We start from the raw sequence: 136,758 nt of genomic DNA on the forward strand, positions 1-136,758 counted from the left end.
ACGACAGCAGCACCATTCAGCTGGTATTCTGGAATAATGGACCAACACTTGTGGCTTGTACTGTAGGCTACATGCCAGCCGCACGGAAGCCACATGCATGTACACATCTCTGTCCAGGCAAGCAAGCCGCATTAAGGATTCCTGGAATCCTGGGAACTGTAGTTGGAAATTCTAGGAGTAAACTACATTTTCCAGGATTCTTGTGGGTGGGGGAGCAATGTGCCACTCTGCTATCATAGCGTTCTATAAGGAACAGCTGTGGGGGGGGTATCCCAGAAGGTAAAAAAGGAAGAGCCATTCAGGCCACACCTGATGAAACTCTCTTTTACACAGAAACAAGACATAAAACCTCGTGATTTTTACAAATAGTAGCTCAAATCTAGTCTAGTTTGAAAAGGGTGCTAAAAAGTTGCTCCAGAGACCCCTATTTCCCTCTCAGAGCTGCAATTCCCAGTGGCTTAACAACTAATTCATATTCCCAGGCAACACCTGGGAATTGTATCTCTGTGAGGAATAAACTACAGTGCCCAAAACTCTTTCGGGGGGGGGGGGGAGAACTTCCGGGTTGGCGCCACCGGCGATGGTGGAATTCCTCTGATCGGGAGGAATTTGCCTTGTGGAATTTCGGGTCTGGCCGCCACGGCGAAGGCGGACACCCACTAAAAATCACAGGCGGTTGAAGCCTGTGAACGTGGGATCCGGCGGGCACCTTTTGTGCCTCCCCTACTCATGGGGAAACCCGATTTCGGGGATCCGGAGTGATGTGGGGTGAGCAGCGCGGTGCTTCGGATCGACTGCTTATTCCACGAAGCGAAGCCGCATAGCTGTTGCCGGAGAGCGCTGACTTTTTCCTGTGGACAATTTGATCTTAAAGCAACTACCCGTGAGTAGAGTGAAGAATTGGATTTTTAAACGTTTTAATTTGGCACCGAAACGGGAGGTTCAAAACAGGAAGTCCACCTCCCCTCTTTGTAAATAAGACTGAGGCAAAGAAGCCGCAAGCTAAAGCCTCGGAAAGCCCATTGTAAAGGACTAAATTCTTATCAGTAAAAAATATTAACCCCCCCCCCCTTGGAAGCAGGAGAAGAGGGGGGAGGCTTTGGACTGTATATTCCTGCAGGAGTGAGTGAGGAAGTTAAAATACCACCGTTCCGAACCTGTAAACGGGCTGCCAGTAAAACCAACGGGCTTTGGAAGGCTCAGTGACAGCGAATAGAACGTTCGGTGACAGCTAGTATAAGAGAGATATATTGTTTCCAATTGTCTTTGTCTGCATTTAAAAAGGAGTAAAGCAATGGAAAACTGAAACAATCTTACTGAACTTTATTAAAAAAGGAGAATAAGTAACTGAAATTGAAACAAATTCTGGATTATTGAAACTGTGTTTAAAAGAGGACATACTGACAGATACAAATACAACTTGTTTTCCCCTAGTGGAAGCTTTTTGAAATTTATTTGATAGGAGCTGGGCTAGGGGATCTCCAGCTGCAGGATAAGAAAGTGTGAGACTTTGGAATCGACCTTGAATTCTTCAGTGTGAGACTATGGAATTGACCTTGAATTCTTCAAGTGTTATGGCGAACGGAAGGGAAAAAACAGACGGGATGTTGACAGAGGAGGCCTTAGTGGCTGCATTTTTGAAAATAAATGATTCGCTGGAACAACTCCATAAGAAAATAGATGCGAGAAATGTGAAATTGGATGTTGCAAGTATTGAAATTGATTCAACTGTAGAAAGCTTAAACAACTTGGGACAAAAGGTGAATACCAATTCAGAAACCACTCAGAAACTGACACAGGAATTTACTTTGATATGGCAAACTGCAGATGAAGTCAGGGGACAAACCCTTGCTGCTGAATCTAAAATAATACAATTGCAGAGGAGAGTCCCATCCATACAAAGACAACTGACATCCGTTATGATTGAATTTGAGGAGGATTGGATGAATTTGAGGACCAGAGCCCCATCTGAATTGGAGAGGGAGGGCCTGACAAAGTTTCAGGAGGCGGTACTGACATCGGTTGAGAAAAAGAGGTATCTGGGGGTTGATATGACTGCCAAAAATGTGAATTTGTTTAGGGATAACTGTGAAGGATGTTGGATTGAGGAGAAGGGGAATTGGGAAATATGGATAAATCAGAAGTTGTCACTGTTGGGCCGAGGTACTGTGGTGGGGATGAGGGCTGCTGTGCTGTTGGGGATGTTGCTCTTGTGTCAAACACTGCAAGCTTTGGATGGGATGGAGGGGTTCAGAAGGTGGCAGAGGATTGCTTCTGGAGTTGCTTGGCAGGGCAGGAAGCCTCGAGTAAAACTTAAGATATTGATGGATGCTAAAGAAGGAGGAGGACCTGCCCTGCCAGACCTTTAAATTTTGCTGTGAATCATCTGCTTTTTGCTGGCTGAGAGAATGGTTGCTTTTTGAAAATATTGAAGCGTTGGGTAATGACAGATGAAATTGATGGACTATATGGAATCGGCGGAAATGACCGGCAAGATCCGAGACTAGGGTGAAGAGTCGGTGGAAGAAGATTGGAAAAAGTTTAAAGACTATTTATAGAGATATTGTAAAATTAAGGAATGTTAGAAAAAGGTTGGAATGAAATTATATGGCTTTAGCAGAAATGTTATAAAGGATTAAGTAAAAATAGATTGTTAATGGGCCAAAGGGGAAAAATAAGGTTAGATTGTGTTAAGATAAGTTATAGGGCAAAAACTGAGAAAGATGGAAAGGATTTGCTGAAATAGCTAACTGAACTAGAATACAAAAAAGGGAGGTGTGAGGAAGTCATTGAAACAAGTAAATGAAAGATAAGATATGGAAATATTGGATGTGTTTTTAATTGTTTCTCTTTTTGTTTTTGTTTGTTGAGCAGTGCTTTTTGTTTTTTTATGTATTGTATTCTATTGTTTTGCTTTGTTTAATTCCTTCTCTTCTTTTTGTAATTTTTAAACTCTTAATAAATATTATTTTTTTAAAAAAAACTCTTTCAGGGGTGTGTGTGCTTCAAATATGCTTGAAAGGTATAGCCTTGGAAATCTCGCTGTGATGCTCCAACGTCTAGAACAGCTGTGGCCACATTCCTCCATTTGCCCCGCCTCTTCCCTCTAGAAAAACCCATGGTTTACCACTTAATTGGGACAAGTGGCAATTGAGTTTTCCATGGATTGAGGTTTGTTCTGATTCAGTGGTGAAGGGTGTGTTTTTCAGGGGGGAAGTGTGGAAGACCCCCTTGGTCTGCCCACCAGCAGAGCAGGAGCCAAGGGCTGCAGAGAGAGGTGGCTCCCTTCGTACCAAGCTGATTCATTAAGCATCTCTTTTTCCTAAGGGAGGCACTCTCAAGACATGGAATCAGGCTCAGGAATCTGTTAGATGGTTCTGTGCCCAAGCAAGGGTGGTAACCCATGGCATTGTATGTCCAGCTCTGTATGGCCCATGTTCATGTGTGGCACAGCATATAGACACATATACCTCTCCACAGGATCTTCCTGTCACCAAAAAGGGGATAGACTGTGCAAGTGAACAGTACACACAGATGCATGTACTGCCTAAGCTCTCATGCAACTTTCTGATCATTCTCATTCCACACACTCAATGTGAGCCATAGATTCTACCCCAAATTTCAGTTGTTCCTTTAAATGTGTCCTAGCAGGGGGGGAAATCCCTGCAGAAAATCTTGCAGAAAACCTTCAATCCAAGGACTTGGAGATTTCTTGCCAACACAAAAAATAAAATAAAAAATTGTAGAGTTTACCTAGTCCCTGAAGAGCTGCCACAACATTAATGTTCTATGCACTTTTTTCCAGTTCACTTCACTGCCTAGATGAAACGAAAATGTTTTCCTGGCCCATCCTAAATGGGTCAGCGAAGTGCATCTCCCATGATTCCACTGACCACCACAGAAAATATCCTGTTCCTAGGAGAAAGAACGAGGCATCTGTTTCTCCATCAGCAGCTAACTACGAGGATGACCACCTACATTCCACCACCTAACAAGGTTTGTGCTCAACCATTCATTTGCTATTTTAAGGCCACCCTCACAATGCAAATGGCTGAATGTGAATTTGGGTTCAACGTAATTGTTTGGTTCAGTCTGGCATATGCTTAACTGGTCATGTGACTTCTTTTGCAAATACCCGACTCTTAATTCAAGCTTTGGGTGGCTTCTCTCTGGGGAAGCCATAGATAGGATCCGAGTTTCTGTTCGGATGCTTGCTGGTAAAATTACAAGACTATATGACTGCATTCACACTATACATTCAAAGCACTATGATGCCTCTTTAAACAGCCATGACTTCCCCTAAAGAATCCTGGGAATGTGTTAAGAGAGCTGAGAGTTGTTAGAAGGCCCCTACTTCCACGACACAGCCATAATTCCCAGAGTGGTTTAACAATCAATCCCGCTTCACAGGGAAATCTGAGAACTGTAGCTCTGTAAGGGGAATAGGGGTCTTTTTAAACTCTCAGTACCCTGAACAAACTGCAGTTCCCAGAATTCTTTGTGGGAAGCCATCACTGTTTAAAGTGACACCATACGCTTTAAAGGTATGGTGTGTCAGAGCATATCAGACTCAGCCTTGATGTATACGATGTAACCCATATCCACAGTGCTCCAGATTGATCACATTGTTGTTGTTGTTGTTTAGTCGTTTAGTCATGTCCGACTCTTCGTGACCCCATGGACTAGAGCACGCCAGGCACTTCTGTTTTCCACTGCCTCCCGCAGTTTGGTCAAACTCATGTTGGTAGCTTTGAGAACACTGTCCAACCATCTCGTCCTCTGTCGTCCCCTTCTCCTTGTGCCCTCAATCTTTCCCAGCATCAGGGTCTTTTCCAGGGAGTCTTCTCTTCTCATGAGGTGGCCAAAGTATTGGAGCCTCAGCTTCACGATCTGTCCTTCCAGTGAGCACTCAGGGCTGATTTGCTTAAGAATGGATAGGTCTGATCTTCTTGCAATCCATGGGACTAAATTAGCCCTAAAACTTCACACCCACACATTTAGCTTTAATTGTTCTGCTGATTTCAGTGGAATTTACTTCCAAGTAAGCATGGCAGGATTGCAGTGTTACGGAGACTTCCGGGTTGGTGCCTCCGGCAATGGCGGAGTTCCTCTGATCGGGAGGAACTTGCCCCGTGGGAATTTGGGTCTGTACTGCCGCAGCGAAGGCGGAGACCCGTAAAAATCACAGGTGGGAGAAGCCTGTGAATGTGGGATTCGGCAGGCACCTTTTGCGCCTCCCCTACTCATGGGGGAACCCGATTTCGGGGACCTGGAGCGACGTGGGGTGAGTGGCGCGGTGCTTCGAATCGTCTGCTTCTTCCATGGAGCGAAGCCACATAGCTTTTGCCAGAGAGCACTGACTTTTTCCTGTGGAGATTTGACTCCAAAGTAATTACCCATGAGTAGAGCTGATACGGGAGAATCGGATTTTAAACATTTAATTGGGCATCGAAACGGGGAGGTTCAAAACAGGAAGTCCGCCTTCCCTATTTGTAAATAGACTGAGGCAAGGAGTCTGTAAGCTGAAGTCTTGGAAAGCCTTTTGTAAAAGATTAAATTTCCATCGGCAAAGAGTATAAAATCCCCCTTGGAGGCAGGAGAAGAGGGGGGGAAGTTGTGGACTGAGTATGCCTGCAGGAGAGAGTAAAGAGAGTTAAAATACTGCCGCTCTGACCCTGGAAATGGGCTGCTAGTAGGACTGACGTTTTGGAATGTCCATTGACAGCACTTAGAATGTTCCTTGACAGCTAGCAAAATAAGAGAGATATATTGTTTCTACTGTCTCCGGCTGCTTCTAAAAAGGAGTAATAAAGTAACTGAAAACTGAAACTAACTTTGGATTGTACGAGTTGCGCTTAAAGGTGACATTCTTGATTATTATAAATAGAAACTGTTTCCCCCTAGTGGAAGTTTCTGAAATTGGTTACTTTATAAGAGCTGGGCTAGGGGAGTTTCCAGCTGCAAGATAAAAACTGTGTGACTCTGGGATTGACCTTGAATCTCTTAAGTGTTATGGCAAATGGAAAGGAAAGAACAGATGAAGACTATTTATAGAAATATTGTAAAATTAATGAATGTTAGAAGAATGTTGGAATGAAATTATATGGCTTCAGTAGAAATGTTATAAGGAATTAAGCATAAATAGATTAATAGAGTATTAAAGGAAAATAAGGTTAAAAGGTGTTAAGATAATTATAGGATAGAAAACAGGGGAAGATGATAGGAAATTGCTGAAACAATTAATAGAAGTGGAATACAAAAAGGGAGGTGTGAGGAGGCCGTGGAAATATGGGCAAGAAAGATAAGATATTGGAAGTTTTTTCTTTTTTCTTCTTCTTTTTCTTCTTCTCTTCTTTCTTTTGATGTGTTTTTAAATTGTTTTTGTTTTGTTAATTTTTATGTAGTGTTTTTGTATTATAATGTATTGTTTTTTCTTTGTTTTTTCTTTTGTAAGTGTTTAAATTGTTGTAAAAGCAATAAATATTATTATAAAAAAGGATTGCAGTGTTACTTTTTCCTCAGTTTTCATTTCGTAGCTATGAAAGGGAATACACACACACACACACACACAACTTTGCAAGATTCTTAGAAGGGAAAATGTTGCTACTCACACTGGGCCTTTGGGAAATGTATTTGCATATTAAATAAATTAATGGATATCTATGCTCTACTTCTTGCAAAAAGTCCTACTGTGCAGGAATGGGCAAGGTTTCATTCAGCTCATTTGCAACCTTATGGGTTGCATTCTTGCACACATTTAGGCAAGAATCCAATAGGATTTAAGCAGTCTTAGCTGTGTGAAGGATTGCTGTCATAGTCAATCAATTCCAAAAGATCTAATGAAATGCAGGAAGTTGCCAGGGCAGTACAGCTTACTTATAATGACTTATATGATTCCACTAGCCCTCCTGACTGACAATATCCAGGGTCTCATAATGCACATGCATTGTTTAGCTGTCTGAAATGTTTCTTTGTGGTCCAAATGATGCATGAGCTCTGGTTGTTCATGTGCCAGTTCTGAAAGTCAAGGACTAACTGGGAGTAATTCAACATATGTGTAGGAATGTCAAAAGCATTTATATTGAGCCTTCAAGCTGCCTAAGTGGAGTTTTCAATTTAGCTTGCAGCTTATCTCTCTCCTGTATTTGGCAGGGAAAGATATTAGGCTTACGATCTATCTTGGTGGTGCTGGAAGCTAGCCAAAAGCTTGCACTTGAATTGTTTAGTTCTATAAATTCTGGTTTTGACTGGGCAGGGTAGTAGGTGCCTGCAAACTTGTGACTTCACAAAACTTAGTAAGAGTTCTTAAGCCGGAGTCCAGAAATAAATGTAACCCTAACCTCCACCTGCACTCAGAGCAAAGCAGAGATATTTGCATTGTGGAGTTCAAGGCAATGCTATCTGATAAGAAGAAATCAATACAAATACTCTACCAGAGACAGGAATGTAGGAAGCTGCCTTGTACAGAGTTAGACCATTAATCCAATGGGGTCAGTCTGCATTGACTGGCAGTGGCTCTCCAGCCCCACCTGGAGATACCAGTGATCCAACTGGGGTCTTCTACTGGAGATCTGCCACTGAGCCACAGCCCTTCCCTCAATTCTGCTTTCTCTGTCCTGATCAGAACAGAACAGAATTGTTGAGTTGGAAGGGACCCTGGCAATCATCTAGCCCAACTCCTGGCAATGCAGAAATCTTTGTTCCCAACATGGGGCTCCAACACATGACGATGAGATTAAGAGTCTCATGCTCTACTAACTGAGCTATCCCAGGTCCCTAAGTTCCTTTCCTGCCTAATACAAACCACTACATCTAGAGAGCACAGGTCTAAATATTTCTGAACTCTGACATGCTTACTAGCAAACAAATGCTAAAATATGACCTTTGCTGACAAGGCTATTGACTTCCTTTGGGTGGTTCAATCTGGAATGATCTTCCATTTGTGAATCAGTGGTTCTCCCCAGCTCTTAGCCCAACTGAATAGTTGTGTTGATGACAAGTTAATGAACCAAAATAAAGCAAAAGTCAATGACAAGTTTCGATTGTTAATGTCCCTTAGTTTCCTTTTAATTGAAATTTATGTAGAAACATGCATGCCCTACTCAGAAACAATGGACTGGAAAGATAACATACAGTTAGACAATTGGCAAGACACAATAATGTTGGTGGAAAGCTCTGATGACACAACACAGACATTTCTAGGTTGGTACAAGAGATTTTATTGCTTGAGGTGGAACAGCAAGTCAAAGTACATCGTATCCAGGTTGGTCAGAGTATTTTGCACCAGGGTAGTAAATCCCAAAAGTGTCTGCCCCCTCACTGGCAGTAAAAATACAGCTATCATAAATTAATAGAATCAAAGAATTGCAGAGTTGGAAGGGATCCTGGGGCCCATGGAATCCATCCCGCTGTGATGCAGAAATCTCAGCTAAAGCATTCATGACAGATGGCCATACAACTTCTGCTTAAAAACCTCCAAGTAAGGAGAGCCCACCGCCTCCTGGGAGAGATCAGAAGGTCCTTCCTGATGCTTAGTCAAAATCTTCTTTCTTGTAACTTGAATTCATTGGTTTGGGTCCTACCCTCCAGAGCAGCAGAAAACAAGCTTGCTCCATCTTCCATGTGACAGCCCTTGAGATATTTGAAGATGGCTGTCATATCTCCTCTCAGTCCCCTCTTTACCAAGATAAACATACCCAACTCCCTCAACTGTTCCTCATAAGGCTTGGTTTCCAGACACTTTACGATATCCAAAATCAACGGCCTGAGGTGGCCAAGACCTTCTCATGCGCACTTCTGTGCATCGTGCATAGCTCCATACATCCCTAAAAAACTGTGGCAGACAGCAGGCCTTCCCTAAGCCTGCTGTGTAGGTGACAGTTGGCTGAGACTTTCCACAACTATTACACAACTGCTTTCTCTTCAGCTAAAAATGCTACCTCTCAAGTTTACTTCAAACATGCTCCATTTCATGACAAGTAGAACGTACAAATGGCATGCCAGAGAACCAGTGGAGCCTAGGGAATGTGCCAGATGAGAACACAGAGACCCAGGTTCAGATCCCCCTCACCAGGTTGACCTTGGGCCATCTCTCAGCCTAACCTACCTCACTGGGCTGTTCTGAGAATAAAATGATGGTGTTGGGTGAACATTATATGCCAGAAGCTCCTTGAAAGAAAGGCGGGAGAGAAACACAACACATAATAATGTAGGAAAGCATGTCAGTTGGAAATCATGCATGGCAATTGCATACTTTCAAACTAAGGAGCCAAAAAGAGATGTGTGCATTTGCTGCATGTGGTGATTTACATGTGGCTGGCATGTTTCCACTCCACCCCCCCACAGAAGTACCATCTGTGTGGGAAATTAACCATATTTGGAAGTGCCCTTCTGTTGACACCAATAGTGGAAAGATTAGTCAGTCTCCTTGTTCTTCTGTTGTTATCTAAGCTGCAGCACTGTTGCAACTGGCAGGTGTAAAGGAAAGAAAGATTACCTCCGTGCTTAAAAAAGGGGATGCACCGGGAGAGAAACGGTAGAATAAAAAAAAACCACAGTCTGGGTTTTTGAAACAGTGCTGCCCAGCAATGTTTCACTCCGAGTTAGTAAGGGCTTAAACTATCATTTACCTACTGCTACTCACAAAACAGTGGATCAAGTGTGAGTTATAAAACCATCATACCACTACCAGCAGCTAAATGTGGGGGAAAGGTCATGCTGTGTAAGACCAACTTCCAGAGGTGAAAGTAGAAAGCTGAAACATAATAGGGTGTGGGGAGAAGAGATCCTTCTACACCACACCTATGTGACACAGCCACAAAAGCCCTATTCAGTTGTTCTGCCTCAGCATGAAGGCTGAATGTGTAGGGGGCAGGGGAACATGTGCCAACCCCACACCCAATATTCTTGCACACTGGGGGCACCGTCTCCAACCTCACCTTCATGCATTGAGTGGGAAAGTTTAAAGAAGAAGGGAATGTGGGAATTGATTGGTTTACTAAATATTCAGTAGCCGAGGGTGTCCAAGCTACTGGGTCATAGGGTCATTTTTGGAAATGCATCCTCCCACCTCCATATACAGTCGTAACTTGGAAGTCGAACGGAATCCATTCCAGAAGTCTGTTCGACTTCTAAAACGTTCAAAAACCAAAGCCCCGTCGCATGTTTGGCTTCCAAAAATAGTTCGCAAACTGGAACAGTCACTTCTGAGTTTGTGACATTTGGGAGCCAAAACGTTCAGGAACTAAGCTGTTCGACTTCCAAGGTACGACTGTATTTATATATGGAGGTGGGAGGAGGCATTTCTGAAAATGACCCTTAACCCAGTAGCTTGGGTCATGTGTATGTGTGTGTGTCTGTCTATATCTACCGTATTTTTCGCTCTATAAGACACACCCGACCATAAGACGTACCTCATTTATAGAGGAGGAAAACAAGAAACAAGAAAGCAACGCAAAGCCTCTTGAGCGAAGGGGCAGGAGCGCTCCGGCTGCGCTCAAGACGCTTTGCGTGGCTATCGCTGAAGCCAGGAGAGCAAGAGGGTTCGGTGTGCACTGATCCCTCTTGCTCTTCTGTCTTCAGCAATAGCTGCGCAGCCTGCATTTGCTCCATAAGATGCACACACATTTCCAGTTACTTTTTAGGAGAGGAAAAGTGCGTCTTATAGAGCGAAAAATACGGTATATAGGCAACATCCAATTGACTCAGGCCTGTGCATGTGTGCATTACTTCAAGGTGGAAGTGGCTGGAAAGTGGGGTGGGGCAGTGTGTGAAGGGGCAGAAGGGGTTTATGCGCACTCCACTGGTGTGCATGGGGGTCAGGAGAACAATCCTCTGTGCAAAACAGTCGTTGCCTGTATCTATATGCAAAACCTCTGGCCCTTTCTCCTCTTTATTGTGTGAACTAAAATAAAAAAGCAAATAATGTGGTCTGTAGTCTGTGGTCACCTTGAACTAAAAAACTAGAAGAAAGAAGTTTTTAAAAAGCATATTTTACACACATTCTCAGAAGTTACTTGTGACTTTTTCTGACAAATCCTGTTGTTGATGTTCTCACAGACGGGTGTCAAGTAGACCCCGTGCTGAAAATGGATAGCTCTCTAGACATGCAATCTGTAAAGCGATCTTCTGCCAAGAAAGGTACACTGTAAAAGCAACTGATAATGTCAACTCCTTTCCTGTGGAATGGGATTTATCCTCACCCTTTTCGCTCTTTGGCCAATATTGAGAAATATTAGTGAAGCCACTCCCCAACTGAGTCAGTGAAACTTCTGTAATAACATTCCAGCTCATTCCAGCCATCAGATAAGAGAACCCCATGCATGCAGAGCATAAAGTTACAGTGAATGAGTCAGAAATGAATCTCCCAAAGACAGGCGTATATCAGGGGAGGTCTCATGGTGTTACGGGGGGGGGGGGTGAGGGGAGACACATCATGTGCTTTTGCAAGGGGATAAAATTCATTCCACTTCTTCAAAGAGTGCATCTTAAGAGACCCATCTAAACAGTTTTCTGGCATGTTTTGCCATCTGTGGCTACCAAGAGAATAAGATTAATATTATTGTCTGCTACCAGTGCTGTTTATTCCCTTTATAAGATGCTGAGCTTATGCGGTACCATATATGTTATGTTTTTGTAGTTCAGAGTGAGTGGATAAAAGTAGTTTTGAGTGGCTTAATGACTGAACTTTATGCTGTATGCAAAAATATAACATGAAAACAATAAAACAGTGTAACAAAAATCAGCAAACCAGTACAATATTCTGAAAGCAGGACTTCCGTAATAACAGGGTCCAATCTCATGTGTCAGGGAAAGCCTGATCAAAAAGCTATATGCTTACAAGATGTCTGAAGGATGATTCCATATTTGCCGGGTAATGGAAATAACTCTTCACGTATTTTAGATTGCTGGGTGGCACAATCCAGTTGCAATGCCAATTATCCTATTTCTGGATTCTCATTGTCATCTTTTGATGATGCAGAATTGTGGGGAAATGTGGCACAAAGTGAACCCAGGGCTGTGTACGGACACTCGTTTATCCTGCATCTAGGGCACTCCCACCACTGATTTGGGGAGTGGTGTACACATGACATTAACCACAATCCGTATCTATCCTACTGTTCCTCATGAACTGCTGTGTTTTGATGTGCTTTCCCCCAAGCCACCTTCCATTTGAATTGAGAAAAAGGACAACCTAGCTGCATTTTAAGCCAGTAATGTGTACACAGCCTGCTACAAAAATAAAATTCATTTTATTGATGTTCAAAGTTTATACCCAGAAAGAACTCAAAACCCTTCTCTAACCATGTATATGAACTACACGTGATAATGTCAACAAGAGCACTGGATGGCCAACCTTTGTGAATGTCCTTTCTTAGCAGGAACGAAGAGTGACATTGTGGGAGGTCATGAGAAGTGTACAGGCAGGACCAGTCCCATATTTCGTGCTGGTCATGCACGACAGATATGCTCAGCAAAGCTGCATTAATTCAGGGGAGCTCAGAGTCAGCACAAAGTGACATGACATTTCCTGATTCCATGCATCTTTTCACATGGCAGCACACAGTATAGCACAAAAACCACCATGTAAGGCTTCTGAGGACTGGAAATGTGTCCAGATGCAGGGGAAATTCCCATGTCCATCGCTGGCCTTCAGATTCCTTTGCATGCAAAATCTGAGTCTGTGTTAGCGCATACTCTCATTGCACCATTTAGTTCACACCCTTGTGTGGCCATGGGAGTAAGTTATATTAAATTAGCTAAGATGTCTGCAAGACAAATAGCTTAGAATGCAAGTCCATAGATATGTAGAGGTGGGTGATCCATATGTCTGTCTGTCTACATATCTAATCATGTCTGTATTTTCACATGGTTCTGTTGTGCGAAAAAGATAAAGAAGTGAATATTTTGTTTGTATTCTCCCTGAAAGGTGTTGGGTTGATTGACCAAAACCCCACCACCACATTTCACCTCTCTCCCTAGCCTGCCAGAGATCCTTGACCAGCGCGAACAAGGCAGTTTCAGTCCCACGATGAGGTCTGAATCCCAATTGGAAGGATCCAAATGGTCCGCATCCTCCAGGTGTGCCTGGAGTTGTTCAGCAACCTCCGGCTCAATCACTTTGCCCAAGAATGGAAGATTTCTAGCCTTATTTTCTCTATGACATGCTAGTTTACAGGGCGGAAGCATCCATGGGAGTGAGCATCTCTCTCCTCCATTCTTAAGTAATAAGAGTCTCACTAATGGTCTATTATGGGACACAGGTGGCACTGTGGTCTAAACCACTGAGCCTAGGGCTTGCGGATCGGAAGGTTGGAGCTTCGAATCCCCGCGACGGGGTGAGCTCCTGTTGCTCGGTCCCAGCTCCTGCCAACCTAGGAGTTCGAAAGCACATCAAATTGCAAGTAGATAAATAGGTACCACTTCAGTGGGAAGGTAAACGGGGTTTCCGTGCGCTGCTCTGGTTTTACCAAAAGAGGCTTAGTCATGCTGGCCACATGACCCAGAAAAACTGTTTGCGGGCAAACGCCAGCTCTCTCGGCCAGTAAAGTGAGATGTGTGCCGCAACCCCAGAGTCGCTGGCGATTGGACTTAACTGTCAGGGGTCCCTTTCCCTTTTTAATGGTCTATTGACTCTATTTATTTTTCTGACAGAGCTGGCCTACCTATGAGGCAGACTGAGGCAGCTGCCTTGTGCAATGGAAGCCCAGGAGGTGCCACACCTGTAGGCACCTCCACCACTGGCAAGATTTCTGCTTTGCAAGTGCCGCCCCACAACCCAGGTAAGGGAGGTGGCAGTGGCAGCAAGATGGCAATTTCCTAGTTTGTGTCAGGTGGCGGTTAAGCAAGCATCGCCTCTGTTTTCTGAATATCTAAAGTGCCCCTTTGTCCTGATATAAGAATCAGACCAAATCACTTTGAATTTTGCTCACTTTGATTTCGTTCACCATTTATTCGCTGATCAATGCGAACCAATTTGTTCTGAACACAACAGAAGCCATAGCATGGGTAACAAAAACTGAAACAAGCTGCTCATTGTTTCATGCTCTGCATTTGACAAATATGCATCTGAACTGCAATAGCTGATGTAATGATCATGCCAGTGCCCAGCGCATTCCTGCTGATTTAGAGCAGAATTTAAGAGCTCTTTGTTCAAACAGCGGGTCAGAAATTTTGGGCAACTTTACATCAACTACGTATTCTCCCTGTGCTTCAAAACACCATCTTTTAAACTGGGACAGCACTGCTCTTTTGTACAAGCATGCTACAAGAATAAATTCATTAATGCATCTGAAGTGCTCAGAAACATAATGACAGTGATTAGCACCATAGAAAAGTCCCTGAATTAATACACTGATTACTCACAAATATAATTTGGGTTTTCAGAGATGCAAATTTCATTCAATTGTTGTTCTTTTTATTCTGATCTTAGCAAGCTGACTGTTCCCCCCTCCCTTTTTTATTTGAAGAAATTGGCTATGCAGTATTGAAAGCAGAATGGAAGTTAATTCTCAGTAAACCCTGGGATTAAATCCTTAGCAATAAATCATTTTCTTACAAAGCACCCTATATGATATTTCCAATTTGGGAGGTTTTCTATTCTATATTCAGATTTTTAAATAGATATATCTGAAGGAATTATTTTCAGAAATAAACCAGTGACTGAAGTCACAAGGCATAAACTGTTTTAGATACAGTTAATTATATCTGTTTTAGAGTCTTCATGTTTTTAATGTTCATCTTGCGTCAGAATGGGATCTGGGATGCATAGAATTCTACAAATTGTTATTCCTTTCAGCACATCACAAAAACCACATATTCCTTTCATAACTGCTGGGATGAGTCCAGACAAGTCCATTGAAAACTTCAGATTCGGATTTGATCAACCAAAGCTGGGCCTAGGAGATAATCCAAAAAGCTAGTTTGCTTTTTTAACTGCATAAATGACCCTTAAGCTTTGCTAGTCTGAGCCACAAAGCCAGATGTGATGATACATACTATTTTTAGATATATTTTTTGTTGCCTATGCTTTATTGTTTATGTATTTTATTGTAAATGGTAAACCTCTGTGGGATCATCTTGTTATGATGGAAGAATGGGGTAGAAATATTTTAAATAAATAAATAGCATTATTTTCTAAGGTGCAAAGTTTAATTTTCAAGGTTTTGTGTTTTTTTTTAAAGAGAGCACATGCCTTGAAATATCTGAATGGTGGCACAAATGTTTTGCTATTCAAAACCTCTTGAGTAGGGATGGGGGGGATTCAATTCACTTTGCATTTAAACATGAACCTACCTAATTATCACTTTTAGTGAATGCAATATATCCACACTTCAAATGTTGGGCTTCTCTGAATATTGCAGTGCCAAGTAATACACACACAAATGCATATACTAGGATGTAATGTGCAGACAAATGCATATACTAGTAAAAAGGACATATGGAAGTGTCACCAACTGCTTTTGCAAAAAATGTGTATGTTTGGGGAAATTACATGCTAACATGTGCATACAGTATAAGGAGAAATTTGTGTCAAAATGCTGATGACTTTCCATGACGACCTCTTTTTTTTAAAAAAAGCAAACTGATGTGGAAATGTGAAGAACTACACTTAGGACTGGGGAAAAATGAGAAACTGAAATGGAAACTGATACATTGGCCCATCCTTGCTCATGAGCAATAAAAAGTGGTGTAACAGTAATAGTAGACACGGGCTACAAATCTGTGACTGCTGATGGTGAATTCTGCAGTTCCTAATTTTCAAAAGTACATGAGTAAGAACTATGCTGCTTTATACATATTTTCGTCTATGCAAGTTCATCTTAGCCTAGCTAGAGAATGTGGACAGGTCATTTATAAAGTCTGTTGGTTGTGGTAGCTCTTGTGCTATGACCTAAGGCAAAATTTGCAAGCAGGCTTGTAAAAAAGCGATGACAGTCTAAACAAAAGGTGGCGTGGGTGTCATTTCCAGGTTTCACCCTGCTCCATGTAAAGTTGATGGGAAATGGATTTTACCAGAAGCAAGACCTGGGGTTATACAAATATAAGCTCTTTAATGTGACAGCAGTGCCCAAATGGAAGATAGTGTACAATGCAGCAAATGTGATGCTCTGTTGAGATATTATTATTGCTGCTGCTGTGTTACTATAGTGTTGTAAACCACTTTGAGGTTTGTTTGGAAGTGAAATATTGATTTATAATAAAGAAATACATTTATCCCTCTTACCTGTACACAGCTGACAATGAATAGCCTACACTGCCTGATTCATATTAAGAGGGCAGATCATGGCATTGCTTTATTTTACCAGCATGAAATGAAATGCATCTAAGGATGGAGACAAACAATAACTTTTAAGAGAGTTGAAGGCATTGCAATAGAGTAGGGTATCCTTGCTTCTTTGATCTGATGGTTTGGTCCAGTAGCTTTTTCAGGTTTTTGAAGCACTATGAAACCCACTTACCAGATACACCATATGCAATATTGCTTCTAACATACCTGTATGAATGTACAGTGGTTAAGAACTTAATTTGTTCCGGAGGTCCGTTCTTAACCTGAAACTGTTCTTAACCTGAGGTACCGCTTTAGCTAATGGGGCCTCCCGCTGCCGCCGCACGATTTCTGTTCCTATCCTGAAGTAAAGTACTTAACCCGAGGTACTACTTCCGGGTTAACAGAGTCTGTAACCTGAAGCATTTGTAACATGAGGTACCACTGTATAAGTGAATGGGAGGCACTATCCCTTAGGGAGCACTGCTCTCTACTTGGTTTGGCTGGTGTCAAGAAATGGATGCAATGGATTTCCCTTCCTCCCTGTTATTTTTATCCTGACTCTTTCAAGTTTCAGGTGGCTCACATCTGTAAAGCACCATATGTAAAATATCATCACCAGGAACACAGTGCAGCCTTTGCCAGGTTTGGAGTGTGTGTTTCTGAAAATGGGGTGCTCTGGACAGGAAAGGCATTGTGTTGGTGTACTGCCTGCCTCACTGCCAAACACTCTCTAGGCCGGTGAGGGATGTAACCTGAGGAGAAGTGGTATGGCCTAGGGAGGAGGCATATTCTAGGGCAGAGGTCAGCAAACTTTTTCAGCAGGGGCCGGTCCGCTGTCCCTCAGACCTTGTGGGGGGCCAGCCTATATTTTGAAGGGGAAAAAATGAATGAATTCCTATGCCCCACATATAACCCAGAGGTGCATTTTAAATACAGTGGTACCTCTGGATGTGAATGGGGCTCTGGAACGGATCCCGTTCGCATCCAGAGGTACCACTGAAGCGAGCGCAACCCACATCTGCGGGTTGCGATTTGCCACGTATGCATTCGCGTGACGTCATTTTGAGCGTCTGCACATGCACGAGCAGCCAAACCCGGAAGTAACGCATTCAGTTACTTCCGGGTCGCCGCGGAGCATAACCTGAAAACGCTCAACCTGAAGCATATTTAACCCAGGGTATGACTGTAAAAGCACACATTCTACTCATGTAAAAAGACCAGACACGCCCCACAAATAACCCAGAGATGCATGTTAAATAAAAGGACATATTCTACTCATGACTCCCGGACTGTCCGCAGGCCGGATTTAGAAGGTGATCGGGCCGCATCTGGCCCCCCAGGCCTTAGGTTGCCTACCCATGTTCTAGGGAGAGTCTCATGGGCTGGATAGAGTAGCCTGGAGGGCTGCATTTGGCTGAGCTTTCCTATGCCTGAGGTAAGAGGAAAAGTGATGCTGATATGATAAAGAACCGAGCTGTCTTAGGGCAGATCCACACTACACATTTAAAGCACATTCCACTCAATTTCCCCCAAAGAATCCTGGGAACTGCAGTTTCCTCCTCACAGAGTAAACATTCCTAGGACCCTTAACAAACTACAATTCCCAGGATTCTCTGGAGGAAGTCATGTGTTTTAAATGTGTGCTGGATGTGCTTTACATGCATAGTGTGGATCTCCCATGGAAAACCACTGCAGGGAAAAGAAGTTGAGGTTTTAAATGGCTACATCCAGAGTCCTTCAGCTTTTCTCTAGTTTTTAGCCTCAGGCAGAGAGCATTCCCAACCCATGTACACGTGAGTGGACTTGTCCACTTTCGAAGCAGTGTGGTGGGTCTTCTATAAATACAAAACAGGACCAACAACTTCAAGAACCAGTTCAAAGTGTCTCTGCTGTAAATGTTACAAAACAGAGACTATTTGCAATGTGTTTTGAGACCTGCTGATTTCTGAGACTGAGCAGTGAACTAATTCACCTCCCCCCCCCTGCAGCCCCAGCCTGTCTTTGCCCAGATGGTGAAAAATTACATAAAGTCTGTGTCATTGTACTTGTTAGAACAGTGGGGAAACAGTATGAAACAAAAGATAAAACCAGGTCTCCTTTCTGTTGTCTCATGTGATGGATGAGTCAGGAGCCTTGGTCAGCATGACGTGCAAAAGGAGAAACAGTGGGATGGGTCAAAACACAGAGGAGGAGGTGATAACATGACATGCATAAACGGTACCCAATGGGGGGGGGGCGCTGGCAGAGGCAACACACAGCTCTCCTGTGAGCCACGCAATTAAGTGAAACTTTTTTTAAATAAAGAAACATCTGAAAATTGAGTTGCCCGAGATATCACTTCTAAGGTTTTCCTAACCTTTTCTAAAGTTTTTTCCCCCAGCTCAACATTCGAGTACACCCACCAAAATCAACGGAACAAACTAAAGTTAAGGACGTCTGTTTTGTGTGCAGCATTTTCTGATTGTGTATGTTTTTCCCTCTGGCTGAGCATGCTTTGGATTATGGTCTAATCCTTTAACTGCCTGGCTGCCTCAATTTTTCAAACCTTCAAATGAATAGCTGATTGCTTGCCTGGCATATGCTTCTGTCACATGCAGCCAAACGAAGGAGGCAAACAGGAACTTTGAATTCCATCACAGACACACAGAGGTGTACCTAGACTCCCTCATGCCCTTGGCAAGATGATGTTGGCCAGACGGAGCAGAAGAGCAGTGACCCAAGCAGCGCGGAGACAGGCAGATGGCCTCCTAGCCACTCAAAGCCAGAGTGGAGAGGCACGGTTTTTGCACATACACCCTGGGCCTGTGTCCTTGGTGGTGGACAGCCTGGCCAACCACTAGGTGCACCCCTACATACACAGAAATGGGACCTTGCTCTGTTGCACCTTGTGTCACGGTCCGGTCTACGGGGGATCAAAGTTCCAGCTGACCAGGAGCAAGATGGCGGGGTGGGAGCAGGAATGAGAGTCCAGAAGCCGGGGGTCCGAGTGTCAGGAAGCAAGGAGTCACGAAGTCAAAGGTCCGAGGGTCAAGAAACAAGGAGTCACGAAGTCATGGGCCTGAGGATCAACAAGCAGGGAGTCAAGAAGCCAAGGTCCGGGGATCAGGAAGCCAAACACAGCAAGGCAGGAAGTGTGTTTCTGGGGCAAAGAGCCGAAGGGAAATGCTGACCTTATATCCCTTCCCAGCTCTCGCCACCAGGTGCTGTGAGTTACCAAGCGGTCCCACCTGTGCGGCCATGCCTTGCCTCTCCAGAACAAACTTAGGAAGGCCCCAGTCCTGCGAAGCCCTACTGGTCACAGGGCCTGGCTCCTGCACACACTCCTGACACCTTGCTTCCTAGGATTTCAAATGGCTAGAAATCAGTGTGGGTGGTTTGTCTCCAGTATCCAAGTATGTTTGTGAGAGACACTGTTTGTAACAGGCCTGCATGACAGATGACTCCCCAAACCCAAGATGCCATGCCCAGTAGCTTCTGAAATTCTTGTCACCCTTTCCTTTTTGCACTTCTAGGCAGGGAGGGGGGGGGAAGGATTGTGTTACCCTTTGTTTGCCACTGTCCGGGGGGGTGGGGGGGTGGGTTGTGCTTAACTTGGTGGGCTACAAATTCTACAGGCTTAGTGAGCCACAGGTTGTGCACAAATTGTGATTCTTGCAGCTGAGATCTTCCAAGGATACCAGGACATTGCAAGCTACTTGTATGTATATATATATATACTTGTATATACTTTTGTGTGTGTGTACACACACATATACACCCCCCCCCCAAAAAAAAGAAGTTTAGGAGAAAATTAAGCCTCCTTAAAGAGTTAAGCTTCATTCTCAGCAAAGCAAACAGTGGATTAGCAGTATTATATTTCACATTTGCTGAAATGCAGCCAGTCTAGCGTGCTTTAACACAATGTGAATCCTGTTGAAAGTACAGAGGAATTTTAGGCAGCTTTCTAATATGCTTTGCTTGTGTGAGAACTGGCCAGGAAACAAGCCTGAAAGTTTTCATTGTTATAGGAAGAGGCATAATGGATGCAAGGATTGTGAGTTTTAAATTACTACCTTAAAGCTACAATCCTGTACATACTTGAGAGTAAGTGCCATTGAACACAATAGGGGTAACATCTGAGTGCACGTCAGTTTGCATTTAAAGGCAAATTTACCCAATGCACAATTTCCAAAATAAGATGAAACCGAAACACAGCCATCTTTTGAAAAGCACACTTGTCTGAATTTTGGAATGCAATAATGTGTACAAAGATGCATATACTAGTGTAAAGTGTGTATATAAATGTATATATATATGAAGGAAGGAAATACAAAAGGAAAAATTCTTTGGAAAAATGTGTATTTTATGAGAAATTTGCAGGAACATACTGGTGAATTTGCATGACACACACACACACACACACACACACACACATATATATCTAATGTGGAAATGTGGAGAACTGAAGATAAGGTTGGGAAAATGAGCAACTGAGAGAAACCAACATTGGCAGATTCACCCATCCAGGCTTCTGAGTAACTAAGGCCACACTACAAAGTCTGATTCTCTCTGGTGTGATGCAGCATTATCAATGACTATAGAAAATAGCCACTGCCATGTGGAGAATTTTGATTTGATAGGTCATGGGTGCTCCAAGGGCATTCACTTGCAAATAAAAACATGCCAGGAATGGGACTTCCGGGGTTGACGCGATCTGGGAATGGCGGATTCCCTCCGAGCTTCGGAGGGAATCGGCTCAGCAGGGGACGGGTCTTTGCCGTGCCGGCGACACGGGGACCCTTAAAACCGCAGGCGCGGAATGCCTGCGGACTGAAGACTCGGCGGGTGCCTTAAACGCCCCCCCTGATTCGCGAAGAGCCTTTTTAAAGGCTGCGGAGGGGATACGGGGGGGTGGCGCGGCACTGAGAGTCCATCGCTACCTCTGCTGAGCGAAGCCGCGAGCCATGACCGGAGAGCGCTGACTTCCTTCCTTGAAATTCGGCTGAAAAAAAACAACCCGTGAGTAATTTGGACTTGGTTTTTAAGAAATTTATCCACTGAATTTGAGACGATCGGGGGATGTGCTAAAAGGAAGTCCGCACCCCCTACCTTGCAGAAGATTTAGAGCAACGAAAAAAGAACTAAGCTGGAGTGCCTACCCTGTAAAGGGTGAGTTTTTAAAAAAGACAGTAACTTCCAAGATTTGGAAATTTTGAGCAGGAGAGAGGAGTGTTGGATGTTTTATGTTCTGTTGTAAACAACCCCCCCTCCCGGGCCCGGGAGCGTCCTGCTTTGGAGCTGGTTTAAGAAGTGCAGAGTTTGACAGCTGTCAAAGCTGTCAAACGGACTGTTAATAGTGGAAAATTGCTACCTAAGTTACCTCTGGATTAAAAAGAGTTACAATTGATCTAAAATTGTTGGAAATAAAGAAACAATAACAAGACAGAGGACTGTTGGGGAAAAGAATACTAAGTAACCAGATTCCCTCTAGAGGGAATTCTGTGGAATTACAATGGCTGTGGATGGAAAGATACTGGGAGAAATCGAAAGGATGTTTTATTTGGTTGGAATCTTACAAGAGCAGACTACGGCTATGAGTGAACAATTGATGACCTTGAATCCTGAAACAAGTAGTTCTGTTCAATGTAATGAGAACCTGGCTGAGAAAGAATCCACAGCTGAGCCGGAAATGATAACCAAAGAAGAGGAGAAGACAAAACAAGAAAGAGAAGAACTGAAATGGGAAAATATTGTCCAGAAGCTGACATCTGTGGAATATAAACAAGGAGACTATTGGACTGAACCTACTACAAATCTACGAAAGATCCAGAAGATGAAAGTGGAGGCCCTGGGAATCTATGAAATCAAGGAATTTAAAATAAAGAAATATAATTGGGGCCTCCACATAGACTCTGACTTTGATTATGTTCAAAATTCATGCCTTGTGGAAATTCCTCAGCAGTTGCTTGCAAATATGGGAAGAGATTTTGGACTGACTGTGAAAGAACTCTTTCGAGACGTGAAGACCGACATAAAGGATTGCCAACTAGGCCGGCGGAGAGGGACTGAAAGAGATTTGAGAGCCTCGGACGTAAGGAATCCGGGCTAATAATTGCTATTTTGGACATGTTTTTGGAAGGGACACAAACCGGGGAAGGGAGGGAGGGAAGAATCTAGTTTCAACAACACTTAAGACCATGGGATTTAGCTAACAAGATTATTATTTAAGACAAAATGGGAAATCGTTGGAAGGGAACTGAGGTCCAACTTAGAATAAATTTAATTTTGCTTTTTTTATATATATAAAGGACTAATATTAAGATGGATAAGGAAATGCCAATTTGCTGATACAAATTTGGGAATAGGGATGCAAGGGAGGGGGTGGGGGGAAGTCAATGACCAGGGTTAGAAAATAAGTTTTTTTTGGAAACTATATATGTTTGTTGTGTTATTTTTCTGTTTGTTTGTTTTTATGTTTTTCGTGTTTTTGTCTTTGTCTATATAAAATGTGAAAACCCAATAAAAATTTTATAAAAAAAAAAAAAAAGGAATGTTCCCCAACAAAGAGCTGAAAGGCAGAGGAGGACAGCTTTTGTGTGATTAAGTAATATTTCGGGAAACTGTGTAAACCCAGCGCTTGGTGGTGGAGCCTGGGAAGCTCCCCTGCCCTGCTGGGGTTTGTTGTTTGATGGAGAAGGGGCAGCATGTATCAGAGGCTGGCTCACCATGGTCCCCGCTGGCTGAGCTAAGGAAGACGTTGTCTCAGCAACACACCAGCTTTGTCTGCTGACAAGACCTTTCTTTCCAGTAGCTCCACCCTTCTGGGACAGGTATCTGCAAGCCGTAAGGGGCCCATAACTGATTCTGCCGTCACGTGTCCCTGAGTGGCTATGGAGGAGGGCACGTTAAGAAGGGGCCAAGGAGACTGGTGAAACTTCTCCAATAGGAGCAGTATATGGAGAATGGGGCACTACTTTCATCTTGTACCTCCTGGTTGTCATGGTGACCGCTGGCTCCAGGCCCCTTAGCCCATGGAGTTTCCCCACTCCTTCATACTCTCAAACACACAGCTGCTTGATTTATCTTGCAGGCCAGATTATTTCCTTTGACCTAACTAGGGCAGGCATCTTTACTTCATGGCGTTCTTCTTAAGTTGTCACGACTCCCTTGTGCTTTCTAAATAAACTTTCTCAAAGAGAAAGAGGCAGCCTCAGAGCCAGGGCACATGTGAAGAGTGAACAACCCCAAAGTCAGAAGAAGATGGCAGAGCTACGTCCTTAGGCTGGGATGATACTGAAGGAGGTGTTAAGGGCACTCGCCTGAGTGGGGGGAACACTGGGACTTGACAGGAACATGCCCGCTCATCCTTCCTAGAATATACTTCCCATGTTTATAATGTAATTTCAAATTTGTTTTATTTTCCAAAGTCTTGTTTCTGTGTGCTTAGTAAAGTGGTATGGAAAACAAGTCTTGCATTTCTGTTTCCATTAGGTGTGTGCAGGAGAGAATATGCAGTCCCGGCCCACACACAAGGTGGGGTGAAGCAGCTGCCTCAGGCAGCAGAGGTTCCCAAGGTGGAGCCCCTGTGAGTGCCCACCCCACCCCAGAGAAGCGGCACCTGCTCTGGCGTGCAAAGTCTTGTGAGATTTTGGTGAGAACTGTTGTGGTGAGCGGCACAGCGGTGACAGAGCAAGGCAGCACTTCTCGTTTGGCCTCAAGTAGTGAAACAGGATGCGTTGCCCCTGAATATATGAGTGGATTGTGTCCCTTAAGTCCTATCACTCTGTCACCCATTCTGCTGCCCCTAGTGGCATTCACAACAAGTCACAAGCCATCACCAGCAAATCGACTGCCTCAGCTTGTTTCATAGTAGGGCCAACACAGAATGCCAAGCTCTGATACTCTAACAGTGGCTTGCAGTGCCTCTGCTTGCTCACGCTCTCATTGAAAAGGCCGTTTCTGCTGGGCTCCTTTCTCAAAGGTGGTGGGGAAATTACAATCGGGGTCATCCAGCTCATTAGCTGCCGGCAGTATTATGGGTGGTGGGGTGCAATTATTTATGTTACAGTGTTCGGAGATCTCAGATACCACATCTGGATCAGGAGGGGGTGACAGCTGAACTTTAAAACGATTTCCTTCCCCAGCATAATTAAGTTAGTGTGGCTGCGCAGCTCCTTTTAGCAAATCTGAAAGGCTGGAAAATGTCAGCATGCCAAGTGTACAGATTATCGTTGTATGTTCTCTAATCTTATATTGATAAGTCCCCTCTAGTGGTTTCCTGCTGGTAAACCACAGACAAGGGAGGCAGGGGTTAGTCAACTAGGGAAAATTAGATGAAACTTTGCTTCTGCAATTAATATAAAGGCACACTTATTTGAAGGATATTGCTAATTAAAGCAAGCAGCGCTTCCCCCATTTCATGGGCTCTGGAAATGGGTTTCATGGAATGCACAGCGAAGCCTACTTCATGGGAGTTAGTGGTGATTGAGGTAAGCCACTGTGGCAAACTCCATCGCAAGGCATCTGTTTTATGTGTTCAGGTGAAGACTTCTTCACCTTTATACATACAGATAAAATTGAGGATTTTTAATGCAATTTAAATGCATGTGGTTTTCTGTGGATTTTTAAAGCAGCCCTCTTCCTTCCCTGTATACCATCTCTCCACTAAGTGTCTGCAGATTAAAGTTATCACACACCCCGTAATGCTCCAAAGGTACTCAGAATTGCTGTCCTGACCCCAACCTCCTACTCCCCCCATTCACCCAGCAGTTCCTGGACTGTGGTTGCAGCAGGTCTGATGGTGGTGGTAAGCAGAGATGAAGAATGAACTTTCTTTTCCTCACTTCCTCTCTGGCACCAGGAATAGGGCTGAGGAGGGTGGGGGAAGGAAGAGGAGAAGGAAGGGGAGAAAAGAAGATGGACAGAGGATTCCCAGCTACTGTTGACACTGTAGCACAGATAGCACAAGCAACAGCTAGGTCAGCAGGTGGGAGCAGGGTGGAAGAACAGCCCATCCCTCCTTCCTCTGCTCCTGCGTAGTTATGAACCGGGAAGAAAACGACATTTGGTTTGGTTTAAGGATCACCCACTGAGATTAGCACCAACATCAGAATCTAAATATTAACAGGAAAGGAACTAGGCAAAGGGCCTGTCAGGAGGTAACAAACGTCCACTGGAATTATATGAAAGCCTGGAAGTGCAAGTGTGTATGTATAGGATTATTGTCTAGGGCTGAAGCCCTGTGCTCACTTACCTGGGAGTAAGCCCCTTTTAATTTAAGGGGATTCACATCAAGTAGACAAATGTAGCATTGCACTGTTAGCGATCCAAGTGAAAGCCAGGCCTACAGAGAAAGAGCAGAGAAAGGAAATTTTAGGGGGATGTGCTAGCATGTCTATAAGGGATGCAATATGCACTGTTTCAAATTAATATAGCTGGCATTTCCATGGTCTTAGGCAGTGCTTTTTTCTGGGGGGACCCCTAATCATTTAGTGAATCTTTGTACTTCTGTCCATTTACTGTACTTATTTCCCCTTGAGTCAAAATGAGAGTACCCCCAAACATACTTTTTTTAAGAAAAAAAAGCACTGGTCTTAGGGAATAGTATTTCCAGGCAAGGTTGCTGAAGTATAAATCTGCAGCAAACAGACCCTGGATCTGAAACACTGCTGATCTCTTAATAATACAGGTTGGTTTCAGTCCAAAAATTGCTTGCAAAAGGTCAAGAATTCTGCACAGCATTTAGCACAGCAGGGGGGTCCCATCAAAATGGGCTCACATGTAATAGTAGCCAATAATGCAATAAATATTTCAGCATTACTGAAATGTGATAGGTAAGAGAGAAAAATCAATGGTTCGGAAGGGCGACCTGTTCATATTTTTAAAAAGGACCAGAGATTTCATGTCCAGAAATAACCACAGCAGCAAGTATTAACAGAGGACACCTAGTGGTGGAGAACCATAACAGGTTACTTCTTAAGACAATGTACATTATGTAAACTGCACAATCAAATTGCCTGTAATGCAAATTCTTGTATAATGATTTTACAGAGATTGGGGCTTCGATGGGTCTGGAGAAAATATGCTAATGAAAGAATCAGAAAGTTTTAAATACATGTGAAATAAAATCATTTGTGTCCTCAATTTTGTTTCAAACTACTTTAAGCAGAGGGATTATCCAGGGAATAGCATTTTTTGCTCGTTCCCTTAATACACTTGTCAGTTATTTCTAGGAACAACAGTGACAAGCTATGAAGAAAAGGCTTCAAACACAGCCAGAATGCTTTGTAGGCGTAATGTGGGACTCTGGGTACTGGAGATAGCACGGCAAGAAGAAATATAGGTGTACCTTCAATTGTTCGGCATGAACAGTCTTTAAAAGGCGGAAGTAATATAGATTCCACCTGCCCACCTTTAAGGAGAATTCACATCCACCTACCAAGCAAAAGGTAGTTTATATAGTACACCAGTAACGATTTAATTCTTCAGCTGCTAATTCTTACATAGCCAAAAACCATCCATGCGCAAGAGGTAGGTGCCAACGGACTTGGGGGAACCTCAAGGTTTGCAGAAGCAGAAAAGTACATTAGAAAGGCCCTATGGAGGAAGAAGACCCCCTCCCAGTCTGATGAGGGTAGCGTGTGCTGTGTGGGCATTGAATACTGAGTGTCTGTTAAAGGGATGCTGGTAAAAAATGGGTATTTGTTTGTTTGTATAATTTATATCATGCTCTTCCCCCCAAAGAAGGCCAGGATGGCAGGGTGAGTTACAGAATGTCCTCGAAGAAGCCATGACCCACTGGCAGGCTGGAGCACTCAATGGGAGCATTCCACACTGCAACAAGTGCAGGTCCCACTTAGAAACATAGTAGAGTTTGAAGGGATCCCGAGGGTCATCTAATCCAGCTCCTTGCAATGCAGGAATCTCAACTAAGGCATGCATGGCAGCTTAAAGACCTTCAGTGGAGAGTCCACTACCTTCCAAGGGAGCCCTGATGTTTAGATGTAATCTCCTTTCTTGTAACTTGAATCCATTGGTTCAGGTCTTGCCCTCCGGAGCAGGAGAAAACAAGCTTGTGATGGCCCTTGTGATATTTGAAGATGACTATCAAATCTTGTTTCCTTTTGTTTTAAAAGCAGGTGTTTCACCTTTATACTGCAGTTGTGCTTTCAATGCAGCTCTCAAAATATTTACTAAAACAATTCAGACACACTAAAACTATGTGTTGCCCACACAATGCAAAACGAGTGTGAGCTGATCAATGTTGATAATGTGCTAGCCAACACCACACTATTACTTGTCTGATTTTTTTTAAAAAAAACTATTCATATACTGTTTAATACTGTAGTCTCTATGTGGCACTACTAAAACCAGCCATTCGGTGCCATAGCATATTAACATTGTGCATATATGTGCAGTGTATATATTTCTACAATATATGCACCCTGTACAAATTCTCCACAAACCTTTGTATCATAGATGGATATACGTATGTCTACCCTGAGTTTATAAAAGAGTGCACTTTCAGATAGCACTCACTGGGGAGTAGCTACCTAATGACTCAACAGAATGCCACCTTCATTTAATCAATTAAAATGCTCATTTGTAATTACATTTGTAAAAATCAATAAATAAACAGAGGATTCTTTTTATATATGGAGAGAGAGAGAGAGAGAGAGGCAACTATCTACACTGGGTAATGTTGTATACAATTTGAAACAAAGATTGCCTAGGAAAAAAATTAATGGATTTGATTAAACACTTGAGGAATGCAGTCAGGTTGTGTGTGATGTTTTACTTATTTAAAACATTTCTAGGCCACTCTTCATCAAAGCAGATGCCAGGATTGTCTTCAGTAATATAGGCAACAAATTAATTAAAACCTAATGCTACACAAAAACATGAACATTAGCAGCTGGGGTAAAAACAACAATAGCAACCCAACAGCAGATATGTTAAGGTTAAAATGTAAACTTGATTGGTTGAGTATTTTAGAGCAACCTTGAGCATGTGGCATTTTCATTGTGTCTGCCTGCTCTGTTTCAATAAGGTTAGCAGTAAAAGCGAAATTTACAAGACAAGGGAATTCTTGTAAATGTCAGTCTGTTGCTTGTTTCCAAGCCATGTGAAAACTAGGGTTACTGAATGGTTAATCCCCATACCTTCCTAGTGAGCAATTGAAACTTTGAGGGGCAGACTATGCACTACACGAAAATGTATGTAATGAAGGCCTGATGAGTTTTGTAATGAAAACAGCCTCAGGAGACTGTGTTTTTGAACAGAGGAGCACTTTGCCTATGTGTAACCTTTTCCCTGCCAAGTATTTCCCCCCCTCCCAGCTTCTCTCCCTGTGTTTCCATATGTGTATTTGTGGAAAAGGGTATTTGTGTGTGTGATTTTAAACTAAAAATCATCATGGGGAGGGGTTAAGCACCCATCCCCTCTACCATTCTTTTGCTCAAAATTGCAGCCTTTTTTTAAAAAAGACATTTATAGATCACTTTTCTATCTCAAAGATCTCAGTGTCTTACATACACAATAAGTACAAAAAAACCTTCAAATGATTTGCACAACAAAATACATGAACAATATCCATAAACTTAAAATAAAATTAATAAAATCAGAGAGCACTACAAGGCAGGATATCTAGGGGCTGCTTTCTATTGCAAAAACTCTGGGCTTCGTAGTACCTACTTTATACCAGAGTTCATTACTGTCATGTCACAGTTATGATTAAAAGAGTTGGTGGCAGTAGCACTTTTATTAAATTGAATGATATCTTGCCTACTGTACTGCCTGGACTCTTGCAACTGCCCATCTCTAGACATGATTTCACCGTGGATGAATTCTGAGTCAACTTTAGGAGGATCAAGACCATGTATTCCTGTGAGGGGGCCTCTCACTGAGAGCCAGTGTGGTGTAGTGGTTAAGGGCAGTAGACTCGTAATCTGGTGAACCGGGTTCACGTCTCCGCTCCTCCACATGCAGCTGCTGGGTGACCTTGGGCTAGTCACACTTCTCTGAAGTCTCTCAGCCTCACTCACCTCACAGAGTGTTTGTTGTGGGGGAGGAGGGAAAGAAGATTGTTAGCCACTTTGAGACTCCTTAGGGTAGTGATAAAGTGGGATATCAAATCCAAACTCTTCTCTTCTCAAATTCTTTTTGTCCAAGGGGGCTGAAGAAATGAAGCCAAGAAAACAACACCTTCTCCCATCACTACTTTACTAATGGGAAACACCCCAAAAGAATCAATTAAATATCCTTTCAGAGCATACTGAAGTCATAATGTCTTTTCCCTGGAGTACACCTGTTTGAATTTATGGGGCTAATATTTTTCATATATATAAAAAGATGAAAGCGCACTTCTTCTGGAAACTGCATTAAGGCTTAAAATTATTGTTTCCAAAACTTTAGTGCACTATTCTAAATTTTAGAGGGAATAATAGGGCTATAGTACATTTGCACTTTACTGAAAACCCTGTGCCTGTCCTCAAGACAAAGTGCAACAAGGGAACTGTGCTTTGGGCTGCAATCTTGCACACACTTACTTGGGAGTAAGCCCCATGAAACTCAGACTTATTTCTGAGTACGATTGCACTGTCAGAATCAATGTTGATGACTTCTTCTTTCTTCCCAGGATGGCCTTCCTGTATCTGGGTACCTGGTACATAATTCCTTCAGAATGAGCTGCACAACTCTCTGTGTCTCTGCATTCCATGCATTCCTATCAAGTATCAGTATCCAGACCTGGTCAAATCAGATTTTTCTTATGGTGGATGTTTTAATAAGAAATAATGTAAGAAGTCAGCAAAATGCATCTCATTAGAGAGATGGGCAGGTTGCTTTACATACCCAACAACAGCAAATTTGTAAGCATAAGGTTTTCAGAACAGAAGTTACTGTAAGAGTAGCTTTTATCATCATACGTTTGAGAGATATGTAATTTATTTTGTCTTCTCAAATAAAAACTCATGGTGCAATTTTACTTCCTGCTTCTAAAGAGCTGTCCCTACATGCTGTCTGTCTCTCGTTTTTTTCATTTCCACTGTTTTACAGTGGCTACCACAGATGTGTACATTACGTTTTTAAATAGACTTTGAGGTAGTTTGTGCGTTATGGCACTCAGCTGGGATAGCTCAGTGAACTGAACACGAGACTCTTAATCTCAGGGTTGGGCAAAAGATTCCTGTACCATAGGAGCCAACTCCTAGGAGCTGAGGGGGATTGACCCCCCAATAAAATATTTGCTGCCCCTCCAAATTGAAGGGCATTGCCATATAAATGTGCACAGTGTCATGTGATCGATTATTCGGGGCGGGGCTTACCTCCCTTCCCCCTATTTTATTCAAGTTGGCACACCTGACCCTCACGGTCCCTTACAATTCTGTGATTCTGATTTCGCTGCGGAGACACCACCTGCCCCAGAAAGAGAGCACCAAATGGCAACGCCTTACAACGATGGAGTTGTCCAGGGTCTTGAAACCGAGATGCCATTGAATGCTTCGAGGATGCTCCCCCCCCCCTCTCTGCAAAGGGCTGCCCTATGCGCCCTGTAGGGGCTACGGAGTCCCCACCGGAGTTTTAGAGGCAGGCACGTTTATTAAAGTTTGCCAATAGCCGCTTTTCTTTTCACCCCCCCCCCCGCTTAAACAGCGACTCGGGTCAAGGTCCGATCGCCGTCGACGCAAGAGAGGAGTTTGCGGTGCAAATCGGCGTCCTGGCCAACGTAGGTTTCATATTCGCATTTAAAAAACCCCTTTGGCCGCCCAGAGTCGCGCTATGAGGAATCCCACCGGGATCCGAGACGCAGCGCGCAAGGCTGGTTACAGTCTCTCTCTCTGGCGGTGAGCTGCTTCGCTCCGGGCTTCCCGCCGGCCTCCTCCCCCAGCTTAGAGACTTTCCCCAGCGGAGCTGTCCTAAGAGGCAGAACTTTAGGAACCCGCCCCGCGCGCCGCCTGGGAAACCGGGGGGGGGGGAGGAAAGGAAAGAGCGGCGGCTGCGGATCTCAGCGGGCTCTATAAGGCAAGGAAGACAATTACCGAGAGAGAGAGGGAGAGAGAGAGGGGGGGGGGACAGCAGAAGGTGGGATCGCCTGCTAATACGTAGACGGGGCGTCCTCCCCCCCCCACAAGAGGCATCCTCCCTGTCCAATGGGGCCTCAGGGCGCCCTCCGAGGGGCGGCCTCAGCCAATGAGGAGCCAGGGAGGCGTAGCCGCGCCTCGCAGCGAAGCTGAGCTCCTTTCCTCCCCAGCCTATCCGGCGGCTGAGACGGACCGAGCCGGAGCTTGCCTCGCGCGGGCAGCTGCGCCGGCTAAAGCGGACGGGCGGCGCGCGCGGCGCTCGCTCGGGTCGCCCCTCCCCGCCGCCCTTTGAGGGAGAGACGCTCCGCCAGTCAGTCAGTTGGTTTCGAGAGGGGAGAGGAAGGTAACCGGACGGAGCTCCTTCGCCTGGGAGCAGCCCGGCTTCGCTGCTGGGGTGTGGAAAGGAGGTAAGGGAGCTGCCGCTGCCGCCGGGTCTCTCTCGCGCCGGTTCTCCTCAGGAAGTGGCGAGGGCGTCTGGAAGGGGAGCCGAGCCGGCTGGGTTCGAGACTGAGGGGCAGAAGCGGCTCCTTCAGTCCGGCTGAGGGGAAAGCGGGTCTTCCGAGGAGGGGCAGGTCGGTGCCATCCCCTCCCCCTCCGCCCTTTGGTGGAAGAGAAAGAGGGAGGAATTAATGGAGGGCTTTTGGGGATTAGTTCTCCACAGCACCAGGAACTCTCGCTCTCTCTGTGTGTGTGTGTGTCTGTGTGTGGTTTCTGGTGGGGGGGGGTTGGAGAAGCGACACTTTCTTCATGCACTTGCTGCAGATGGTGCAAAGGTTCCTCACGTTACTTTCTTCCTCTCCCCTCCCCTCCGAGAGAGAGAGAGACAGGCGGGCAGTCAAGATGGAAAGTTGGAGGAGGTTATTCTGGCCTGGGAATAGGTGAGGAGGCGAAGGCTCAGGAGGGAGTTGCCTTTTCCTCCCTCCCTCAGGGATCTCTGCTTAGCCACCCCCACTCCCGTGGGTGGAAAAATAGCACGGGGGGAGGGAGAGGGGCTTGGGGTCGGAATTCGCCTCCCCCCCCCGCCCGCCCAGCACAGAGTTCGCCTCTCTGGCGCACAGCTTTCGTGCCTGCTGTAGCATCGCCATACATCGCTTGATTTCATCTACTGTATTTATTTATAAGTTTTGCAAAACAAATGGTTCTGCTTGGACTAGGGCATGGGTTGGCACAACGGTGGTATCTGTTGGGCTGCCGACGTCATTTCGCTGGTCAGTTGTCTAAAACCGGCACCTCAAGTTTAGTCTAACTTTTTAAGGAATGCTGTGTGCTAATTGCTGGGATGTTTTTATAAGGCTCCCCCTCCCCCAAATGGGCATATCGAAAGGGAGGTAATGGGGCAATCTTCTCTTCCCTTTGGTTTTGAAAAACAAATGTATGTACATCAATCGTAGGTACTAGAATACGGTTATTGTCTGGTACAGCTAAATGATTTTTCAGCAGTTTGATTTTTATGTATAGCAAATGGCAAACGATGTCCTGTGTGTTTTCTCCCCCCCCCCTTCTCTGCTACCCCCTTGTTTTTCTTTGAGTCTGAAGCATGACCACCAATTCATTTTTTAAAAGAAAGCTTTCTCCTTGTTAATTTTTGTCTTATGCTGCATTTAATGGAACACAAGTGCCTTTGTAGTTTTGTGGAAAACTTTTACCATTATTTTATGGATTTTGGTTTAACAACATTTGCAGGGCTTTCCACTGTTACTGGGTAGCTAGCTCACTGCTTTATTTTGACAATAGACTGCTCTGAAGCTGATAATTATCTAATGCACCTATTAACATATAAAGTGAGTTTGTCAGCTACATTTTTAATGTATGTTAGAGGATACCTTTGAATACCTGCAGCATGGTTATACTATTTTTATAGGGTTGGTTGTTGGCAAAACATTGTTTGAAAACAAATATCTATATTTTTGTAGTAAAGATTCTTGCTAACGAAAAGACTGCTGTGAATTCTTTTACCTTATTTTTGTGTTCAATTTTCATTCCTAAATGTTAACACTAGATGGCTTTCTTGCATCGTCCAGAAAGTACAGTACAGTTCAGAGCTGGCTTCTGACTTTGCTAGGTTATATCCTAGCACTTGCTGCTTATAAAATGCTAGTGCCCTGATCTGTTTTATAGTAAATGGAACTACAGTAAAACCAAATTTAAGCAGTTCCGTTCTTGGCAGTTTTGTTTTGACATTCTTCTTTACAGAAGTGCTATATGTGCAGTTTGCAATTTCTATAATTCTGTGCTAAGCGATGCTCAGAAAAAGCTTTGAACATATTTTTTCCATGAAAAGGGCTGCTTTATCATTGATGCATATATTGATTAATCAAAATTGCATTGCTTTACATTCTCTTTGAAACTGGTTTAATATAAACAAATCAATATTTTCTCTAGTTTTGTGTTTTTGTTGTTAATTTTGGCCAAAATGATGCTACTCCAAGTCACGTTTCATTAGCTTCTGTGTAGCTAATACACTTGTATTTTGTTTGTACAAAAAGTGGCCATAGAACAGTTCTTTATTAGTGCATGATGTTTTTCTTCCTATGAACTAGGTGACTGTGCAAGTAGTGTAGATATGTTTCTCTCCATTCATAGGAGCACAGTATGAAATAGAGACTGCGCTGTTGTTGTGGCCTGTCTTCTACTTGGGTCATGCTCTGAAGAGTAAAAATGTCGCCCCCCCCCCCGAATATCAGCACCCTTAGACTGCATATCAGTACAGAGGATTGAAATGTAGAGGTGCTGCATTTGGATTTAGGAAGGCTATTGGGCTCATTATGGTTATCATTTTTCTGTGCTGTTTTCTGAACTATTGTTGCTGGAAAACATGAAATGTAGGACCCCAATGAAAAAAAAACTGCTTACTACCTAAGAAATAATTACAGATGAAATTATTCCAATAGTGCAACTTTAAGGAAATTTAAAACACAGTTTGGCTTCAGAATTGTTGTCTTACTCTGAATGTTCATATAAATTAAAATGGATCCCAGCAAAGTCTTAAGCATTGACTTGTGTAGCTGTCTCTTACTGCCTTGAACTTGAAAAGGAAGAATGAGATAATATTTCTGCAGTTTTGAAAAAAATTGTATAGATGGTCTAAGCAGCAGTGTAGCTAGCCAATTGGGTGCCTGGTGCGGCGCACGCGCCCTGCAGCTGAGGGCGAACTGAACCGCCCATGGGGGCGGGGTGAGCCAAGGCAGGGGTGCTGCGTGGAGCCTCTCCGCAGCCTCCTCCTCAGCTATAGGGTGGCTGAGGTAGTGGACAGACGCAAGCCCTGTGCTGCTCAAAAAAGCAGTGCCGAGCTTGCAGGCAGTCCACTCGCCGCCTCACCCTCAGGAGAGACGCATGGCTAAGGCACACTGCAGGCCCCGCGGTGTGACACCCAGTGTCCACTGCCTGACCTAGCTGGCAGAAAATGAGCCCAGCAGGATCCCGCAGTTTCATTAGCTAGTGGAGAGAGAGAAACACACAGAGCTGCATTGGCGACCGCCACACCTGAACTTACCTGTCCTCACTGGGTGGAGCTGCTCCACCGTGTCCACTGGGCTTGTGGTCCAACAAGGATGCTCCGGGAGGTTTTGGGTGGCCTCAGCAGGCAGTGCCCAGCCACACCCGGTGCTGAGACCGTCCCAGCCTGCCCCTTCGTCGGTGGTGAAGGGAAAGCGCTGCCTGTCGCCAGACGGTTTTCCACTCGGTAGGCGCCACATGGGTGCATTGGCTGCCCGCAGTGGTGTAGGAAGGGGGTGTGGTGGGTGAGGGAGTTATTTTTTCAAAAGATGTGTCATGAGCCCAACTTTTATTTATTTAAAAAAAACACATTTTTGCCATTTTGTCACCCCCCTCAGTGATGACACCCAGGGCAGCCCGCACCCACCACATGCCGCTTCCTACGCCACTGGGTCTAAGCCAAGATGACATTTTTCTTGGGCCAATGTCAAACACTTCATCATTCATTACTTCCAATATTATGATTCTGAATATTCACTTGGAAGGAAGTCTTGTCAATTTCAATAGAATTTCCTAATAAGCATTCTTGGGATTTCCTCTGTAGGCCTAGTGAAGAATCTTAAATCCCAATATTTGATACTGGAAGGGGTTAGAATAAGCTTTGCCACTGTGGAGGCCCCCATTGTACGCTCTGACCAAGCGCGATGTTCCTGCCCCTGGAAGCCATAATAAAGCCCCCAAATGAGGTATTAAAGTTGTGCAGTGTCCAATTCAGTGTATTCAAAACTGCCCCATTTCCTGACAAGGGGCCTAATATGGGCTCCTCTGCTGTGTCAGCTTGGAGTTGCCACAGCTAAAAGCAGAGGATTATTGCCTCATGCCCTCTACTATGGCTGTCAGGGAGCTATAGGGCTGCAGTTGTAGTGGTCAATTGACTGGTCAGTGCCATCCCAGCTCCAGTTTTAATTGCTCTTCCTAGGCATGCTTCCTGGGGAGAAAATCCAACTGCCCTTAGTGGGAGTTACTTCTGGGTAAGCATCCACAGGTTTGAGTTGCATAAGTTTCAAGACTGGAGTAAATATATATATATATATATTTATTTATTTATTTGGTTGGTTGGTTGGTTGGTTTATGCAGGCTGTGACCAATGTTGTCTGTTACCCATCAGTAGGCTTTTCTTGTAGGTTGATGCTACAAGAAGTAGATTGAGATAGTTGGCCACTTCTGCTTCTGCTTGTTGTTTCTCACATTGGTAAATTCCATCATTGAATGTTACAACTGAAATTGTCTTGATGGATGTTACTTTATATGTATGATTTGGCCTCATTTTAAAATCTACTTCAGTGTCATGTCTATCCCTAGACCTGACAGAGGGTTAGAGCATAATCTACTCACTTGGTATGCTTTATAACATGACCAGAATAAGTCAAATTGTTTACATTCTGTTTGTAAAAGCTACTTACATTTTCTGTGCTCTTATCCCTGCACTTTAGTTAGGTTTGTGAATCCAGTTCCGTGTTTCTGGATTTGTCAAGGTTGATTGGCAGGTGTCTTGTAAGTAATTAGCTCGTTTGGCTTTTATAGAAGACACTCAGAATATTTGACATCATCTGTTAATTTGCAATGGAATAAATTTCTGGAATAAAAGTTGACTACCTGTACTTTTGTAATTCATTAACATAATTTCAATCTTGCAAACTCCTATCTTTTCAGTTTTCTTTGAATTTATATTAGAATATTTTGTCAAGTTATTTTGATGTGTGAGAAACACTTGTTTAATCAGAGTTTTGAAATGTCTGCCTCATGTACATTGATGGCACTAAAATAAACGCAGCATTTACAAAAAGTTGTGGAAGAATTGATTTTAAAACATACTGATGAAGTAAAAAGTTCCCCCAACTAATTGAGTAGATGTTTATTTGCTCCTGTGTAAATACTTCGAATAACAGTAGAGGAAGAAGTGTTTCTAAGGTTGTGCTGGCCAGGGTTGGAGGGGGACAAGTTTTTCTGCCTGTCCTTGGTGGATCTCCTTTTAATAAAATGCCCCCCTCCAAAAAATAAAAAAATAACCAATGCAGGATAATTAATTATGCCAGTTCCAAACTGGCATTTTTGATGATTATAATCCTGGAGCTTCTGAAAGGAATGAAGGGTTTCAGATTGAAGACTGCCTCTACCCCACGCCTGGAATGAACCATTTCAGGGCCTAACTTTGACTACTGCCAGCAGTAGAACTATGTTCATAGAAGTATCTGCCAGTGTGCAGCAGGGGCCTGTGTAGCAGATGTGCCTATCTGCCAGTGCAGCTCTTCATCAGTGCCAGCTGCCTCCAGCCAGTGAATGAATGGGGGGTGGGTAGGATTGTTCTTCCAAACTTGTGTAGTTATTTGACTTTCTTTAATTGGGTGAGAATTATAATCATAGAGGTGGAAGGGACCCAAGGGTCGTCTTGTCCAACCCCCTGCAATGCCGGAATCACAGCTAAAGCATCCATGACAGATGGCTATCCAACCTCTGCTTAAAAATTTCCAATGTGGGGTTCCACCATTGAAAAGCTGTTAATGTCAGAAAGATTTTCCAGATGTTTAGTCAGAATCTTCTTTCATGTAACTTGAAGCCATTGGTTCGAGTCCTACCCTCCAGAACAGGAGAAAACAAGCATGTTCCCTCTTACATGTGACAGCCCTTAAGATATTTGAAGATGGCTATCATATCTCCTCTTAGTCTCCTCTTTTCCAGGCTAAACATATCCAGCTCCTTCAAGCACTCCTTGTAAGACTTCATTTCCAGACCCTTGATCATCTTGGTTGCCCTCCTCTACAAACGTTCCAGCTTGTCAACATCCTTCTTAAATTGTGGTTCCCAGAATTGGACACAGTATTCCAAGTGTGGCCTGACCAAGGCATAATAGAGTGGTACTATTCCTTCCTTTGATCTGGACATATACTTCTGTTGATGCAGCCTAGTATAGTGTTAGTTTTTTTGCTGCTGCATCACACTGTTGACTCAAGTTAAGCTTGTGCATTACATTTGTCCCTATTGAAATTTATTTTGTTAGCTTGCGTCCAGTTCTCCAATCTGTTATGGTCATTTTGAATTCTAATTCTGTCTTCTGCAGCATTAGCTACCCCTCACAGTTTGGTGTCATCTGCAAATTTGATGAGCATCCCCTCAATTCCTTCATCCAAGTCATTTATAAAGACATTAAACAATAATGGGCCCAGGACAGAACAGTATGACACCCCACTTGTCACTTTTTTCCAGTTGACAAGGAACCATTAATGAGTACTCTTTGGGTTCAGCCAGCCAGCTACAAATCCACCTCGTTTAACCCACATTTTAACAGTTTCCTCACAAGAATATCATAACATGTACTTCACTGTCTACACAGTGTGAACCACTCTGGATAGTCACACACTCCTGCATAAGTATTCTGTAGTAAGAACTGTAGTAAGAAGAAAAAGAACTCCTACAACTGACAGCTGTTCAACATGAATAAAACATGTATAATAAATAAATAGTCATGTTAGGTGACTTTGAACATTTATTAACATGAGAAGTGTTCTATAGTATCTCCAGCTGGTCATTGTAGCAGCAAAGTTGGGAGCAGTTTACGGAGAGAAGTGTTGGTCTGGCAATGTGGGCATACCTTCTGCTGCACAGGATCATAATATTTAGTGTTTCTTTTGTGCCTTTTTAGCTTTTCAAATGCCAGTGTGGCAAAGCATCCAGAAAATGGAGAGCTGGAAAATGAAATTATGGTATAGGGAACAAAAATACAGATACAATAAGAATGTTCTGATTAGAATTGAATACCCACATACTTAATTGTATTTAAATATCAGTGACCCATAAGCAGTAAGTCTTCCTTTATTTATTAGAGATGCAGAATAGAGTGCTGGGCTCAATTTGTGTTGAAATTAGAAGAAACTTCATGGAAATAGCTTGTATGTTTAGGATTTATCCCTTTATATTTGTTGCAAAACAGCATGGCATGTGGAAAGTCCTAGCAAGATGAGAACTGAATAGAACAGATATCTGTGGAGTATTACAGAAGGTTCTAGGAACATTTTAAGATGTAGAGACCAAATGAACACAGCATAGGGAGGTCAATCTATTCCATTTAGAGAGGCTGAAGCAGGGTTGCAGTCAAGCAGTGAGCTGCCAGGAAGGTAGGTGGGCAAGAAACTTGGAAGACTCAGAGGGGAAAAAGCAGGGGAGTGAGAATATATTTGCAAGCTGACAAGCAGAGGCAACTAGAGGTAGACTACAGCCTAATGGAAATAAGACCAAGATCTGGCTGTTGATCAGGCCTGATCTGGAAGTATTTAAGACAAGTCAGAGAAACAATGGATTGTCTGGGTAGTGAAGCATTCAAGGAGAATGCTTTTGTCAGCCTTAGCACAAGGGGCACAGCTGATCTAATCAGAAAGCTTCCAGCTTGAGACTTACAGTACTGAAAATAAGGCACCTCTCCAGATATATGTGGCTTGATAAAGAGCACTGGGTTTAGGTTGTTGTAATAGTGTCAGCATCTACATGGTTGGAATGTGTAAAGGACAGGGGTCTACCATTTTGGGTTGGCGTTGCTCACCAAGCCAAAAAGTCTAGCTACTAGACACACACCACCCAATCAAGCCTCCAGCCCTCTTCTCTCTGGGCAATAATCTTAACAGGCATTTCTCAAAGAAAAGACCAGTAGTGTACCAGGTTTGGCACTGCTGGTTTGAAAGCACTCTGAGTGCCTTCAGAAAATAGCATCCAGCCCTCCCCAGTGCATTCCATTCCTGTTCCAAAGCAGGAAGAACCAGTATGGGGGTTGTTGGTTTGGCCCTGTGCGGCCAAGGCTCATCAGACATTTTGGCAATGCAGCTGCCAATTTCCCTCATTCCTTACAACTTTGGAGGTGGCAGACATAACCACATACTTGTCTGGATGACCTCCACTCACCTCTAAAGCTTCAAAGTTGGGAAGAAAGCTTTGTTGGGAAGTTGAGGAGTGAAAATAAAAGGACAGGAGGGAAACCTAGAGATAGAATTTAATTTCATTGATAAGTAAGATGAAAATTAAACCAAGTTCCTAGACAGAGTTAAAATAAGCTGTTGAGTCATCACTTGCTCTTTCAACTTCCTAATGAGGCTGATTTTATTACCGGATGATGGACCCTGGCATTGATGTATTGCATCTTGGTTTAGACAATTTATTCAAATATCTTTCACTAATATGGAAATAAACTCTGTCCTACTGAAATCTCAATTGTGGCTTACATGCAAATACAGTACATGGTTTCATTTTTCTATTGTAACCTCCAAGCAACATCACAGCAAGAAGATTATTTTTGCTGAGCCATTTGAGGTAAGCTAACACATTTGCTGTTTGACCAGCAGTACAATTGTCCTCCATGGGCTTCGTATACCAGCTGTACCACTACAAATGATTGTGTTGAATGGTGCTTTGTTTAAAAGAGAGAAAACAAATGTGATGTTAATGTACAATTTCCAGAGTTAGCCACATATGGGGGTTGGAGAGGGGACTGGCAAGGAAGTGCATGGATGGATAAGATGTAGACAGCATTGTGGTGAGAAAAGAATTTTAAGAGGTGGGAATAAAGTGGAATCAGGGGTTTTCATAGATGGAATAGCATGCAAAACAAACTATTTACAGATTTTGTTTAAAATATTTTTCAGAATATGTATTGTAAAAACTCAAGGTAGGTAGGAGTGAAGTTGTGAAAACCCTAAAGAATAAAGAATAGTATTTGTTAAAAGTGTAATAAATAATCCCCTTTAAAAGGTCTTATAACACATAGTAACCTATAGTAAGGCCTACCATTTGTTAACACATTATTTCTTATTACCACTGAGGAAACCGTTCAGTGGAAATGTCTCTGGCACAAATGCCATTGAAACTATATGAATGGTTGCATGCTACATCCAGGGTTGCTTGCATAAATGTTCCCAGTGAATTGCTCATATATATAACCCCAGGGTAGTCAGAATTGTAACCTGTACTGTGGAACCTTGAAATTAGTTCATTAATGTATAAGAAATTTATAAGCTTTGTTAAAATGATCATGATAGATATTTGCCTTAAATAGATTTATTTAGTATGGCCTTCAAAAAACTTCAGTGAGAAGATGATGTGTTCTGTATATGTTTCACATGGTGTGATTTAATCACTTGCTTCCATTTTAAAAGCAACAATTATAGTTGTAAATAGCTTTTTCTAAAGCATAGCATAAATACTATAGGAGTTAATGACATTTCAAAATAACAGCTGCTTTTAAAAATAACATTAAGTACTGGTGTGTGTGCATTTTTAGCATTCCCTTGATTTTGGTAGGTAGTGTAGCTGAACAGCTGCAGATTGTGTATTTTCATCACAAGCTGTGGCAGTTGGAAAGTTACTCTACTTCTGCCTATCCAACAAAGGTAGTTTGATGCTTGAGCAGCTAGATCAAGGTCACTTAGTTTCAACTACACACAGTACAGATCCCCCCCCCTACTGTGTATAACAGTATAGTAAGTCACTGAAAGGAAAGGCACCTACAGGATTATTTTGTATGTTCTCACAAACTTTCAATTTATTCTTTTATGTAATTGTGCTTAGTAATAATTCTCTACATAGACACTCACATATTCAGACTATGATTAATACAAATGAGCTGTCAATGGTGCAATGCTTGTTTGTAATATACAAGAGATCTGAAGCAAAATGTTGTAGCTTTGCGAGTTCTGTTCACTGTTACTATCACTCTAATGCATGATAACACAACTCAGTTCATTTCTCCTCTGGTTTTCTACCCTTCCCTCCAAATATCAGTCAGTATTTATTGGCCATTGAGTAAGCATAGTTCTCATTTGGTTATTTTGTGTTCCCCTCTTGGTTTTTTATCTCCTAAGCATTTTTGTACTTCTGAGCAATTTGGGCTCTCCCAAGCCCACTAATGTATTAGTTAGTGCTCACAGCCTGGACTTCAAAAGCATAGGGAATGGTAGAAAGATTATTTACTGAGATGTGCTTACTGTGTTGAATCTTAGTAGCCTGCTTAAGAGCTTGACCAGCTTCTTTCTAGAAGCTTTACCATAAATCCTTAACTAATGGCTTTCACAATGCTACTTGATTCAATAATGACCATCTATGTTCTAGAAGATTTCGAGGCATGATTTTGGCCCAAATCTTGCAGTTACCACCACTAAATATTCAACTGTTGTAACTCTTTTTCAGGTCAATTGCAACAGTCAGTGTACTTGAGTACATGCCTTTATCATGCCTTATATTTCTGATTGAAGTTGTCTTGTGATTGTGGCACTGCCCAAGCATGTTGGGGGACCGGGCGGGCGGGGGAGGGGGGCTCAGCTGATGAAGCATTTCAGCCTCAGTGATGACAAGTCAAGACAAGTGAGATAGGCAACTATGTAAGGACAGATGACATCCGCCCAAGAGTTTTTAAAGAACTCAAATATGAACTTGTTTATGAGCTATACTTTTGTTAGAAGATATCCAACTGTGTTGCTCAGCTGATAGCAAAACGTCTATCAGAAGAATGGGGGGAAAAACAATTTTCAGTAAACCCCACTCCTCCCTGAAGCACCCAAGTTCCTCCAAAATTGTTCTGGAGGGGTCAGCTTGAGCAAATTTAAGGGGAATGTGGAGGGGAATTGTGAAAAAAAGATTCTCTCCATTCTTCTGACAGAAGCCTTGCTGTCAGCTGATCAACACTATCGGCTATAACAATTTGTCTGTAAGATCAGCCTCTATACTTGAGGACTGGAAAGAGGCCAATGCAACTTTAAAAGAGGGAGGCAGGATCCAGGAGTGATCTGAGAAATGGCAATCTAGTTAGCTTAACATCTATTCCTGGAAATTACTGAGTAAGTCTTGAAGAACAAGTTTTGCTGATGAAGAATCAGTGTGATTTGTATAAGGATTAGTCTTGTGGTTAAAATAAAAAGGGATTTTGAGGAATCCAAAATGAAATCTCCAAACTGAGTAAATGGGCAGTAGATGTGATTAAATGTAAGAAAATGTAAAGCGATGCACACTGGAACAAAAAGCCTAACTTCACAGATATGTGACTTTGCAGTGGATTGAGTAGTAAAGTGATCTTGGAGTTGTAGTGGATAACTCAATGAAGATGTCAACTTAGCTATAGAAATCTGAATTTCATGTTGGTGATAATTAGGAAAAGGATTGAAAAGAAAACAATCAGTATCATAATGCCATTATACAAATCTGTCATGAAATCACACTTGGAATACTGTGTTCAGTTCTGGTCTTCATACCTCAGAAAAAAAAGACGTGGAGTTGGAGAAGGTTCAGATTATGGCAGCCAAAAATGATCAAGGGATTGGAACAACTCTCCTATAAGAATAGATTACAACACTTGGACATGAGAGAGTTGTATAAGAATAAGAATAAGAATATCTTTATTGTCATTGCCCCCTTCGGGGACAACAAAATTACTTCAAAAGTATGCATACTGTGGAAAAAGTGGATGGACAGAAGTCCCCATCCCCTCGCAATACTAGAGTGGGGGCCATCCAATGAAGCTGCATGTTGGAAGATTTATGACAGATGAAAGAAAGTACTTCAGTTAAACTGGAAATTGTTCCCACAAGATGATGTCCACTAAACTATTCACCTTTAAAAGAAAAGTTCATGGAGAATAAGGCTATTGGTTGCCTCCTCCGGCATTGGAGACAATATGGACATGAATGTCAGTTGCTGGAAAGCACAAGTGTGGGGAGTGTAATGTTGTGCTCATGTCCTGCCTAGGGGAGAATAGTGAATCAAGGCCATCACAATCAGAGAACAGATGGGCCACAAGCAGAAGAAAGAAGTTTATGTAGAACAGATAACAGCTGCACACTATGGGTCAGGTTATACATATTGTGAAATTAAGGAACTGAAATACATTGTAGAAGGCACTAGATAAGAGAGGTGAGAGAGGACAAGCCAAGTACTGGTATTTGAGTGAATCCATGTTAAAGAATTCTTAAACATGAGCCACTATGGCAGAGCTCCTCATGTGTACGCTTTACAGTGTTCCCGTCACTGTTAAATGCATCTTGCCACACTGTCCATGGTTCTCAAGTGTGCAGCGGACCTTTCTGCATACCCAGTTCCTGCTGTGAACTCAGCCTTGGTACGCATCTATTGACTTTTTTCAGTTCCTGAGCTGTTGGTTGGCTGACCATTTAAAGAGGCTTTGGATTATAAGGGACATGACAAAGTTAAATCCTTACAGTTGTTTGTCCTCACTATGGTAAGAATAGTTTGAGGGCTAATGGGAAGCAAGGAAATGCTCGTTTTAGATGTGTTATCAGCACTAGATGTGACTCTGGCTGCCACATTAAATTGGAGTGAGAGCATGAAAGGCTGATTTTTATATAAAAAATGAGTGCAAATAGAGAAGGGTACCTTGTCTTTCCTCCCACCCTCCCCCACCATACTTTGTTTCTTCAGGCATTTGTCGGCCTGGCCTAGAAGGTCTTCCTGAAGCAATGGAAAGTGGAGAGGTAAAATGAGGGAGGCTTAGGCTCCCTCATCTGCATAATACTGCAATATATTTTGTCCCTCATGTGAATGAAATAAGTGAAGTTTTTAATCAATGGGTTAAATACACCCCCCGCCTCAGTGCAGCAGTCTGTGTCCTCAAATATATTGCCATTAATCAGCATGCCTCTTCTGAAACAAGACATCAAACGTAGCAGTACCTGCTACTGTAATACCTGCTTCATGTAAACATCAGTATGATAGGAAATGAAACACTTTCTGCTCTTGCTGCCAGTTGTGTTTCCTGTATGTAAACAAAAGCAATCAGTTAGCAGAATGGGAAATTGTTTATTTGCAGGATGCTTGCTGTATGAACGGAAGGAAATGTTCTTTTACAGACATCAGTTCATTGTGTTGAGGCTACATTGCTGGCAAAATTGATTTTAGAATAGTTTGGGGAAATTAGCTGCAAAATAGGTGCATCTATTTTGAGTCCTAAAAACTTCTTAACTCTTTACATTAGTGGTTGAAGTTGAAGCTTATAGATCTCATAACCATCCCTATTCATAGTTTGTGAACAGGGGATTTACACAGTTAAATGAATGTAATTTTAAACAGGAAGTTTGTTGTTTGTGCACTGCCTTTTTAAAATTTTGAAGCAAAGATGTACAGCAATCTTGAATGCAATCTGAACAAATTAGCTAGGAAATATGTAGCCTGATAGTCTGTGGTTTAAAATTTTGTAGGATGCGTGATAACAGGACTCCAGTAAATCTCTGCACCCACCCTGCCTTGAAGTGAAATGAAGGTTGTTTCCCCACTAGAACACTTTACTGCCACTGAGACCTTGCTTTTCATTGGCTGGGGGCTTCACACAGGACTTAATAGCCCACCATTACCTTTCCATGTAGCTATTTGCTTAGAATTAAGTCTATCCAAGGCAGTGTATTACAATATAAACATAAAATTGCAATAATGTAACATGATGTTTCAAACATTAAATTGCAGAAACAAACAAGCAAGAATACATTAAACTATAATTCAGGCAGTAAAGAATAGTTTCCAAGCCACAGCAATAAAAAGTATATACAATAAAATAACATGTGTTAAAAAGCACATGTGTCAGGGGTTCAGGAGCAGAGGCGAGGGCAAGGGAGGAAACAGAGAGCGAGGGGGAGGAGGCAGAAGAAAGGATGAGTGACGACGACGACCCGAGATCTCCGAGTCTGTCCAGTGAATCAGAAGATTCACAAAGAGGAGCACCAGTGGCAAGGGCAAGGGGGGAGACTAGGGGGACACCCCAGGAAGAAAGAGCCAGAGGGGACTCAGAGGGGAGCAGTTGGAGATCGGGACCTACGTCACCGCCAGAGAGTAGGGAAGAGGAAGAGCGCCTGGGAACTAGCGCTGGCAGCTCACAACAGGAGGGAGGGCACGAGTCAGGAGTGGCCACACCTTCATCGGGGAGCGAAGTGACGGTTAGACGGAAAGTGGAAGGTTGGGCGCGCGCGCCAAGTTCAAATGCACAGGAAGGTGGCGCAGTAGGCAGCCCGGAAAGAGAGCCAGGTCCTAAAGCCCGGCGCAAGGAGACAGGGGAGTCAGGGGGGTCAGCGTCAGAAGAATCCCGGAAGGGAGAGACCCAGGGGGGCAGAGGGACCCAGAGGAGAACTGTCAGGCGGAAAAGGTGGAGCAGGGCTAGGATATTAAGTTGGTGCGCAAGGGGCGGAGACTCAGAAGGAGCTTCGCCGACCTAAGCATAAGGCGTAGGGTTGCACGCAGCAGCTCAAGAATGGAGACTGTAACTCAATAAAGACTTTTAATCAACAACCGCTGGCTAGCGTGATCCTCTGTGAGCTAGGATCTGGAAGTAACCCTGACAGTAAGCTCCTTCTCTTCAAATTGTGGACATCCACGACCTCGCGGAGAGGAGGGAAAGCGGGTGCCTACAAGAAAGCTCACGAACGGTAGACAATATGACGGCCGAACAGCAAATAACGGAACTCAGAGACGCGGTTTCACGACTGACTGCCGAGGCGGTGGCGTCCAGGAAGAGAGAGGAGGACGCAGCGGCCGCCTACAGGGATCTCCAGGTCAGGTTGGACGTGCTTACGAAGCAGGGGCAACAGACACCCAAATCAGAGGGGATTGGGTTGGGGAGACGCACAGGCAGTCTGGTCTCGCACTTCGATGGGAATTTGCAACAGTACCCCAATTTTAGAGCAGACGTAATGTGTGCACTACAACTACTGCACAAAGACTTTAGAGATGAACAAGAGAAAGTGGGGTTCATCATGTCCCATTTGCATGGAGACGCTAAAGCATGGCTGCGCAATTTGTGGAGGGATAAGGATCCTGCGCTCCAAAATGCGGACGCCTTTATTAAAGCGATGGATGGCTGTTTTTTATCAAGCATTGACGTGGATCTTGCCCGAAGGGAGGTGCACGGACTAAGACAAGGGAGGGCCAGCGTACGGCAATATCATGCCCGCTTTTTGGCTTTGGTCAGTGCCCTGGAATGGGACAGAGATTCGGCTCCCGTCAGAGACCTTTTTTGGGAGGGCTTGAACAGCTCGGTGAAAGATGAGATTGCGAGGGGGGAGAGACCCCGGACCACGCAGGAGATCGTTCAGAGGGCGCTGGCGGTGGGAGTGCGGCTGGAAGAACGTCCGTGGAGCAGGGACGAAGGGCGCAGCGGGCGCGAACCAGCCAGGGGCTCCTCCTTCCTTCCCAGAGAAGCAGCACGTGCGCAATCCACGCCCCCAACAGGGGGAGGGGTGGAACCGATGGAGGTTGGGAGTGCAAGGGCTCAGTCAGCAGCCAGAGCCCTAGCACCGGCAGCAGTGAAAGCGAAGCCTCCTAGAGGGAACAGGAAGTGTTACATCTGCGAGGATCCAGGCCATTTGGCGAAAGAGTGTCCCCGGAGGCTCCACAAGCACACTGCAGCCTCAGCAATGGTGACTGCAGCAACGCAGCAAGGAGAACCACAGCAGGGAAACGACGATGTCTGGCTGGAAGAGGAGGCACTGGGGCCCAGCCAGACGTGTCAGTGAAGCAGTCCCCAGAGATTTTACCGCCCATGGACCCCCTCCCGCCCAAGCCAGTAGTGAGGCTCACCACATCGCTCCAGCTACCCAATGGAATCACCATGGACGTGCCAATCACCGTCGACTCGGGAAGCAATGCAGACTTCATAGGGCATGACTTTGTCGACCGGCACGCTATACAGTTGCTGCCTGCCGCGCTGCCACTGCAGGTTGTCACGGTGGATGGCAGGGAGCTGTTAGGGGGGCAAGTGGTGAAGCAGACGCCACCTATGGTGCTGCGGCTTGGAAATCACAAGGAGATTATCAGCTTCAACGTCACTCAACTCTCAGACACGCCTATCGTATTGGGCATGAGTTGGCTGGACAGGCACAGCCCGACGCTGGCTTGGTACCAGAGGCAGCTGACCTTCGGTTCTTCCTTTTGTGCTGAACACTGCATCATGCCCCAGCAAGAAGGGGAGCAAGAGGAGTCACAGCTGCTGCTCGGCACGCTGCAAGCGATTCCCCACAAGTACGCAGAATTTTTGGAGGTTTTCTGCGAGAAGGAGGCAGACAAGCTACCCCCCCACAGACCATATGACTGCAAGATTGACCTGCTGCCGGGGGCGGCGCTGCCCAAAGGGAAGCTGTATTCCATGTCTGAAGACGAACTGCAGGAACTCAAGGAGTTCATTGATCATAATTTGAAACGCGGTTTCATCCGAGAGTCCCAGGCAGCGGGGGGCAGTCCTGTATTCTTTGTGAAGAAGCGAGACACGCCCCAGAAAAGGCTCGTGGTGGACTACCGCATTTTGAACAGTGTCACCAAGCCGTCGGACTTCCCCATGCCCCGAATCGACGACCTCCTCGCGAAAGTACGCAAGGGCAGCGTGTTCACCAAGTTGGACCTGCGAGGGGCGTACAACCTGATTCGCATGCGGGAAGGAGATGAGTGGAAGACAGCCATGTTCACACCCCTGGGCACCTACGAATATAGAGTTATGCCTTTTGGATTGCAAAATGGCTCCCACGTTTTTCAAGCTTTCATGCATCACGTGTTGGCGGGGCTCCTCTACAAGACGTGCGTCTGTTTCTTGGATGACATCCTGATCTTTTCGGAATCGCAGCAGGAGCATGACAGACACGTCAGGGAAGTGCTGAGCAGGCTCCAGCAACATAGGCTTTACGCCAAGCTGGAGAAGTGCCAATTCGACGTGACGGAGGTGGATTTCCTGGGATACAGGTTGTCTGACAAGGGGCTCGCCATGGACAGCGCCAAGGTTCGAGCGGTGTTGGATTGGAAAAGCCCACGCAACCGGAAGGAGGTCCAACGATTTGTCGGCTTCGCGAACTTCTATCGCAAGTTCATGAAAGGCTTCGCTATGCAGACTGCAGCCATTACAGACACGCTCAGTTCCAAGAAAAAGAAGTTCATCTGGACAGCGCAGGCGGAGCAGTCCTTTCAGGCACTCAAGCGTCTTTTCGCTTCGGAGGAACAGCTGCTTCATGTCGATCCTAGCAGGCCGATGAGAGTTGAAACAGACGCCTCGGACAGGGCCGTCGGAGCAGTCCTGCTGCAGAAGGACCCGCAGGGGGTTTGGAGGCCCGGAGCGTTTTACTCCAGGAAGCTCAGCAAGTCCGAACAGAATTACACCATCTGGGACAGGGAGTTGCTGGCTATTCATGCAGCGTTCAAAGCATGGAGGCACTTCCTGATTGGAGCCAAGCACACGGTGCAGGTCTGCACGGACCACAAGAATCTGGAGCACTGGCGCACGGCACAGTTCCTGAACCAGAGGCAGATACGTTGGGCTGAGTTCTTTGCGAATTTCGACTTCCGAATAGAGTATGTCCCGGGGGACACCAACATCATGGCGGACGCGCTATCCCGTAAGCCACAGTATCTGGAGGACGCCACGCCAGCGGCCGCCATGCACATCTTCGCGCCAACAGTGTGGGCGTGCGCTGCGGCGACAGTGGACCTGGAGGCGGTGCGACAAGCGTTGCAGAATGACTCTTTCGCGCAAGCAAAGATGGCTGAGATGCGAAGGGGCACGGCAGCGACCAACGGGTTCCAGCTGAGAGATGGATTGCTCATCCGCAAAGGGGCCATCTACGTGCCGGGAGACGAACTTCGCGCCAAGGTACTGCATCAGCTGCACGACGCGCCCACTGCCGGGCACTTTGGCAAGGAGAAGACGGTGGAATTAGTCGCCAGGGATTTCTGGTGGCCCGGAATGAGAGGGGAGGTCGCGGACTACGTGGCGAGGTGCGACACCTGCCAGAGGGCCAAACCAGTGCACAGACCGCCGGCCGGACTGTTGGAACCGCTGCAAACTCCGGTCGAGCCATGGGAGAGAGTCGCCCTGGACTTCGTCACGGATCTGCCCAGCTCGAGGGGCAAGACGGCCGTGCTGGTGGTGGTGGACTTGTTCTCCAAGATGGCGCATTTCATCCCGTGTGCGAAGGTGGCCACGGCGGAACAAACCGCCAAACTGTTCATAGACCACGTGTTCAAGGTTCATGGTCTGCCACGGTCTATTCTGTCCGACCGCGGGCGGCAGTTCATCTCGAACTTCTGGCAGAAGCTGATGGGCTTCCTAAACGTCAAGATCAACCTGGCGTCGGCGAGACACCCGCAGACCAACGGGCAAGCGGAGCGGGTCAATGCCATCATGCAGCAGTACCTGAGATGCTATGCGAATCAACAGCCTGCGACGTGGGTGGATTACCTGCCGCTCGCCGAGTTCGCCTACAACAACACGAAGCACGTGTCCACGGGGGTCACGCCGTTCTTCGCCAACAACGGGAGGCACCCCAGAACCTTCCCGGGACTGGAAAGACTGGTGGAGGGGGAGCCGCAGACAGCAGATGCGTTCGCGTCGGAGTTGCAAGAGGTTCACGATCAGCTGCGGCGGCACCTGGAGCTGGCCAAACACGCATACAAGGTGCAGGCAGACAAACACAGAAGGGTTGGCGAAGAGATCCAGGTGGGAGACTGGGTCTGGTTAGCAGCCCACGCAGTGCCGGCCAGGTCGTTGGCCAAGAAGAAACTAGGGCATAAGCAACTGGGGCCCTACCAAGTCGAAGAGCAGGTCAACCCGGTGGCTTTCAGGCTGGCGCTTCCGGAGGGTTCCAGAATGCATCCGGTGTTCCACAGATCGGTGCTCACTCCCTACAAGGCACCGCACAGGTTTCAGGAACCCGGCACGGCGCCGAGTCCGCTCCGAGAGGGAACCAGGCAACGGGGAGTGGCACAGGAGGTGCGCCTCAACGAAGTCACGGAGATTTTGGACTCCAGATGGGGGGAAGAGGGGGTAGAATACCTTCTCGCTAAGGAGGGCACCCCGGCCAATGCCAACAGCTGGGTGCCGGGCTACGCTCTAGATGAACCTCTGCTCAAGGAAGAGTTTCATGCCCTCTTTCCCCATAGGCCAATGCCGGCGGACTTTTTCGACGACTGGCTTTTCACGCCCACGCTTTCAGCCAGCACATTCCGGGGGTTCGACTCGGATGAGGAACCGACACGAGACACCCGTTCCCCGGAGGGGTCACCCTCGGGATCTGCCTCAGAACCCTCGTATTGGTGGGATGATCGACCAGAGGAGCAGTGGCGCAGGAAGTGGCTGGAGGGTCCAGGACGAGCTACGCCTACAGAAGGAAGCGAGGGAGAGACCGACATGGACTTTTTCGGGGACAACCAGGGTCTCGAGCACGGCGGCACGGAGATGGAAGCAGAGGTGACCGTCGTTGACGAGAGCAGGGAGGAAGAACCGGGAGTCTGCGGATGGAGGCCGGCCACGGGAAGCGAACTGTACCCGACATTCGTCCCTTTGACACTGCAGCACCCAGTTCCCGCACCGGAGGGAGGGGAGGGGGGAAGGGGGGGCTTTGAGGGGGGATGGATGTCAGGGGTTCAGGAGCAGAGGCGAGGGCAAGGGAGGAAACAGAGAGCGAGGGGGAGGAGGCAGAAGAAAGGATGAGTGACGACGACGACCCGAGATCTCCGAGTCTGTCCAGTGAATCAGAAGATTCACAAAGAGGAGCACCAGTGGCAAGGGCAAGGGGGGAGACTAGGGGGACACCCCAGGAAGAAAGAGCCAGAGGGGACTCAGAGGGGAGCAGTTGGAGATCGGGACCTACGTCACCGCCAGAGAGTAGGGAAGAGGAAGAGCGCCTGGGAACTAGCGCTGGCAGCTCACAACAGGAGGGAGGGCACGAGTCAGGAGTGGCCACACCTTCATCGGGGAGCGAAGTGACGGTTAGACGGAAAGTGGAAGGTTGGGCGCGCGCGCCAAGTTCAAATGCACAGGAAGGTGGCGCAGTAGGCAGCCCGGAAAGAGAGCCAGGTCCTAAAGCCCGGCGCAAGGAGACAGGGGAGTCAGGGGGGTCAGCGTCAGAAGAATCCCGGAAGGGAGAGACCCAGGGGGGCAGAGGGACCCAGAGGAGAACTGTCAGGCGGAAAAGGTGGAGCAGGGCTAGGATATTAAGTTGGTGCGCAAGGGGCGGAGACTCAGAAGGAGCTTCGCCGACCTAAGCATAAGGCGTAGGGTTGCACGCAGCAGCTCAAGAATGGAGACTGTAACTCAATAAAGACTTTTAATCAACAACCGCTGGCTAGCGTGATCCTCTGTGAGCTAGGATCTGGAAGTAACCCTGACAACATGAAACAGGTGTTTGTCTTTTTTAACACAACACATCCATTGAGAGGGAGATCCATAAAGTGGAGACCACTGTACTTTGAAGTCTCTGTCTCTGAATCCCACCAATTTGACAGATCTTAAAAGTGAACCAGTGAGCAGTCCCTATATTCAGCAAAGGTCTCTCAACATTAAGGACCCCTCCTTGCAGGTTTTGCCCCTTTATTGTTTTGTCATGAGCATGATGGTTCTTTTTAGAAAGCTGCTTCTTAACAGACCTATGGCCCCACCTGCACTATACATTTAAAACGGTATCATGCCACTTTAAACAGTTATGGCATCCCCCAAAGAATCCTGGGAACAGTCATTTGTTAAGGGTGCTGAGAGTTGTTAGGAGACCTCTGTTTCCATAAGCAACTGCAATTCTTCGAATCACTCTTCCCAGGGAACTCTAGGAATTGCTAGGTGTTATAATAGCTCATAATTTTGTATGTTTACAGATCTAGATTTGTCTTGTCAGGTTGGCAGGGAAGTGATTTCTCTTATTTTGTGCATTCTTAGAAATGGATTCTCATTCGTGGATTTAATTTTAAAATGTATTCTCCCTTGCTGTTCCTTTATCAGCAGACATTTATTTAGAACTTCTGAAGTTCTAGTGGGCTAGTTTAGATGTGTTTCCAAACATTTGATTCTGTGAAGCAGATAACTTGATGTCATGGACTACTACTCTACCCCTTCATCTTTTGTGTTCTAATTATTAGATTGTACTCCAGTAGTCTTGTCTGGGGAGGATGTTGTAGTACAGATTATTCAGCACCTGTGTGCTTCCCAGTTAAGTCTTAGGTGCAATCATTTTATTTTACTTTATATTTAGCTGGATATTCTTGGGTCTGTAGTATGTACTGATATAATTTTATATGTCGTGAATGTATGTTACACAGTATCAATTCATTACGGAATATTCATTGTACTTTTATTCTCTGTCTGTAAAATAATTTTAATCACTAAGATAATTTAATGTAATAGTATTTCCGAAAGAAGAAGAAACCTTTTTGTTACATAATATAAATGGAAACCCATTAAGTTGAAGACTATAATTTTAATTTGCTTCTACCTGTATACTCCCAAATCTTTCTATTCCAGATAGCCAAATAGTGAGCATGCCACACATAATGCTAAGCCAAAACATGATTTAGCACAAACAACTAAATGTGCATATTTCCAGGCCAAAGGTTGCAGCTGTATTGCTCCTGCCTTAGTTCTACTGCCACCATGTCACCCGGGTCTAAGCCATGGTTTGCCTTAGCATTGTGTCTGAAGGTCATTTGGTATTCTTTCAAGCTGAGCAAGGTTTTGAATCTAGTAGCTTCCTCTGCTAATGATGCAAGAAGACTATGTACATTACAAAACTTCTTAGCTTCAGGTAGTTTTATATGTATGCTTTTGTAGTACATAATGCTTCTGAAATGTTGGAGAAGACTAGCAATAAGTCTTTTTTAGACATTTTCATAGGAAATGGACTGGGATTTAAAAATCAGAAGTTTGTATTCTTCTTCCCTGAATCATATATGGTGCAACTGTCCTATTTTAAGCGAGACATCCTGGATTGACAGAAGCCGCCCTTGCTTCTGATCCCAATCCTGGATGTCCCATTCTGGCTTCCGTGCTCTGGCCCTGCCAGAACATGGGACCAAAAGATGGATGTTTTTTCATCTCTTCCTGTGGTGCGAGTCAGTTGGCTCACACCAGAGTGTAGGACCAAAAAACAGAAGCAAAGCCTGCCTTGCCCCTGTGTGTCACCACTCTTTTTTCTCCTTCCGTTGTGGGACTTCTGGAAACTGGCTTCGGGAAGCACATCTGCGGAGGAGCTGGAGGCCGCAGTGACTTCTCCCAAGGCCATGCCAGCCATAGAGGAGGCAAAGGCCATGGAGGAGGAAGCCACAGAGGTGGCAGGCAGTGGCAAACGAGTGGGTGATGGGAACTGAATCTTGCCTAATCAGTCCAAACTATCACTGCTTTGTTAAATTGACTGGGCCAACACATTATCTCTGCATAAAATAGTATATCATGATTATACCACATGCTGAAATCATGCAGAAAATACACTACTAAGAAAAGACAGCATACAGTCTAGTTTCATTCATAAATAACATTAGATACAGAATGAGAAGCAAAGGATGTAGCTACAAATAACTAGTCAACTGAAGTCTCTGTAGTGTCAGCCTTCTTTACAGTATTTGGAAAATCATAGTTAAGCTCTCTTGTCACTAGTCACATACTGTAGCTTGAGCAGTCGTGTTAAGCCAAGGTTTGTGTCAGGGAACTGACATCGGAGACTGAGGCGGAGGGAAGGCTCTCAAATGATGCTGGAGAAGGGCCAAGCAGGGGGAGAGGCAGTTCAGCAGAGGGGGAAGCAAATCAACGTTACACCAGGGATAAAGGGGGGCAGATGGGGGAATCAGCGAGAGGGCTCCAGGACTCTTCACTGGACACCAGCAGGGAGAGCACGGGTCCTCCGCTACCCGTGCCCTCCCTGCACAGAAGACTTCCACGCAGAGAGAGTAGGAGGAGACTGGGAGTCAAACAACTTTTATGTTGGAAGAGGTTTAAGAAACACCCACTGACGGATTCTGCTAGCGACTGAGGCAGCCACGTATTGAAGGGCTGTCCAGACAGAAAGGTTTAACAAGGCAACATAGCCAGGAGAGGCGGCAACTTACGCACGAGCAACCCCACACCCATTACAGTTTGGTTTAGTATGTCGTGCAAACCTGTTTGTGTGAAATATAAGTGATTGGATATTTCTTTAAAGTTTGTTCTGTTGTATCCCACCCTTATGCTACTACTAAAAGATTATTGCAGGGCTCTCTGCATTTTGAACTACAAATAGCTGAATATACAAAGTTGTCTCAGGGCTACTAATCCCATGAGATGGCAGCTTGTCACAGCTAGAAGGGCCAATATTGTGGTACCCTAATATGGAAGGTAATTGTCTATACCTTTATATAATTTTGAATGTGTCATATTGGGACGTTTGAAATCAGTCCAAATGGATTTCTTCTTTGTTTAAATTAATTTATTATGTATAGGAGATGGTTCTGATGCTGGTGGTGTTTTAGAGTAAGGCTCTACATTTCGAATAAACTATGTGTTAATTGATTTCTTCTTCCCTTTTGGTTGACAGGTATGTGGAGTAAAAGTGAATTGCTATCAACTTGATCTTGATCCGAAGTTATAAAATGCAGACCCAGAAATGAGTCCTACTGAACTACCTTCTGGAATGGCAACCTGAAAGATCTTTTGATACACACAGACACTGTAACTCTTTCTTACCTCACTTCATAAATAATGGAAATGTCAGGCCAACAGCACTGCTCTTGAAGATAAGGCTTTGCATTCCCTTCTCATTGCTTGGATATGAGTGATCACACATCACAGGAAGAAAAACACAAATCCAGCAGAACTTCCTTAAAGTTTAAGGAATCAGCAAGAATTATGCAGTCTGATGACTATTTTGCAAGAAAATTTAAGGCTCTAAATGGTAATATGGGCCCCCCTTCTTCTTTAAGTGCAACCAACAAAGGTGAAAGCAGCAACCCAGCCAATGGTACCCCAGCTATGCCTAAGATGGGTGTCCGAGCCAGAGTATCTGAATGGCCTCCTAAGAAAGATTGTACCAAGGAATTAAGCAAAGCTACATGGGAAAGTAGACCTCAAGTTAGTTATGACGGTGCTGGGTCAGCAAATGGTGACCAGAATGAGGGGCAGCAAAAAGAACCCCTTGATATAGAATTTGCAGAGGCAAAGTATGCATTAGGAGACATTTTTCTCCATTCACCACACAGAGGGCTTCACCCTATAAGACAAAGAAGCAACAGTGATGTTACAATCAGTGACATTGACACAGAGGATGTACTAGACCAGAATGCTGTTAATCCAAATACAGGAGCATCTCTCCATAGGGAATATGGAAGCACTTCATCAATTGACAGACAAGGTTTATCTGGTGAGAATTTTTTTGCAATGCTTCGAGGCTACAGGGTGGAAAACTTTGAGCATAAAACACACATGCCATTTGGATTTCCTGAATTTTTTCACTGCGATCCCACAATTTCTCCAAGTCTCCATGCTGCAGCACAGATATCCAGAGGAGAATTTGTAAGAATTTCTGGACTTGACTACATGGATAGTGCCCTGCTAATTGGCAGAGACCGGGACAAATCTTTCAAATGGAGATTGAAGTCAGAATCTGTAGAAACGTCACTCTTTAGAAAATTGCGGACTGCTAAAAGTGAACATGAAACTCTTAAATTCTCATCTGAACTAGAAGAAAATAGACTTGATAAAAATGTTCATCCTTGGAATTGTCAGAAGTGTTTTGCACATTATGATGTCCAGAGCATTCTGTTTAACATTAATGAAGCAATGGTTACCAGAATTAATGTGGGGAAAAGAAAAAATATAACCACTGGGGCATCTGCTGCATCACAAACTTCAACAGTAGCCGGACAGCTTGGAAGCTGTGAATCTCCTATGGGGAGTAAAGAGGATCTCAATTCAAAAGAGAACTTAGATGCTGATGAAGGTGATGGGAAAAGTAATGACCTAGTACTGAACTGTCCTTATTTCAGGAATGAAACTGGTGGGGAAGGTGATAGGCGGATTGCACTCTCTAGGGCAAACTCAGCCTCTTTTTGTGCAGGAGATAGTTGTTCTTTTGAGTCTTCGCTAAGTTCACATTGCACGAATGCCGGTGTTTCGGTGCTGGAAGTACCCAGGGAGAATCAACCAATCCACAGGGAGAAAGTGAAACGTTATATCATCGAGCACATTGATCTTGGTGCATATTACTATAGAAAGTTTTTCTATGGAAAAGGTAAGCAATTTTTTTCTGGAATCTCTTGCTCCCAAAGGTTTCAGAACATTTGCTGAACTTGTGGGTAGTGTTGTGAGATGTGAAAATATCTAATGTAAAACGAAGCTCTGCTTTTTTAATATGTGTCTTAGAGGGCATCATTATGGCCCTCCTTAAAGTATTGAAAGCCCCAACCTACTTATTTAGTATTAATGATTTACTATTGGGGTTGTGTTTCTCTGACTTTGGTGTCATGTTCTTACATATGCTTTGACATCTTTAATGAAAACCATAATCTGGTCTCCTATTCTGAACGACAAGATTAAAGGAGTTAGGACTGTGAGAAATATTCTTTAGGAGAGTATCACACTGTCAGAGGTTGCAGCATCATTGTTTACAAGTACAAAAAACTGTCTTCCATCAAAATGCCATAAGTGATATGCTCTTATTCTCTAACTAGCATTTTATACAAATAAACCAGCTAATTTCATAAGTGCCTAATACATGTGAGGGTGATGTGATGAGTTTTAAACTCTATACTTAGTGCAAACAAGGGTTTAATATTGCTACAGATACGTTTAAAAATACTCAAAATGATGCATTTTAACTTTATAAAGTGCATAAAGTGTGGTTAACCCATGGTCTGGATCTGGCCACCAAAGGCACAGGAAGTAGTGCCAGCACCTCCAATTTTATCTCTCAATCTGATCAGGAGATAGAGCTCTATCTGCTCTTTAAAGAACTAACTCTTCTCTAAAGATCTTTTCTAAAGGGCAGGGAGGGAGATTTTATCTTCAGTCTTGGTGCTAAGCAGCAGAACACTCAGATCAGAGAAAGAGTCTGGTGCTTGCTCTTAAATGGCAACATTTCCACCTACCCCAGCATTGGAATGGAGAGGGTTAAAATGTGTGCACGTGCATATCTGTCCCTGTGTATTTTGTGTGTGAGCATGTTTGTGGGCTGTGTGCCCACATATCTAAGGAATGGGTGTGGGGGGGCAGGGAGGGTCTGAGTGTGCTTTATGTGTAGTGTTTTTCTAGGAACGTGTGTGCACATTGACATGCATTGGCCATGTCAACCACTGGCATGTGGCCCTTGGAGGAATTGCTTTTGGGTAAAAAAAGCATTAAACCATATTTGGTATAAAGCGTTCAGTGCATTTGACCATCTTCCATCTAGTTTTGGTACAATGAGTGTATTCCCCTGAGTGTATTCTTGTTTTTAAGAGTCATTCAGTAGTATGTTGTGCATGTGCATACACATGCTGTTTCTTTGTTTCTGAGGATATTTATAAAAATACTCAAACTATTTGCTCAAAGTTTAGGGGCCATTCTTACCAGTTTCATATTTACGAAAGCTGCAATGCAGAATTGTAATTGTCTAAAATATGTGTTAACGGGCTGCTGCTTTGAGAATTGGACAAAATCTGGGTTTTAAAACAAAGTGTGATAAAATTTAGGTATATAATAAATACCTGCCTCTACTTAGCTTTAAGTGGAAGCAGATATTTTTATTTATTATTGAATGTTTGTATGGTACGTATGGACTATGAAATAACTTCTAATGTTGATTCTTATTCAAGGTATGTGGTGTTAGGTGAAATACATTAAGAACATACCGGTAATCCTTCTTCCTATGTGATGGACAACAGAATGTAGACAGAAACCCCATGGGAGATTGAAACCTTCTGGGGTGCTCTGGAGAGAGGCTTATACAATGCTATAAGCCTCTCACAGAAAACTGAAGCTCTTTTGAACCTTGAAGGCCCAAGCCAGCCCATTGGAGACAGTCTCAGCATGGATGTTGAAGTCTTCCAACACGGCTGTAAAAGGGTTCTCCAACACCACAGCCAAGATTACCTCCATCAGCTCAGAAAGGGAGGTAGTACAGCCAGGTAGACAGTACACTAAAAGCACAGGAGGGTTTGGAAATAGCTGAAGGAATAACAGCAGGATTATTTAATGTTTTCTAGAAGTAAGTCCCATTGAGCTCAATGGCATTTACTCACAGCCTAAGAGAATTTGAGCTGTGTGAACTCGGAAGGACAAAAGGAATGCACCAGAAAATGATATATCAGTTAGGACTCATCAAAGGAGGACAAGTTTGAGAAAGGTACTCAAGCAAGACTGTAAAGTAACTAGTAAATAATTTTTATTAGTTTTAGCCATCTTTGCCCCATGCTTCAAGTAGATTTCCATGACAGCTCACAAAATTTCAAAATAAAATCCTTAATTAAAATGTGCAATCATAAGCTAAAAGCAACAATTCAAATTAGAAAATATAAAAATATAAAGGAGAGGAAAACATTTAAAATTCTAAAAATGGAAAAGTAAGGTTCTGTGAATACTCTTGAAGCACCGGTAAGTTCAAAGAAGAAATGGGAATGAAATTTCCCACTCCTACTGAAAGTGAAGGCAAAGCTAGAAGGATAATATATTCAGATTATTTTTATCACTTTTTAAAAGAGGCATGTTATTAAACAAATAATTGCTTGATTTGGGGACTTGCATGTGTATAAATAGTCATATTTGGCAAAAAGAAAATTCTGTCTGTCCACCTTCCAAAAATGTGGAAATTCTTTATATTACATCCATTGCGACTTAAATAATCTGTGTAAACTAAAACCTACTATCTTAATAGAAACTATGTATATAGACTTGTCAGTTATGAAAATGTTTAAATCACATTTGACTAGCCTATGAAAATAGTCACAATGACATTTACTGCACTGTCAGTTTAACTATCCTCTTAAGAATTGTGCTCATCCATGTATGTCATCTCTTACTTCCATATAAGTGAATAGCAGCTATTCACTTTGTGTAAGAAAAAAATAAAGTGGGCAAAACCTGCAGACAGTAGGTATCCCAACTTCTGCCATGAGGAATCTAATAGGGGAAGCAATAGTCAACCCTCTTCCTCTGAACAGCTTCTTCTCCCCTTCTCTTTAGTCCTTTCCCAGGAATCTATTTTAGGAGGCTCTAGGCAATGTGGAGCTCCCATTCCGCCTGCACTTCTCCTTAACATGTAGGGTTTGAGGGAGTGGGAGGATTTGCATCCCTTGTTCTGTCTCACCCAAAAGTCTGTGTCCTCCCTCAGTCATTCAATCAGAGTAGGAAAAATAGGTTGCAGGAAGGAATAGAACTCGACATCTCTTACCCTTCTCATCAAACTTAAAAGGATGTTAGCTAGTTTTGAATGCGCATAGGTTTTGACCATATTTTGTGGAGGCTTGGAAGATGCAAATAATAATTTTGTTTAGCCAGAAGGCTAGATGCTACTCAGGTTCACCTTATTAATGGCATTACTATGATGATAAATATGAGTTGTAAAGAGCCCTGTGTGTAGAGAACTAAGCCAAAGGTTTCAAAGAGCTATGAAGGTTGATGCAAGGGGCTTGCCATAGTCCAGTGGGATGTTTCACTTCTTTCTCCTTTGAATGCCATATCAGTACAGTGGTACCTCAGATTACATACGCTTCAGATTACATAGGCTTCAGGTTACAGACTCTGCTAACCCATAAATAGTATCTCGGGTTAAGAACTTTGCTTCAGGATGAGAACAGAAATTGTGCTCTGGCAGCAGCGGGAGACCCCATTAGCTAAAGTGGTGCTTCAGGTTAAGAACAGTTTCAGGTTAAGAACGGACCTCCAGAACGAATTAAGAACTTAACCCGAGGTACCACTGTACAGTTCTTGGCACTGTCTCAGTTTTAAAGGCAAGGTGCATGTATGACTTGTTGGACTTCTATTCAAGAAAAACAGACAGTCCCCTTCATCAAATTTGTGAGGCGTTTTGCTGAGTTGTATATTTACCTGCAACTCAGGGAAACACTTTGTGCATCTGATGAAGAAGACTATAGTCCACAAAAGCTTATGCCATAATACATTTTTTAGTCTTTCAAGTGCCGTAGGGTGCTGAATAACAACTTAGTTACTAAAACACTTGCGTCTAAAAATATCAATATCAAAGGAACATTGGATAGCAATAAAATGTCTATTGACACGGAATATTTTAAAGAATCTGGCAGAGCAATCAAACCCCCACTTTGCATCAGATGGGGGTGGGTGGATAGGACTGGGCAGAAGTGTCCCTTCACCAGCTTTGTCATCCTCCCAATGGCCAGTGCCTGGAGAGAGACACCAGCATCATTCTGCTGTTGTGGTGCTCTCCCTTTTTGTCCTCTAAATGTCTGAGTGGGGCATTGGCTCTAAGCTCTTCCCCAGCTCCAGGTTGCCCCACCGCACCAAACTTCTGCTGCTGGGGAAGAAGGGAAGTTTGGATTCCTTTCTAAACAAATATTGCAAACACAATCCAGCCAGAGTTAAGGACATTTAAATACCACTGACTTCAATGAGGATATTAATGATGTGCTTGATTTTCTTCCTTACTCTGCATCCACGGCCATATGCAGTATGCTTCTGAATACCAGTTGCTGGAAACCGCAGGGGGCAGGGCAGAGTTCTGTTGTGCTCAGCTCTTGTTTTCAGGCTATCAATGGGTACTTCGTTGGCCACTGTGAGAACAAGCTGCTGGACTAGATGGGCCATGGGCATGATCCATCAGGGCAACTCACCTGCCAATCACATGTCAGTATTATGACATCAGAAGACTGATGGGAGGACTGTCCCACCTACCTGTCCGAATCCCTTGCTTGGTGTTCCCAAGCTTGGGAACTACAGTGCAAGCAGTGTTGCCAGCTCTCTGCTTTGCAAGCCTCTCTGCTGTGTGAGGTGGAAAGGAACAACATGGGGCAGCTTCAAAGAGCAGTGCTGGTAGGGAGAGTTGGCTTTCATTGGATGGAAACTGCTTCTTCCTCTTTGAGCAAGGCACACTCCTCCTTACCATCACATGCTAGATGATTGGGAGCATGCCTTGCTCGAGCAAAGGAACTGTCAGGAGCTAGTGGGCCAGATGGGGAAATTTTAATTATTAATCCTAATTATAGTTTGGCACACAGTTTGGAAGTTCCCTACCCCCCACCTTAAATCAATAGGGTTTAAATATGCTTAACTTAGGTTGGATTATACTTTGTGTGTGCATTTAGAAATGTGAGTTTTCCTGCAAAAGAGAGTTAATTTACTTCTAATATAGTTGAAATTACAGTTGCCTCATTTGGAAGGTGGGGAAATCTTGTTTTAAGAGAACCTGATCTGTGGATTGCCATGATTTCATGTGTGCCAAAATATACAAGATTAATTTCTAACAAAGTATTGCTCTGGCATCCCATATGCTGCAGAATGGGTCATAAACTAATATGTATGAAAAAATATTTTAGTTATTTGCATTTTTTAAAATGGCTGACAGTTTTCAGCTACAATACAGATCTATGCTGAACAGATGTCCTAACTTGCAATACACTTATTATGCTTTTAGGTTCGTTATCCTGCCTGCACATAAGACATAATAAAAGTGTAAACAAATAGGTCTGAGGGACTTTCCAATCTCAACCAGTAACATTTATCTGACAAACGAACAGGAATTTGTCAGTCTAATATTTCATTATTGTCTTCTCCTCTTTATGTACAACAGAGCATCAAAACTACTTTGGAACAGATGAAAATTTAGGACCAGTAGCAGTCAGCATCAGAAGGGAGAAGTTTGAAGATGCAAAAGAGAAAGAAGGTTCACAGTTCAACTACCGTGTAGTGTTCAGAACAAGTGAGGTAGGGTTTCTGCCAGGTGTGTTGATAGGTAGTTAAAGGACTTGGGACACAGTCCTATGACACAAATTTGAATAAAATTAACATATGCTTATTTATATGCATAGAAGCAAATTTAAATAGACTTTCAGACGGGGGAAATAAATGCTGGGGTTGCTGACAGGGCTTATTCTGAGCTATGGGGGTACCATGAGGATTTTCTGGGCAATGTATATTGTATTATGCCCTCTGTCCTATCTGTAATCTATTGGTAAGAGCAGGTGTTTGCTTGTATTTTTTCTCCTGTTCTGCCTTCCTTCAGTAATAGAGCCCAAGGTAGCATAAATGTGGTTTCCAAGCAATTTTCCACTGAGGCACTAACCAGCTTAGTTTCAGCAAATTAATGGCCAGACCATACCTTGGGACTTATGTGCTCAAACAACAACAACTAATCTCTGTTTCACACACACACATATGCTTACATGTCATTTTAAAAACTCAGTGCCATCCACACATAACACCTGGCAACCCCAGATTAAAAGAATACCAGATGTGCAGGAAAATACTGGATATACAAAGCAGATAACTTAGGAAAATTAGTCTATTTTAAAGATGGGAATATGATGCTAAAGCCTGGGACATAGCAGGTGCCCAAGAGTTTTTACTAGTGCTGCAGCCTGCCCTGCTGACCTGTGAACAAAGTCTGCTTTAAAAAAAATAATTAGAAGAAGGGGAAAGGGTCAGAAGTCTGGGAACTAGTGCAAAATACTCTCACTTGGGCCCTGTGGATCACCCCTTGACAATGCCCCTGATTTCCACACTGTTCCAGAAAGTACTGAAAGATATTCAAAGAGAAATAATAAATTCACAGAGCTTTCATTCCATATATAAGAATTGATATCATGTGAGCTGACTTCTGCTCTGCTCACACAACTGAACTTCCCCTTCTCCCCCTTATACCTCACGAAATCTGCTCCAGAGGGTCCCCTATCCTCCAGAGCAGATTTGAGGGGTGCATGAGAGAAGAGGAGAAAGTGAAGTTCTGTTGAGAAGGCAGAATCCCATTTCTATTTCTGCATGTGGACATGTAGGCACTTGCAAGGAGAAACAGACAATTACTGGCAGCAATTCCCATAAGCTGCAGTGGCTGGAGAAAGTGCCACTGCGGTTAAAACAAAACCACAGAATCATAAATAATTATCTGTTTCCTTCCTGTTTAGCAGTTTGGTGTAAATTAGATGTATACTACATCTTGGTTCAGCACACTAGATGGATGGGAGCTATGAGTGATTACCCCTGTTTATTACTAAGAGTGAGTGATACATGCTTTTTGCTGCCTGACAGTCTGGTGATACTCTGTTCTGATAGAGAGTAAACTTATTTTGCCCAGTCTAGATTGTAAGAAATATAATATCCCATGTAAGAAATATAGTCTTTAATTATTGTTATTAATTGATATACTGCTTAAGGTCCTGATGACTTCTAAGTTGTTTGTAAGTTGTTTATAAAATTTAAAACCAATTGTACAACATTGATAAAGTACAGAATAATTAAAGATATTTCATAATTAAAATATGCAATAAAACAATCACATTAAAACAGCACAGCAATTAAAACAAGAGAATCAGGTAAAGAAATCAAGATAATGTTTGTGTAAACAGGTCCATCTTCAAAATCTGGTGACATGCCAATATAGATTTCAGCAGGGAGTGCATTCCAGAATTCTGGTGCCACCAATGAAAAAACTTCTCCCTGCATCACAAGCTGATCAACATTAGGCCATGTTCTTGTGTGCCCAGGTTTCAGAGTGATCTATGGAATTGGCAGGAGAAAGGGGGCTGCTGTGTCTCTGCTCCAGGGCTTGAGAGTAATTGCATCTGAATATAGCCAGCAAAGAGTGAGATTAATTTGGGCAAATATGCCCTAGTCTTTTAATACAGCACCTGTCTCTTACAGAATTCTGGAGAAAGTTAATGTTCAGAATGACACAGATGAAACACAAACATTTTTCTAGGGAAAGAAGTAACATAACACACATACATATATGTGTGTGAGAGAGAGATCTTGCCAGTAGAATCCAGCAACCCTACCCACCCACAATCTCTGTTTTTTCTTCCTATTTTATGTACTGTAACCCTGATTTCCATTATTATCTTGGTTCTGTTCATGGGGTTAACAGTGGGAAGTCCTTTGTGAAGTGCCACCTGTGAGGAAAGTCTATTCATGTTTCCAAATCTGTGTTCCACTGGGTTTGACCTCGTTATTGTGCCTTTCTGTACTCTTACGATTTGTGTTCAAATGCCTTTTCAATTTTGTAATTGCTATTGGTTTTATGTCATTCTGTTTTTCATTTTCAAGTTGTCTGATACCTCTAAAAACATCGGTAAATGCCGTTATAAAGTCCCACTAAATCAAAGGGATTTAGTCCTGTGTGTGTGTGTGTGTGTGTGTGTGTGTGTAGGATTGCAGTAGTTTTACATTATTTTGTGGGTGTGCTTATAGATAGAATATGATGGCTCTTGTAGAATCAAAACATATTGGAGCCTTGCAGTTCTTATGTCAGAAATTCATTTTCCCTATTGAGGAATGAAGGAAATGGGTACACTTTTCAAAAATAAACAGATGGTGAGCCTGAGAGTGTAGAAGATAAGTATGGCTGCAGATGCTTGACAGAAGAGGATTATAAAAGTATAAGCAGGCTTGGGAAGAGAGTGGAAAGGAATAATGTTTTGAGAGGGGGAAGGGAGAAAGGGGATGTGACATAGAATTCCTCTTTAACAAAATACTTTAAATGTCTATTTTATTTTGTGTTGTTGGATGTTCTAGCTATTTCTTTTTATAGTGTACTAACTATGTAAAGCACAGTAGGCTAATTTGTTGTAAAATAATGGCATGTTCAAGGTTTAAAAAACAATAGCATCTGAAGTCGTAGGAGGGATGCTAATTAAGCCTCAGGCACTTTCTTAGGCAGCTTTAACAAAACACATACCAAAATCTGGTTGTCCACCATTAATTTCAGTTATAGGTAGTTTTTCAGTTCAGTTTTCCTTCTCTTGTTAATTAATCATGGGAATGGCTGTGTATGACATTTGTGATAAATCTTTGTAAAAAGTTTCTCAGATCTTACATTGGCTAGCATACACAGAATTAAAGGATGCATTTTGCCATATAGTTTGCTGGTGCAGTTTATGAAGTTTATATAAAACCTTCTTGGGGGCTGGAAACTGAGCCCAAAGTGATGGTTTCATGCTAACCTCCAAGTGCTATTGCTGAAAATATACTGCTTGTGAACATGTTTCAATAGACACCTGATTCTGACTGTTAACCCTTCTGCTTATTTTATTCTTTTCAATGTGTGTCTTTAGTTGAATTTTGAAGTTTTGCTAATTGCTGTTGCCCGGCACCACAGTCAATGAAGCATAAGTGTAGCCATGTTCAAGCATTATTGCTCAAGCTAGTGTAGGTTCCCCAACCTAGCGCCATGTGCCGGATGAATGCATTTAGAATGCTCTCCACAATCCTTGATAGTGCAGTTCTATATAAGTTCAGTCAAATGCACTTAATCCCTTGTCAAACCTTACCATTCAGCGTAGCAAGGTTGGGGATAAGGCTAGCATGCATGGTCCTACTTCTCCCTACGCAGGTTCAGGCAGTAACAGCTTAATAGAGTTTGTATTTTCCTTTTCCTTGTTGAAGATTGTGTTACAATGATAAACATTTAGTAAGACTTATACTCTTGCTGTAGCTTACCACGTTGAGGGGAGCCATTTTAGAAGATGCTATTCCATCTACTGCTAGACATGGCACAGCACGCGGTTTACCTCTTAAAGAAGTATTGGAATATGTAATACCAGAACTGAGCATTCAGTGCCTACGGCAAGCTTCCAACTCACCCAAAGTTTCTGAGCAGCTGCTTAAACTTGACGAACAAGGGGTAGGTATTGCATGCCTTGCCTGAACTTGCGTGCCTGTGAGTTGTCTTATTGCAGTGTTTTGTTGTCATAAATACAGCTGAATTTGATCTGACATGTCTGTGGAAATGCAGCTAACTTACGATAAGTGAAGGAGATTTTTAAGGAACTTTAACAAAAGGGGACTTTCTGTGTATTTATATTACAGTAAGATAATTTTGTAGGTTTTTTGGTTTTTTTACATGTTGACTTATTTATATACTGCTTCAGATAAAAGTGGTTCACATAAAACAATAAATATACAAAATGAACATTTACACATACTAATCACAAGCACAAATAGCTGTACTTTCCATGGAGGTAAAATACAGTTTAGTAAGCCATTTTTGGTAAACACCCAATATTAGAAAGCTGCACATTGTATTAAAGGGAAAATCATTGGTTTGCCAATCTTTCACCTTTTCAGATTTTCCTTTCCTAATTATAATTAGCACACCTTATTCGCAGTGGCAGTCTTCTTACTTTATGTGGAATATATGATAGATCAAACAGCTGAAATTCTAATTGGGACTATTTAACAAGTTAACACTGCATGAGCAATGAAATGAACATATACTTTAAATTCAGAGTGAATAATGGTGAGATTAATTGGTTTGATAAGGCAGACACTGTTCTGCAAGATTATAAAAGGCATAATTGATCATTTTATATAGAAATGCATATATAGATTCAGAAAAAGGAGCATTATTTTAGTCAGCCTTATACAAATATGATGAATAAGGTAAATATCTGGCTTCTTCCAAGGAGTTCAGGACACCATATATGAGGATGTCTCATTTTATTCTCACGTCTTGACTCCAAGGTGACCTTGGACCAGTCAACCAACATTTGAGGCTTTTTCTTACAATCAGCAATATATAATTTTTTTGAAACAAATTAATAAATAATAAACCAATCCGGGGTTTTTGAGCTGGGATTTGTCCCCTGGATTCCTCATTCCATAGAGCAATATTCTTTATACAGCACACCTCATTGATTCAATGACATACATTTTTTATTCTGTAGCCAGAGGATGTATTTTGACCAAATAAGTATTTTTCAGTGTATGTGATTATGAGCCTTGAGCGTGGCTGGATATCTGAAAGCAGTACAGGAAGACTGCTGCTTTCTATCACTTGGTTAATTTTAAATAGGAAGAGGAAATGCTAATAGAATGGATGTAGGAACACTGGATTCATCCTATTTTGATACTACTAGAAGTTTTTTAAAAAGTTGAAAATAGAAGAGATCAAATCAATTGCTATGGTGAAAATAATCACTATTTGTTACAATCAATTGGCAATACATACTTACATTATAGATTTAGTTCATCTGCAATTATTGTCAGAAATAAGCAGGCTGATTGTGTCAACAGTAGTTACAATCTAAAAGGGAACTTGTATAAACTTCACCTCCACCAAAATCCTTCACATAATTGGGAAAATAGAGAAAATGGCTGGTATTATTGCAAAGAGGAGGAGAGTCCATTGAACTTCAGGTATCTGAAATTTAAGTTAGAAAAAAACAGTATTTTTTTCCTAATGCAAGAGTAACTAATTTGTGTGGTCTTTTTGGGTTGAATATTCCAGAGCTTTTAGTACTCACATCTTCCATATATGGTGCTTTCTGCTTACACTTCATATTCTTTACAGACAACCACTTACGAAAGACAAATGGGGAATTCATTCACCCAGAGCAGCAGAAGCTGATGTTCCTGCTTATGCAGGCAATATCTTAAATTAGCCCAAATGCATTTGCACTGGGATCAACATAAGGTGTCCCATTTTGCTAGATGATGTAGAGAGTACTATAGTATACAAAGCAACCCTAAAATCACATTTCACTTCAGAGATTATCTCAATAGGTATAACATGTATTTTGGCCTCTGAAAAGAAAAGAAAACCTTAGAGAGAATGAAGATACTCAGCTGCAAATGATCCAATGATTAATACTGCACAGGGGCTTTGGGAAGGCATGATTTATCCATCACAAGGAGAAGTAAAGAAGTGAAGTTCAGTTAGTGTGCCAGAATTGGCATTAGCTGCTGTTCTGGGGAAGTTCAAATATGTCGATCCTAAACTGAAAAATGCTTACTAGGGTTACAACATATATCTGTCAGACCCTGTTTTAGAGACTTTTTCTGTTCTGACTAGTTTTTTCCTAATTACAGCTGAGTTTTCAGCACAAGATTGGGATCCTGTATTGCAAAGCAGGCCAAAGCACTGAGGAGGAGATGTATAACAATGAGACCGCAGGACCGGCTTTTGACGAATTCCTTGATCTCCTAGGTCAGAGAGTATGGCTGAAAGGTTTCAATAAATACCGAGCTCAGCTAGACAATAAAAGTAAGTTTTAATAATAAATTGTAATAAACACTAAAAGTATAAAAATAAGAGAATCTGTTATGCCAAAGTGCTTTCCTTCTGTAAATGCATATTACACAGAGATCACAGAGACAGCATCTACACTGCATTTCTTTCTTCCCTTCCAGTCTGAGCACAGTCACCCTACAGTGGGGCCAGATGGTGTTCCAGGCCTGCATGCTGATGCTTAGGGCCAGAGTCATAGCAACAGATGAGTTTTATCTTTGTGCAGTTGACACTACATTCCAAACATGCAGAGCTGTCCAGACACACCCACACTGACACCCATCTCCATCCTCCATCCAGGCAAGCAGGAGGCATCATTACAATTGAAGGACATACTACAGACAGGCAAAGATGAGGGCATGGAGTAGGACCAGTGAGGGATGTAGCCTGAAATGGTAGAGAGGCATTCCAAAGAGGCATGAGGACCAGACAGAGGGGCCTGGAGGGGCCACTTTTGGACCTGGGGTTCCTCATCCTTGCTCTAGGGAGACCAGACCCAGCAGCTGGTTTCCTTGGTTAGGAAAACAAGGGGTTACGTAAGTGGCTGTGTTTTGCGTGCTCCGTCTTAGTGGTTGTGCTGCACCCATTGAATGGCATGCAACTTTCACTTGCCACAGGAAATAGTTGAATGCCAAATTACAATAGGGACATACGGCTTGGAAAGGGCTTCTGAAACTATTTGGAATTTATATGGAACTGTCATATTTGCTGGATGGTTTTTTTTTGCGGCCCAGTGGTAGGGAGGAGAGATGTTTATATTATACTTGAATTTCTGCATTGTCTTCATTGACCCACTTGTGGACTTTAATTTCAGCCGATTCAACTGGAACACATTCCCTTTATACTACCTACAAAGATTACGAAATAATGTTTCATGTGTCAACTATGCTTCCATATATGCCCAGTAACAGGCAACAGGTATGTGTCAAGTCAGCTTTAGGGAATCATGCATGATTTCTTGTCTGAAAAGTTGTTTGTAGAATGTATTTTTTTTGTTGAAATGTTTGTTACGAATACTCAGTAAAAATTATTGTTGTTATTATTTTAACTTGAGGATTGCATATTGCTTATGCAATAGGTTTCTTTCCTTATGCTTAGGTTTCTTACTTCTGCTTTGACCCAAAAGTTTATGCTGTTAACAATTTTTTTTCTATCTGGTCTTTCCATTTTTAAAAAAGAGAGAATAAATTATTTCACTGAATTGCCAGTATTCAGGGATACAGATACTTCTGGAAACTTAAATACTTCCTCTCCTACCAAAACAAACTGAATCCAGCCTAATTTTTAATAATATGCATTTAAAAGATGCAGGTATATGTAATTTGATTTTTCATGGTGTAAGTTTTGGTATTCTAATAACTTAACATACTGCTTGTCTGTTATGCGCATAGATAATAGAGTATTATATAGCAAATACAGTTAATGTTTGAACATGTACCATTCTGTTCTAGTTTAGAATATCTTGCAGCATTAAGGATGGCTAAAAATGACTTTGCATTAGAGGTTTTGTAGAATCCTAATGGTTGCAGTCTTGAATGATTTGAAGTTAATGGACTTTTGCCATTGGCTTGAATTGAATTATGATTTTCTTTTTTTGTTTTTGTAAGGTTAACCCTGTCTTTGCCTGTACTAATTGATATAAATAATACCTTTGGCATAAGTTTGCTTTATAAATGGGATTTAAAAGAAATAGATACTTTAAAATGTATAATATATTCCCACTTCTACGAATTTAATGTGTGAATAAAAGAGCCATTCACAAATGAGATTACTGCTCAGAGTGTAACATTCTGCAAACCAGTGTGTGTAGAGATAAAAGAAGCAACAACAGTTCCTTGTATATCTGCACAAAGAATAAGGATTTCTGCAAACATATTTTCAGACTTATTGACAGATGTATAAAAGTTATTTCCTTATCTGTGGTGAATTTGTTTTGGGAGAGTAGCTAAAATTGTAGTAGTTAGGTTGTATGATATTATATTTATGCCTAAAGTGAGCAAGTTGAGAATGTGGCAGAACTTGCAATTCTGGAGTTCTAAAAGAATAGCTTCGTAGATGTATAAAAATTAAAATAGTTTTATAATAATTGGCAAATCACTTTCCTAGAAGTGGGTAGGTGTAACCAGCTGTCTTGTTTACCAAATTCACCAAACTATCAGAACTTTATAGCTTGTTTTGTACTGTTTTAACTCAGGTGTACTTTCTATTGTTTTCAATGGGAACTATTCCCAAGGCAAGTGCCCAGAGGATAGAACGAAGCCTTAGTTGGATAAAGAGAAAGTTTTAATAGAACTACACAGTTCTATCTAATGAGAAAATATTGTAGCAACACCTTTTAAAATGGAGCTAGAAATTATACGTGAAAGGCATATAGGAAGCGGCTTTAGAATACATCTACCTCAGTACTGTCTACACTAACCAGCAACAGAAACTAGGGTTTCTGATAGGGGGCATTTCCAGCCCTACAGCTAGAAATGCCAGGAACGGAACTTGGGACCTTCTGCATACAAAGCAAATGCTCTACCAGTGAGCTGTGTCCCTTCCACTATACATCTTCCATATTTGGTCTACCTATGGTTTTTGGGACCATTTTGACCATTTATGATGATACAGAAAAAGTTCCATCTATCATATGAAGTTAATTAAATTTCCATGTAATTTAGAAACACTTAAAATTAATTTGTGATCCAGTGCACATGCCCAAGGTGATTAAAGTGATAGGTTAACATATCAAAGTTGTGAACAAGGAGCTTACTGCATCTATTTGCAAATATTTTATTCCCTCCAATATGACACAAAAGACAGTATACACTGGAATAACAAAATGTTTGAGAAACTGTAATCTATCTGTGGATGGGTTTAAATTGCAAAGTTTAACTATTGTAGAAAATACTTCTACAAAAGATATACTCAATGTTGATTTCAAATATTTTTGTTCCTAATTGCAGGCAATGACAATACATTAAACCCTTACTTGATGTTGAATGTTAGTCTTTGTCTTGGTTTTACCTTAACTGTGAGCATAGGAAATAACATTTTACCTTGATCCACTTCTTCCAGAATTGTATGGCGTTTGTCACCCTCACTATTGTGTTTGCTTGAGCCACTCATTTCACTCTTCAGTTTTCTTACCTTTGCTTATATCTTTACCTAAATATTCCCTAATGTGTCTTCCTCTGTAGACAAACTAAAGCCTGTTCTTGGTTTATCCTCAAAATTTTCCAACCTAATTCCATTATTTCCCCAGTAACAATCATACCCTTCCACAATGTTTTAGTAAACACTCATCAGTCTTTGTACCTTGGACAGTCTTGGTATATTTAGCAGTAATATCATAGTATGTTCTATGGATTTCTTTGGATAAAATAATGTGGAAGTTTTCCATATTTAGGTAATATTGGCCTCATTTGCACGTATCACTAAGCCGAACTATGGCTTAATTTGAACAAAACATTATGCTGGTGCATATAGGGGAAATTGTGGCTGCTTAGCTCCTTTCCTGCTGTTTCACTACCAAGAGGTAAACCATGGTTTGACTTAGCAAACTTGGGCTTACGGTTTGCCCCCCCAATCAAACCAAGAACAGTAAGCTGAGAACAAACTTTGTGTAGCCAAAGTTTGTTCTCAGCTTACTGTTCTTGGTGTGGTTTGTTTGGAGTGAGATGAACCATGAGCTCTAGTTCATAAGGCTAAGCTTAGCTTAGCTAACCAATGGCTTAGCTATTGGTAGTGTTGCTGCAGGAGCAAAGCACACTTCTTTGTTCACACTAAACCATAGTTTGATTTAGCGTTATGCACAAACCAGGCAACTGAGATCTGAAGGCCCCCCACATTATTTTTTATGATACTGGATGCCAGTGGTATTTGCACAGCATGAACACTTTTCAATAAAATGTGATAAGCACACTCTAGTAATCAACATTTAGCCAGCCTTAATGTGTAGAAGAAATAGCTAATGAATGTTTATTTTCTATTTCTGTTGGTACCTCCTTGCTAAACTATATAATGTAGAATGTACCTGTGGAAGTATTCTTGACAAGCTAGGAACAATTCACATAAAATAACAAACCTTTCCCTCTGAGACACACAGGAAGCTAAGAATCAGCATCACAGATAAAGTTGCTGCTGTCCTCAAGGAACAGTCTTACCAGCCCTGTGGTATAGAAATTTTACTTTGTGTACAGGGCTTATCTCGTTTCATCCACTTATCTGAGTCATGTGGGAACTTCCCATCTTAGATTTGAATGGGATCTAGAGGTCTAGCCTCCCACTGAAATTATGGTGTGAATAGGTTTATATATCCATTATACCTCGTATGGTCACTGGCCAAGGTATGTAGCCAGCTACTGTGAGCACTATCTCCAATGAGCATTTCATAAAATCCAATTACCTGTGAGCCAGAAATAGGCCACACCAGAACTGTCTGTTGCTTTTTCTAGGAAATAACTACGCCCTGCTTGGTCACTGATCAGGACATCCCTCTAGTTTTAGAGCGAGCAGGAGATCCAAACACACAGGTAATTTTTCACTTTGGCTGCAATATAGGGTGGGGAGTCTTCACTCTGTGTTCTGATCAGAACAGAGGGGGCTACCCACTCTGGTGTGGCCAGTACCACCTCCTTGTATTGGCTTTCCTTACACATCACAGTTAAAGGCTTCTCCTGTTGAACTTTTACCCTTGTAGACACCCTTTCCAGATCATTTCCTTGCAATATTTCCTCACACTTCTGCCATTTGCTTTTGTTATCTTTGGTCAGATCTGATTAATCCAAATCTGTTGTCAAGTTATCTCCTTGTCTGATATAATAATAATAATAATAATAAAATGAAAACGAGTTACTGTCTTGGTATGTAAGATTAAATGCTTCTTCAGTGTTTGGAATTTTCCTAGTTTTAATCAGGTCTGATTGAAATATGTGATCTCTGTATATGTAAATATTAACATATTATAATTCAAACTTATTATGAAACCACTTATTTTATTACTAAATTAAAATAAGCTTGAAGGTTTCTTGTGATGTCTTTTCATCCCCCCCCCCATTAAATTGAATGAAGAAAGATGCTTTATGTAATATGACAGGATAGCTTTGTTGCTTTAGCTTGAGCAAGCAATTAAGGCTTACAGAAATAGATTGCTGTGGCTTTAGCTGTCCGATAATGGTCAATTTAGCTTGGGAAGCTTAGAGATGAATAAAAGTATGCTAAAGGGACAGATTAGGTGGTGCATCCCATTTCAGATTATCTGGAAAACTTAAAATCACATTTGATTAGCACGTTAGGAAAAACAGAGCCAGTAAAGTAAATTGAAGGTCTATAATTAAGGTCAGATCAGAACTAATACATTATTTTTAAAAGGTGGTAGATATTTCTTTTCTAACATTCTCGTAACTTGATACTATTTCATATTAAAATTAAGTTCATTAATGCTGAAATTTTACTGGATTCATATTTAGATTTATCACACCAATTAAGGTTGTGATTACATTTCTTTAAAAAAAAAATACTATTATCAGTGGACCTTACTTACAAGTTAATATTGTGTTAGAACTAAGGTGAAAACTGTTATTAGGGTCTTATTGTCAATATTGTGTTACTTCCTGAAAATAATCCCACTTGACCTATGTACTATATTTAAAATTCCAATTGAATTGTATCATTGTTAAGAGTGTGTTGGAAGGGCAGTTGAACAAATAAGGAGAGAAAGGGGGAAAGAACTTAGAGATATGAAAACAAGCTCTGTATAATAGTTACATACCATTTTTTTCAGTTTTCAGAACAGTGTCTCTCTTTTTTTCATACCTTTTTCTCCATTCAATTTGCATTCCATTTATACAATCCTACCGAGATCAATGTATTACATATCAATATCATCTATATAACTCTCCTTGCTTGTTCCTTGCATTTCAATTCCCCATTTATAATTATATGGTTCTATTACTTTTTTTTATGATGTTGTACAGACCTTTATGGTACTGATTATAATGGTTGTCTGCTATGTTAACTGAAATATTAGTTGTACCTCAGAAATCTCACCCTATTTGCTAACATTTTAAAGAATGAATGAGTTCCAATTTGTTTTATATGGTTAGGTTAATCCAATTATGTTAATGAATATGCTTATGCATGTTGGTGACAAGACTCAAATTCCTTTCAGGAACTATTGATGCCCTTTAAAATAGTTTAGAAAGGTTTATATTGCAAATGTCTGTTATTTATTATTCAACCCAATTAGCACTTAATATCTAAGCCAAGTCATGACTTGAGGCAAATATGCCGGATCCCAAAAAGGAAATTGTCCATTTTGCTCCTGTCTAGTTTGTTTTGCTGCTGCACTGTGCCGAGCTTAGTTATTTTTTGGCTTAGCATGTCATCCAAACTCGGGAACATTTGCAGCCCATAAGTGGGCCTTCTAGAGATCCTCTGGAAAAAATCTGTCCTCCACTCAACTAGCTTTTACATGCCTTTCCTCACACATACTGGAGTAAGCAAAATGTTCATTCTGTTTGTGCACTTTCCTGCAGGCATAGCCAATGTGGTGCAACTTCTTTCAGTCTTAGCCAGCATGGCTAATGATCAAGGCTGATGGGAGTTGTAATCCAAATCATCTGGAGGTCACCATGTTGGCTACCCCTGGAATATTTACTTCTTACTTCTGTTTCCTGATTTTTACTCTGTTACTGTTAACAGATGAATCTGAAATCAAAGGTATTATTGTCACTTTCTGCAACTTTAGAATAATTTGAATATATGGGAAACTATATCTGATCAGTACATGAACTTCTATTTTGGTGATGTGTTAGCAGTGATAAAACTCACTTCCATAGAGCCTTTGGGGGGAATTCAGCATTGCCCCAAGGAGATCATTCCATCGGCACAGTTACTTTTGCTTGCCAGGCAAAATGAACTCCTCCCTCTGCACCCTGTTCTGGGGGCTCTCCTGACCCTCCCAATCAGATATGGGGAGGGCATTGGTGTGAAGGTGAGGGGGGCAAGTCCTGTTGATCTCTTAGGACTTGTTGCATTGGCTTCTGCTAGTGCAACAGATTAGTTCAATCCAGTCCAATTACTTTAGTCCACCTGTAGATCCAAATATTTATGCCCCACTAAAAACACACAGAAATTAGTGTCTGTAGCTGTAAAATGGATTGCAGCTACTGGCTTATAATGGTATGGCAAAACTTTCATTGATTTTAATAGAGTTGGGTTGTACCCTATACCATAACTTAGTGTGCACCAGATGCATACCCACAGTTGTGATTTTTATTCACATATGTCTGTCATCTACATCATTTCAAAAGCCAGTAATAGGTAATGTTTTCTAAATAAAATTCAATTAAAACAGCTCAGAATACAGCAGAGGTCATATCTCCAATTTTCTACCAGCTTAATCCTGGACATCCCAAATTAATACAGTAAACAAAAAGCTATTGCAGCATTCCCAAAAGCTCTGAGATCGAAACTTTCTGGTAGATGGACGTAACAGAGACTTTGTGTTGCTTCAGTATTTCCTTTCACTGACAGCTCTGCTTTTAAGCTAACCAAGAGAAGCTGAAATAGCTTCTGGTTTACTATTGTGGACTACTGAAGTAAAAATTCACCAGAAAACTGCATGTGAACATCGGTATGTGTTTGTGGAGCTCCTGGATTGTAACATTTCCAACACCTTTTCGGCTTTCCAAATAATTATAGAAAATGTTGATGTTTTAATTACATACTTGTTACATGGTTACAAGTTATTTAAATTGATATTAGGTTATGTTACTTAAGATATGTTACTCCAAAATATCATCTTTAGCTGTAATATGAATGTATGCATGTACATGTTTGGGGCAATATCCAAAGGACCCCTTTCTTTCACAGACTCTGCTGCAGACACACTACCCAAAAAGCTGTTTTCCAAAAGTCTGGGAGGTTACTGTAATAGTGTGGAAAGTTGCAGCTGGAAATAAAAGGCAAAAGCTGTGTTGAACCACTTCAACATACATTTAGGAATCCTGGGATCTTGGCCTGCCTTTGTCCACTTCTGCATTTCCAAATTTAATTGAAATAAAATTGTCCTGTGAAGATATTTGGTGACTGTTGTGCTTTTTATAGTGGGGAAAGATTGGTTTAAAATGTTGAGAATTTCTAGTCGATATAGAAACCACTACAATGAGGAAAAACATCTTAAGGAAACAAGAAATGTTTATTTCATATATGGAAAGTTATTTTACATCTTGGAAATGATTAAAGGGCTATTTAGTGTGGGTCTGTGCTTCATATACTTGAACAAGACTGGTTTAAGATTTTACCTATTCTCAACCCACCACTTTCCCCTTTTTAAAGAGCTGTGTATTTCAAACGGTATAGACAAGACCTGTAAAACATACCGTACTTGGGTTGCGTGCTGTCTGTGCCAAGACAAGAACATTGTGACTAATCAAAGTGTAGGGTTTTTTAAAATACATAATTGCCATTTTTAATAGTTATCTTTTTTTCTAGTGGATGTGAAGGAAATTGTAGTCACCATTTTGATGTTTTTTTGTGTTTTTTTGTTTTGCATCTAGCTTTTAAGGAAAAGGCACATAGGAAATGACATTGTTACCATTGTCTTCCAAGAGCCTGGGGCGCTTCCTTTTACTCCAAAAAATATCCGTTCTCATTTTCAACATGTGTTTGTCATTGTTAAAGTCCACAACCCTTGCACTGAAAATGTGTGCTATAGGTGAGTACAGGTTTGTCAATTGCCTTAGTTTCTTATGCTTTCATTGGAAATTGCTGGGGCCATTGTTTATTTGCTTTATCAGGCATTTCTGAATTTTCCATGTATCTGTGCTCCCAGCTCACCCAGCCAACCATAATGGCACCAACCTCCCCCTTCCACTCAATGAATGAGCTTAGTGGGAGACCCACTAAGGGGGCTGGCAGCAAGCCCCCAAATGGGGTGCCTCAGGGAGGGGCTAAACCACACTGGGATCCACTGGGATCACTGTCATCGGATGATGGAATTTCTTCCAGTTGTCTTGTACCTCCTCATCTTTGGCCACAGTGAGCAACCAGAGTGCAGATGGGTGGTGGATGTACTGCTCCAAAAAGTCCAAATGATGGCTCGAGAGGGTTTGGATTATACCCTAAAACCAAAAATGACAGTACTTTAAAGAAATATTAGTAAGGTTCAGGAAACTTGCTAGCTTCAATAAAAATAAGTTGTATGGTACCTATAGAACGTAGTCTCTGTATTTAAATCTCTGAATTATTCAAGGACAAGAAGCAATCTTATGAAAGCTGAGCCCTTTTGTTAATGCAAATTTCTATATGCATGGGGACTCTAGACTGGAGAAGTGGGGTAACTGTCTCAGTTCTAAGGTAGCCCATCATGGATCATGGCATGCTTATATGTTCATACCATGAATCAATACTGTATAGGAGTGCATTCTAGGCATATGGCATAAAAAATTGTGCATTTGTTTATACACTAGTACGCTGATCTATATATTTAGTGTTTAGTGCATGCATCTGTAACACACCATTTTATGATGGTTTGGTACAACAACATTTGTGTTCTGTGAATATTACATTTTTTGATGCAGCACATTTTCAATTTGATAAAAAATATATTCAGTTAGGAAGAGTTCTGTAGAGGGTTGGACTGCATGATCCTAGTGGTTCCATCCAACTCTACAATTCTATGATTTTATTTTTCTCATTTTGCTGCAAATGTAATTCCTAACAATTTCTGCTTTTGAAGAGTTTTGAGGTAGTTTATTATATAAATTTTTCTTGTCCTTGGTAGGTGCATGAATATCTTATGTATAAACCAATAATGTTTTAGTTAAAATAACTTTCGAAACGTTGATCCTATAATATGTTTTCTTCATTTTCTAGTGTTGGAGTTTCAAGGTCAAAAGATGTACCACCTTTTGGGCCCCCAATACCTAAAGGAGTGACTTTCCCTAAATCAGCAGTTTTCCGGGACTTCCTTTTGGCCAAAGTTATTAATGCAGAAAATGCAGCACACAAGTCAGAAAAATTTCGAGCCATGGCCACTAGAACACGGCAAGAGTACTTGAAAGATCTTGCAGAAAACTTTGTTACTACCGCTACAGTAGACACGTCAGTCAAGTTTAGTTTTATTACACTGGGAGCAAAGAAAAAAGAGAGAGTGAAACCAAGGAAGGATGCCCACTTATTCAGCATTGGAGCAGTGATATGGAATGTGATAGCACGAGACTTTGGTCAGTCCCTTGACATTGAATGTCTTCTTGGTATCTCAAATGAGTTCATCGTGTTGATTGAAAAGGAATCAAAGAATGTTGTTTTCAACTGCTCCTGCAGAGATGTTATTGGATGGACATCTGGATTAATGAGTGTTAAAGTTTTTTATGAAAGAGGAGAATGTGTTCTTCTCTCAGCACTTGATAACTGTGCTGATGACATCAGAGAAATGGTTCAAAGACTGGAAGTAAGTATGGTTTCTTTTAAGTGTTTGGCAATTTCAAATGCTATTGTCAGTAATTTTTCAAGATAATGGAGATGGATAAATATGATACCTGACTATAGAATTTTAAAAATGAAAAATTTACTGGACCATTTCAAGGGTATTTCTGTATTCCAGGTTTTAACTGGAAATGTGGCAGCTGTAGTCTGAAACAGAATTCTCCCTTTTTATTACAGTTAGGGTTGCCATATTTCAAGAAGTAAAAAATCCAGACAATTCTACTAAGCATAATAAAGAATTTTAACTTAATTCAGATTCTCTTTAAGTGTGTTTTAAGTGTTGAGATAATTTAGATAGTTAAGATAATTTTAAGTGTTCACTTAATTCAGATTCTCTTTAAGTGTGTTTTAAGTGTTCGGATATATAACCTGACCCAATCAAATGAGTCAGGTTGCAATAATTTAGCATTGTTCTAATGAAAAAATGTGATCTGTACCTGTAAAGACTTCAGTAAATTACTATTTTGCTTCCTTGTTTAATATAAGGCAGCTGCTAAGTCTTCTACAAACAAAACAATCCCTGAATTGTTATAATAATCAGTAAGAGAAATGTACTGTCTTAGAAACTGGACACAGCACAGATGGTTGCTCCAGGGGCATCAAATGTTAGAGCTTGGAGAACAACATCTTTATTCAGAAATCTCTAGTCAGCCATGAATGACAAAAACACTATTAGCTACCCGAGGGGTATAATATATTAGTACATGTGACTTTGCATTGTTTGAAAGCAGTTCCTTACATAATTCAGAAGGCATGTGGCCAGTGAGGGAGATGTGAAGACTTGGTAAAAAAAAAATTGGAAAGTGGTGGAAAAGAAATGGGTGTATATGAAAAGTGGGTGTGGGTGTGCATGCAGGACTAGAAACAGATTACTGAACAATTGGTAGTTGGGAGGGGGAATCTCTTAGGAAATGCACCTTTCAAAATGTGTAATACTAATGTGTATAAAAGAATCCTACAGTTAATTTACCCTGCTGAAAAAATTTAGTCTTAAGATTCCAAAGCAGTAATAAGACTGATGACAGAACTGATACTGTGTCTGACAGGATTACTGAAGAAGTAATTATTTTCTATCTTGATGTTGGAAACTTAATAATAATAATAATAATAATAATAATTTTTTATTTATATCCCGCCCTCCCCAGCCGAAGCCGGGCTCAGGGCGGCTAACAACACTAAAATAGTGCAACATTATAAAAACATCAAAGAATTAATTAAAATAAAAATTGATGGCAACCATAAACTAAAGTATTGTAAAGATTGCCAAAGGAGGGAGTCAGGCTGCGCCCTGACCAAAGGCCTGGTGGAACAGCTCTGTCTTACAGGCCCTGCGGAAAGATGTCAAGTCCTGGAGGGCCCTTGTCTCTTGTGACAGAGCGTTCCACCAGGTTGGAGCCGCAGCCGAAAAAGCCCTGGCTCTAGTTGAGGCCAGCCTAACCTCTCTGAGGCCTGGGACCTTCAAGATGTTTTTATTTGAAGACCGTAAGTTCCTCTGTGGGGCATACCAGGAGAGGCGGTCCCGTAGATACGAGGGTCCTAGGCCGTATAGGGCTTTGAAGGTTAAAACCAGCACCTTAAACCTGATCCTGTACTCCACCGGGAGCCAGCGCAGCTGGTATCGCACCGGATGAATGTGATCCCGCAGCGAAGACCCCGTAAGGAGTCTCGCTGCGGCATTCTGCACCCGCTGGAGTTTCTGGGTCAGTCTCAGGGGCAGCCCCACGTAGAGCAAGTTACAATAATCCAGTCTGGAGGTGACCGTCGCGTGGATCACAGTGGCTAGAAGTTGCAGAGTACATCTTTGAGTGTTTGGTCCAGAAGCACATTATGAGATTATTCCAGTCATTTTGATTCTGAAACCTGGTGGATTTTGTACTGGCTGGCTTTTGACTCCTCTTTTTAGAATTTGTTTAAAATATTTATGCATGGCCCTTAATAAAAAAAAAAAAATTCCAGGGTGTCTCACAATAACACAACTACTATACACTGTAATATAGCAAACAATTTTTATTTTCATATTGTTTTTAGGTAACTTAGGTTAGGATTCACCTAACCAGCCCTGTCAGTGGAAGCCCTGTGCAAGGACTTTCACTTGTGCTATAAGGCTTCCCCCATCTCTCCCCCCCCATTCCTTCCAGAATTGGATTGGGAGAACCTCCAGAACAATGTGCAGGGGGAAGCGTATTGTTCCATTTGGCAAGCTGGAATGCTAGCACAGATAGAATAATTGGAAGACCTTAAGTCTGCAATCCTAAACACTTAGCTGGGAGTAAGTCCCAGTTAACAGTGTGGCTCTTATGTATTGGTTCCATCATGACACTGATTTATAATTGTTCTAATAAAACAAAGTTGTTATTACTTTTGGATTTCAGAAACATATCAAACAATAAAATTTTATCTTATAGGTTATAATAAATATTACACTTCATGTTCTTAATGGCAGGGGGATAAAATCACATTTTAAAAACCATTTCAATATTACCCTACCCACAGCTCACCATTTCTGGAATTTTTACATCACTATTCTTTTATACTGTGGTCTCACTAATTTCTTATTGCTTTAGATAGTAACTAGAGGATGTGAAACAACAGAAATGACCTTAAGGAGAAATGGCTTGGGACAGCTCGGATTCCATGTTAACTTTGAAGGGATTGTAGCAGATGTGGAGCCATTTGGTTTTGCCTGGAAAGCTGGCCTACGTCAAGGCAGTCGCCTTGTGGAGATCTGTAAAGTAGCTGTAGCAACCCTGACTCATGAACAAATGATTGACCTGCTGCGCACTTCTGTGACTGTAAAGGTGGTGATTATCCAGCCACATGAAGATGGATCACCTAGACGGTAAGAAGTCACAGTAGCTAGTAGGTTATTTGTGTCTTCACTGCTGACATTCTTTTGCCCTTTTCACAGATGGCTTTCTTGTTAAATGGGTAGTGCTCATTTGGTGCTAATGAGACTTGCAGCTAACACAGTCTGTGAGAGAAGTGCTATCTTGTAGTAGATGGAATGGATCTTATAAGTTATTTTAATAAAGGATGGATTGTATACTGGGGGGACTGGTTGCTTTTAGTTAAGTGAGCAGTGCTTTCTGAATAAAGTGAACTGTTTACTATAGAATGGGGAAAGCATCAATATGGGAATAAGGGGGGAAAGTGGTGGCAATTAATCAATGTTTTTGAAAAGACTGAAAAATTAATAAGGGATTTGAAATAGGGAAATAGAGTAGAAATTAATATGCTTTTGGAATGGAATGGAAATTAATGAAGAATAAGGGGGGAAAGGGTAGAAAGTAATAAGGAATATTGAGGAGAGGGGTGGGGATGCTCAGTATATTTAATGAGGCAAATGGTTAAGAAAGTTTGGCTTTGACTACACTCACATTGACATGCAGCCCCTGGAGGGATTGGCTATGGGTCGATGCAGTCCTCAGCACCAAATGCTTGCCTGCATGCTCTGTCCTCATAGGGAAGGTATTCCAAACCCAAATCAATTTGCTTGCACTTTTCTGCACCTTTTTCAGCTCTCCAAGATTCTTTTTGAGATTGGGCAGTCAATGTTTTCTTCCATTTCTCACTTTCAACTAACGTTAAAAGTATCCCAAACAGATGGAGCAAGCAGTGGCGTAGCGTGGGGGGTGCAAGGGGGGCAGGCCGCACCGGGCGCAACATCTGGGGGGGGGCGCTCGCTGCCTCCGGAGTCGCCGAAGAGCCTCGGACGCAGGCTGTAGCAGAGTCGCATGTCTCGCGGCGCCCGGCTGAAGGCGCCCGGCAGGCAGCGGCTCTCAGCGCTCGCCGTGGAGGACGCGCCAGGCAGCCCCTCCTCACAGCCCCGCCTCCGCCGCTGCTGCTGCAGCTGCTGGGCCGTTGCATTTTCCTCGCCTCTCTGCCCCCCTCCTCCTCCGGGCAAGCGGCGTTGTTTGGGCAGCAGCGCCAGCGGCAACTCGCAGGTTAGGGGTTGGGGGGCGCAAATTACGTGCCTTGCCCCGGGTTAGGGGGCGCAAATTACTTGCGTTGCCCCGGGTGCTGACAACTCACGCTACGCCGCTGGGAGCAAGGAAGAAATTGAGAAAGTAGAAGGGAAAACTTAGGTTAAAAGAGGCAGCCTTGTGTAAGATGTGCCTTTGTAGCTAGGCAGATGGATATTATGAGGACAGAATACATGTCCGTTATACCCACTTTAATGAATGATTTTTTTATCTCAACTAATTCAAGCGTTCAGTTAGCTTTCTTTAATAGGGAGAGTGCTTGCTGTGTATGACTGCCACATTAACATATTTAACTATAGCATTGTAGAATTGGTGATATATATGTTGCGTTTTATTTATGGATGTTCTCCAAAAATTAATTTCTTAGAGTGAAATGGGGGAAATTATCCCTTTATTGCTGCCACTCGTATTGCCACACATGTGCTGCCTTTGGAAGACATAGAAATATGTCTGTATATCATTGTTTTTTTCAAGTTGCATATAATTGGCAGTTGAAAGATTTTCTCAGCTTCATTTGGAGATTTTTGCCATCTGCTTCCAAGTATGAAATAACACTTTTTGGTACTTATTCTCCTGATTATCACTGGTGCCATTCCAAAACAGTTGGATCCATAGCTTAGGATAGGCTGCAGACTGCAAAAAGTCTAGAAAAGTCAGAGCCCTTCTACAGGCTCCTAAGTCGTCATCTACCCCAACAGAAGGAGAAGGGATTTTCTGCAGTATAAACTTCCTGTGATATGAGAAACTTCAACTGCCTCTTTAAAAGAATGTCTGCTCTTCCTGGATTATCTGACTCTTTGAAGCCTTCTTAGCAGACTGGACTGAGTATAGTTTTCCCCAGAGTCCACTGTTTTTTTACTACTTCCAACCATGTTGAATAAAAATGGATAAAAGTGTAATCTTACATTTTTTAAAAGTTCAGTCTATAATCTGTTTCTCTTCTAAAAATAATGTGGTTGAAACCATGAAGGTTATTGCAAAACATCAAAGGCTCAAGGTGCCGTAAGACTCTTTTTTGCAAGAACAGGCTAACTCAACTATTCATTTGGGAATTGGTTTAAAACTAAAACTGACCTTAATATAAACATATAATCTCTTAAATATGAACATAGAACCCTCTTGTGAAAGACTCCTTTCCTTTCCTTTGTAAAGACAGATCTGTGCTGCGAAATATTTGTTCATGGGGGGATATACAACATACTAGATCACATCTTAAACCCTGATTCAAGAGACCAGAGACAAGGAAGTCATCACAGGTTCTAAAATTCATATGATGTCATGACTTGCCTTATAACTGATCCCATATATATCATGTTGTCCTGTTTGATGCCCAACTATGTGAATTGTACAATGTTTATGACTCTACCACCCAAACAACAAGGAATTCACTTTACATCTCATGGCGAAAACACTGTTTTGCTCTTCAACTACCTTTCCATCAGAGACCAGAAAATATGACAGCAGGGGACTTAGAGACAATACTAGTGGACATCGCTTATGATGGAAATCCTAAGATGAAGACATGATCATGAAACTTACGAGGTTTTCCAAGTTATCTGCCCCTGGAAAAAGAGTACTCTCCACATCCAAAAATTTTCTCACATGATTTTCTTTCCGATACTTTTCTATAAAGGTTAAAACTCCAGTCCACAATCAGCAACTGGGACAAATTATAATAGATTATGTGTGTCTGGTTTCCCACCTTCTGTGCTTGACAAAATGTTAAAGACACCACTGCCCTAAGTTTTGTTACCCCATATCCAGATCAAGCTTCTGTCACTGCATTTCACAACCACAGGCATATGTCCAGTGAACAGGAGGGATAGCTAATTTGCTAGCTTAATCTATTCCCAGGCTTTATCCCTGTTCTATTGACATGTTCAGCATATTTTCCTTCCCAATGTGGACAGATGGGCTAGACCCTGTACTTCCCATGGCTAAAGATTTTCAGCCTCATGAGTCTACAGACCATTGAAATCAAACTCTGGGAAATCCATTGAAATCAAAGGTCCATGTTATATTATCTCAAAACTCAGGCTTGATCAGATCATTGATTTAAAAAAAATCCAGCCATACTTAACGTAGGTGATGCTGTCCTAGCATCAGCTTCAGTTTTTGTTGTGTTAGTGACCACTATAGGTAGAAAACTCCACTTATTCAAGCTTTGGGCTTTGTAGGGCTCAGCTGATAAATTTGCCCTTTTCCTGCTGAGAAGCCATTCAAATAACCTCTAGATGAGTTTTAAGTCTCCTTATATTTGCCCTTAAGTGCCAGGTATTGTGGTGCTGTTATTATTTATTTATTTATTTATTTATTTAAAAAAGATTGCCCATCCCTCTACTGGCAATCTAGATTGGGGCCTTAGAATGATGGGGCATGAAGGTTTTAACCCTTTGCAGTCAATTTGGTCCCTCAAGCTTGCAATTAGCACAGTGTGTTTTTTAAAGCTTGCTTTCCCCATGCAAGAAGCCAGCATGGAAAGCCTGGTCTGAATTGGTACCATAAGGAGGCTAAAGGGTTAAAGCCTCCTTACTCCATAATAGGGTCTTAATATGCTTGGCCACCTGGGCAGGGAGTATGTGTTTTAAAAAAATAGTTCTCTGCACTTAAACAACACAGATATGGAGCTAATGTATCCTCTAGTTGGGCCATCAGTGAACTTGTGGGTAATAAAATAACCCCTCAACCCCACTGAAGTCTTCCTTGTTTACTCTTAGATATCTTGGACACCAGGGATACTAGCGGCATGTTCAACAGGCAGGTTTTCCTTGGAATGGAAAAGCTGCTTTGCATTCAGTTTTATCTCTTGACAACTTAAATTTTACATAATCTAGTGAAAGAGTACTGATGATGGGTCATATTTCATAATATGATATAATTGATATAATATAATCATATCATTTTATGACATGCACATGCTATATTTCTTTTTTTAAAAATGATGGGCTGTATCTCTACAGGACTCAAAGATTATTATGTCTATGTATACTGCAGGGGTTGCTCAGAACTGTGTCGAATTCCCATGGTGGAGTACAAACTTGACAGTGAAGGCACCCCATGTGAGTATAAAACCCCTTTCAGGAGGAATACTACTTGGCATCGGGTGCCAGCTCCTGCAGGGCAGCCTCTTTCTCGTGCCTCTCCAATCCTAGGAACATCTGATAGATTGCAGTGCCAGCAGCTTCTCCAGCAGGCGCAAACAGCCATTCCTCGCAGTACTTCATTTGACAGAAAGCTGCCAGATGGTGCAAGGTAATATGTTCTCTCTGTTATTAATTCCTGTATTTTCTTAGTGCTTTATTAGTAAACCTTTCTGGTCTTTAGTATGAAGTGATTTTTTAAAAGCTGTTTTCTTTTTAAACCTCATTCATATACTACTGGACAAGGTTTTAACAGATTTGAGCTGCAGTGAGCTTAGTGTTCGCCTCCACTAATCCTTCTTGAAACAATGGTCAGTGCTAATGATACTTTAAAAGGCAGACGACATTAAAACTCACACCCTCCTCTCTATTTATAATGGAATATAAAGGCTAGGTACCAGGCAATTTTGGCCACTGTGGTAGTCGGCCAATAAAATAAGAACTTCTGAATAAGAGCAACAAGCATTTAAAAAAATGAAATTAGTTGCTTGCAGGTTAATACTTTCATCTCATTCCAAGAGAGTTTTATAATATTTGTAACGTCAATAGAACATGGCTATAAACGTCCAAGAGCAAATGGATATTTGTGGAATGATGTCTTTGTTTAAAAACTGAAATGACTTAAAAGTTAAATGAAAACCCAATTGACGTTTGTTCCAATTCAGTAGTAGGCAGCGGGTTTTTCCAGGGGAAAGGGGCTGGACAAAAAAAAAATCCCCTCTCAGGCCCGTACCTAGAAATCACAGGACAAATGGAAGTGCGGATGAGCCCAAAGACACTATTGCTTGCAAGGATCGATCTATATGTACTTTAAAAAGTGCTGAATTGTGGTCACTATGCGAAAATGTGCAGACTGTAGGAAAGATCCAGTATCACACGAGCAGACTTCACCATTCTCTTGCTCCCTCGTTGCAGGCCCCTCCAGAGCAGATTGTAGGGCTACTGAAGTGGGGATGAAGGGAGGCTGCATATCATTAGATGTCCCCACATCTAAAAATGGTTTAAATTTCACAAAAACTATTCCAATGTCTTCATATTGTTGTCTGTATTTCTAATTTCATTAGGAATTTGTCTCAAAAATTGATTGTTGTTGAAGCATCACAGATCTGTGTACATGGTTAATTACTTGAGTCACTATTTCAGAAGTTCACCGAGCAACCAATCATCCTCCAGTGACCCAGGACCAAGTGGGAGTAGTCAGTGGAGACACCAAGTGGGATATGATGGGTATTTGTTTCTTTACATCTGAATCCCTTTTTATGAACAGTAACTGTAGAAGCTAATTTACGTGTGGACTATCCAACCGGCTGTTGTAGAATGTTTCATAGGTGGCTTTGTAAAGATAAGAATTTAATTACCGTATTTACTTGATTCTAATGCTCACCTTTTTTGGCCAAATTACATTGTGAAAATTAAGGTGTGCATTAGATTTGATGGCACATTTACATTCACCAGCAAATACTTCTTTTGGTTTCAAGGTTCTGAAAACTGAGGAGTGCATTAGATTCGATGGCGCATTAGATTCAAGTACCGTATTTTTCACCCCATAGGACGCACCGGCCCATAGGACGCACCAAGTTTTTTTGGGGGGAAATAAAGGGGAAAAAATTATTTCCCCCCCAGGCGCTTGTGGGGCAGGCAGCGGGGAGAAGCGCTCTTCTCCCCGCCGCCCGCCTGGAGATCAGGTCCGGGGACAGCAGGGAGATGCGCTGCGTCTCCCTGCTGTCCCCGGAGTGGTGGGGCAGGCAGCGGGGAGAAGCGCCCTTCTCCCCGCCGTCAGCCTCCAAACCACTTCGGGAGACAGCGGGATGGCGGCGTTCCGCCTCCCTCTGTCCCCCGACCTTGTGGGGCTGGCGCTGGGGCTCTCCTGAAGCCTGGAGAGCGAGAGGGGTCAGTGCGCACCGACCCCTCTCGCTCTCCAGGCTTCAGTGAAAGCCTGCATTGGCCCCATAGGACGCACCCACATTTCCCCTTCATTTTTGGAGCGGAAAAAGTGCGTCCTATAGGGTGAAAAATATGGTAAATATGGCATGTGCTGCTGTAGTCAATCTGCCCCATCTCTGAAGGCTTGGAGGCAATCCATACATAGCTGAGTGGTGGTGGTATCTAGTGGTGTCTGTTTGCTAGTGGAAGTGCATCAACTAGCACAAGAAGAGGGAGCTGTTTTTCACCAGTCCCCTATAGCAATTGCAGCCCCCTGTGTCATATCTCATACTGTTCAAGAGGGTCTCCCAACCCTCAGGAGACACTTTTGGAGCAGCATTTGGCTGGGGGGGGGGAGCGGGCTAGGTTGGGTAGACCTGATTAGTGAAAAACTGGTACCCTGCTTTGCTCAAGTGAAAGCGGTTCAGCTTGTAACAAAACCACCCACTTAAAAAAGAAATCAACATAAGAGCTAATGTGTTGAGCAGGGGTATCAGCAGCTATATTTGGGCAACTTTGTGTATAAGTCTTAGATAAATAATAACTTAAGCAGAATATATTTAAATTGTTCTAACTACTGTGGAATGTCTTACTCTTCTTTGCTTACCAGTTGTCAATACTGAAAATATATAGTTATGCCATTTTACAGCAGGGATTTTATAAACTGGATGAGAAGCTTTCCTAGTGAGCAGGGGAAAGCAACAATTTCTTTCTTTGTTAATAGGTGCCAGTCCCCTTTACTTCATGATCACCAGGGTTCAGGTCCACTGGAGAGTGAAGGAGGCAGAGAACATGAAGAATCTTTGGAAGCGACCAGGCATCCCAATGGTAATTATTATTCTGTTTCAGTTTAATTACAGCTTTGCTGGTTTGTTTTCCACTTGTATAATGTTTTGCATTATAAACTATCTTAAACTATCACTGGCATATACTGATGGTAACAAATGCAAAACCTTTGGAAATCTTTCCTAGCCATTTTATGTAAAAGTTAAACAACATGGTTGAGAATATCAGCCCTATGACACAATTATATCCCAAAGATTATTCCCACTGGCACATTCTGAAATCTGGCCAAGAAGGACATTTTCTCCAAGTCTCATCCCAGCTCAGTGATCTAGAAGGATGCCATGGTTGATAGTATTGGAAGCTAGCGAGAGGTCAAGAACCAGCACTCTCCTTGCCCAGCTCCTGGTATAAATCCTCCACCAGGCCAATCAAGGCTATCTCTGTTCCAAAACCTGATTCCACCCATATGCATATTTGTGTGTAAACCTACAGAGGATTTTTCTTCATGTGAGAGTGTGATTGCTGAAAATACAGATTCACTCATGCTAAATCTCAAGATTTATAGTTATCAGGTACCTTTTTTGTCCTTATGTGAAACTTACAAGAATTAGTGCTGTGGTATGATTGGGAGCTTTTGCTGCAGCTAAATGTGCATATGGTTCCACAAGGTTGTTTTTTCTAATACAGTTCTGCTACTTCCTTTCTCTCTTTTTATATTCCCATTTCCCTGTTTCTGTCTTCCTCATATAATTGCAAACATCCTTGCACACACCATTTTCTATCATATTTTCACACAGTCTTGTGCACCTGCGCTTAGTACTCTCTTGAATAAAGACTAGAATCAGCTGCATATGTATCTCATCACATTTGTTGTTTGCAGAGAGTTTAAAGATTTTTTTTATCCACATACAAGCTAAATTACTTTTTCCTCAAAGCTACTGGGCTGACTCCTTTTAAAATGATACTGTTTATCTCCCTCTGTTTTTTGATCATCAGAACATTAAGAGGATGTGTGTATTGATTTTGCATTGTGCTTGCATTTCCATGTTTTGTAGAAATAACACAGCAAAAGGACATGTACAAACAGGCCCTTTTTATTCAGGACTCTCATTTAGTAAGCTGTATAGACATCAGTTTAATTATCTTTTAAGATGATGGGCAAGAGTAAACTCTCTGCTCTAGGAAATTTCAAAGAACATCACTGTTTCAACCTGATGCATATAGCATTAAGTTGTGAGCTTCTTTTCATTGTACAATATGTTTTGTGTGTTTAGAAATTAAAACACATAATTATTTATGGCAGAAACCAAGTGGCATGCACCATCAACCAAAGTCTTGAGTTCCTATAAAGACCGCGCTTTACAGAAAGAGAACAGTGGCAAGGATTCACCAAACAAATTTTCTCATGTAAGTCTTTTTTCTTAGGCTTTCCCAAATTAGGAATCTTTCCAAATATGTGGGCACAGTCTCTGTTGCAAAAGTTGGGAGAGCTGTGCAAATAGCTGGTTGCATTTGAGCCACCAACTTGATTGAAAGTGTATGTTTTGTCCCTGCTTTCCCATATAGAAATGGGAAGTACAAATTACAGATGGTAAACTATCCTGCAAGATGAATGAGCTATTGGGGTTAATATATTTATTTCTGTATCTTGCTATGTCCTACAGTTCTGTTTGGCATTGTTTTGTGTCCTATCATTTTAATGGAATAACTGAAAAACTGTAAAATTGAATGGAAAAGAGGCCATCCAGTTGTATCTGCCAGTGTTACAATCTCAGTTGTGGAATAAATTGCCAGAGTCTTGAATTTTTTTCTAAAGTGTGTGCACAACTAATAAACATCACTGATGCAGAAGTAGTTTCAAGTATTCTTTCTGGCAGTGACCTCAAACAATCTCATTATAAAGGGCATGTGCAGGTTTCTAGGGCACTGCATGGATTAAAGCTTCATGTAAGCATCACTCTGGTGTCTGATTAGAACGTAATTTACATTGACTTGCATAGTCCTGAATACATTTCCTATTGTATTCAAGTGACATTCATACATTGCCATTTCTTGTCATATTGTGAGGGATAAGCATCTGTTTTAATTACCAGCAATTGCACTTCTTTTATTTAGGGGAAATTTCACATTTAAAGAATGCATCTAATAAGAATATATTGTTATGCTTGTTCCTGTTAATTTGTGTGGTGGTGGTGATGACCTGATGTTAAGAAACAATTATTTCCAGCTGAATTAAATAATGTGAGAACTGAAGTGTGAGATTTGGAAAATAGAGCCTGTTTGTGCACAAATATCACTTTTGTGGTAAATTAAATGACAAGGGAACTATGCCAAGCCAAATTCTTCGCTTTCCTCTAGTTCATATGCATAAGCAGTCCCTCCCCCGTGTTGCAGCTAGCAAATGTTCATCGCCTTTTTGTCAGTAAAACAAAAGAGCAATCATCAAATCTACTATTTCAGCAGATTTGATTCCCACACTCTGTCCGGACAAAACCAGTGCTGGTCACAGCACATCTTCATGACTGAAGGATGATTGTAGGATTGAAACAGCACTGGTTAGCTAAGCCACCTGAGGGAGCAACATTGGCACAAGGTTATCCTGTGTCTTATCCTATGTTTCTGCATACATACACATTTAGGTGGATATGTGCTGGCTATTTTTTAATATGACACAGGCATTTTAAATCCCTTTCCCTTTCCTCACTTACACCCTTTTAAACATTGACTTTCCTCAATACAAGAGGAACTGATATTGTTGACTTTATCTGTATTTCTTGATTTTGAATCTTGCATATTTTGCTTGTTATGGCGAAGTGGGGAAGAGAAGGTGAGAACAGTTTGGGTTTCGCTGTCCTTTGCTTGCCCAGCATCAGGAGGGGCAAATGCAGAGGCTGATGCCGGTCTTTTTCTTAAAATAGTTCATCTTGTGTTCAATTACTTGCAAACATGTTGAGGTTCTCTTATAACAAAATGGACATTTGCTGATGTAATAAGACGTGTTAGGGATTTAATTTAAAACTATGTTATAACATTTATTCTGAACTGAACACAATTCACTCTGCACAGTGGAATCTTCTATACAATGGGCAAATTATTTCCCATCCTGTTTTTACTTTAGTTTGTTAAATTTGTTCTTTGCTTCCCGTAGCCAGAGTCCTGAAGCAGCTTACAAATGATAAAAAAATAATACAAGTGATAATGGCATATCCATTAAATCATGCAATAAGCAAAAAGTGTTAATTCAAAAAGTCACTCAAAAAAATCCACCACCACCAAGATGCATTTGAGCATGTGTTAATCAAAATACTAATTATTTTATCCATATTACAAGTTTATGCTGTTAGCATTATTCATTATATCTGCTTCATTTTTATTTGGCACTTCCAACAAGTAGTGAGGCAGCTGCTTGCTTCTTTGATTGATGAAACTGTGAATAAGAGAAAGTAAAACTGTATTGTAAAATGTTTCTTTTTAAGATTGGAGACAAAAACTGTTCCAGCCATTCCAGCAGTAATACCCTGTCAAGTAATACATCCAGCAACAGTGATGATAAGCACTTTGGCTCCGAAGACCTAATGGACACTGACTTGCTTGGATTAACATACATTAAAGGTGCTTCTACTGACAGTGGGATTGATACAGCTCCTTGTATGCCTGCTCCAATTTTGGCTCCTTTGCACCTGGCTGGAAGCCGGTCAGGGATACATAACCGGACTGATCAGTGGGCTGAATCATCTGAAACTCCTGGACCAGATGATGAGACTAAAATGTATGCTGTTCACAGCTATGCTTCTGCCATTTCTAGCAGTCATACAGGTGATGGTAGCATGGGAGACCTCAGTGAAATATCTTCACATTCCAGGTAAGCAATCCCCCAACCAAAGATTCCAGCTCCACAATTCTGTGATGGATAGTTCTGAGTTAAAGCGTAGATTTACCCCTTTTTTCTTTTCTTTTTTTGCTATTAACATTACATTTTACATGAGTGCTTTTATAAAACCTCATTTCAACAATGTTACATTTCAGAACAGAGGAGGAAAGACTAAAATGGCACTTTCCTTACGAAATGCCTTCATGTGCTTGACAGTAAAACTATAAAAGGAGAAGAATATGCAATATTGTGTAGAGCTGTATATTCCATGCAATTTCATAATAGCATGTGACCTGTTTTCTTTGCTGTATGCCAAGTCTTTGCTTGTTCAACAACATAATTTAGATAACATGATTTTATATGTGGACACTGTTGATAGTCTTCCCATGTGGCAGAAGATTGAACTAGATATCCCCCTACCACTAATGTTTCAATTATGAAAGCTGTAAATTACATTACACTTTTTAAATCTGCAAAACCCTTTGGATTATCCCAGCATATATAGCCTATTGCAATCTTGGGGGGGGGGGTGCACATGAACCCCTCTATGCATTGAAAGAGAGCTTGGGTGAGTGCATGGCTGTGTGGTCTAACTCCACCCACTGCCGCCACAGATGTACTTATGTAGACCTTCTGACATCATTTGAATGTGCTGGCATCAGGGGAGTGTGACAGTGTTGGACAAGGCTAGCCTGCATGAAAGTGACAGTAAGTTGGACCAAGCCCTGTAGCCCTACCACATGCTCTTTCAGTTCATGGAGTGCTCCATGACTTTTGCATAAAATGTTGACACTGAAAAGAATGTGACACTCAAATGTGTGTACATATTTTACCTTTGTTTTGTGAACAAGTGGGGCTGGTTTAGGATGGTAGTGATTTGCAGGGCAGTCCCTAGCAATACTGAGTAAAAGCATATGTCCTTTGAGTGGAACAGAACAAGACTTCCTAAAAAGTGTGTTGGGATTTCCACATTTAGAGTTTTTAAGGGTTTAAGAACTTAACCAGCGGAAATTGTTCCTATTTTTTACTTTTCTGAAATACAAAACATTTGCAAACAAACCAACTCGGCACTTGAAATCCTGTCACTTCAAGTTCTGTACTAAATGTCTTTGTACATCTGGTCTCTGTAGTTTCAGTTTCAACTTAACTAAGCTGTAGAAGATGGCAGTGAAGTAAGAACATAAAAACTTTCAGCTAAATAGAATAAAACCCACAGAAATATAGGAATTCCATGTGTGTGTTCATCTTTCTTGCTGAAATGTCAGTTTAAACTATGATGTTTGAAAGGCCTTTTACAGCAATGTTTGGGTATATTTTTGAATAGTTTATCTGATACTGGTGTGTTTTAAGCATTGAGTTAAATTGAAGAAAGGTGGGACATATGTAGTAATGCTTTATAATCTATAACAAAATGTACTTTAAAATTGATTGGGCACAGTCTAGCCAAAGAATAACACTGTCAAACACAGTGGTCATTATCTGAGGCCATTCTCTGGATTCCATGCCTCTTGAAATAAATCATATAGCTGATCCAGGAAGTAGGGCTTTTGGTTGTAGCAACCTATGTGTTATGTACTGAAGTTCTCACCCTGCAGCAGGGGGATACTGTAGATAGTTTTCACTCAGGTCCACATATGCAAATAAGGGATTGAAAGTGACGTTCAGTGATTGAATAGTTACAGAAAAGTGTTACAGTTGCGTTGTAGTGGAGCTCTATATAAGCAGGCTGACTGAACCCTTCAGTTCAGTTCTGTTCTGGCCTGTGAATAAACAAGAGCTGTTTGAAGAATCGTCGTGCCATCTGATATGTTCACCCACAACTTAACACTATGTTATATCCTCCCCATGGAAGGTCATCTGGTGCCATCCTTGATATCCTTTTGGTAGTAGGAGAATTATTTTTTATTTACCTAGGTATTCCAGCATGTACTGGTCTTAATAGTGGCTTCATCCATTTTGCTGGATTTTATTGTTGTTGTGTTTTTCTCTACACTTTTCTTGTTTTAAGTTATATTTCTAATCCATTTATTTTTAATGGATACTGCCTTGAGTATTGTACAGCATACATTTTCAAAATAAATTTCCTATCAGCTGTAATGGGGAAATTATGAATTTCTATAAATACATCCAGTGAAGCCAGGATGACTTTAAAGTATTTAATTTTAATTGGACAAAGAAAGCAAATAACATTAAATATGACTGACTTTTGTCCTTTTGAGAAGACTTTAGATTTAAAAAAATGTATGTGACATATTTTCCTGTCACATATTTCCTCATATACTTCACTGTGTATTTTGTTTTCTGTGTTTTCCTCTCTTCTAGTGGGTCACATCATTCAGGAAGTCCTTCCACACATGGCCCTAAAAGCAGTGGATCATTAGATACGTCCAAAGTGTACATAGTGTCACAAAATTGCAGTCAACAGATCTCCGGCTCCATAGCAAAATGCTACCCTCGACAAGGAGCTATAAGCAAATATGTCATTGGCTGGAAAAAGTCAGAAGGTAGCCCTACACCTGAGGAGTCTGAAGCTTCGGAATGCCAAGAGTAAGGGAGAGTTTGTTTTCTTGGGGAAGAAAAGTCTGTGTGGAGGAGGAGAGCCTAAATCATGAAAGGAAATGCAGGGTAGATGATGTATAATCCCAGACTAGGAAGAAGCAGGGAAAGGCCAGACAAAGTTAGCTGCTTTCTATCAATATGGCATGAAATCAAAATTCTAAATCACTATGTAGAAGGAAAGTGTACAGTTGAATATTTCAGTTTGTTTTATACATTTTTATGTGCTGTTGATTTCTTATCCAAAACAGCTTTGCAAAATTTCTGCTAATAACAAAACATGCTCTAATAATATAATTACATAAATGTATAAGGAATGTCATGCTTTATTACTAGTAACCTAATCTGTACTCAACATGAATGTGTGCTTTGTTATTTTTTTATTTAATAATAATCCAGGAACAAAAAGGAATTGGGTTGTGTGTTTTCTCCTCCATGTTGGAACCCAACTTTAAAAAAAAACAAAAAACTTTCTTGGAACTTTTAATGAATGATGTTACTGTGGTTTTAGTGTCAGTTTTGATCATCATTTTAGAGAGTTAACAACTTTGCAACATTCCCTCTAATTGTAAAGAACAAATTGTTTCTACAGAATGTATAGTGATGTTGAGGGCCTATCATCAAGTCAGCTTCAGGCCTCTATAAGGAATACAGTTTCTGAAAGTCAGCGAGTCTTATCAAAAGAAGAGTTTCTGAAGTTGATGATGCCAGACAACATCTCTGTGGAGGAAGGCAGAAGAAAGGTTAGCTGCTGTTTTTTCTTTGTCTCTGTGTAACCGTTAGAGGCAGTTATGGTGGTGGGAGCACTGCTTGATATATAGATAAGTTCTAAAAAGAGCTGTAAATGAGAGAGAGTATAGAGCTTGTAATACTAATACTAATAATAAGCATGAAGCCTGGTATGGTTATAGTCAGGAGGTTTGGTATATTTAACCTGAAAGCTCTTCACTTTAAGGCAGGGGTGGCTGCCCTGAGACTCCAAATTTTGTTGGTCTCCAACACCCATGAGCTCCAGCCAGCATGGCCAATGGTTAGGGATGATGGGAGTTGTAGTCAAGGAACGTTTCAAGGTCCACAGGTTAGCCACCCCTGCTTTTAAGTTGCTATGTATAGATTCTCATTTGGGATGGAATTTTCTGAAAATACTGGTGTTGAACTTCCACATTTGGACTATGGTTAAATCTGATGGATGAGCTAGGATGCTGTAACTTGAACATTTTAAACACATTCTTTGAAGTGTATTTTAAGTATAGAGGATTGGACTGGCATTTCTGGAGAGGTTTGAGAGTTATCCAGAAAATAAGCTTAGAGGCTATCATGAAATAACTGTCTGGTTGGTTGGTTGTAAGCTGCTTTGGGTTGCCCTGGGAAAGGTAAAGCAACTAACAAATTCTTTTAGATATAACTTTAGTGACAGTATATAAACCTGAGGGGGAAGGTGAGGGAAGTCAGACTGAACCACATGGGAACCATTTCCAATAATGGGTTTAAGAGAACTTGGTTGATGTCCTAAAGCAGAGGTAGGGAACCTCCAGCCTGTGAAGCCATTTTACCCAAAACATACCCTTCTACCTATTAGCTTTCGTCACTCGTGGCATCGTCTGCTGAACAGGAGGGTGGGCTTGAATTTTGCTCAGTTTGGCTGTATGCTTCCATTCCAAGAATTTCCTAGCTTTGGGATTTCACCTGCCATGATTCTGCTCTCAGGTGTTTGGTTCCACTCACCTGTCAAACAAAGGCAGCAAGGGGGGGGGGCAGAACATAACAGTCTGGCCCTTGGAGCTAGAAAGCTTCCCCAGCCCTGGCATAAAGGAAAGGGGAATCAGTGAAAATTGCCACCTCCTTCCATCAGAGGGACCCTGGAAGGATCAAGGGACTTTCTGTAAATGAGAAGTAGAAGATAATTGGTTTAATCCAAGTTATATTTTGGAGTCTATATGTAGCTAATGACTTGGATTACGGTAGATATTAGAACAGTCTTTAAATCAAGACTACACATTAACAGTTTTAGAAGGATTTCAAAGAATTCTTGCAACTATTACCTTCAGAGAGCTAGAGGTTTCATTTATTACTCTGGAGTTAATACAACATTTCAGTAAGTAATAATTCATTATGATGAATGCTTGTATGTCAGAAGAAAATCTAATAATCCAGTAATTTTGCTAAAATGCCAGATAACCCACAATGATTGATGTTAGTGTACTATAGAGGGTAAGACTTATCAACAGAATGAACTATTAGAGCAATCATTAGACACCACCTCACCAATTAAACCGTATATAAATGAATAAATTAATAACAGTGATGATGATAATGATGATGGAACATATTTTCTAATTTATATTTTTGAAAAAACATAGTTTTCATTTTACGGGAACCTATCTCCAAGGAAGACGCTTTACCGCACTCTTTCTGATGAGAGCATATGTAGCAATCGGAGAGGATCTTCATATGCTAGCTCGCGGAGCTCAATGCTAGACCAAGCTTTGCCAAATGATATTTTGTTCAGTACTACACCACCATATCACAGCACATTACCTCCTAGAACAAGCTTAACCACTGGTACTGGACACCTACGACGTAAGTGTGTGTTAAACACTGTCTCATTTGATACTGTGCAATTGAAGGTAGATCTTCTAAACAGAATGTAGGAACCAAATTGAACCATTAGTTCCTCTATTTCAGTACTGACCAGGAGCAGTTCAGAGTTGTTCACCTGGGATCAGCTCTCTGGGTTTCTTTCACAGCCCTACCTGAAGATGGCAGAGCTTGAACTTCGGGCATTGTGTATGAACACAAGTCCAATGCTAGTTGACAAAATCCCTCTGGGAAGGGGCCTCAGCTACAAAAGGTGGCAAGAGTGGTCAGATGGTTTCATTCAGACTGTTTTCACATTTTTGCTTAGATTCTTCTTTCTGCTCCTCTATTCAGTCTGTAATCTTTATTCTTAATTCTGTTATCTGCGAGGTAATTACAATGTATTGTGCTTTTTGCTAATCAAATCATGTAATAGGGGAGCGTGGAATACGGCTTGAAAAAGATACTATGAATCTTAATAATGTCTAACAGTAACTGAGATTCCTATCATAAACAAGACTTAAATCCCAGGTTTGAATCTAGTTTGCAACCAAAGTTTAAGAGGCTAATTAGTCTTAAGAAATAAATTATGCTGGTTCAGACATAACCCATAACCGTGGTTAGTTCAATCAAGGGTAGGGGAAGGAGCACACGCAGTACCTGGTCCAGGCTGAGATCACTGCCATCAGCACCAGGGAAGTTTATCTCCACAGGGAGGACAGCAGTAAAACAAAAATCTACATCTCCCAACACCAGAATGGCAAGTCTTCCATTCAGAAGACCTTGCAGCACCCAGAGTGGGGCAACAAACTTTGGCTCTCTTACATCTCCTGGAAGTGGGGCAGCTTCTCACACAAAACCCAAGGAACTCGAGCAGCAAGTAATGCCCACCCAAATAATACCCACCCAATCTTTTACCATTGTTAGAGATCAGGACCAGTAAACAGATGAGTTTGGGTCAGAGATGCCAACTTAAATAAAATATTGAGGGGGGGAGCAAGTAAGCCCTGCCCCACATAATTGATCACAAGACATACACGCTGTTTTAATGGCAATGCCCATCAACTTTGGGGGCCTTTGGCCCCCTCAAATATTTTATTGGAGCTGAAGAGATCTTGGCCCCTAGGAGTTGGCTCCTATGGTTAGGGTCGGTTCATCAAAGCTGGGATTGCTATTTGGAGGGATGGAAGCTAGAAGTAAGGTTTTCCAAACAAGATTTCGGAACTATCAGCATAAACTAAAATATTGTCTCATTCATATCCAACTGATCACTAGGAAGCTTGTCCAGTCTTAGGTAAGGATCAGGCTGCTGCCACTTAGCTGTTCAAACTCCTTCCCATTACATATCAAACAAGTTCCATCTGTGTTGTAGTTTTGGTGCCTATTGAAAGCCTTCCTTTTTCAAGAAGCCTTTTAAGAGTGGCAATTTTTGTCCCAGTCGATATCTGTGTTGGATTTGAAATTGTTTTTGTATGTTTTAATTGATCACTTTAAAATACACAGTGAGAAGTGATTCATAAACAAAAAACATTTATTTTAGAGTGGTAACCATTAGCTAAATACACTTTGTAGCATATCGATGGCCTGATACTGTGTGTACATATTTTCTGGTTTTGGAACAGTCATAGCCCTGCTTTCAGGTCAGACACTCCCAAAGTGTTCACATTGTATTAAAAGCATAACATCTATGATGACCTAATTAAAAACTATAAAATGCTATGGCATATACACAGTCCATAAAAAATAAAACATTTTAAATATTGTAATTATTCATTTTCTAACCTGTTGAAACATTGTCCTGAAGATAGCTTCTGATTCTGCTTCTTAATTTAGATGAGTTTTGGTTCTCAGACGGGTCTTTATCTGACAAATCAAGATTCAATGATCCTGGGTTGATGCCCCTTCCAGATACAGCGACAGGATTAGACTGGTCTCACCTTGTAGATGCTGCACAAGCATTTGAAGGTACTGTAAGAATTTCTGCAACTGCTGCATGTGTAGTTAGTAGAAATTAAAGTCCAATGCTTGTTGTAACATGATTCATTACCCCTAGTTATTGGCAGTCCTGCACATGCACCCTTGACTTACCTGTTTTTTTGCCATTCAGTGATCAGTCACTTCCAGTTGATAGATAAGCCCCAAGAACTTTGTTGGTGGACCATCAGGTCATTTTGCACTATAGGCTAAGAACAAAGGTGGCATAAGGAGAGCCAGAAAGAGAACAGCATAGGCTGACATCCTGAATTACTGAGTTTTCTTAGGGCAGTTTTTTTCTACACATAGCCACTAGTTCATATTATAAGTATCTTAAGAATCAGACAAAGTTCTGGCTAAAGAGGAACACTTTCGCCTGGCTCCTGAATGTGTAAAATGAAGGCGCCGGCCAAACCTCCCTGGGGAGAGCATTCCACAAGCAGGGAGCCACAGCAAAAAAGGCTCATCTCATGTTGCTACCCTCCAAACCTCTTGTGGAGGAAGCACACAAGAAGGGCCTCAGAGGATAATTTCAGGGTGTGAGTAGGTTCATATGGAGAGAGCTGGGCCTTGAGGTATCCTTGAGCCATTTTAGACTTTATGTCAAAACCAGCACTTTGAATTGGGCCCAGCAACTAATTAGTATCAAATGCAGTCAGAGCAGGATTGGTGTAATATACTCAAACAGTCTTGCCCCGGTGAGCAACCTGGCCCCTGAATTCCTCACTAGATGAATTTATCGAAGTGCCTACAGAGGCCTATATAATGCAATAATCTAACCTAGAGGTTACCAAAGCATATATGACATAAGTTAGGCTGTCCCTATCAGTGCTTTTTTCCTAGTAAAATAGGTGCCGGTACTCAACATGAAGTTGTTACTGTAAGTGCCACACTTTATAACAACAACAAAAGAGGTGCTGATGCTGCATACCCTTGAGTACCCCTGAAAAAAACACTGGTCCCTGTCCAAATAAGGGTGCAGCTGGGCCACCACCCAAAAGTGATGGAAGGCACTCTGTGCCACTGAGGCCACCTGAGCTTGAAGTAACAGCAAAGGATCCAGGAGTACCCCCAAGCTATGTATTCACTCATTCAGAGTGTAGCCCCATCAAAGTTATTTACACAAAGACTTTTCTGCCCCAGTGTTGCTTCCTTCAACCCCTGCCACCTCCAGAATATTTTCAGAAGTTTGGTAGACCCTCCCAAATGTTGTAGACTGTAGCATGCGAAACTGTAATTGGGTGTCGGGGAATTGCCAAACTTGGTGGAGGTTATTTGAACAAGTGGAGCTCAGCTCATGCAAGAGGACTTCCTTTTCTACCCCCCCTCCCAATCCTCCATTTTATCCTCATAACAACTATGTGAAATAGATTAGAGTGAGAGACAGTAATTGGCCCAAAGGTACTCCCCCACCCTGAGTGAGGTTCAAAGCTGAGTAGAGATTTGAATCTGGATTTCTCCAGCCCTTATTTTATTCATATTCAAAATGTTGGAGATAAAAGACTTTTCTGATTCCTTCAGACAACTGTAGTAGTTATTGTCACTGCTGTTTTTCATGGATGCAATACCATAAATAAACCTGTGCAGTTTAGTACATAATGGAAATTAAAAAAACTCTACTGTGTTTCATAGTGTGTGTTTGGAAATCCGCTTCAGCTTCAACGTAGCTAAGACTGCAATCTTATGCATAGTTACAAGTGAGTAAATACCACTGAACAGTCAGTAAACATACAAAGGATTGCTCTGATAGTATGTTTAGAATTGTAGTGTAAACATTGGAAACAATTATGAATGAATAGCTTTAGTAAAAAGAACCTGGGGAAAGAAAATAGATGTATCTTTTTTAAAGAATAAGAATAATAAAGTTGATCATTAAAGGATGTATACTATTGAAAGCCGGATTCTAAGTCATCATGCATATGGAACACATGCTTATTCTTTGTTTGAACTTTTTAACACTTCCATCTTCAAAGGACCTCAGGGCAGTATACAAAGGTTTTCTCCCAATTTTCTTTCTACAAGGAACCCGTGGCGGGGGGGGGGGCAGGGAGGGAGTTAGGCTGTCAGAGACTGTGGCTAGCCCAATGTTCAGGGATTGGAACCCAGGTTTTCAAAGGTTCACACTATTCACTACATCACAATAGCTCTGGTTTATGGTTGCCACCTCAACATCAGAAGACCTGTTATCCTAGCAAAGCATTAAAACTGTGCCAGAACACATGTTTAAGAACAGGATGTTACATTGTTAGAGCACTGCATTAATAAAAACATAAAATCAAAGTTAGGACTAAACTTTACAGAGCATGTTAGCTGAAACAGTTTGACAAAGACAATGGATCTACTATAGGTGTACTTCAGTTAACTTGAAGCTAACCTCTGTTATAATGATTGACATAAATGTGATCTAACAGCTGGTTTCTGAACTTTTATTTTGTAGACCTTCAAATGTCTTCGCATAAATTTTCATTCTTTGCTTCTTCCAGTTTGTAACAGTGATCAGCGCATCTCTGCTTGCATAGCTGACTACTGTTTTCAGCAGTTATATTTCTTTGCAGAATCAGTATTCCTGTTCTAGGTATAACAAAGGTATCTGTTAATACCATACTTTTTAAAAAAATGGCTGGCATAATTCAGAACTCTATTTATATGCTGAAGGACAGAATAGAGGCCTCTGCTCACAAACAGGATCCAAGGGCCTGGTGTACATGTTGTTAATCAGAAGGATTATTGTTCATGTCTAATGTTGGTTCATTCAGTTCCCTTCTGGATTTCAGATTCCTGATATGTTATGCGTTCCCATGATTTCATTCTCTTTGAGAGAGACAGAATGAACATCTTAGATCTGTATTGCCTTTGTCAGAGATGGAATCCATCTGCAATAGCTCTTTCTTCTTGGATAAGCTAATACATTTAAAAAGCCATAACATCAGTAATTGTATTCTGTCTTCAAAAGCAGCCAGTATTCAGTTCTTCAGAGGAAATTGCAAGTCCAAAATTAAAGATTGCAAGTCAAAAATTATTATGTTCCTTGTTCTTCTCTGTGTCTGACATTTTTAGGCCTTGAGACACTCTGAGAAAGATGTTTGTATTTTGGCCATATTAAGAACATAAGAAGAGCCCCGTTGACTGCCCTGTCTAACATTTTTAAATCAATCTTTCAAAAATTTAATATCTCCAGAATTTAATATCACCCTTTGCTCATTTCTTCTCTAATGTTTACTTTTGCTACTTCTGGTTGTGCCAGTGATAGTCTGCAGATGTATCATCTGTTTGTATTTTTATACTTTTCCCCTTTGTAGATCAAACAAAAGTGTTAAAGGTTGGCTGCTAGCACTTTCAACAGTCCTTGACACTGGACATCTACTATTCAAAAGTCTGTAGAGGAAAAAGAAAGCATATACTAGGAATATACAGTATTTTACATGCAGCCTGGTAAAATTACATTTACAGTCAAGCATATCTGAAGGTTGCCATGCATCATGCAATCTTGCCAAGAAAGCGAAAGAAAAAGACTGTCTAGCATTCAAATTTTGCATATGTTTATGAACTGCTGTGTCTCCTCTATCATTTCCCATCATCTGCTAGGGAACATTTTTAGGAAAAGATTCAAATATTTACTTTTATTTCATAATTAAAAGATTGACATGAAAAGGGAAAGTGATAACTAGGCCTCAAGCTGCAATTTTATTTTTGTCCCATAATGCTTACAGGGCATAATAACGAATATGGATAGTTTGTCTTTTGGAAAGAGGAAATCCTGATAGCTATTATGCTGCCATTATTACTGAAAAGTAAAATCGTTTTTTTGACTTAGCACATGTAGCAGTGGGGTGAGTTGATGAGGAAAACTACTGTTTTGAGAAAATCAGCAAAGATCCCACAATAGGAGTTGATGTTAAGTAATATTCCCGTAACTGTTGTGTCTCATAAGGATTGCAGCTATATGATTCCAAAGTTAGCTCAGTGGACTTTGTTGTTCATAGGAGCATTCTAAATCTTATTTCAGATTTTGACTCTGACGAAGAACTTGGGCCAGTCTGTCATCACACTCCGTTTCTAGGTGATGGTCTGGGGTTGGCTGCTGAATCTTATAAAAAAAACCCTATCTTTATGCTTTTATATGTTTGCACGGTTGCATGATTATATGCAAGCATTGGGGCTTTGCGAGATGTGAGGGGAAGGCATGTTATGGTCAGGGCCAGCAGAAGTCTGTGGACCAGAGAAATCTGAGTACAGTCTATATATAAATGAATGATCTCTGTTGTTGCAGCATAAACCGTTTGCATGGGGGGGAAACCTCAAAGCGTGATTTACTCACGTTCTATACCAGTTTGTGTGTGGCATACTCATTTTCTTTTAGAACTGGGTATATTTTTGTATGCCATACTGCATGTCCTTCAGTAAAGAAACTCGGTTCCCAAACAAGGCAAGCATGTATTCTGCAAGTCCTAGGGTAAAGATTTTATTCCAGAATCCTAAAAGGAAGCAGCAGACATTATATATGTGGAAGATTGGTAAATGTATGGCAATAGTCATAATGGTAGCATTTGCATATTATTCTGTTCAGGTAGAATAACTGTGCATTCCATACTGCATTCCATAACTTTTTATGGAATTATGTATCTTCCTCTGTCCCATTAAGTGCCTGCATTTGCTATTACAGTAGTTTGCTTGAAACTGGTCTTGGTCTCAGATTTTCTGTACATTTCTGTTGCAATAAGTTAGTGAAAACAAATCTGTCTTGTTTTGTTGATATATGCAAAGCTGAGGCTATAGTGGTCTTGCTATCAGATGCTTTATGTTGGAAATTCAGTGGGAATTGGGGGGCGGATTCCCTGTAATATATACACTTGTTTCTTGTCTGTAGCTGAATTGGATAAAAGAACACCGGTTGTTTAAGCTGACAGTATTTTTATACAGTCATTTCATTTTAGATGTTTATTTATTTATTTCCCTTCCAGATCAAAGGGTTGCATCTTTTTGCACCTTGAATGACATGCAGCATGTGCAAAGCTTGGAGAGTAATCAAGCCTTGGGCGCAAGTCCAACAAATGGAAAGGACTTCATTGACACTACAGGGTATGTAAACCTTGCCTCTTTTCTTTGAGGGGAAACATGATTGAACAAATTCCTGAAAACATTCCTCCTGGAATGAATAGAGAGTCAGAATGATAGATAGGGTTATATACAGGGGGTGGGGGTATTTGGCTTGGAACATCTTCAAGGACTTGGATAGGGGATTGTCTTACCTCAGTACTTGAGATAGATATTGTGCTTCAGCTCAGAGGTTGAGTCTCACCTCACTTCAGATTCTGAAGTCATAGGCTCCCCATCGGCTAAAATGAAAAAACAAAAAGAGGTGGGGAAAATACTTGAGGAAGGCTGAGAAGAAGTTGCTAGCCTAGAAAGCAGAAAGGAGAGAGAAGGAAACGTGTATCTAAAAGGCCTGTTCTCTGCCTGCCAGGCAAAAGTGAGAAGTCTTTAACCTCAGCTCACATCTCACAGGGAAAGGGGGGGGGAGAATCCCTTTTGCAGGTTGAGCCTTCCTTAAGAGGTTCTTTCCCCACTCCTCCTGGGAGGTGCGACTTCACGTAGCAATGCAATTTAAAAAATCAGGTCGTCTTTCTTTTGCGGCACACAACTTTCCATAGTGAACAGGCAGCTGCTATGAAAGCAAGCAGACCTATTTCTCCCCCGCACCCTGCTGCTTTCTTTAGCTTTGTGTGCCTATTCCCAAGAAAGAAACTGAGCAGGATTTAACTTCTGCCTGTCAGCTGTTAAGCAGAGTAGAATTCTGCTGCTTTGGCTGCAGTCACCTGTTTCGTGCTGGGGACAAGCACCTGCAACATTGCAGAATTGAGTCCTAGCCATCAGTTGATGTCATAAATGACACCAGCTGCTTGACAGGTCGGCATGGTTTGGGAGAAATGGCTTTGTGGGCTGGAGGTTCCCCATCCTTGCACTAACATCTCCTGGTAAGGAGCACAGGACTGAGAGAACAGACGTACGTGTGTGTGTGTGTGTGTGTGTGTAGATAGATATGCTGTATGACTTCCCCAGCCTTTGTGTTTCTTGAGTCCTTACCAGTTGGACTGGGAGCTGTGGTTGTTGGCAGGATAGTTGGGAAGTGGTTGGCTGGATAGTTGTTTTCTGCTACTGTGTTTATTGCTACTAAGAGTTGTGTGGGAGGACCTGGCTAGTCTAAGGATTTTATAAAATAGCTGTTGCTGTCACTTTGGGGTTGGTGAAAAGGAGCCACCCTATTTGATTTTTGGTGCGTGTGTTTCAGTCTCTGCAAAAATTAATGGTATGGTGGTGCTGAGTTATTATTGTTTGTATTGCCTTTTTGCCTATACTTGTATGTTAGTGATCCCAGGACTGGTCAGGGGGTGAGACTCACCCAGTCCTGTGTGTTTGGTACCCATGAGTGAGAGGCGGGGGGAATTTGATTGTTTCCCAGGTAAGAACAGTGTGGTTGCTTAAGCAAATTAATTAGCATCTGTCTAATTATTATTGCTGGTGTTAAGATTCTTGTGATAGCCTAGGGTGGTTGTGTATTGTGGCAGGAGGTGCTTAAAGATGTATGTGGGAAGGAAATCGGATGAAGAGGGTTGGGGGAGATTGGGGAGAGTAGAAGGCATGGCTCGAGAGGAGACGGTTCAAGGGGGTTCACATATGATTGCTTAATGTCTTCCACTTGGCTCCACTCCAATAGCCTAGTGTTGTTGTTGTTAAACTCCATGTATATATAAATTAAATTTAATAATAATAATACAACTTTTGCTGTCTCTATAAAAAAAACCCAGTTGTGTAGTTTGGAGGTGCTCCTGGATCTAACTTTGTCACTTGAGGCTCAGGTACCTTTAGTGGATAGGAGTTCCTTTTACCACATTTGGCTAGTGCACCAGCTGCAGCCATTTTGGACAGAGATAGCCTGGATACAAAGATTCATTCATTGGTAACCTCAAGTGTTTCAGTGGTTGCAATGCACTCTGCACTAGGCTGCCCTTGTGCCTGGTTCAGAAGCTCCAGCTAATTCAAATTTCTGTGGCTAAACTGTTGGTAGGTACAGACTACTACCAGCACATAACTTCAGTTCTGAAAACCTTGCACTGGCTCCCCACATATTACAAGTTTCTTGTATTAATTTACAAGGCCCTTAACAACCTGGGTCTAGAATATATTAAGGACTGTCTGATCTCCTATATCCCAGTCCAATCAGTGATCTTAGGGAGAGTCCCTGTTGGCAGTCACCCATGGCTCAGATGCATGGCTTATAACTACTAGAAGCCATGTGTTCAGTGTAGTGGGCCCAAACCTCTGGAAATCTCTTCCACCTAAGATTAGACAGGCACCTTCATTTGCTGAACGTCAGGTGCATGCCTAAGACTTCCTTGTTCCAGCATGCATTTTGAGGTAGTGCTCAGTTTTATGATGCATTTTTCTTATCCCATTTTTTGTGGATTGCTTTTATGTACACCTCATAAGAAATGCTTTAATAAATAAAAATTAAAACAGGCATTAAGAACCCCTCATAAAATGTAGACACAACCCTCCAATTCCAGTGCACTTGAGGAGGAGACGATTGTAATTCTTGGCCTGTTACCTGCTTCTATAACAGAATGTATTTTGTATGAATAATTTGTACAGATCCATGTAGGAACAGAGGCAGGATGTATCTTGTGGGTTGTAATGGGAGAGTCTAAAACTGGCAGGGATCATCGGGTGGGGCAGGGATGGGGAACATGACTTTAGATTCTGTCAGTGCCAGTGAGCATGGCTAATGGTTAGGGATGATGGGAGTTCCAACCCAAAAAGTTTTGAAGGACCACACATTCCCCCATCTCTGAGGCAGGGCTCATGGATTTTATTAAGCCCCCCTCTAATTATTTGAGCACTGCCTTAAATTACATTTCAACTTTGCAGTTCAATTGTGCAACATTTTACTACTAAAAACTCTAGGCATTTAGTGGAATAGAGCATAAAATAATCACTTGACACAAAGATTAAGGTTTATGAGGGACTTCTTTACATTTCTGAAGTTTCAGATTTCTGGTAGGGGCAAGAGGGAAGTTAATGGGAGCAATGGTGGAGAGGTTCACTGCCCAGTTGTATTCAACCTTAGTGCAGCTTAGGCATTTTAATAGTAAATGACAAGACAAACAATGTAACCCCACAATCCAGTTGCCCTAGAGGAATAAAAATCCAAAGGGAGCTTGCATGCAATGGTAATTTGGCTCATTATATCACTGTTCAGTGATCCTCCCTGCCTCGTGAGTTGCCACAACAAGTGTATTTTTCTGACTGCTGCATTAAGATTATAAGAAAGATTGCCAAAGATTTGCTGCAACAGAATTCATAGAATCTATATTTTAAATTTATCATATTGTTCATTTGAAGTCTGTTAAAATTTTAATCAGCTCTCATACCTTTCTCAATATCTGCCAGCTTTTTAAAAAGACCAGGAGCTGCCTCCGATATCCTGGAGTGTTCTGGCTGCCACCAAAACAAACAACACACACACACCTTACTGCAGGGGAAGCCATTTATATGAAGCAGCTATTTTATTTTAATAGTTGTTTATCTGTCATTTAAAATACAATACTTTATCCCCATGGTGGCATCATAATTTTTTTTAAAGATTCAAATCTTATCAGATATAAACAGCACAGCCCTAGTTCTAATAATAGCACTAAAAACATTTCAGATCAATATATCTCAACATCCATAGCAATATAAAACTCTCTCCAGAATGCAGCAGTGACTTGGCCAGAGGGAGATCAGGTAAGAGGTGCAGCCCTACTGTGCCATCCACTACTAAGATAAGAATTGTATTTACTAAAGTTTTGAAGTGTCTGTTTAGATTTTCAGCTTCAACATGTGGAAAGAGGCATTGAAACAAAGTCTTTCTCTTAAATAAGATGTCACTTTTCTTGATATCTTTTCTTTATTTTATTTTTTTAGTTAGTGTTGTAATACAACTTGACATATTTGCATAATAATTCAATGAGAACCAGTGTGCTAGAATCTCATTTTCCTTCCTTTAGAAGCAAGAAAATTCATGATGACAGTTGTTTTCTGAACCGTTTTAGGAGAATTTTTTCAACCTGTAGCATTACCTGCTTTAGTTGATTTTGTCAAGAACAATGAACAGTTTTGTTTTGCCTCCTGTTTTACTTGCAGATATAGTCTTGTATTTCATCTGACTGCGCTTTTTCTATTAATGTGTCGGGCTTCTGTGGGCAGGGATACAAAAACAGCCACAGTCACTGGGATGTTCAGATCATGACTTTCATTAGGGTTTAAGTATTACAGTACACTCTAATAGTTAACTCCAAGAGTGTTAGAGATACATCTCCCTGGTCATTTAGGCAGCCTCCTTAGGGTTTTAGACATTCCCCAATATTTGTGGATCCACTCAAAAGCACTTTGGTATCTAGTTAATATCACACAGTTCCTTGTGTGGCAGCTTTACCTCTCTCTTTCCTGCATGCAAAGGGGGGGGGCTATTAATCTTTCCTTCCAGGCAGTGGTGTAGCGTGGGGGGTGCAGGGGGGGCCGGCCGCACCGGGCGCAACATCTGGGGGTTAGGGTTAGGGGGCGCAAATCCACAGGTTAGGGGGCGCAAATCCACAGGTTAGGGGGCGCAAATCCATGGGTTAGGGGGCGCAAATTACTTGTCTTGCCCCGGGTGCTGACAACCCACGCTACGCCACTGCTTCCAGGACTGACCCACCTCCCTGGGGGCTGAGGCAAAGGAGTCCACGGAGTGAGGGTCTGTGTCAGTGCTCAAGCATTTCAAGGACTTGGCAGGGCAGTTCACTAGGCCCCCAAGTTCCTCTACCCGCCTTCCACTCACCTAACCAGCCATGGGTATAGTAAAGCATAGCCTGCATCCTTATGCTTCTCCCCATTTGTCAGCTAATCACTCCATTCTCCAAGCATTTTTCTCCCGGCTTGCCTGTTGCTCAGCCAAGACTCCTCCTACCAGCCTCCTTCCTTTCACCTGAGCTATGAGGAGTTCTGAAACCCCAAGGCCAACAGATATGTCTTCTCCCAACAGGAGGAGAAGCTTGTCTGTCTTGCCTGCTGGCAAGCCTTGTTGACTGGGGCCCTAATTCTGCCTCTGAGCAGGTGGGAAACACAGGGTGCAGTTGATCCTTCACATAATGCATATAGATTTAATATTACTTAATTATTATGATAGTGTATTCATGAGGACTTAATGACTATGCATTTCTAATGATAGATCATAATTACGACCAGGTTAGAGCAATGGCCTGTATTGTTGTTAGTGTTCCTTGTGACAAGCATTTTGCACTCATCACAATGCCTAGCAGTAAGATTTACTTGCTCCTTGAGAATGATACCATAATCATATCTGTTGGTGTTTGATGTCAATTTGTGTCAATCTTGAGTGGGCTTGAACCTGAACAAGCTTTTATATGTGCTTTATGCACTAATTGCAACCGTTATTCATTGTCATCTGCACAGGGAACTATTTTACTTGGGAGTGGGTAGGACATCTTGAAATAATTCAAAACTAAGTGCAATTTAATTTTGTAGGGAGGATAGCCCTACTACATTGACTGGAAAAGTAAACCAGCTGGAAGTGATCCTCCGACAGTTGCAAACCGATCTTCGGAAGGTAAAAATGTTTAGCAGAATAAAACGTCATTGGGTTTATCTAACAGTGTGTAAACAGCTCACACAGTGGGACTTCTCCTTTCTCTCCTTCCCCTGTGACCCCCCCCCCCAAATCTTCTCTGCGTGTCCTCTAACCCTCTGGGCCAAATTTTGAGAAAAGGCCTTAAAAATGTTTTTGAGCAATCTAGCCCCAAACCCAAATCAAGAATCCCAGCAGCTGCAGTTAATAAGAAGAATAGGAATAAGAATTTTACTATTTATACCCTGCCCATCTGACTGGGTTTCCCCAGCTACTCTGGGCTGCTTACAGCATATCTTAAAACATAATGAAAACATCAAGCATTAAAAACCTCCCTATATTTAGCCTTTAAAAATGTAGAAAGTCCAATTAGTCTCCTGGCTAATCTAGTTGCTTCCTCAGGAATAGATTCAGTATTTCTGGCATAATAAGCTTGGGTAGCACTTCCCTGTTCTCTAGTTCAGATTCCTTATAACCTGGATGATAAATTATACTAAGAGATAAGCTAATATTTGGCCTATGTTTAACATGGTATAGTAAGTAATACAGGCTGCATTTTCCGATCTACAAATTTGTGGGCCCTTCCCCCCCCCCTTTTTTTTAGTTCACAGCTATTTTCTGTAATAAAAATAGTTGTGTCAAGTTTGTTTAAACCATAGGTTTTAATAATGAAAATAATTCTACTTTTTTCCAACTGTATACTCAGAAATAGGAATTTTCCTTTGCATATCCTTTGACTGTATCACCATTTTTCTTCACGAATACTTCTATTATGATAACAGAATTAAGCGGGAAATGCTTCAGCATGCGTAAGGTCTGAAGGCACTGATGTACTTGTTTACCACACAAATGACAAATTAGATTGCTTTCAAATATTACAGGAGGGTCAATACTACTTTGACTTCTTTGCAGTTGCCTTCTTACATAAGACTTGCTTTCAAAAATATATTTTTTGTAAACATCTGCAAGGAATTATTTCATAACCTCTAAAGAAATAGCATATGGCTGCTTTTGCAGAAGTTCTCTGAAAGGAAGCACTTATTGTTATGTTTAGAAAACTTTTTAAATTGAGCAACCTATCCTCAAATCTAAGGTTCACATTACATGTGGCAGCAGTATAGCCCCTTGATTAAAGCTGGATCTCACCCCCTCTTACACAAGGGAGTAAAAGAGGATCTGGGTGTCTGGGATTGGGGGTTTCCTGAAAAAGAAGTGGTCCATGGATGGGGGTGCTACCTCACCACTTACATCTGGTAGCCATCCGCCTGAAAAGCACGTGAGGAGACACTATGGGGCTTTAAGCTAGAAAAGGGTTTAGTTTTGTGTGCTCTTTGTAGTCTAAAAATCATACCCCCACAAACATTTCATTCAAGCCCAGGTCTGACACAGCTGTGAACTGGTCGATTTCATCTAGCTTTAGCACAAGAGCAATTTTTGCTTCAGGGTTTCCAAACAGCTACTTCGTCTTGACTATGGTTGTTAGGTCATATCTACATCATACATTTCAAATGCATGGCTTTCCCCAAAAAATCCTGGGAACTGTAGTTTAAGGGAGCGGAATCATATAGCTTTGTGAGGAGTAAATTACAGTTCCCACATTTTTTTGGGGGGGGCGATATGTTTTAAATGTATAGATGTGACTTTAATAGCCTCTCATAGAATTGTAGAGTTGGAAGGGACCCTGGGGGTCATCCAGTCCAACCCCCTGAAATGCAGGAATCTCAACTAAAGCAACCATGACAGATGGCCATCCAACCTCTGCTTAAAACCCTCCAATGACTCTCAAAGTCAATAAAATATGAATGCCCCCAAATAACATGTTTTATAATAGGTACTAAGGTTGGCGGCTTGTAGTACTGAGTGTTCTACATTTCTGTACAGTAAGCTAGAACTGCATATAATGACCCAGTATCCCATTATAGTGTAATTGCTTCACTCTCATCCAGAGCAGTGAAACGTATAGTATGAATTAAGCAGTGCAATGGTGGTTTGCACATACTGTACTGTGATTCCCTGTAGCTTTCTCTTACCCATTTGCCAACACTTGGCAGCATATGGCTCCCCCGCCCCCCTGTGATTTTTGCTTATAGAGCACACAGTCTTTAAACATTGGCGTTGTAACAGACCCTGTGTCTCTTGCTGATAAAAAAATAATGTTGATGCATTTGCATTGTACTTGGAAGCTGTTCCCAACTTCATGTGTCCAACATGTATTCTTTCCCCACTGTTCATTTTGGATGGCAGTGTTTAATACTCAGCGGGTAGAAACCACGCAGCTGGACATCTTGTTGCCTTCCATTTTGTTTAAAAGTACCTTTAAGTCTGTGTAGTTTTTTTCTTAATCTGATGTACAGCTCTAAAAATATTCCTTATCTTTTTGTGTAGTAATCTCTCTGAATATGATGAAGTGTGCTGAAATGTAGCCTAGTCCTACAGCTCTGCTGCAGAAACTTGGTTATACAATCTCATTTATCTTGTTTAGCCTGCAAGGCTATCTGATTTAGAACAACCGAGCAAGCAAATTTGGGAATTCAGCTTAGAGTTCCAGTGCTGTCATTGCAAAGAGGGAACTAAAGAAAACAGAAGTCTGTTTACTCGCTCAGAAACACGAGCAACAAAAACACTGGCTCTAAGTGTCATTCAACTCCTTTTTTCTGTTATCTAGGAAAAACAAGACAAAGCTGTTCTCCAAGCTGAAGTCCAACATTTGAGACAAGATAACATGAGACTTCAGGAAGAATCTCAAACAGCAGCTGCTCAACTAAGAAAATTTACAGAATGGTTTTTCAATACAATAGACAAGAAATCCTAATATCAAAGTCCCTCTAAAAGCACAGTTGAAGCCACATAACACCAGTAACTTTTGAAGTAGCCTAATATAATTTCACTGTGTCCACAATCCATTTTACATTTTCTGCTGTAATCTCTGCCCAGCCCCAGGCTACTGACAGTAAGAAATTATCTTCATATTCATCTGAAGAAAACAGAGAATGAATAGCAGACATTTGTTTTTGTGAAGATGAATGTACAATTCCTGGTGTCATTTTAGACATTTTAGAGTATACTTCTGACTTGGGATTGCCTGAAGAAGAATAAATTGGGGTTTATCTTCGGTACTTCAGGTGCTCCAGTGAAGATGCTAAAGCAATTTATGGTAGCTTGGGTTTCAGTATTGTAAGATAAATAATAATAATAATAAACTAGACATATACTTTCATGTTTAAAGGTGCTCTATTTTTTTGTATGTACAGTAGATATTTCCACAGTCACATTGTCATAGCAATAAGAATGGAAGTAGAATTGAATAGTCACAAAACTGTGTTTATAAAAATTAGCACTGAGGTGTTTAACACTAGTTTGGATGCAGATATATTAGGGGTTATTTATTTGCAGAAAAAATGGTGCCTGAATTTAAGCAGTGTTCTGATTTTTCTAAAAAAAATAAATACACATGCCTTGTAAATGGCTCACTTGAATCAGTTCACTCCAATGTCAGTTCCTTTTGTATAGTTCATGTTCAGCTAAGATTGTTCTAGAGAAACTAACTATTGAAACCATATGTGGTGCAAGCCAGCCAATCATTTGTATAATGCCAGATTTGTTTATCTTTGTACAGAAGCTTTGAGCGAGTGACTTATATTTAACACCTTTATTTAAGCTTATTTAACCTGTTAATTTTATAAAGCTTTTGTTTTATCTGCACTATGGTGAGGACAGTGGATTGCAAGCTACAATGTGTGTTTAGCTTGCCAAAATGGCACTGCAGAGTTCTAGAAAATTCTAACTATTGGATGCTGCTAGTACACAATTTGTGTAAGTATACTTTAACATTTTTAACTGTTTCATTTGAAATGAACATACATTTTGCTTTTTTAATAAATGTTAAAAATGTGAACCACAAGTAAGAACTCTCTGTTTATTAACAAAAGCTTCCGGGTTTGATAGATTCAATAAAGAAAGAGCACAGTTAAAACATTTCGCTTGCACTCTGATTCCAAATCCAAGAACTTGAGTAGCTACTGCTTCAATTCACTTTTACACTCCCCTTTTTAATTCATAGTGTGCAATTTAATAACAACTCTGGATCATATCTGTAAAATAGTCTGCAATCCCATACACACTTACACATTGAACATCGCAAGACTTATGGTGCAATCCTATACATATTTACACAGAAATATTTGCTTCAAAATGTCTAGCTGTGTACTGAAATGCATGTTGGTAAAAAATGTTTGCAACATCTTAAAAGGAGGTGTTCTCAATTACTTTAACATCTTAATTGCCATATAAAAAATAGGGATCACATTAGATACCACATTTTAAAAGTTTTGGACCATGAAACTGCTGGACTCCAATTCCCATCATCCCAGACCACTGCCTATGCTAGTTGGAAGTCCAGCAACATCTGGAGGCCCACAATCTTGGAAGTGTGCAAGAAAAAAAAACTTTATTGGCCCAGCTTGCTTTGAAATACACTACAATGTGAACAATTAAACCAATTTCATAAAAGTGAGGCAAATCTTAAAAACATTGAGCTTTTTCATTGATGTTTTAATGATATAGGTAAAGGTAAAGGGACCCCTGACCATTAAGTCCAGTCGTGACTGACTCTGGGGTTGCAGCGCTCATCTCGCTTTATTGGCTGAGGGAGCCGGCTTACATGTGGCCAGCATGACTAAGCCGCTTCTGGTGAGCCAGAGCAGCACACGGAAACGCCGTTTACCTTTCCGCCGGAGCGGTACCTATTTATCTACTTGCACTTTGACATGCTTTCACCCCATTGCGGGGATTCGAACCGCCAACCTCCTGATCGGCAAGTCCTTGGCTTTGTGGTTTAACCCACAGCGCCACCCATGTCCCCTTTAATGATATAGCTCACTTGTTATACTTGTATACTTGTATACTTGTTCATTGTTCTTCTATATAGTGCTCCTTTGAATGTCTTTGAGCAGTGAACGCTTTCCATGTATTGTTAAGGTTTCATCCTCCCTCACCTAACACATTTATTTTTTCTTGTTGGTGCTTTCCTTCATGGTTTCTCAGAAATTCCAGTGACCAAGCTATCACGTAATTAAGTGGCTGCATGAAAACAGGTCTGAGTGAAATTATGTGAAGTGTAACAAAACTATTTTCTTTTAGTTGGTCAACCATGGTTAAAAACCATTAAGTGGTCAACAGGCTATAATGGTGCAGATGGAAGATTAATGCTGTGGCCAAGTGCCCAACACCACAGTTTGTGATCAGTTGTCATTGTGGAAGGAACCGTATTGCAAAACTCTGCACTTTACAAGCGCTGGCTTTGGTGTCTATAACTCTGAGCAATTGTTTGAAAAAGTCCCATTAATTTAAAGTAATTAGATGTGGCACTTGCACGTTCCACTAGAGCTTGGTTTCAAATAAAAGGCATTGGGTTAAACCCAACTGTCTAAAAGCCTTGCCAAATGTCAAGCTCTGCAGTTTAAAGAAACATCAAAACATGGTGCTAATCATCCTTAGAATTATGAGCAAATTTAAGTAGTTTCGAAAAGCAGACTTTCCCTGAACAAATAAATGATCATTTATATAAATAGTTTCCATATCTTTTTAAGAGAACGATTTAATTGAGGTGCAGTAACAGACACTGACTTATGTTTGCAGCTCTTGTGATAGGAACGATAATTTAGCTGCTTACTGGGATTTAGCAAGTAAGAATCTATCATTCCCCTTTATTATCAGTTGTTTCTTTTTAGCCAGAATTGAAATTTATGTTTCCCACTCCACATTTGCTATGTTTGTCATTCCTGTGGTGGCCCACTGTGGTTACTTATACACATGTTTTTACATATGGGTAGCAGTAGATTTCAGATTAGGCTTTCTTCCTTTTATCTCTTAAGAATTGTGGAATGGAATCAGTGAACATGCCTATTTTATGGCACATTTGCTAACTGCAGCATAAAGCAAAAACCCAAAGTTGAGAATCATAAGACTTCTGAAATTTAAATCTACATAAAAGAAAGTTACTGAAAATAGTGCTAACACCAATGGGGGGAGGCACCTGTAGCTGTAGAAGTAAGATACAGGAATAGAGGTTTACTGAATTATGAGTGGTGTGGAGAAAATTGATATTAATTATTCCCTTTTTGTGTAATAGCAAAGCACCAGGTCACACAACAAAGTTGATTGCTAGACCAGATCCACGCAGCACATAATCAACTAATGGTATTCACTCACACAAAGTGTGGTGATGACCACTCGCTTAGGTGGCTTTTAAAGAGGATTCGACGAAACTTGTAAAGGACAGGTCCATCAGTCATGCTAACGAATGAAGCTCCATGTTGAGAATCAGTATACAGTACCTCTGAGTAGCAGATGCTGCAACAAACAGGGAAAGGCTGTTGATTTCATTCCATTCTGTGAACTTACTGAGAGTGATCAGGTTGGTAGCTTTTGGAATGCTGGCCTAAATGGTCTAATCAATGATAGTTCTCATGTCATCTATCCACTATCAGTACTCTGGGTGGTCTACTGCTGGTTTTAATGAAGTATAATATGTACAATAGTAGACCTTTGTATTGTATAGGGGCCCTGTATCTTCAGTGACATCTTCAGTAAATCAATGATCAGCTGAGCAATAGTGAAAATAGAGAAGAGAATCAATCATAGATGAAATGGTGAATTATATCCAGATGCTCTCTTAGAAGTGAGGTCAAACAACTTGGCAAACAATGAGAAAGATAAAATTGAAGTCTGTCCTTATTAACCATGACCGTGGCAATCCATAGTCCGCTGGTTGATTGATTTTTGAAGTGAATGTGGTTTAAACCTTTTACTAAGCTCCAAATAATATTCTTCCCACACAAAACCCCCAATGCATTATGTGTGTCAATCTGTTTAAAGCTGGAGAGCCCCACATGCAGCAGGTTGTCAAACTGGATAGTTGAATTGTAGGCAGAAATTTGTGATACTTTGCCAACATTTTAATTCTTTTTATTAAGAAATGTATACCCTTTCCAATTATATGTGTGCAGGTGACAACATGACCAGCATCTCCTACTGCTGCCCTGCAGCGATTCTGAATACCTTGATTACCCCTTTGTAAGCCACAGTTCTTCTCTTGAAGAAAAGTGCTGAAAGATCAGGATGTCAGGAGCACAAACCTAGCTATTTCCACTGTCTCTCTTAAGAGTAGCAACAGAACAGTGCTTCAGGGCCTGCGAGTTCACTGATTTACTATCTGTTTGTGGGAAGGCAGGGTGGAAAGGCAGCCCAACATTTTGTAGAAAGGCATGGTTGGCAGTCAGCCCAAGGAACAACATCTTAATCATAACATGTGAATAACTAAGATACTAGACAGGTCTTCTGGAAAGGAATCCGAGGTGTTTGTGCTTCATTTCTGAAACCAAATGTTCTGTTTATATAAATGCTATCTTTTGTCTTGATCAGTTTGCTTCAAATGCCGTCACTGGAACCCAAATAAATTATGACTAATTGTGCAGGTGGCATCTTGCATATGTATTTAGTACATCCCTCTTCAGAAAAACAAACAGGATGTATGTCCTTTTATGATGATTCCTGACACATCTGAAGATGTTTAATTGCCTAGGGCTTGCTGATCGGAAGGTTGGCGGAGTGAGCTCCCATTGTTCATTCCCACCTCCTGCCCACCTAGCAGTTCGAAAGCACATCAAAGTGCAAGTAGATAAATAGGTACCGCTCCGGTGGGAAGGTAAACGGCGTTTCCGTGTGCTGCTCTGGTTCACCAGAAGCGACTTAGTCATGCTGGCCACATGACCCGGAAGCTGTCTGCGGACAAACGCCGGCTCCCTCGGCCTATAGAGTGGCATGAGCACACAACCCAAGAGTCGTCCATGACTGGACCTGACGGTCAGGGGTACCTTTACCTTTACCCTTAACAGTGGCCAAGGTCTTGTCACTGGGAGGTAAACATCAGGTGGTGTCTCCAACACAGGAGAGAAGGGGTTATGTTCACCATGAAGTTGTGACAGTGAGTGCCACACCTGACCAGTGCTTTTCTTTTGGGGGTGGTGGTACTGCGTTCCCTTGAGTACCTCCAGAAAAAAATCACTGCTTATAGATATGACCTCTATAATATAGAGGCAAGGCATCTAATTGATGCCCAGCCTTTCCCTGGAGGTAAGCTACATGCATAAGGAAGGTATGAAGCAAGAAGCGGGAAGTGAGAGTGCTTGGCTGGGGAAGAAGGAAAAGGCATGTAGAGTCAAGAAAATGTAGAGAGAATAGGTGAATGTTGGGTATGTAGCAGTCTGCCTGCTACCAAAGCACATCCACTTGTTAACCCAAACTGCTCGCAAGAAAAAGAAATGGGAGCCAAACGCAGCAGGAGCCAAACTACTTGGACATCTGATTCTCCAGGGAGGGCTACAGTGGCTTAAAGCAGAAAGCTCCATGCTGACTCCCAGGAGGCCTGCAATTTGAACCTACAGTAGTTGCGGCACACAATCCAGACACTACTGTTCTTCTGGAAGGGAGCATCAGAGCTTATCAGAATTTCCAGTTTTGACCCTGCCATCATTTTCATTATTATTATGACATTTCTTAGTCACACAAAAAATTATCAGAGCTCATTAGGAAAGCAAAGTTAAGACCTCAAGTTTTAATCTCTTAACCTGTCCTTCACAGTCAGCTGTTTAGCTAGTAGGAGGCACAAAGTCAGAACCTTAGGGGGTAGCTGGACCTTGATGCTCCACTACCAGCTGGCTTCTTTCCTAATGTTCTTCAGCAATATTGTCAGTGGAATGCAGAAGTCCAGCCAAAGTTAAGGCCGCTACTCCTTCTCAAAGAGGCTTTATACCCCACCCTGCTTCAGTCATGGAAAGCTTCAAGGTGCCCCCCATACAGTGACCCAGTTGCACTACTTCTATCAAAATGTGTGGGAAGGCTAACCCTAGTCTAGGGTCTATGAGTTGCTGGAGGGTTTTTTTTTGGGGGGGGGGTATATGGCAGAAGTCATCTTCTCAAAATGGGAGGACTCTCATCTTCAGAGGGGACATCAAGCCTTTGACCAGAGAATGGGTTAATCCTTTTCCACCTGTGTATCAGAATGGAAATTCATGGTGAGTTCAACTTTCATATCAAAACAAACCCATGAAGGTTTAAGTGTCCTAAGGGTAGGCTGTTGAAATCGTGTAATATTTGGCCCTCCAGATGTTGCTAAACTGCAACTGTTGCTGGGGGTTGTAGTTCAACAACAAACAGAGGACAAAATGATCCTCACAACTGGTGTAGCCTGCCTTTCCTCCCAACCTCTGATTTAAAAAAAGATGTCTGCGCTGTAATAATGCTGTGAGCTTGTTCTACGTAGTACACCCACCTCCTGTCTCTCAATCCTTCACTTTTAGTTCTAACTTGAAACAGTCGCTGTGTACTGAAGTCATATGATCAGGCTGGCTGTCCTCACTTGCCAAAGGTAAGTATCTTACATTAGGTTATGCTATCACAGTGGGATCTTGCCAGCTTAGATGCAACTTGATTCCCTCCCTCATGGGCAAGTCATTGGAAGGTGGGAAGGATTTGACAAATCAAACACGAGAGGAACACCTGCAACAAGAATTATGCAAGGTTGCTAAGAGATTATTAGGATCTCTATACTAACAAGAACATCATCCAAAACTGTTTAAATAACTGTGGCTGAATCAAGTTACTAGGGATGATGTGCAGAGACTTTTGTGCATTGAAGATCTTACCATGAAAATGAGAGTCTGTAATAGGTATCGCTCCCTTTGAATGGAAGCCCAAGTACTTGTTGCCAGTTCATTTCTGGGCTCAATTCAAAGTGCTCAGTCACTTGGCTGACCTTGGGCCAGTCTCTGTGGGTGAGATCCAATATAATGTTAGTACAAGATGTTTGAGAATTGAGGTTGTTGCTCAGATGCTAACACAATCAGTAGTACGTGAAGGTAACTATTACAGAGTGGCCACTGTGAGAACTGGGTCTGGACTAGCTAGACCCCTGACATGATCCAACAGGCTCTGCTTATATTCTTAATAGTGACTGTGTTAGATGTTACACATTTATTGCAGGGATGACTTCAGCTGTTGCACTATACTAAGGATAACTCTCCAGCCAGCACGTGCTTCTTCAACCTCGCGCCTTGCAGTTGTTTTGGATTCCTGCTCCCGTCAGTTTCAACCAGTATATCCGGGCAGCCAACATAGCTAATTATCAGAGTTGTTGTGTGGATATAAATGGAAAGCAAAGAGCCACATATACACCACCTTGAATTCCTTGGAGAAAACATGGGATATAAATGCCATAAATAAACATTAAACAAGAAAGATTCAAATATGTTGCCCTTCTTATCTGAAGAATCATCTGGGCAGACGAGGAACATTTCTGCTCGTCATCTCACTCCCTCAGTTTATCATGAACCTAAAGCTCCTCTTTCCCCTCTGATGTACATGAAATTATTTCCCTTGGTGGCTCACAAGTGAAAACTTAAAAAAATAAAAAATAAAAAGAGTAGCCTATCAACACAGTGCTATTTGCACTGTCAAATACTTTCTCTAAATACGTCAGCCAACAGGCGAGGAACAGAACTCCACCATATGTTCAAAAACTTCTCTTGTAGAGACTTCCGCAGTCTACATGGAGCACATTTGTTCCAATTCCAACATACCTGATTATCATCGCCTAACACGTACATACGAAAATGTGTGCTGTTATCAGTATGCTGTACTTTAAACGAATGCATGCTTACCTGAGCTGGAGATCTGGGCCTGTAGTTTGTGGGAAACCAAAATCAATAAGATATGAATGCCTAAATACACCGATGTTCTTGATTGGTGCCTTTTCTTGACTTTGAGCTTCTGAAAATGTCTGCCTGCCATAGGCACCAGGTCCCAGGGGCCCTGGGTGCTGTGGCTCCACATTTTAAGTGAGGGGGCAGGGCACCCACAAAATTTGGTGCATCCGAGCATGCTTTCCCCCCAGCATGCCTGCGCTACATCACTGTGCCCCTCTACATGCGTGATTGACACCAGCACACCAGGGAGGTGTGATACCATAGTGCGCACACACTGGGGGGGTGTAATGATGTCATGCACACACCTCACACTCTGCGCATGCACACTGGTGATGGCACGAGGCCCCAGGCATCTGCAGTCATGGGGGCAAGACAGTGCTGTTGCTCCTTGCATAAAGTCGTCAGGTGTCTTTTTTCTACTCATTTGGCTAGAACTCAGCAGGCAACTGAGATGGAAAGGGAAATGTAAACGTCATAGCCATGAAAGAAGGTGACTGACAAGAGAAAGGAATTCCGTTTACTTCTGAAAAGGATTCCCCATTAGGTGTGTGCAAAGTAACTGTTCTACTAAAAATGTCCAACTAGAATGTTTTCCTGAGAACACAGCCTGTAAGGAGACATCTGTAGTCAGAAATCAAGGAGAATATGCTCTTCTCAGATGAATGATCATTGCAATAACAAAATGGTTTGAAGATCACACTGCCTGTTGTATAAGAAACATGACTTGGGAGGAGTCACAAAATTTCAATTGATTTCAATTTCCCAGTCACTTAGAAAAAAACCAACTGATGCTTTCAAAGCCCCAGATTCTCAATTTTCGTGATTAATATGCCTCTGTGTCATTTCCAAGACAATATCAATAAAATAGCATCTTGACATTCTGGCAGAAAAGATAACAAACATTTTCATGTATCCCCAAATGGAATGACACAACTGTTGTTAAAAAAATCATTGTTTCCCAAATAGCTAGGGCCTTTTCTTTCTTTGCTTTTATTTCCCTTCATTTCCTTTTGGCAGATGTGAGGGCTTGATAAAATCCACCCAGAAAATAACATGTTTCATTTTTAAAAAAAAAACCCCGCAGAATTTTCATTGGAAGAGGCTCTGCCAAAAAGATGATAAAGGGCTTAGGAAGCATCTTCAGTAGAAAAGGGTAGGGAGGCCTCGGGGGGGGGGGAAGGTTGACATAGGACCATCTTCAAATGTTTGAAAGGTTAGCTCACAAAGACAACAGGGGGGATGGCAATAAGGAAGAGATCGTGTGATTAAATCGAACACAAGTGGTTTAACCATGGATTTACACATTATCGGTGTTCCTCCTTCCCTTTCTGTAGTGTGTACTTTCCTCAAATCCATTTGGGAATCACTAGCCCATGCCATAGGTCCTATGATGTAGAGCAGGGATGGACTAACTCTCAGTGTAATGATAACAGTACACAATATACATTGAACTTCACAAATTATCCAGGTTTAAATGCTGAATGCCTTCAGTACCAGTTGCTTGGAAGAAGGCAATTGCCCTCACATCTCCAGTGACTGGCTGCTGTAGTAAGTAGGATGCTTAAATAAGTGGATTCTTGGTCTGATCCAGCTGGGAGAGTTTTATGTTAAAGGAGTTTGGGGAGGAGAGAAACACACCCCAGGACTGTGTTTGGTAGCAGGCCCATGTTTCTGATAAGGTTGCAGCTCACACCATGTGGACAAAGCATTAGAAAACACTCTACTGCAAACACAATGATATGAAGGACAAAATGCACTTCTTAGATTGCAAGCTCTTTTTTTTAAAGATCTATAAGCTATCTAGGAGCCTATTTTGGCTGAAGAGTGCAATATACATTGTTTAGGTACACATAGCTCCTCATCTTGGGAGTCGTTCAGTGCATTTCATTTTTCTTTTAGCTTTATTTATTTATTTACAATTGCCACCTGCCTTTTGAAATAACTTAAGATTGAATTATTTCCCAAGCCCAAGAAAGGCTGCAGTTCACATATAAATATGCCTTAGTGCTTGCATTTTATGAGTTTAGAAGTGCACTCTTCCTTTCTCTCTCATTATATACACTCTATGGCCTCCTGCACATTTCCCCTCTGGTGAAATTCCCATGTCTGGCATCCCATTCAGAGCCCAGTTGCAGTGAGCTGGCTTTTCATTCTGGATTTTTAAACCTACTTTCCCTCTCTCTGTAGATCCCCTAGAGCTGAACGCATCAACTTGGCACCAAGTCACATCTGCTTATATCATTCATTCTGATGTGTGCAGTAGTTCAGTCAAGGAAGCTGATGCAGAGCAGTAGCCAAGCTATGCAGCCGCAGCACCACAAGTTAAATGCAATGTAATTTTTGTGGGATGGGAAGGAGAATGACGGGTTTCCCATTTAAAAGATCTTGCCTCAGTAATAGGTTCCGGCAGGAATGGCAGCACCTTTCCTTCGCACCTTGGACTTGCTCCTCAGCAATGCATAGTGTTGGTAAGAGAAGGCCCCAAGGTCTTCAGGCAACCTTGCTGGCTTCCTAACCATTTCTGGCTGTTGAAAAGGGCTTTGGGGGATTATTAGCATCTGAGGTAATACAGCTTGACTTCTAGACCTCTAGAATTTATGGCAGAAAATGTGGGCTAAATCAGCCTCATATAACCAGCATGCTCAACTCTAGTTGGTGCATGAAGGGGTTAAGACCTCAGAGTAAGCCTTTTTCCTAGACTTAGCTAGGTCACACGCCCTCACCGTGGAAGGAAGGAAGTCAAGTTTCTTTGTTTCTAACATCAGGATTTTAAAATTCCTTTAAAAAGCCGAAATCGCTACAAGGGGCTCTCCAACCAAAGAATACTTGCCCCAAACCTGGATCTAGGCATCCTTTTATTCTTCTAAGCCAAACAGAAAATGGCCTCCTATCTTGATATTGTAGGGTTTTTATATTGTATTGTACCTGTGTTTTTATATTGTGATTTTATCCTGTGAACCGCCCTGAGACCTGTGGGTATAGGGCTGTGTGTGTGTGTGAACTTCATTAAGGGCTTTACAATCTCCTCCACAAAGAATAGGCTCATGTACCGTATATCTTCCACTAGGTGTGTTTCCTCAGGATACCCCACTCTTATATGGATGGTGCTCTTTTGTAAAACACCTTCCTGGCATGCAGTGCAGATGTCTTGTCCCTTACCAGAATCAGCAACTGTCTGGACTGGAGGTTCACTGTGGGCATTGTAGTCTCCTTTGCTATATGAATGGGACCCCCACTTCCTCCACTGAGCAGGTTTCCTGCACACACCCACTTCTGTAATGGATGATGGGATTTTGCCTGAAGATTTCCCAATAGGCAATGCAGATGTCTTGCTCCTTAGAAGTATCAACCATCATCATCCTGACTGTGGTTCCACTGGGCTCTTTGCAACCTTCTTCTGCTTCATCTACTAGCTGGATTTCCTGCCAACATGTTGCCATCCTCTCTTTGGCTGACCTACAAAAGTTCCAACACACATCCTGGCCCTCCTTTCCTTTCAGTTATGGACTCTTGGGTGCAGCTCCCCAAGGACTCTGCCTTAAACAAGCATGCTCATTTATATGTTTGCTTCCTTGCTTGTAAAATTCATATGCTTTCATCACTAAATAACCCCAGAATGGGTCACAACAATGGAAAGACAACACCATCGCAGAATGGGTCACAACAATGGAAAGACAACACCATCAAAAAAAAACAAAAACCCCCTAAAGAACCAGCAGGTCAATATAAAATTTAACTTTGGGTGATTTTTGTGAAAGAAAATTTTCTGTATATTTATTTCATTTTAATGGGTTTTTATTACATATATATGTATGCTGTAGGGATGCAGGTGGCGCTGTGGTCTAAACCACTGAGCCTTGGGCTTGCTGATCAGAAGGTCAGTGGTTCGAATCCCCGTGACGGGGTGAGCTCCCATTGCTCGGTCCCAGCTCCTCCCAACCTAGCAGTTTGAAAGCAGGTCAAAGTGCAAGTAGATAAATAGGTACCGTTCTGGCGGGAAGGTAAACGGCATTTCCGTGCGCTTCTATGGTTCGCCAGAAGTGTCTTAGTCATGCTGGCCACATGACTTGGAAAAACTGTCTGCGGCCAAACGCCGGCTCCCTTGGCCAGTAAAGTGAGATGAGCGCCGCAACCCCAGAGTCGTTCATGACTGGACTTAACTGTCAGGGGTTCTTTACCTTTTTATATGTATGCTGTAGCCCTTGTAAATCACTTCAGGGCTCCTTCATCATGAAGTGATTGAATCCATCTGTTCATTTATGTAAATATTCCAATTGTCTTCCAAATTCCAGGTGTATTTGATCAAATGAGGCTTCCCAGATGTGAACAAATTTCTCAAAGATCTAAGCAAGGAAAATTCTTCTCGTGTCTTAATTATCTTTTAAAAAAATCCTGGTGACCTTCGGTCTATGTTGCTTCATAATTTCCATGATGACGCTGCCTACATTTGTTGAGGTTTCCCCGCTTTCATTCATTACATGATATATCATCAGTTGCATAATCTTTACTATACTTTAATTGCATTGTTTCCACCGCCATCCTCTTTTGATACCAACCCATTGTTTCCTATCTCTGATTCACATTACAAGAAAGGTTCAGTTGTTCATTTTATCACTCTGTCTTCCCGCTTCCAATTCAGCCTCTTTGTACCTTTGACATCTCTACATTCCCATATTCAGTTATTCTAACCTCCTTTTTCTCTATCTTTTTCCTGCATTTCCTAATTCTGTCTCATTTTATTGTGTCATAAATCTTCATTAACTGTGTGCATGTGTGCTCTGTAGTACACTGATATAATATTGGCTAGGATGATTTCTTCACTGCATTCTTTCATCTTCTCTTCTTAGCTATCTTATATTTCTGCTTTTGACATGAAATGCAATTTATAATTCCCCGGAGCAACATTTTTTAATACTGACCACCATGTTTTTTTGTTCATCCTGCTAGGCTCTGAGATCTGCCTCCACGATCCTGCTAATAGTGGCTGCAGTAAATGACAAGTTGCTCCAATGTAAAATCTTAACATAATGGCTTGAAAACATAATAATCACACCAAAGGCTAGAGCTATGTAGCACATTGTAGCTGCTGCTGAAAAAGGTGTGGGCATTTGTTGCAGTTACTGTTCTTACTCTGCCTTTCAAGCATATTACCAGAATGGCTTACAGAGTTATAAGATAAAAGCATAATTCATAGGTATTATGCTACAAACTAAGAGCTTGGCGAAGTCAGCATACTATGCCTTTCACAACATCTAGAAATGCTACAATGTGTGAGTTCAATTATACCACACACACACACACACACACACACACACACACACACACACACACTTTCCATGCCCTTTTCTGTAACATACACATTTTGTATGCATTATAAGTCAAACCTCGGTTGCTGGACGTAATCTGTTCTGGAAGCCCATTCAGCTTCCGAAATGTTTGACAACAGAGGCGCAGCTTCTGATTGGTTGCAGGAGCTTCCTGCACTCAGCAGAAGCCATGTCGGACGTTTGGCTTTCGAAAAACGTTCAAAAACTGGAGCATTTACTTTTTGGCGTTCAGGAGCCAAAACGTTCTGAAACAGAGGCATTCGGGATCTGAGGTTTGACTGTACTAGAATTAAACCTTCAGTTACAAACTGAATGATCCCTGCTGTTGTACTTCCGGTATCTTTCACTCTCTCATCCTCACAGCAGCGAATGTTTAATATTCCTTTTCAGAGCCCCAGATAACTCCTTTCCCTCCACACCTCACAGTTCATCCAGTGCCAAGTTTCAACCAGGCTGCTACTCTTTGGTGTGCTCACCCAACCCACACAATCTGCCTCACGCCTCCTGCTGTGTGTGTGTGTGTGTGTGTTACAAAAATAGACATACAGTATAAGTGTTTGTTTCACTTTAAGCTCCATGTAAGAATCTGCCAAATAACACTCTCAAAGTATACTACTCCAATTCAGCCTCTCAGCTTCCTCAGCAGGACTATTGTCTTCCCTAGACATTTTTCACCATATTTTCTGCCTGATCCTTTGACTGAACCAGGGACTTTCAGCCTGCCAAGCATGTCCTGACTACCACTGGGCTGTGGTCTCTCTCCTAAATGCCTCCTTTTCTATAATACAAAATCTGTTGCTTGATTCAAATCAGTTTAATACTTGCTCCATCTGCTTTCCCCCTACCCAGTACTTTTCTTGGAGGAAAATACAGGGAGATTATTTCAACACCGCACTAATTCTGATCATTCTGTTGGTGCAAACATTTTGGCTTGCCAAATTCTCTCGCCTCCTCCCTCCACACACTGTTCCTGAAACCCACCACAAGCAAATTTTGGAGGAGACCGGGGAGGGGGGGAGGGAAGCCCCATTGTGCAAGTAGAATGCCTTTTGCAGGACATCCACTGATAGGACCCATTAAGTTAGATCCTGCGCTGGTACTACACAGAGTTTTCCTGCATAGAAGCGATAGTCCTCAGGGTGGAGAATTTGTGGCCATTCAGATTGCCAACATGGACAATTGTCAGGGGTGGTGAGAGCTGTGGTTCAAAATCATCTGAACAACAGGAAAACTTTGCTGTTGGGAAGCAGCCTTGTTCTCTGTGGTCTTGGCAAATGCATAACTTCTCTTATTTGAGCAGCAACTGAACATCTCACAGCAAAATCTGCAATCCAGCTGGGAATTGATGTGATGCTTAGGTCTCTTTTTTGCGTTTGGCAGGCTTGTTCCGTTCTGCCTCCACAGCTGGAGGCATTAATGCTTCTGAATACCAGCTGCAGGAAGCCGCTAGAGTGTTCATGCGCTCAGGTCCTGCTTGTGTGCTTCTGCCAGCATCTGGTTGGCCACTATGAGAACATGATACTGGAGAAGATGGACCATTGGTCTGATCCAGCATGTTCTTCTTACAATCTCATGGCTACATCCTCCCACGGAAGAGGAATGACCTTCTGCCAAATGCCATGCCCCCCACATGTCAATTTCACTAAGGCAAAAGTATGGAAATTTTGTGGCAGTGGAACAATGGAGTGGATCTAAAAAAATAATCAGCAAGTGCTTATATCTTCAAAGACACCCCTTTTCAAACTAAAGAGCACCTGGTTCAAGCTGAGACAGGAGAATTCCAGCTCTCTCAGTGACATTTCTGCTGTGATCCTCCCCGTGCTCCAGATCTGCTACAGCCTAGAGCAGATGGCGCTGCATCAAATGTTTTCCTGAGGTGTCATTTGCTATTAATTAATTAGAGCATTGTTGATGTTCGTCCTGATTTTCTTAGAGGTTTGCCAGTTTCAGTGGAGGATGTACTGGTTCAGAGTCATCTGAAGGAAACAGAAGCCCATCTAACTCTCTTCTATGATTCTAAGTTGTATCTCTCTAGCTTCTCAAAGCATGAGGCTCTTCAGCCACCAGGATTAGCAGCAAATAAGGACAGTATTTAACATTTCTCTCCTCCCACTCCACCTCGGCCAGAAACTTGGAACAGTGAAATTAAAGCAACGGAGTGCCCTAGCAGACAATTGGAATCCCACCCACTACATACACACATGTGTTATCTTTCACATATAAAACAACAATATTGAAAGGGAAGGTTTTTCAGCTGGATAAAATGTTAATTAAATCCAACTCTCGCCACCCCCAATAAAAGCACATAAATGCAACAATGAAATGGTAGATTTAGCTGTTACTCAGAAAAGACATAGGAAAAGGAATGAAGAGGCAATGTGTTTCTAACGCATAGTAGCTGGAACCTGGTGGAACTGTGTTCAAGTCCCACTTCTGTCATGCTTCTTTCTCAGCCTCAGATCTCCCGCCTGTAAAATCTGAATGGTGGTCTGCCTGCCTGCCTGCCTGCCTGCCTGCCTGTCTCTGTCTCTGTCTGGCTAATTGTGATGGCAAGTACAGTAAGGTATATAAAGTACTTCACAAATTCAAAGTCTTCTTCTTGTTGTTGTTTCTAAAGCATTTTTTAAACTGTTTAATATTTCCAAAGTCTCTAAATGGTTCACAGTGCGTAGAATGTAAAAAACAATGTCCATAAAACAAAAATGCAACCTGAACCTAACAAAGCAACAGTATAAGAACACATAAAAGCAACTAAAACAGAGGTTCAGGGGATTCAGCATTGATGTTTCAGGGGTCAATCCCTCTGCATCTGCCTAAACATTGTAAGCAGCAGAATATTTAATAGGAAGTCCAGCCCTATGCGCGCACACACACAGGGCCAGCACTTGGTTTGCCTGCTTCCTCATTGTCCCCTGCTCCCATCATGCCCACCCACACTGGGCCATCTCCTCTCTCTCATCCTTCTGTTCCTCCATCCTACACAAATCCACTGTTGGTGGCCAGGCAGGTAGGCAGGACCTCCTTGCACAGAGCAGGGGCAGAGAGAGAAAGAGGAGGAGGAGGTGACAATATGAGGGAAAGAAGCAGAAGCAGTGCCATGGGCAGGAAAAGAGAAAAGGTCGCCTACAAGGGTTCTTTGGCAGCTGCTCAATTGTGTCATGCACTGCCGCTTGGCTTGACGGTGCATGAATCCACCTGAGGTGAATAGAGAATCCCTTGAAGGCTGGACAGCTCCATGGCTGCAGTGAAGTTCCAGCAGTCACAGTGAACAGCTGCAGTGGGGTGGGGTGGGGTGAGGTAAAAGCCTTTTATATTTTAACATAATAAATTCCCCCCCCCTCTCTCTCTCTCTCTCTCTCACACACACACACACACACACAACGCCTCTCTGTCACTTCATTGCAAAATACCTGCTAGATTTCAATGATCCTGATGTATCCTCTCAGAAGATTACGTCAAAATACTTCCTGAGTTGGGAAACTGGGTTGTTTAGGATTAACGCACCATAGCCAGACATCGCAGCCCATGTTGACCAGCCAGGTGTCCCTTATTTCCTCCGTTAGCCATATGCCTCTCTGTCATTTCTTCTTTAATAGCTTCCTTTCAGAGGCTGATCTATTTGCTTTTCAGTGACAGAAACCAATATTAGTCTAAGGAGATGATACTTAAGCAGATTGTGGATTAATTTGCAGCTTGCAATAGGATACTTTGCAGAATGGACACTTTCTTTGCGGGAGAGATTTTAATATACTTTTCTGGGTTTCCAGTGTAGATTTGTGTCAAGATTCCTTTGAAAGAGTTATGCTTGTCACAAGCCTGTGGCACAAAAGACAGGTGTGAAACACTTGTACAACTTACTTGCTGTCATTCGCTTCTGGCCAGACTAGAAAACTTGGAAGCTCTGTATCTTTCAGTGCAGCTGTGTGGGTTTTTAAAACACATGTTGCCAGTGAAGGAGGCCCTGATCCAGACTGGGACCTTAGCAATGGAACGGCAAGGAGGGGTGATTTAATACTTTGCCTCCTGCTATGGTTCCCAGTTTGGATCAGAGGCTCCAGTATGGAAATTTGCATATGGAAAACAAAAACTTCTATTGGGATTATAGGACTTATCCCATATGCAAATTGTGGGAGGAGGGGCCAATCTGAATTGGGATCATAGGTGAAATCTCTCCTGCCTCTCCACTAAGGATCAGGTCCCTTGTATGGAAGTGAGAGCTGGACCATAAAGAAGGCTGATCGCCGAAGAATTGATGCTTTTGAATTATGGTGCTGGAGGAGACTCTTGAGAGTCCCATGGACTGCAAGAAGATCAAACCTCTCCATTCTGAAGGAAATCAGCCCTGAGCGCTCACTGGAAGGACAGATCGTGAAGCTGAGGCTCCAATACTTTGGCCACCTCATGAGAAGAGAAGACTCCCTGGAAAAGACCCTGATGTTGGGAAAGATGGAGGGCACAAGGAGAAGGGGACGACAGAGAATGAGATGGTTGGATGGTGTTCTTGAAGCTACTAGCATGAGTTTGATCAAACTGCGGGAGGCAGTGGAAGACAGAAGTGCCTGGCGTGCTCTGGTCCATGGGGTCACGAAAAGTCGGACACGACTAAACGACTAAACAACAACAACAACAATGTATATATACATATCCTCACAGATGGGAATCTAAGGTACTGTCTAGTTTGGATTTTACACTTTACTTTCCTTACTTCTCTATTGTTTAACCAAAGTCCTAGTTGGAGACTTCTGAAAAGCCATCAGGTTAGCCACTGTGGAAAACAGTCTGACCAGATGCAGCAGGAATCCTCTTATATTAAAGACACATTCAGTTGTATATACACTCTCCCTCTTTGGGCAGCTGTAGTTACGGGGAGTTAAGATCGCTGTGTGTTTAGAAAACCGCAACTCTATTGGTACATGCATGTAGTGCTCCCAGTCCAAACCAGGTTTCCTAGCATGTGTACACAGCTCTCTGAAGATATAATGTTTTATATGTTAAATGTGGGAAATACCAGTGAATCCATAGCTTTGAAGTGGTATTAGGGCACTCACCGCAATGTGAGCTGTATTTCATGAATACAGAAATAATGTACTCTTTCCCATGGCTATTCTTGACCTCAATCTTTCAACACAAACCAGTCACCCTTGAAATATCTTTCTATCTTCCAATTTTTGCTCATTTCCTGGCCCAGGCCTGGCGTCCTTTTCCCTATGGTTGTATAAATGTGAAGATATTTTACACAGGCATATTAGGCGTGAAAATGGAAACCACAATCCTCTGAGCTGAACTGTACTTACATTTTTCTTAAAAAGGCGAAAACTACTTTTGGCTCAAATAATGTTGTTTAAGCATGTTAGGTGTATGCAGGATGTTGTTTACCCCCCCCCCCAACTGGCTAAACTATGGAGGGTTCAACTCAATCTATCTTTGTGACATCCCAAAAATGATACACTGAAGGGCAACGTGGGCTCATTTGCAGCTTATTTTGCCAGAAATGGTCCTTTAATGATGCAGAGATATATTCGCATACACAAATAATAGGTAAACTGAAAGGCATTCTGTAGAAAGAGGGGGTTATCAGATTGCAGCGATATAGAAATGGAACATTTCGCTTCCACTTCACTGCTTGCTTTATTTATTAACTGCCTGTCTCTCAATGGGGGGGGGGGGGAATGATAGCACACTGGAATATATTTATTTTCTCAACAATCTTAGGGCTGAATTTTTACTTCTCCTTTGGATTAAGGATGTTATCCAGAACTGGGCCAGGCCAAGATTTTATTGTGGCTCTGGGCAAATTAAACAATTGTGCCCTACGTGATCAATAATTAACTGGGATACTAGCTCATAGCTGTCATCCATCCCTTATTTGGTGGGAAACTCCCTTATCCCAGCGCCGTGTCCCACTGCTGTCCCTTATTGATGATGTCCCTTAAATTTCCCGGATTTCAAAGGAAGCAGCTCCTCTCCCTCCCTCCCTGCTGGCCAGGGAGGAGGGAGGCTCCAACTGTGTTGCTTGGCTGCATTGCTCACCCAATAAGAGTCTAAGAACAACTGGGGGGGTGGAGCTTGCATGCCTTGTGCCGATCAAATCGGCCGCGTTGCCTGGGGACTCGCCATTGCTCAGCGGAGAGGTGACGGTGGTTTTACTTGCTGCATCCCCTTTGCCGGGTTGTTGCACTGTGGGAACCATCGCTTGAGGCTTCGTTTGGCTGCTGGCTGGGCTTTCTGCCTTTGGCTCGGAGGGGCTCAGAAGTTGAACATACCTGTGCCCGGAAAGCCCCTTATTTTGGCTGCTGATCCCTTATTTTTGAGGCTGCTGGTCCCTTATTTTTGAGGCTGCTGGTCCCTTATTTTCAAATCTGTATGTTGACAGCTATGTACTAGCTGCATACACACCATGTGTTTAAATCACATTTGAAGCACATGGCGCTGGTCTTCCCCCCTCACGGAGCTACAATTCCCAGAAAATTGAGCCCACAGATTCAGGAGTGGCCCATCCTATTTCACCACCTGAGGCAAAACAGGAAGATCTCCCACCCAGCTTCTCTTACTAGGGTTATGCTGACATTGTGCGACCCCAGCAGGAGGTCTGGTGGGGTGCTCACAGGATTCTGCCTGCTTCATGGATGGGCCAGTCCAGTATGGACTAGTAAGAAGAAATACTAGTGCAGTTGAATTGACACTTGTTGGTTGCACTGCTCACTGCAGCTATGTACCCCCCACCCACCAAATATTTTTTTCTGGGTGAGGGTAGGAGCACATTTAGTAGAAGGAAGGTTGCCTGCATATTTTGCCACATCACAATCAAAGCCTCTGAATGCCCCCCAAATGTGGGTTGTCTGTTAGGGCCACATTATGTTAATAGACATGGTGCAGTCCGCAGTCTGGTGCTTTTGCATTTTATTTTGGGTGGAGCATGTTTCCGCTCTCACTCTCCACCTATTTTTCCTTCCCACCCAAAGTGTTTTCTTGTACAGTATCTCAAAACTGGGACCACCGTAGTTTTTGATTCTGGACATTTTGATGGTTCAGCCAGTTTTCTGTGCATCTTCTGTAGTTTGGTTTACATCTGGTTCTGATGCCGTCGCTCTCTTGTAGTTGGTCTCCATTTGGGGCCAGTTCAGCATTTGTTTCCTGATGCATGTTTGTAAGATGCAGGGAATCCATTTACCTCTGTGGTGCTGAGATGCAGCTCCACAACAATAAGCTTCAACAGTATTGGCAGGCTATTCTTGGGAGTTATTTGAAGCAATCTTCAGCTGGCTTAGTCCATATTAGGCTTCCTAATGGATGGACAAACACTTTATGAATCTACTGCTGTTCATTCGTTACAATTTCATGGGGGGAACTCCTGTCACAACTGGGCTTGTGAGAAAAGCTTATATTTCACATTAAGGGTTTTAACGTAACAGAAACTATTTCTATTATACATAATGCATGGTGAATATTTTATATTTTAATACAGGCTTTCCATTACATATCCTTCATACTGGAGCATAACTCATCTCGTGTCCTCATAATAAACCCTGGCTTTCCTCCTGAATTTAATTACCAGGAATGGCAGTTTCCTTTTTTCCTTCAAATGGCTTTACTCGTTCCTGCTATGCTAAGCCCATACAGGGATGACTAACTTTTCCAAATTGATTTCAGCGGGACCTAAGAGTAACTAACTTATAGTGCAATCCTAAGCATGTCTACTCAGAAGTAATGCCTAATTAATTCAAGGAGACTCACTTCCTGGTAAGTGTGTAAAGAATTGCAACCTTAGATAACTCACAAGAAACCCTTCATTAATATCCTGGTGAAGAGTTGGTTCTCAGAAAATGCATCAGGATTCTGCATATAGTATTTTCATCATGACACTTGCCTTTGAGCCTCTGCCTGCTTCTGGCCTGTTCAGTCCTCTCTTTGCTGTCTTGGAACTGGACCTTCTGCCAGGATCTCTTGACTCCCTTCTTGCCTCTGACCCCTTACTGCTAGTGTGTCTGATCCACTGCAAGACCTCCAGCCCTTCTGCTGCTCATCTCCCACACTTGAAAGAGGACCTTGCTACAGGGCATGACTGTGGAGGCCTGACAAGTCATCACATTCCAATAGTTCTGAGGTGACTACAACTTTCTTCATGACTAAGGCTAAATCAGTGTAATTATTTTAGCACATATCAAAACATCTTGTTTTCAGAAGCAGAGAATCCCAGGGTTTTAGCCATACCTGCTTGGATCATTGTGCAGTAGCAATGCATTCTGAACTTTATCAGAGATAATGGTCATGATACTTTGTTAACCTGCCTTGATATAAGGCAAGAGTCTTGGTTTTCATTACCTTCCATTTCACGTTAATGCCTTGACTGTGTGACCTGATCACGCTACATAAATGGGATATAATCTCAGAACTGATTCCAAGGAAACCCACCAACATCTTATCCTGAATACAACACTCTAATGGATCTTAAAGATGGATTGATATCTTTCCAGTAACTAGATCTGAGAGGAACAATTGCAGAAAGATTGTGTCCCAGCATGCCATAGGAAAACTGCTTCCACTAAAACTAATTACTTGATGTATTGGCAGGTGTGAGGACTTGGCTGCGGGCAGTAATTTGGAGTGAATTGAGAATGGGATCAGAGGGTGAATCAGGACCAAAGAAGAGACAAACCAGATAGTCACTGTTGTTCAAGTGAAATTCTACTGTCAAAAGAAGCCTTCTAATACAACTTTCAGTGCAGGAAGAGTCTGGGTGGAGTCAGTCTGGAAGTTTCTTTACTAGGAAGCTGTAGTGACCTAAGCCACATGAGGCAGAGGTCAGCTGCTCCTGATACCAGGAAATTAGACCTCAGTACCCAGTGCACCTGGTATACAGACATCCTTGAAGAGCGAAGAATGAAGCAGTCTGCATGCCCACAAGAAAACAGTTAAAATGGCCAGGAGCTTCAATATGTGCATACCTTGAGAAAATTGGCAGAAATGCAAGATCTCAACTTGGTGTTTAAAGACAGCATGACAAACAACAAACAGAGAAGCCCCTACTTACATTTTTTTAACAAACTAAACATTTCGACAACCTATTATTAAGCTGTGAGAAAGACAGAGTGAGAGACATTCTTCTGTATTCACAGCCAAACGTCTCCTAAAGGAATAAGGCTACAGAAGGTGTAAAATGATACGAATCATCTAATGTTCTTCAAGAGCCAGTTTTCCTACTTGACAATGAAATGATAAAGGTGTTGTACTATATATATATAACCACTCAAGTGAAACAATAAAAGTATTGTATACTACATTATACCACCGTCATGAGCTTGGATTCATTCTCACCATTATTCAACCCTCGGGTCAGCACCCAGGTCCAGGTCCAATGTCTAGGTGAAATTCTTTGTATATTAAGTTCTGGCTTAAATTCTTGGGCCACCCAAGAAACATGGGACTCCAATGTGGATACCTGAGTAGCAGCCTTCCCACAATACACCTTTATTCCTTTTTGCCATCATTCAAAGGCTAAAGAATTTAGCAAAAGCTACTGGTTCAGAGGTGATAAATACTCATATAAGGGAAGATTGGTAGGGGTAGGGAGATTTACACAGGAACTTGCTCCAACTGTAATTTGTGGAATAAATCAGCCTCATATAACCAACATGCTTAAGTCTAATGCGTGAAGGAATTAAAACTAGAGTAAGCTGTCCTGCTTAGCTCACCCTGGGAGGGACTAGGTACTTAAGCCTTTTCTTCTTCTTCACTCTACCAGAGAAGCTCAACAAGTGAGGAAGTCTGAGCTGCAGCAACCAGCTCAGACCACATGGCTCTAACAAGCCTCTCTTGAGTTTGTATACCAATAATTTAGAAACTTTCACCACTATAATTAAGCCAAGTTTTACTGCCTAAGGTACTTTTTCTGACTGCTGTATGAAAAGGCACATGAATCTGACCTTTGGAGAGTTTGTAAGTAAACCATTTTAACTTACCAAACGTGTGGTCTTTTTCTAT

General features: G+C 41.9%; 1 protein-coding gene across 7 annotated transcripts; it reads left to right on the plus strand.

Annotated features, from left to right (window-relative positions):
- The first annotated feature begins 31,531 nt into the window (after window positions 1–31,531).
- On the plus strand, window positions 31,532–114,588 carry SIPA1L2 (signal induced proliferation associated 1 like 2). 7 transcript variants are annotated; one of them, XM_082214961.1, is made up of 23 exons: window positions 31,533–31,736; window positions 55,107–56,798; window positions 62,307–62,440; window positions 66,162–66,350; window positions 68,537–68,711; window positions 69,550–69,653; window positions 73,175–73,252; window positions 77,282–77,439; window positions 78,600–79,176; window positions 81,776–82,050; window positions 86,189–86,446; window positions 87,478–87,561; window positions 88,982–89,085; window positions 90,347–90,450; window positions 92,520–92,905; window positions 95,237–95,461; window positions 96,063–96,213; window positions 97,831–98,050; window positions 99,881–100,012; window positions 104,028–104,081; window positions 104,983–105,100; window positions 110,588–110,669; window positions 113,353–114,588. In XM_082214961.1, exons 2-23 carry the CDS (start codon window positions 55,340–55,342, stop codon window positions 113,497–113,499), a joined length of 5,214 nt encoding a protein of 1,737 aa, XP_082071087.1. In that variant the 5' UTR covers window positions 31,533–31,736; window positions 55,107–55,339; the 3' UTR covers window positions 113,500–114,588. The 7 variants fall into 7 exon arrangements, with proteins under 7 accessions (XP_082071093.1, XP_082071087.1, XP_082071088.1 ...); XM_082214962.1 differs by having other exon boundaries at window positions 31,533–31,723; XM_082214963.1 differs by lacking the exon at window positions 31,533–31,736 and adding an exon at window positions 31,807–31,901.
- The last annotated feature ends 22,170 nt before the right edge of the window (window positions 114,589–136,758 follow it).

This window comes from Podarcis vaucheri (assembly GCF_965113315.1).
Source record: "Podarcis vaucheri genome assembly, chromosome: 3".
Lineage (NCBI taxonomy): Eukaryota > Metazoa > Chordata > Lepidosauria > Squamata > Lacertidae > Podarcis > Podarcis vaucheri.

Bases quoted from the DNA above. Each gene is read 5' to 3' on its own strand.
- SIPA1L2 (XM_082214961.1), top strand. From the start codon at position 55,340: ATGAGTGATCACACATCACAGGAAGAAAAACACAAATCCAGCAGAACT. The intron at 56,799-62,306 runs GTAAGCAATTTT...TATGTACAACAG, and splicing joins AAAGTTTTTCTATGGAAAAG to AGCATCAAAACTACTTTGGA. The intron at 79,177-81,775 runs GTAAGTATGGTT...TTATTGCTTTAG, and splicing joins AAATGGTTCAAAGACTGGAA to ATAGTAACTAGAGGATGTGA.